The following is a 144,179-nucleotide window of genomic DNA, read 5'->3' as shown; positions in this document are numbered from 1 at the left end:
ATGCAGCTGGTCATTGTCAGCACTATCCTGTCCCTGGACTCCAACCACCGACTCCTCGCAGATGACCGCTGACACCTGTTCCTCCAAGGCATCCAGCTCCTCCTGTGGCGCTGGACTCCCACCTCCGGTCTGCAGTGCTGCCTGATGATTGTTGGATAGTTTCTGCTTGGTCGTGCGCTTAGCATCAAGCCAGCGCTTCTTGCAGTTGGTAACTGTCCTCTTGACCTCTGTTACAGCATTCACCTTGGCTACAATGGACTGCCAATTTGCCTTTTTGGTCACCAATGGCACAGTGAAGCTGACAAAAAGCTGGTGTTGTTTGTCTGTCACCTCTGCAATCAGGATCTCATTATCCTGCTGGCTGAACCTGGTGTTCCTCTTTCCCATGGTCGCTGGCTGGTCCTCCGGGCTGTTTGAGGGGTTAGGGGGGTTGTTCTCTCCTGCATTACTTTGTCCAACTTCCTCCATGTTTCTTCTTGGCCATTTATTTTTGAGTTTTAGGCACTTCGTGGGCTTTTTGTAGCTTATTTTTCCAGTGAAACGTGAAAAAAGTTGCATCACGCTGATCAGCGTGCATTTTTTGACCACTGACTGGCCGGCCATCACTTTTTTTCACATTGGCGACAAGAGATTTATCACTGTGATGCAGGTCTTAACGTCGAGAATTCCCGCTGTGATGAGAAAGTATCCCCATGTAGCGACGTATTGTAAATACATCGCTACCATGGCAATAGTTTTCAGCGGTACGCAGCGGTAAGATAATTGCCGCTAACTAACATTAGCGTTAGTTAGCGGCAATTCTTGTACATATCCCCCTTAGTCTGAGAAGAGTCAATTGAAGAAAAAGAAGGTTGGACTATGGCCACTGTAGTAGATAAGAGTGCAACAAGAGGGAGAAGCAGGTAAGGCCCACAGTATATTACAAGATAACCTGGGTAAGACCTTCCTACAGTTAGGGCCTGAGGAAACCTACATTTGTTAAGTTATCCGAGAACTCTCTTGAACTAGGTCTGAAGCAATGTGAACCTGAGAAGTGTTTCAGCAAACAAAACTCTCATCCTCTTTTCCTTATTGAGAGCTGCGGATGAGAGGAGGATGCTGTGACAAATGGTTTTTCGAATGATCTACCAGAATTTACAACAATATGTGGTACCGAGTAATTGGAGTTACTGCTATGAAAGCCTAGAGAAACTGAACGAAAATGACAGGTGTTAATGAAAGAGGTTTGGGCACAGAGTGGAAATGATAGACATCAGAGCAGTACACTTAAGTAAAAGAGTCAAAAATTAAGTCAAGCAAAAGTAAAAACAAACAGAAATGCAATTTGATTAATTGCATTGAATGAGATATTCATTCAGTAAAACACTTTAATTGACATTAGATGTAATATAATGATTAGTATGTAAGATTGAAATGTATATTGCTTCCATAAGGGCACAAGATTAAGTATTAGCTGCATGTAAGAAATTGGGTCATTGGTTGAGGGGTGGAAGCTAAGGGTGGGGGGGTGAACTCCGCTCCGCCAGCGGAGTTTGTAGAGTTTTGACAACTTTGTGCTCCAATGGGAGTGCGAAGTTCTGCAAAAAAATCCGATTTCGCAGCGTGGTGGAGTTTGCCCCCGCCACCCACCAATAGTATCCAGTTTACATGCCCGATATTGGTACTTTACATGTTTAAATTGTGAGTGGGGGAAAAGATCCAATGGCTATGCAGCTAAAGCCAGATCAGAGTATTTATATAGGGTTTTCATTCAAATCATCGCCCATACCACCTACCTATTGAGAAAGACTGTGGAGAGTGCCAAGAAGAGAATGCAGCAGATACTGGCGGCACACCACCCTGATGGCGTCAATGCGTAGCCTTTGCCTCAGAGTTTCCTGAAGTTCTTACAGAGCTGTCACCCGTGTTGGGGACTTGTGTGATCCTGACATTGGGCCGGGTCAGTTAAGCCCGCAGCCTGCAGCCGACCTAGAGTTTTGAGGGTGTTTAGGCTCAACCCCTTCCAAACCACCCTCCCTCCCCATATTCCTGACACACCTATTACGGCCAGGGAAAGTGAGCAAGGACTAGCAGCACATCATTCAATTAATCACAGCCATCTTTGCGCGTGTCCTCTGTGTCTTCCATTTTAGATTAAAACTGGTGCAGTGAGAGTGTGGTGGCAGAACGCAGACAGTATGCAGAGCCCACAAACGAGCTCAAGACTGGGTGATACTTACAGTGTGTAGTGATGTGCAAAAGATGAAATGTAGATAAGGAAGATAATCCTGTCTCGGCGGTCTTGCACAACACAAACCTGACACTGAGTACACCCCACAGGATAATGCACATGTTGTGGGCAGGTCTGAGTGTGAGCACCCTCTCCACACCCCTAGCTACCCCTGGCCAGTGTATGAATGTTTTTTTGCTCTCGTCAGGAACAGCCCTTCCACCAAATGTCTGCTCCTGTAATCAAAAGGATGGGGCCATGAGAAGCCCTTTCACCAAATGACAGAGTCTGCTCCTTTAAGCAGGAGGTGGGCCAGGGAGGGGCCCTTTCACCAAATCACATAATCTGCTCCTGTGTCAAGGGGATGAGGCCAGGGAGGGCCCTGATGGGGCACAAAATTATGAGTGTTCCTTACTGTGAAAGGCCAGGTTTGTCAATAGCTACAGCACACAGCGAAGTGCAATGACAAGGCATCACTTTGTTGGTAGTGTACAAAGTACCAGGAACATTAAAAAGCTCCCAAAGTCAGACAGAGCTTTGGGCCATGCAAAAGATAAAATGAGTTCTACAAATGCAAATAACAGGAGTGTCTGTTATCTGTATCACATTACACAAGGCACTCAAACTCAAAAATACTGATTACAAATTGAGGAAGAAAATGATGGTATTTCTAGGTTTAATCGACCAAGGAGTTAAATGTTTACTCCCAACCCCGCCCACTTGTTCTTTGCCTGTCCTAATTCGGAACAAATTTGTGATTTTCATGTCTGTTTATCACACTTCTTCCACCCGAAAAGTTCTAAATCATTTTTTTTTTCATTTTCAGAATTTTGCTTCTGGGAATCTGACTAAGTGTGTGGCTCTCATGTGTTAACAGAAACAATTAATCGCAGTTTTTAGCATCATCTTGCAGACAAACAAGTGATACTTATAGCCAGGAAATGTGAAATCAAGGGTGCGGAGCTCAGTGCTCGCCATGTTCAGAAAGGGCTTGGTGCACCCCAGGCGGTCTTAGTTTAAAGCGGCTTTCACAACAAAGCCCACAGCTCATTAGATGTTTGTTCATTGGTAGGGCAGAACAGAACTCTGTGGATTTCCACTGAGTTTCTATGCAACTCTGTGGAATTCCGCCTAGTGCAACTCTGCAAACTCTGCCCACCCCTGGTGGAAGCCCGACTTAGGCAAGCACAATCCTCCTCATGGTGGACCATAAACATCACTTAATTAACCTGTGCTTAACCCTCTGGTAGCTTAGCACAAAAGGAGTCAGTCTTAATCTTACAGCAATGTGTAAGGTATTCATTCAGCACACAAACAGTAATAGTTATGAATTTTTAAAGCGCAGAATAGCGCTTGACTGATCAAAGTGCCAACCGTGGGTAGTTGGTCGTGCATGACAGGGGCAAAGTCAAAAGTCAAAGCCAACAGCAATGGAGCACGGGTCGGATAAACAAGGTGGATTGGGTATGAAGGCCTTGCACCGCCATTGCATCACTTTTAAAATGGGCAAAAGTGACATACCGGCGGTGCAAGGCCTTCATAAATAAGGCCCGACTTTCTAAAAGTGGTATTTTCAGAAATGTGACTTAAAATCAAACTTTACCATTAAAGAGTATTTTAAATTACAATTCATTTGAGGGTTAATCATGCCATGTCTATCTGCTCCCATCAAATGTTAGCACTTATTCAATGTAATAGGGTAAACCATTGTTATCCTATGATGATCAAAATAATACCCTTCCAGGCATAGAGTGACGCATACATTATGCAAAAAATAAGGAGAGGACTCTGGGTAGTTCTTAAGTTTATGTGGAAAGCAGGTCCTGCATAGAGCACCCTCAACACCAGCGACACTCTAGATCTGCTCACCTCAAATGTCTGCTTTTGTATCAAAATCTTTAAGCATGAGATTAGCACAGTGCCATCCACGTCATGGTAGAAAGGGACAAAGTCTTTAGCCATTTCTACAGAAAAAGGCTTTAAACATAGGAATAGCACAGTGCTGTCCATGTCGAGCTGTAAAATGTTAAAAGCCATTTACCACTCCAGGCACAGTATTAGAGCTTTGAATTGGTAAAATACCAACCAAGCAAACTGAAATGAGTAAAAGCAACCCCTGACACAGTGTTTCGCTCTAATTAGAGCTCTTCAGAGATATATAGCTTTGTCCAGACACAAGGGAGCACCCAGTATAAGAACAAACAATACCCTTGCAGGCATAAAACGATGCATAAATTATGCACAAAAGAAGCAGAGAACTCTGGGTAGTTCTCAAGTTTAGGTGGAAAGCAGCTCCTGTATAGAGCACCCTCACCACCAGCGACACTCTTAAATGTCTGATTTTGTATCAAAGTCTTTAAGCATAGGATTAGCACAGTACCAAGCCAACCTGAAATGAGTAAAAGCAACCCCTTACAGAGTGTTTATACTCTACTTAAAGCTCTTCAGAGAGATATAGCTTTGTACAGACACGAGGGAGCACAGTATATGTGATAATGAAGAAAAAGAAGGGAAATTGAAATAAAACAATTGCCCAGGGTCACACAATTCGGTCAAGTGGAGAAGCCGGGATTCGTCCCAGGTTTTCTGGTTTTACATTGCACAATTTTCAGCCACTAAATACTTTGTTTCCCCTACTCCGAATATACACCCCCGCTGGCATCAGTGCGGCCCTCGGTCACACCAAAGACCAAACTTTGCGGCCCCGGGTAAAATGTTTGTGAGTACCCATGGTATAGAGCATTCTCAACACCAGCAACACTCTAGATCTGCTCACCTCAAATGTCTGCTTCTTTATCAGAGACTTTTTTTTTTTTTTTAATAATCTTTATTGCACATTTTTCTCTATATATACATTTCTTCCCAACCCTGCCATCCCTCCCTTCCACCCTGCTGGCGTATTACATTACATTATATATACATTAATCAGGAGTTGAAATATCACATATGTTTCATGAGTCAAGTATATTACAATACCTAAACAAAGGAACAAAATAATTTCTTAATCTTGTGTGATTTGTTTCATAGAAGCTATACATTATCTGATATATTCAGTTCATTTCTCAATATGTTTAATTTGATTAATTATGTCTGCCATGTATCAGATACGACCTATCTTAATGCTGCATCCACTGTCGCAGGGGCTCCCATATTTCCAATCCCTTTTTCCTCTTATTCCGCCCCTTTCTTCTATATATGGCTAGCTCTAAGCTGCATGAGGATAGCAATCTGGCTCGCCATTGTTGAAATACTGGTGGATTTGAATCTAGCCAGGCGGAGGCCATACATATCCTAAATATTGCCATTGATATAAAGATCAATCCTTGTATCTTGGTTGGTCGAATGTCTCCATCTATACCTAACATAATTTCTCCCGTAGTAATTCCTATTCTTATCTTACAAATTTCAGATAAAAAATTGGATATATCTCCTATTGTTTCTTGAAGCATATTGCATTGTGCAAATATATGTACTAAGTCAGCTTCATATAAAGCACATCGCAGACATTCTGTTCCCTTACCAGAACCCCATTTAGCAATTTTATTAGGTGTATAATACAGTTGAAAAAACATCTTATAGTATTGGGTTTGCAGCTTAGCGGACATTATTATGGACTGTGATAATTTGTACGATCTAGAGCAAACTTCTTCTGTTATCCCTAATTTATCTTGCCATTTTAATGAAAATGTATTCATATCATCCGGAAGAATAATGATCATACTATCATATATTTCCCCAATCTTACTTAATTTGTTCTTACATATAATTTCGATAGTTTGTATTTTCTGGAATTCAGAGCTGCCCCCTCCTTTCCCAATCAGAAAATCCCTAACTTGTAGGAATTTAAAGAAATCCTGATGTTCTAACATATATTCATTTCTTAATTCTTCGAATGATTTTAATCCAGCTCTGGTATAGAAGCAGCCAAGTTGAAAAATCCCTTTATTTATCCATCTATTCATACATATGTCATTGAATATCCCCAGTAGATTAATATTTTCAGATATGACTGTGTAGTGAGAAAATCTACTGATTCCTAAAAGTTTACGTACACTCCTCCATGCTGTATGTATACCCACCAGGGTTTTAAAGCATATTTTTTAAAAATAGCAATCATATGTATGCCGCCATAAATATCCATTAACTTCACTACCCAAGATAAGATCTTGTGGTGTTGGGATGTCCCCATCTAGTCTATCATTGTAATTCAAAGTCAATAGAGCCCTACAGTATTTCAAAATTGAAGCCCACCAATACATTTTAAGATTGGGAAAGGCCATACCACCTCTATATTTTGACAGAGAAATGTATCTAAGGGCCCTGCATGGTCTTTTGTATCCCCATATGAACCGAGAAAACATACTATCTATAGTTTTAAATAATTGTGGTGTAAACTCCAGACAGATGGTCCTAAAAAAATACAAAAACTTAGGAAAAAAGAGCATACTAATTACGTTACATCTACCTCCAATGGTTAAATGTAAGTTGTTTAATCTATTAAGATCTTTTTCCGTTCGTTGAATCAATGGCTCTAGATTGACTTCTACAAGCTTATCCAGGTTAGCTGTTAAATTAACTCCCAGATATATAGCTTTCTCCACGACTCGATCGTCCCTCAATGTAAGTTTATTATTAAGCACTATCTGGGTTTTATCTTGATTTAATTTATAACCGAATGTCTTTCCAAATATTTTAGCTTCTTCTTCGATTACCTTTATTAAGGCGGCGGGATCGCTTGTCACTAACGCAATATCATCCGCGTACGCCAGTGTTTTAGTACTCCAGATTTGTGGCCGTATTGGTAAGATTTCCAGATTAGTCTCAAGCCTATGAATAAATGGATCGATAAATATCGCAAATAATAACGGGGAAAATGGGCATCCCTGTCTCGTCCCTCTGGTTATATCTATTTTCTCTGAGACTATTTCATTCACCATTACTACGGCTTCTGGCGTCAGGTATAGCATTTGGATTGCTTTAATAAAAGGCTCTCCTCTCCAATACCATTTCTTGCCATTGCTAACCATAGACACTTCCAGGAGACCCTATCGAAGGCTTTCTCAGCATCTAATAATATAAGTGCCATAGGGTCTCCTGTTGTCTCAGCAATATCAAAGAGTGATCACACTCTTTGTATATGATCTGTTGTGGATCTTCCAGGAATAAATCGGTGTTGACACCCAGATACAATTTTATGCATCATAGGAGCCAGTCGATTGGCTAAAAGTTTTGCATATATTTTTGAATCGCAATTTATTAGAGTAATAGGACGATATGATCCAGGTTTTATAGCATCTTTTAGCTCGAGCCCATGACCCCGGAGGATGTCCACCCAAAAATATATGTGTAATTAATTTACTAAGGATTCCCTTTAATGATTCATAGAAACTAACATAGAATTCTGAGGGAATCCTGTCTAATCCAGCTGCCTTCCCCTTGGCTAGACTATTTATTGTCAGTAACATTTCTTCCCATTGTGGCACTTCATCCAGACACTCCTGATCCTGCTGTGTTAATCTTAATGTTGAGGTCTGATCTAGGTATTCTTCAATCTTATCTTGTGATTTACTCGTCTCTTTATATAACTCTTGATAGTACTTTTGAAATACGGCTCTTATCTCACTAGGATCATTTTTAAGTCCACCTTTTGGGTCTTTTATCTCTCGTATGATGTTAGCTGTGTTTTGCTGTCTAGTTCTGACCGCCAATTGGTGTCCGACTTGTTCGCTGAGTTCATATGTATCTGCTGTAAGCATAGCTGCTTGGCATATTTCTTTTTCTGTGTAAATATCAATAATAGTATTTTTGGCGATTGCCACTATACTTTGTGCCTTTTCAATTTCTTGCCCCAATTGAACTGCTCTTATCAACTTCTCTTCAGCTAACGCCAAGTCTTTTTGTAATATCCTTATTATTTGATGGGTCTTTTTGCTAAGCTTTAGTGAAAAACGTAGCGTCTCTCCTCTTATCCCAGCTTTTAAGGCGTCCCAAACCGTCTCAATTGACGTACTACCCAAATTGTCTTCTAAAAATTCTGGTATCCATTTATTCATGTGTTGACAGTATTCTTTGTTGAGGAGCAGAATTCTTTCAAAGGTCCATATTTTGTTCCTTTCATTATTTATTCGACCACCGTCTATGCACATAATTAAGGGGTTGTGGTCTGATAAAACTCGAGGTAGTCTATCTATTGAGCACTTGGAGATAATCGTGCTTGACGTAAATATGTAATCTAATCTCGCGAATTTAGAGTGTGGGTTAGAAAAGAACGTAAAACCTGAGTCATTTGGGTGTTTGATCTGCCAACAGTCGCTCAAACCATGTGTTATGCATAAATCTTTAAGGGCAGAAAATACCCTTGGCTTCCTCCCTTTATATTTAAACCCAGATTCTAGTGACCAGTCACAGGGTAGATTTAGATTATAATCACCACATACAATCAGTGGAAGCGGCCAATGTACTAAATCACTATTGATAATTTCCAATACCCCTGGGTCATCAGTAACATTTCCATATATTGAACATACGGTTAGTTTCATATCCTTGTTCTGGCATTCCGCAATTGCCCATCGTCCATATTTATCGGCTGCTGCTCTAGAAACTTGTACCACATTTCCCTTAACCAAGATAGCTACCCCTCTTGTTTTTGTACCCTGTGTTGATGCAATAGCCAGTTTATATCCAAGTGTTTTAAGTAAATATTGTTGTGACCCCTCTATGTGCGTCTCTTTCAGACATATAACATCAGCACCTATTGATTTTAAACCCACTGCGACTCTTTGTCTTTTTTCTGATCATTTAGGCCACATATATTGAGAGAAAGAATTTTCAATTTAGCCACAAGCATCCTAGATTGAATACTGTATATGCTGTAAAAATACCTATATAAATTCCTCCTGCGATTATGCTCACCATCTCTTCACACTTTTTATACCATTCTAGATCCCCAACTTGTTTTTCGCACAGATTTTTAATCCTCCTGATTGTATATCTCATTTCTACTGAATACTTGAGATTTCTTCCCCCAGCCCCTCTACCACCCCGATCCCACCCCCACCCCCCTCCCTCACTCATCTTGAGGCAACCAGGCTCAATCCTGAGCCTGTATGATAGAGTCTGGATCGTTCTCACCCACACTCACCCTTTTCCCCCCATTACCTTCTCGTGAGCTCACACTAACGGAAGAGAAAGAGAAGAAAATAAACAGAGAAAGGAGAAAAAAAAGAAAAAAAGAAAGGGAATCAAGAAAGAGAAGAGAGAAGAAAGAGGAGTGAAAAATACCCAATTGATACCTTAATAGGATCCATCCCCTTTTTGTTACTATTTTCCTCTTCTCTCATCCTCTCATCCCTCCTCCCCCATCAACCTAAGCTACACATTTCCTTGATATGGACCCATTGGTTATTTAATGTGGCCTCAACAGTTATTTTTTCGCCCCGGTTGTAATCTCATCTAGAAGTTTCTGGGCTTGTATTTCGGAAGAAAAATAGTGGGTTCGTTCCTGATATACAATCTTTAGTTTGGCCGGGTTCTGTAGGAAGGCGGAAGCTCCTATCTTTTGAAATGGGGTTATAAGTTGTCTGAGTCTCCATCTTCTTCCGACCGTAGCATGTGCAAAGTCTGGCTTAGCAAAATAGGAAATGTTCTCCCATGTCCTCTTTCTGTTGGGTCTGGCCAGATCATAGACAGCTTGGCGGAGTAAAAAATTCCCAAAGTCAGAGTCTTAGCACAGTGCCATCCACACAGAGATATAAAGGGACAAAGTATTTTGCTATTTCTACAGCAAAGTCTTTAAACATAGGACTAGAACAGTGCTGTCCATGCCGAGCTGTAAAATGACAAAAGCCATTTACCACTCCAACACTGTATTACAGCTTTGAATTGAAAAAATACAACCACGCCAACCTGAAATGAGTAAAAGCTACCCCCTGACACAGTGTTTCGCTCTACTTGGAGCTCTTCAAGGAGGTATACCTTTGTCCAGACACAGGGGGGCAGTTGGAAACTGCCCTGCAGACTGCAGTGGCAGGTTTATGGGAATGTTTAAAGTACTACTTTAGTGGATTGCACAATGAGTGCTGTGGCCCACTAGTAGCATTTAATTTACAGACCCTGAGTACCATGCAGTACCATATATGCTAGTACTTAAAAGTCAGTTAAATGTACTACCAATCAGGGGAAGGCCAGTCTTACCATGTTTTAAGGAGAGAGCACAACAAGCACTTTAGTACTGGCGAGGAGTGTCAAAGTGCAGAGTCCTAAAGCCCAAAAAAACCGAACTCAGCAAATCAGGAGGGATGCAGGCAAACCGTTTGGGCGTGACACTTCAGAGAGGGCCAAGTCCAAAAGCTATTCTATCCATATTGTTTTTCTTTCGGACCACATTAACTTTATTGTTCCTCTTTGATTGCCAGTTCCTCGATGCTCTGGTTTAAATCTTCTTCACTGCTTAATTTGTAAAACAATATGTGCTGTACCCAAATTTCTTCTGAGAAGAGCATGGCTGGTGCTATTGAATGGCAGATTTCTCTTGAATCCATCTCATGCCTCTTTCATCCACTACCAGACACTCCCTGTACCTTTTGCTCACTGTTTTGGGTTATATATCACCCCTGCATTCTATCTTTATCGCTGTGTTTTTTTCTTTTTCTTTCTCTTCCTTTTTCTTTTTGCTCCTTTTGTGTTTTTCCCTCTCTTGCTCTGTCGCAGTCTGATGAGTATAGGTGCCAATCCCCAGAATTATTCCTGGTGGAGCCCACCTGCAACCACCAGATCAAATTAAGCACTGCTGTTATTAAAGTTTATCAACAGTTATAGTGTAAGTTTCACTTAGAAATAGACTCATCTGCGCATTCTTTTCCCTGCATTGAATAGTGACAGGATGTTATGTTATGTTATGTTAAATGAAGCTTGTAAAGCGCACTGACACCAATGGTTTCCTGGCGCTAATGACAGAAGAGTGAGAGCAGCGGCAGAGGGACAGACAGCAAAAGGCAGGTTAGCAAGGAGGGGGGAAGAGGGAAGTCTTTAACAGTTTCCTGAAGTCAAGGAGGGAGGGACTAGATTTGATGGGGAGAGATAAAGAATTCCAGAGGGAAGGGGCCAGAAGGGCGAAAGAGCGGGCACCGAACTTTTTAGTTTTGACTTTGGGAACAGTCAGTAAGTGGAGGTGGGCAGAACGTAGATTACGTGATGGCTGGTATGCCGTGATTGAGGATTGCAAGAAGGCAGGGCTAGTGCAGTGAAGTGCTTTGTAGGTGATGCACGCCATCTTGAAGGCTGCCCTTTGGCCGATTGGCAGCCAGTGGAGTCGCTGTAGTAGTGGTTTAGCCGACTGCCACCTAGGGATTTTATAGATAAGACGGGCCGCCTGGTTCTGGACAACCTGAAGGCGATGCAGAAGACACTGAGGAAGACCGTGATAAATGGAGTTGGAAAAATCCAGGCGGGACAGGACCAAGGAGATGACGACCTGGATTAATGCAGGTGATGAAAGTAGGTGGCTGATCTTACGGATCTTCCTGAGCTGGTACATAGAGGAGGAAATGACAGCCCCCACTTGGGTTTTTAGAGAAAGTTCAGCATCGATTATCACGCCGAGACTTTTCACTGTTTTCAGCGGGACCGGAAGAGGGCCCAATTCAGTGGGCCAGAACTGAGGGCCCCAGTGAGCAGAACTGGAACCAGGGAGAAGCAGTTCAGTCTTCCCCGGGTTCAGCTTTAATTGATTAATATTCATCCATTCCAAAATGTGGATCATGACAGACTGGAAGGTAGTAGCAGCATTAGGGGAGTTCAGTGGGAAGATGATTTGCAGGTCGTCGGCGTAGTTGTACACCGTGATATCCCAGTTCCTGAGTGACTGAATGAGTGGACGAAGGTAAAGGTTGAACAACAACGGCGAAATGGAGGAGCCTTGGGGGACTCCACAAGTAGTTGCAGTTCTCCCGGCTGTGTAAGGGCCTAAGCGTACGGCCTGAGTTCTGCCGGTTAAAAAAGACGTGATCCAGTTAAGGGCGGTGCCCTGGATGCCCGCCTGAGCAACACGGCGGAGGAGGATGTTATGGTCCACCGTGTCAAACGCGGCGGACAAGTCCAGGAGCACCAAAGCTTGAGGGGAACCAGCGTCCGCATTACTTCTTAGAGTATTCAAGACTGCGAGAATGACCGCCTCGGTCGAATGGGCGGGTCTGAATCCGGCTTGATTGGGCTCAAGGAAGCCAGAGGACTCAATAAAGTGTGACAGAAGTTGAGTAACATGGGCCTCCAATAACTTTGAGAGGTAGGGGAGGAGGGAAATGGGACGATAATTAGAAAGCTCTCCCGGATCTGCACCAGGTTTTTTTAAAAGGGGCACCAAGATTGCCTCCTTAAAAGATGCAGGGACAGAGCCGCTGTTGAGGGAGCAGTTTAACAAAGGGAGGATGTGCTCCGGTAATTTAATACAGATGTCTCGCATGACTGAGGGTGGACAACAATCACTAGGAGAGCCAGATTTGACTCTAGTAGCGAGTCGAGCCAGTGAGTCAGCGTTAAGAGCAGGGAGCGTCGTGATGACCGAGTGGTTATCAGGCATGGAAACCTGGAGGGATGGCTGGGGAGGAGAGTGGATTGAGTCTTTGATTTTTTTAATCTTTTCGATAAAGAAAAGGTTGAGGGCATCACAAGTTTCTTGAGAAGGGGTCTGAGCAGGAAGGGTTCTGTCGTCGGTGGTGAGCTCATTCATGATTTTGAACACTTCCTTGGATTTGTTAGCTGCAGAGGAGAGCCTGTCCGAGAAGTGGGCTGATTTGGCTAGAATGATGGCTGCTTTGTATTCTCTGCGAGCGCTAAGGTAGAGTGATCTAGCTGCATCGGAGTAAGTTTGCCTCCAGATACGTTCCTGTTGGCGTACTTTTAATTTATGTAGTTTAAGGTCGTGCGTATACCATCTATGAGAGGAGGTATGCTTAGTGGGGGGGAATCGCGTCAGCGGGGCGAATAGATCGCTGGCCGACTTCAGCCAATTAGTGATGTTGTTGTCTAATGTGTTGATATCAGGGCAGACTGTAAGATCCCGGGCTGGGCTGGTGTCTGCTAGGGTCGTGAGAAAGGCCTGGGAGTCCAGTGTGCTCCATTTTCGAGAGAGCCCGCCAGCCATACGAGGGGCCGGGAGACTGCCAGGGAGGGTAATAATCGTGTCGACTAAGAAGTGGTCTGACCAGACAACAGGAGAAACAATAGGCTGAGACAGCACTAGGTTGTGTGACCAAATCTGGTCCAGGATGTGGCCCTTAAGGTGGGTAGGGCAAATGATCTGTTGCGTCAGGTTCAGACTATGAAGCATTTCAAACAGTACAGAGGCGTGAGAGCCGGCATTAGGGTCGTTGAACCAGTAATTGAGGTCGCCAACAAGTGCGAAGCTAGCGTGATGTGTCAAGATGGAGGACAGATGTTTGCTCAGCATAGTGGCAAAGGTGCTCATGGGGCGTGGTGGCCGGTAAAGGAGGAGCAATGTGAGGGCGCCTGAGTCAGTTCCCATACTGAGTAGCAGATTATCCACCTCCGGTATGGGGAGGGAGGAGGAGGAGAGAGCGTTGAGGCGTTTAGATATGATGGCGGCTACTCCACCACCCGAGCGGTCTCCCAGTCGGTCCGCGTGAAGAATATAATAATCTGGGGGGAGAGCCGCAAGGATATCAGGAAGTGACTCGGCAGTGAGCCAGGTTTCCGTCAGAAGGAGAATGTCCGGCTTTTCATTGGTGAGCAGGATGAAGATGTCAGACTGATGGCTCACCAGGGACCGAGTATTCAGATATAATACCCTGAGGGAGGTCACGCTATGGTTGGCGTGGGCAGGGGGCTTTGCCTCAGCGCAGTTGGAAAGAGCTAGGCGATTGATGCCCACATTGTTCAGACGCCTAACAATAGTGGGACTTAGGGTAAGAGAGGGTCGCTGTAGTGCTCTAAGAGCATCTGGGGTATAAGTGATGACATGGACAGCATGGCCGGCCCCTGGACCCGGTCTGGCGCGGACGGGCGCAGACGGGCTTGCCTTTGGCGCGCCTTCGGCGCGCCGCCGGCGCGCCCGCTGCGCGGTCGCCTAATCATCAGTTTAAGTAGAGGAGTTAATTTCGAACTCCTCCCCTTGCTCCTACCCGGAAATACGTCAGTCTGCTCGGCCACGCCCTCCACACAATCGGCACAGGCCGTGATGGACCGGGGCGGGCGGAGCAGCTGCGTGGTGCGAGAAGCGTGGGAATGGGAAGAATGGCACAGATCTTCGCGGTAAGGAGCCGTATATGTTACCGATTACATTGAGAGAGCTAACTTGCAATTAAAAAGCTAGTCGTCCGCCCCCCAACACACAGTAAACACAATAAAAGCGGCGAGCAGGTAAAATGATTCAAACAGGTAAAAAGGTTAAAAGTTTAAGATACCTCTGCTACGTGTGAGCGCTAACTCTAAAATCGAGTGTCTCTGCCCTCAGGCAGAAGTAACAGTGGTGCACAGATTAAAAGCGAAAGTAGAAGCGCTATCACATACTCTCAATCAGCGTGTCAATGCGCGGTCGCCTAATCATCAGTTTAAGTAGAGGAGTTAATTTCGAACTCCTCCCCTTGCTCCCACCCGGAAATACGTCAGTCTGCTCGGCCACGCCCTCCACACAATCGGCACAGGCCGTGATGGACCGGGGCGGGCGGAGCAGCTGCGTGGTGCGAGAAGCGTGGGAATGGGAAGAATGGCACAGATCTTCGCGGTAAGGAGCAGTATATGTTACCGATTACATTGAGAGAGCTAACTTGCAATTAAAAAGCTAGTCGTCCGCCCCCCAACACACAGTAAACACAATAAAAGCGGCGAGCAGGTAAAATGATTCAAACAGGTAAAAAGGTTAAAAGTTTAAGATACCTCTGCTACGTGTGAGCGCTAACTCTAAAATCGAGTGTCTCTGCCCTCAAGCAGAAGTAACAGTGGTGCACAGATTAAAAGCGAAAGTAGAAGCGCTATCACATACTCTCAATCAGCGTGTCAATGCGCGGTCGCCTAATCATCAGTTTAAGTAGAGGAGTTAATTTCGAACTCCTCCCCTTGCTCCCACCCGGAAATACGTCAGTCTGCTCGGCCACGCCCTCCACACAATCGGCACAGGCCGTGATGGACCGGGGCGGGCGGAGCAGCTGCGTGGTGCGAGAAGCGTGGGAATGGGAAGAATGGCACAGATCTTCGCGGTAAGGAGCCGTATATGTTACCGATTACATTGAGAGAGCTAACTTGCAATTAAAAAGCTAGTCGTCCGCCCCCCAACACACAGTAAACACAATAAAAGCGGCGAGGATCCCTTATTAATTGTTCAGTCATCAGCTCGATTTCCCAAGCAGCATCCAATTTTTAAATGCTGTTATAAATGGATCTAAGCTTTCTCCTTCATCTGTCATTGTGCATAACATGTATTTCTTTTCATAATGTTATTCTAGATGCTGAATTGCTACTTTGAATATATCTTGTGTAGCACTGTCTCTTCTAGGCTTCATTACAAAGCCCTCTGTTTCTTAGAGGTCCATTTTTGTCATTAACAGTGCTAAGCTGGACGTCCATTCCTTGTATTGCCTCTAAAGATTTAAAGAACATTTTCTGCCAATCTTTCGAGAATTATGTCAATGTAGTCCATGTTGGATAGTCTAGTTTACCATCTTAAATATGGTGTAATTGAAAATCAAATATGATATGGATTTTATCTTGTGGTTGTTATTCTCATGTCTGTTTTGTTTGTATTGGCATTGTCTACATGAAAAGGGATGGTTATGCCTCCCTGAATGTTTTGTTACCCATGGCCAGGCTGGTTGCTCATCCCTCCATTGCCCTGTTCTGTTCACCAGCAGGCAGTGAGGAGTTTCTCAGCTGATAAAACCGTGGGAAGTGTTTGATGCAGCATCGAGTTATAGGGCTGCCCTCGTAGTAACGTGCTGAGTAGAAGCTGATAGTGCACTGCTGCCAGTCAGTAATAAACACATTAGATACTACAATTACACCAACACCAACAGGGTACAAAAAATGCATCTAGATCATCTACAGAAAAACAATTCATGTTATAATTAATAAAAATTCACCATAATAAAAAATGATCTAATTCATACTGCTGCTTTCTTTAACTTGATTCAGTGGGTTGGAGCTCTGTGCCACACAATGAGTAATCCATTTATGTTTAATTTCTTGGGTTACATGTTTTGTAACTTCCTAAACTGGTGTGCACCAGCAACACATCTCCCCAGCATGTGGCGAAGGCATGATATGAGACTTGCTGTCAATGGAAGTTGGTGTAACACAAAAACGCCAGTGAGTTACACCGCACACTGCTAGCAAAACTATTACTTAACTAAGGTGTCTGCAACTTTCAACACACAATCATGGAACGTTTGTGAGGAGAGAGCCATGACATAATAAACAGTGAAGACAATGTACATACATGCACCCCTTTCGCACTGTCCTTACCTTAATACATGTTGTGAACAAACTCCTTTGGGAAGTGGTCTTTTTTTAGAAGTGTTTACTTTTACAACTAAGGCCCTCATTTATGAAAAGTGATGCATCGCTGCAAGAAAACAGCGATGCGTCACTTTTCATTGCACCCTCCGTGCGACACCAATGATGCGTCATATTTACAGTATGAGGCATCATGTTGCAAGGAGTTACAGATACGTCTGTATTTCGGGCGTATCTGTAGGCGCAAAAATTACGCATTGCTGGAGTGTATCACAAAAGTGACGGAACTCCAGCAATGGGGGCAGATTTACAAGAATGTGACGCATCTGTAGAGATGCGTCACTTTCCCTGCGCCACCATGCAAAACCCTTGCGTCACCATGGATGCGCCGTATTTACAATATGGCACACCATGGTGCAAGGATTGAATGATGCATCAGAAATTCTGACGCATCTGTTGACCCAAAGTTGACGCATTGTTGGAGTTGCTCATGAAAGTGACACAACTCCAGCAATGCGACACAACAGAGAAGTGAGTCCCATTTAAAAAGCCTTGCGTCATTCCTTAAGCCTGGTCTGAGCAGGCGTAGGGATTTTGACGCATCGAAGGTGTGACACAGTGAAATATTGTAAATTTCACTGCGTCAGATTTGCATGGCTTTTTGCATGGGAACGCCGACCCTGCAAACATTATACCTGGCGCAGGTATAATGTGACGCAGGGCTTTATAATGTGAATGTGCCGCAGCTTTTACGCCGCCGCTGCGTCACAAAAGTGACGCAACGGCGGCGCAAAAGTGACGCAAGGGGGTTGTAAATCTGCCCCATGGTCATTACATATGGGCAAGTCCCATGTTAAATGTGCCTGCGCCAATCTTACGTCTGCCATGAGGCAGGCCTAAGATATTGACGCTTTGAGTCCTAGTAGTGGCGCAGTAAAATCACTGCATCAATTCTACAACCCATTCTTGCATCAGAACGCACCCCCTGCATACATTGTACCTGGCGCAGGTATAATGTGGCGCAGGGGTTTACAAAGTGATGCATCTACCTAGATGCGTCACTTTGTAAATATGGCACAACATGGCGCATTTTTAAACCACTGGTGTGTCACAAAAAGTGATGCACCAGCGGCACAAAATTGACGCAAGGGATCATAAATAAGCCCCTAATAATATAGAAGTATTATTTTTTAGAATGCTTTGAATGTTCAAGACAATGCCATTTAGCTTCTGTTTTTGCCTAAAATGCTAGTCATGCAATAGTGGGTAACAGGCACTGTTGTGTGACATCAGAATGAGTAGCTTGAGAAGATCCAAGCAGCAGTAGAAAAAGTTGCAACAATCAATCCTTAGCAGGTGGTCTGCCAGACCTATGAAGGAGTCACTAAACCAGCATTACATTTGCCTAACAGAATAATCGTGTTAACCTTTAGGCTAGTGCACAGAAGACACTCGCCCAACGTACTGAAAGGCAACACACTGCAGTTGCCTCCAAGTAAGAGAGATACAGGAACTTGAAGAGTTCTAAGGGGCAGATTTACAAGCCCCTTGCACCACTTTTGCGTCACTTTTCCCATGTTAAAAATAACGCAAAAGTGGCACAAGGGGCTTGTAAATCTGCCCCTCAGTGTTTCCTAAAAAAAGCAATCCTGCTTCAGACTTCTAAAAATGTTCTGCTTAGCAGTTGAAAAACGAATCATATGGCAGAGCGTGGAAAAAAGGATCCCCTAGATTTTTATAGAAGCAGGCCTCAGTTACAGTCAAAATATTTGTGTGTTTAAGTTAGTACAAGTAGGCTTTAAAACGGATTTACTGGACCTCTGGCCTGTTTACAGTGGCAGCTAAAGAAACATGGCTTTAAAATTTAAAAAAAACAATGAAAAGTGTTCTGCATGCATGGGTTTATCTTTACAGTGCCTTTCTTTACATAAAGTAGCCTAAATCAGATCTGTTCGGTGGTACTGTGTTGAAAACGATATGCAATTTATTTTGTAACTTCCTTTGAAGCTGTGTTTATACTCTGTTAGACCTGTCAGCCCTTTGGGTGGTCCCTCCTCATCATTATTTATTTTGTCCCACTTTTGCCTCAAACCCTGTTTGAATTTTTCCTTTTTGGGAACCACCAGACTTTTTAGTGTTGCTGCAGATTCAGGGAGCCATTTTACCTACCCCTGAAACTTCTGTCTGAGGGCCTGAAGCACAAAATGGTGGCCACCTGTGACATCACCAGCATCCACTGGAACCTACTAGCACCTTCCAGAACATTCCAGAACCCTGTGACAGTTGGAGGCGGTTTAGAATGTTGGGAAGCTAAGAGAGAGAGTTGGCAGTTGGAGCTGGCAGTTGGCACCTGACTGGTGAGGAGTGAGCAGCAAAAACGTGAAGGAGGAAGGAGTGAAGCAGCAGGGGTGGAAACTTGTGCCTGGAGTGGGGTCCATAAACCCACCCTTGATACTAGTCCCTACTGACGGAGCCCAGCCTAGAGCCCTGTGTGGGAAGAAGTCAGAAAAACCATCCTGAGGACCTGGACAGCAGGAACAGGCCTTAGAAACAAGAGAACAGCAAGATCCTGACCTGGAAGCTGGTTTCCCTGAAGTCCGACGTCGAGTAGCCTAAGACCTGAAGCCCGAGGTGGAGAAGCGGCGCTGACTGGAAAAGCAGACGTCGTACCCGGAGCCGCCAGAGGTCGAGAGAGGGCGCCGTCAGAGGTCGTGAGGAATACCAGAGGTCGAGGAGGAAGTCACCCGAGGTCGAGTGAGCGGCGTCATCGGAGGAGTGAAGTCCGCCCTCCGGAGTCGTCGGAGACCGAGGTGAAGGGTAACGGAGGTCGGGAGTGAGGATCGCACTCCGGAGTCGCCGGAACCTGTGAGAATCGTGCCGGAGGTCGGGAGTGGAGGTCGCACTCCGGAGTCGCCGGAAACCGGTGAGGAGCACCGGAGGTCGGGAGTGAGGATCGCACTCCGGAGCCGCCGGAAGTCGACATCGAGGCAAGGCCGGCCGACGTCATCGAAGCCGAGGTCGCCATCGGACCGGAGCCGCCCGAAGTCGACATCGAGTAAGACTGCCCGACGCGATCGAATCGGAGGTCGAGATCGAACCGAGGCCGCTGGCATCGAGACCGGATCCGCCTGCCGGCGTCGTCAAAGAACTGACATTGTGCCGAGGCCGCCGACATCGGACCGGAACCGCCTCACGGCATCGATACGACTCCAGCGGCGTCGGAGCATCAGAAAAAGGGCAGTAAGTGGAGTAGAGGGCGCCTAAGGCCCTGCGGAGACCTGAGAGACTGCTCTAAGGGGCTAGGGAGGTGCTGGAACCAACCTGACTGTGCCAGGGGTGAACTGGGACTAATCTAGAGAAGTTGTGTGGAGAGAGAGAGCCAGGTCTCTGGTATTTCCCCCCTTTATCTACCTCAGTTTAGGCCTCAGCCTTGTCCAAGTCAGGGAGTAGACACCCTCAAGCCTTCCACATCCCCACAAGCTGTGCTTGGGCCAAATCAGCCCTTAGGAATCAAAAGTGATCTGATTCCATGAGTGTCACTGTCAGCTTTTAAGTATTTATTAGGGGCACTGTATTTATTGTATTTAACCTATTTATTGTTCCACTGTATTTATTGGTCCACAGTATTTATTGATGCACAATATTTATTGGTTACAGTATTTATTGCCTCAGAATATTTAATTGCCTGTCTGTATTGCACTTTTATTTATGCCTTCAGTATTTATGATCACCCCTATTTATTGAATCATTAAGCCAGTATTTATTTGTCCTGCACTTTCTAAAAAGTTTGTATATTGTGATTGTTATTTATTTTCTCCAATCAGCAACTAAGAGAAAAAGAAGATAAACAGATATTTTCATAATTTTTACGGTGTAGAGTCGTTTTTGGAACGGATGCACGCATGGTTATTGTTTGGGTATGTTGTATGCTTAGCACGGAGCCTGATTCCTGACCACTCGAGCCAAGCTACCACAGTGTGTCCGGAAGACCACCACCACCCCTTCTAGTGTGGGAGTGGGTTTCCAACATACTCTATCTATATTAATAAGTATTCTTTATATAGACTTAACACAAGACTACAAAACGACAAAAATCCACAATACTGTACTCAAAATTGGCTTAAAGATGGTAGAAGTAACTTAGTTCAAGTTGATGGTAAATGTGACAACGTTCTCACAAATGTACCTGGATGCGTAACGCAAAATAAACAAAAGGCTCGCAGCATTGGAAATGCATTGCTTCGGGGGAGAGGATGCGTTGCACCTCAAAGCTTGCGCCGAGTAGGGGGTGTGTCTTGATCCTTACCAGAGAGGAGGTGATTCGCAGATTCTCGTACTGCGGCCTGTTTGCGATGCGGCAAGATGGTGCCTCGATGTGATGCGACAATCTGGTGCGCTGCGATAAGATGGCGCCCATGATGCGACGATGTGTAGACGATGGATGCACGCCCGGAGGCCGTGCGGTGAATCCGCAACTTGGGAGGCGCGACAGGCCCTGCGACGTGCTTCTCCGGTGATGCGACGGCGATCTCTGCGGCGGCGTCACACTTCTCTGGTGATGCGTCGGGTAACAGCTGTGACAAAGACCCGCTTCTCTGATGATGCGGCGGTGACCTTTGCGGCAGTGACCCGTTTCTCCGGCGATGCGACGGCAACAGCTGCGACTGCGACACGCTTCCTCTCGTTGAGTCCCGCTTCCGGCTACCAGCAATACGCAGGCTTCTGCAGACAGAATTCCCAGCAAGGAAATTCAGAGGGGAGCTGGTGGTGAAGTCTTTTGTCCCTGAGACTTTAGCAGGAGGCAAGCACAAGTTCAATCCCTTGCAGTAATATTCTGCAAGATGATGAAAGTTCTTTAAAAGTTCCTTCTCCTCTCCTTGGCAATGAAGACACCACTGCAGGCGTACCCAACACACAGCACACTGGCAGGGGGGCAGTCCAACTCCTACAACTTCCTTGGTTCTTCTCCTTGCCAGAGGTTCGTCTTGTTCCAGGCAGTGATCTAAAGTCTTGGGGTATGGGTCTCCATATTTATACTACTATTCTCTTTGTTGTCTGAAGGCAGAGAGGCCTGGGCCTAATCCAAACCAGTTCTGGTCAGTCCTGGAGCACTTTATTGACAAGACTCCTTCTTTCCTTTCACAGGGTAGGCCAGGGACATCAGACGCACCACAGGAGGTGGAGCCAGCATTGTGGAGGGAAGGCACAGCCCTATTCAGGTCCCAGGTGCAGCTCCTCCCACTCATCTACATGCAGATCTCTCTATTCAGCCCTGTGCTGACTCACCCTGTCTCCTGGAATACCCAGTCCCTGTCACTCAAACTCCAGACACACAATACACAGCCTAGCAGAGGCAGGCTTGGACAGTTAGGCAAGAAAATACCTACTTTCTAAAAGTAGTATTTTCAAACACAGAATGTGAAAAACAACTTCGCTAAAAGATGTATTTTATCATTCTGAGTTCAGGCATACTAAACTTGAATTTCTACCATGTTCCCTGGGTCAGTTAGGAATATAGGATGTTATAATCAAACTGCCCATTCTGGCCTATGGGGAACAGGTAGCCTTGCAATAGTGGAAAATGAAAATGGCTGTAATTCACTATAAGAACATGCCACACACACCAGGCCATGACCTACCTTATACTTACAATGCACCCTGCCCTTTGGCCTACCTTGTCTGATATGAAGATAAGGGAATATTTAGGGATTGGCAAGTGGGTGCACTTGCCAAGTCAGCATGCCAGTCAGAGACTGCACACAGGCTCTGCAATGGCAGGCCTGAGACACACTTTACAAGCTGCTTTTGTGGGTGACACAACCACTGCTGCAAGCAAACCAGCAGCATTTGATTAACAAGACATGGGCACACATGGTGCACTGTACTAGGGTCTTACAAGTAAATCAAATAACCCAATCATGGAGTCACTAATCAATACATCAATTTAACAATAGGGAGAGCATATGCACTTTAGCACTGATCAGCAGTGGTAAAGTGCGCAGAGTCATAAAACAGCCAACTCCTGGTCAGAAAAAATACAGGAGGTAGGCAAAAAGTTCAGAGATGACACTGAAAAAAGGGCCAAGTCCAAAAGGGCTTATTTACAAGCCCCTTGCACCACCCGTACGTCACTTTTCCCATTTTAAAAATGACGCAAAAGTGGCACAAGGGGCTTGTAAATATGTGGAAATCTCTTATTTTTAGGTTAGCAGCTGCCATTAATTATGCATTTTGAGGGAGTCCTTTGCACTCTTTCAGTTAATATATCATATGGTTATGAAAATATATTGATTGTTGTCATTAATACTTCATTTTACACCATGTCATGAACATATCTCTCCTTGTGTGAAAACCTGTAAAAAGTGCCGAATTTTTCCTTGCTTTCTCGAGAGGCAGATTTCATGGCATTTGTCTTGCTGCTTCTATACTTAGATTTCATTTAATTTATGATATTGCTGCTGAATTGAATTGACTACCCAATTCCCTTTTTGGTCTCTATAAAGTTCTTCAATTTTAAATAAAGCTTCATGGTTTGGACTTTGAATCTTGCCTTATGTTGATATTAATTCTTGCGTGGGCCCTCATCTTTTGGGATTCACACAGCTGGACCGGCCTTATTGATCCTTTGGTAAATTAGTCATAGAAAGTAATGACAGTTTCAAAATGAAACATGTTAGGTTTAAGTAGCCAAGGTACAAGAGCTAAATTGTTAATAAGAAGATTGTACTCTCAGGAAGCTTCACACTTCATTAACAAGCCATGTCAGCTATTAAATGATACAGTGCGGCTCGCCGAGGGAGTGCTGTGGGGTGGTAGGGCAGGGCGGGGGGCAGTAAAGTCCGGCATATGGCGGTACGGAAATAAATAAAGAAATAAAACAATTTACATTGCACGCGCTGCAATGCCAACTCAGCGATGCAGCGCGCAATGTAATTTGTTTTATTTATTTATGTATTTACTTAACTCCGAACCTTCGTATGCGGGAGTTTACTACCCCCACCCTGCCCCTCCCCCGCCCCGCCTCACCGTTCTGTAGCACTCCCTCGGCGAGCCCCCACTGAAATGGTGGAAATTTAAATTTCTGCCCTTAATCCCCCCACCCCACTCCCTCATGTGGTAAGGCTATTGCAATGTCAAAGGAATGTATCTTCCTTCAGAACGGCACCTTTTGATTGTGCAACACAACTTCTTTCGAGACACAAGCTTGACATTATGTACATCCAAGTAGTGACAGCAAAAAGTGCATAGCTTTCAGCTTCACAAAATCATATTTCCAAATATTTATTTTTTTACATTTTGCATCACTTTAGGAAATTGTATGCCTAAATCATTGCTGCTTTTAGAAATGAAGGTTCATAAGTCCACTGTCAGAAGTACAGATGGAGGATGTCAGGCTCTGTATCGAGCCCATGGGCATTTTTTTGATACCCAGTTCATAATAAACATGAAGTGCTTTTATTAAAATTCTTCATAAGGTTGCAATGTTCTTTCCTGTTTGAAGATGGCACTTCACCTCTATGGTATTTGCAACTATGGATACTCATTAGTGGCTCCTATGTTTGGTAGGCCATGCTGTGTTTCGGGCCACTCTCAAAATGTATGGGAGACAGTAGTGAATGGGCAAATTGCGTGGGACCGCCCAATGCCTTACCGTGATGGCAGTGTACAGGTAAGGTGTACACCCGATTGCCTAATCTCCTCAACATTGAGAATGTGTGCTTTTCTACACATAATAATCCTGCAATCATACCATCTGCGGAGGTCAACTGTGATGGACACAATGTCTTACCTTGATGGTGGAGTCCGGGCAAGTCATGTATGCAAATGATTTTAACTGACTTAGTGTCTTTTTCTAACTTCGAGCTGGGGGGTGTGATGGCCATTACTGTAAGTATGAACACATAAAGCCTGTGCACTGCTCCCTACCAAAATCATCCGCTGACTGCAGTGCCAACCTGTAGCATCCACCTTTCATAATTCAGAATGGAATAGAAATATTATTCTGAAAAAACATAGCTATGGGCCATTTCGTCCCAGAGAGTCATATTTCGTAAATATCTTAAGGCAATTTTAGTCTCATATAGTTACATTATTTATGTATTCATTCCTTAATTACACACCACAAATTCAGATGTTGCTAGGTGCTTGCTCCATATGTTAACCAAAATAAATTACTACCCGGAGTGAAATGTTGGATGCTGGAATCCAACAAGAATGTATCTAACAGTAACTACAGTTATTTCCCAATTTAGGAAACATTAGGGGCCGGATTATGAGTTTGGTGGTGCAGTGCTGGGTCTGCGCTGCCGCTGCACCACCTAACCCGTGGTGAACCTGCCCGCCAGATTATGAGCGTAACTTGTGTCTGGCGGGCTGTTTTTGGCGTTCCCACGGCGGTGCCTGGGGAATGACAAAAACAGTTCCTACATGGCATGGACTCAAAAGACCATGCCGTGCAGAACTAGTGCACATGCACACAGTGGGGCATATGTTGTGCCCCCCTATGTGCATAGACAGGGCACGGAGGCACAGGGGCCTCTTCAGGGCCCCCTTTTTTCCTACCTGCCAGGGTTTTCATGGAGGAGGTACCACCATGAAAACCCTGGGGAAGAGGAAACTCATAATATACTTGGCGGGACCACGGCAGTCCCGCCAAGCATATTGAGCCCTTAGTGGTTTTCAAACTCTCTGGCCCCCCATCCTGCACTATTTCACTTCCACCCTTGGGCCCTCTCAGCATCTGTACCATCTTTGTCACCCTGGGTTTAGGGGAAAAAAACTCCTCTGCCCTATGCACGCATGGTTATGCAGTAGCTCATGCACGACAACAGCATCTACTTTCTTCATCTTTTGCGGTGTGCTCTTTTCCTCTAATTGGTAATAGTTTTCAATTCAGTTACTGTAATGACATGTTGGATTAAAAAGACAAAAAAGATTGTTTTTTTAAAAGATCAGTGGAATGGAGATATTGCATTGTGACAATCATACACTGTTCAAAAGTATGCACCTTGAGAACTTCCTCGTGCATATCATTGAGTTTATGACTCATTGTCTCATGTGTACTCACCAACCTCTTATATGTTCCTGCTATAAATAAGTAAGTGCAATCAATTATGTATTATGTAATTTTTTAGCATAACCATCTGCCAAATCAAATCTCACAGGATGGGATCCTGAAATAGTGTCAACTGTTATGTAATATCAGAGGTTAACTTTATACAATTATCAGGTAAACTGCAAACCTACTTTTGCAAAAGGAAACCCATTGCAAAAAATGATGGCTTCCATTTTGATTTCTTTATCCAAATGTAAGCATGCTTTCCCTATGTAAAACAACATACTGTGTCATGTTGTACATATTTTTCAGGCACCCTCCATGATTAAAAAATTACATTGGATTATCGCCATGGTCTGAAATTGGAGATCCCTTGTTGTATACTGTACATAGTAAGAGTTTCATTACAATGCATACTTTTTTATGCATTGAAGCAGGAAAGACATAGGGCCATATGTAGGTAATTTCTATTTACCGATTCCTAAATACCGAATTTTACCGATTCGGTATTTAAGAATCGGTAAATAGAATGTAGGTGAAAAATCAGTTATATTTTACCGATTCAGTAATATTCCTTATTACCGATTTGGTATTTACCGAATCGGTAATAAGGCATACCTTCCCATTCATTCCTATGGGCCTGGAGGCCCATAGGAATGAATGGGAAGCCATTCACTATTACCGATTCGGTAAATACCGAATCGGTAATAGGGGGAGCATATTCAAGGGTGGCAGGGTGTCACATTGACACCCTGTTGCACCCCTGAATCGTCCATGTGTGCACATGTGGCGCACAGACATGCCCTAAGGGCATGTATGTCTGCCACATGGCACTTTTAAAAAAGCACCAAATTGCTTTTGAAAAGGTATTCGGTATTTACCATTAACTTGTAGTTGGTGGTAAATAACGAATTCTTAAACCAAAAATGCACTCACTTGAGTGCTCCCTACATAGGATTTAAGGATTCGGTAATTTACGGATTCGGTATTTTACCGATTTCTTAACATACCGAATCGGTAAATTACCGAATCCTTCAATCCAGCCTCCTACATCTCCAAGGGCTAAATACCGGTCTGTAACGGAAAATTTACAGATTTTCGGCCGTTACCGACCGGTATTAGCCCACCTACATATGGCCCATAATCTCCAAATCTGGCCCATATCTCTGTATCAAAGAACAGACATTACAAGTTATTCCACCAGGAATAGGGAATATATTGTGGAATCAGGAATGCATGAACTTTTTCCACAAGTCAATCCCCTTCCAGGCTTAATGTTCCCTTTTTTGTTGACATTTTCCAACTGTTCTGACCAGGTTATAAACGTCAGTGTGGTAAGTCTGAGGACAGGCATGGTGGGTAGGGACAGTGGAATGGCAAATCAGGGCATAGTAGTGTTGCGGAGAGCATTATCTGCTGTTGTGTGTGTGGTGGGGGAGAGGTGGAGTCAGGGCTGGACTGAACCTCTTTCCACAGAGCTTCATCAGGCTTTGATTCTGGAGCCACTGGGGTCAGTATTTGCGAACCTAGTGATCTCACATCTGGAAACGCCAGGCCATTTGTAATTGACCAGAGTGGTATGCCCCTGCAAAGTTCTCCAAGCAGTTAGTAATATATGAGATGCAGGAACAGTTTTGTTTTAGTTTACCTTACCATTTCCTTTAAATATAAAGGGATTAGTTAATTCTACCCATAAACAGCATACAGCTTGTTTCGACCTTTTCACTATTCATAGTAACAACTCAAATATCATGCCTCTTAAGACTAAGGGCCTTATTAAGACTTTGGCGGTCATTGGCTGGGACTGCCACCGTTATGGTCCCAGGAAGATTGCCAAGTCTGTGGTGAGCCCACCTGCCCGATTATGACTTTAATACCGGGCGGGGGATGCTGCGGCTTGATCACTGGTGTGGCCGCCATGAGAGAGACTGCAGCACGTTCCAGCACGGTGTAGCATGCACCATGTTGTGCATGCCGCACTGTGCAGGGACAAGGGTGTAATTTCAGGGGGGCACAACATGTGCCCCCTGCATGCACCCCAAGGCCCAAAATCATCCAGGGGCTCTGTTAGGGTCCCCTTATCTGCATTTCCGCCAAGCTTTTTATGGCGGGGTCCCCACCATGAAAAGAACAGTGGATATGCAGGTCAGAATATGCTCGGTGCCAGCACTGACACCACCAGCATATGCAGGCCGTTGTCAGACCGCTGCTGCAGCAGAATCCTTGATCCCGGCAGAAGTGGCACATTTGCACTAGGATGAATGGGTGGTGGTGGTCCGACCGCAACCATGAGTATGGCATTCCCAGGGCCACTGTACTCATAATATGGCCCTAAGTGAGTGCTACAAATTCCTTTCTTGTGCATGCAGTAAGAGCACATGAGCAGCCCAGAATGACGGATTTTCAACATAAATGCAGAGCTGAGCCCACTCTAAGGCAAATTAATGCAATATTCTTAGGACACCAACACCGGATGGTATCAAATGTTTTATCTGATGGGGAGCACTTCTTCAGTGAAAAATATTTAGCATAATGCTCCACCAAATCTAGCACTCTTCCTGCGCAGATTGATGTTCTACCACCTGAACCCTTCAAAACCCAGTATAAGAATTGTATCTACTCCTCTTCATGGTGGTTGTATGACCGAACCACGAATGCTATTACTACACATGCCTTTACAACACGGTCTAAGCCACGAACATGCCTGAACCACAAATGGGTTTGCCATGCATACGACTACCACACATACTCATAGAGATACATTAAAGCTACCATTACCATGCATATTTTTACCACGCATTCTTTTACCACGCATACCATTACAATGCAGATTTATTGTAGATTTAAAGTAAAGGTTTCTGCCCAGAAATTATTTTTAATTTCTAAATGAAATTTTGACATTCTCTATATTAAATACAAAATACAGCAGCACAGTAATATCTCCTCAAAAAACAATTTTACCACTAATTATTATCGGTGAAAGCGAAACACAATACATCTGTAACTTAGAGAAATATATCTGAAATGATTCAGTTTCAACAGGTGTACTTTCTTTGTTTTAATGCTACTAATACAGCCTGTCCAAAACTTTAATGGCTGTCATAGTATGTGCGGACTGTAATAAACATTTTTCTCTACCATTACAATTAAATACATGTTCTGTCAGAATATAAAACACATTAAAATGCAGATTCCAAAACATATTTTTGCTTGAAATGTGGTTTTCTCTTGAAAAAACCTACAAATTAGGCCGATGTCCATTTTGTTACCAGTGGTACACTGACACTGCTCATGACCACACATCTCTCGGACACTCTGATGAAAGTGTCAGTTTGCTGAGGAGACACTGACATCTACCAGGCAGTAGAACTTGAAGCAAACTGCATCCACAGTATGTCCAAAATACTCCAAATGATAAATATTAATAATTTTTTTCCTTATTTGACAGATTTTCAAATTGCCGTAATGTGAGTAATTATAAATGACTTTGTTCCTAATGCTAACATAAAAATTTGCAAACTTATTTTCATAAATAGTTTTTAACCTTAGTATTCTAAGTCTTCTGGGTTGTCACTCAGGGCAGGTGCTGGACAGTGACTGGGGGCAAAACTATTACTCTATCTTTGCTGGGGGCGTCCCTCAGAGCAGGTGCAGGACAGTGACTGGGGGCAAATTTACTACTCTAACTCTGCTGGGGGCATCCATCAGGGCAGGTGCTGGACTGACTGTGACTTGAGGCAAATTTACTAGTCTAACTTCACTGGGGGCATCCCTCAGGGCAGGTGCAGGACAGCGAGTGGGGGACAATTTAGTATTCTAACTCCATTAGGGGCATCCCTCAGGGCAGGTGCTGGACTCTGGGCAAATTTAGTAGTCTAACTCTGCTGGGGGCGTCCTTCAGGGTAGGTGCTGGACAGTATGTGCGGGCAAAATAGCTATTTTAACTTCGCTGGGGTCATCCACCAAGGCATGTGCTGGACAGTGACTGGGGGCAAATGCACTATTCTAACTCCACTGGGGGTGATCCTCAGGGCAGGTGCTGAACAGTGAATGGGGCAAAATTACTATTCTCACTACTCTGGGGCATCCCTCAGGGCAGGTGCTGGACACTGACTGGGGGCAAATTTGATATTCAAACTCTGCCTGTGGCAGCCCTCAGGGCAGGCATGTCCAGACTTGGATCCTGTGCTCACTGTGCCACTGGATTCAAACTAGCCTGACTGATACAAAGAAAACGGTCCCAGGATGTTTGTTTCTGTTCCAGGGCAGTTCAGGTTGGGCTGTTTCTATGGGGAGTAGTATCAAGACTAATCTGCATATGGCTCTTTCCAGACTGGGGTGGCGTAGTGAGCAGTGAGCAAAAAACGATGGATTAAACCCAGATCTGTAATTGGGGGTGGACGTTTGATTTGTTCAGCATTTCATCCATAACTTGCTCTTGTTGCTTTTGTCACCCTTAGTGGGAAGGGTATGCCCAGATGGGGGACCCTTGCTTACTTTGCCACTGGATTCAATCTAGCCTGGATGATGAGGGGTGATACCCCAAAACCGCTCCCAAGATGCTTGTTTCTGTTCCAGGGGGACCTAGCCTGGCAGTTCGGGCTGGACTGTTCCCATGGGGACTATGGTCATGACTGATTTGTATACGGCTGGGTCCAAACTGGGGTGGTGTAGTGAGCATAAAAGCAATAGATTAAACCCAGATCTGTGACTTAGGGTGGATGCTTGATTCATTCAGTATTCCGTCCATCATTTGTTCTATTTGCTTTTGACATCCCTCAGGGCAGGTGCTGGACAGTGTTTAGGGACAAATTTAGTATTGTAACTCCACTAGGGTCATAAATCAGGGCAGGTTCTGGACAGTGAGAGGGTGGGTGAATAACATACTAGAAACAAAGTACAGAAAAATGTTGTTTTCCTATTTTCTTTCAGTGCTAAACAGATGATCCAAACACTGAGGAAAGCTTGAAAATTCACTCCTTTACAAGCAAAAACATCAGTAGGCATCACCAAATTTGAAGTAAGCGAACATAAAAAAGAGAAGTCACAAACAAACTGAAACCTAACAATACCCAAGGATACAAAACTAATACATTATTTTATGCTATTATCTCCACTACCAGAAAACCGACAGCACTGAAATTCCAAGCCAGAATTTGAAAATCACAGTCCTCCTTCTAAAGTACCAAGACAGACCATAGTACAGCTAAATAAATCTCATCTTTCCATTTCTACTTCTCTAACAAAGTACATTTTCTCCTAGGTAAACAATACTAATCAACAGTGCAACTTCACATTTTTCACAGGGTATCTAATGTGTTCATTTTCTCCACAGAAAGGCAAAATTAACAAAACTATTTGGATACTTTATCCAAATAGGCAAAGTACCAAAGTGTAAACATGAAAACAATACCAAAAACACAGTAATTTGCACCTGTTTCTGTTTGCTGTAGCTAGACAAGCTATGTATGTAAAATCAAGAAAGGGAAACTAACCTCTGAAATATGGTGGCTATCTTTATTGCAAGGATAGATTGACTGAGCCCAGGAGTCATTGGAGGTGTGTGCAATAATTTTCATCCCATTGCACAGGCAGAGCGGTTACTCTAGGTGACTGCGTTGAAAGCACCTATAAGCATAACCACACTGACTCTGCAATAGAGATAGAAGAATGAGAAAACATTCAACAAATACAAAATCTTGCATCCATCTCAAATGAACCCTGTGGTGCAGGTTTGTGGGAGGTAGCACAAAACATTCCCATTCATGTTGGTAGTAATATGTACGTAGTTCCCAACCTTAGACGGGTGATCTAGCAACAAAAACAGGCAATTAAGCCCTGAGTGACCCCGCAGAGCTTTTCTGATATTAATATACCCCCAAACTAACTATTACTTTCACTAATGAAACTTTCCTACTGCATGACAATGAAAATCTTCAAAAAACAATAAAAAATGTTGCAACATCTCATAACCTGGTAACACTTGAGAATAGTGATGTTGGGATGATGGATGGTACGTTTAAAGCCACACCCCATCTATTCACCAAATATACACTATTCACGCTAAAATATATAACACTATTGTACCATTAGTATACACAGTATAGTCTCAGACAAACAATTCTCAAAATATACTGAATTTTTGAGAGTGATACAATCCAAAACCTTAGATAAAGGTTCTAGAAAATTCATAATTAGCTTTGAACTAACAATGATTAACACCATTTGTAAACTGTACCCCACCAACCAAATGCAAGGATGCTTTTTCCCACTTTTCTCAGGCATATTGAAATAAAATTTTAAAAATCATCCTTAGTTGAGGATTATATGTCTGACAGTAAATTGCAATTTGAATTACAAAAACGTACTGCCTTATACTTCATACTTCCTGAGAGTGTAGACGAGTTCTATACATCAATTACTGATTACTGAACCTGACTATTTTACACAAAACGAGGAGAAATTGGCACCCCTTACTAAATTATTTTGAAGACACTTGGACTGGCCATCTAAGCAGGTCAGGTCAAAGGATTAAGTCAAGGTTCCCTATTGACTGGTGGAACTGCTACAGGACCTTCTTAGAGGGTGATGCGAAGACTAACAATGCCATTGAGGGATAGCATGACTCCTTCAGCAAATCTATTGGCAAACACCACCCAAACCTATATCACTCCCTGGAAATTTTAAAGAAGTAGCAAAGCTTCCAGGAAATGAGAATTGCTTTTGCAGGTAGTCTGAATTCCCAGGTATCTAAACGAAACAAAGAAATGTCAGAAAGACTATTAGGAAAGATCAAAGATTTTTCTTTGATGGGTGTATCAGACTACCAAGAAACAATTGGATATGTCTTACACTACTAACATTGTCTAACACCCTGTTGCATTACTTGCCTGTTTTACCAACACTCAAATTCTAATTGCCATTTTGTAAACATTTTTTTCTAAAATTTAACAAACAATTTCCTCCTTCCTGCAGTTGTCTTCTTTTTTTCAGCTCTTGCCAATGTTTTAACTCCACCTGTCACCAACAGTCTTTTGCGTTCCAAATATACAAATGTGTATCCAACATCCAAACCAAAGTCCATGGTCCAAATAAAATGCTAAAATGAAAATAAATTCCTTTTTCAATGCAAAAATTCATCCAGTGTATGAAGAAAAGTTCATCCAAAATGCCATTTCCAAAGACTGTTCCAAATGCCATTTCCAAAGTGTGCTCCAATTCAATGCAGAAATCCAATGTAGATGACCAGAAAGAAACATACTCCACAAAAGTCGTTAAAAATGTTCCAACATGTTCAAAATCCCAAACAGTTTCTTTTTTAAGGAAAAAGAATCTCAAAATGCGAAAAAAAACTCCAAATGAACTCTTACCACGTGCTCCTGCCTGTTTCCACCAAGTACGTAATGCATGTTAGAAATACAAAAACACGATGAAAACAAACGAAAAATGTTGATTCTTTTCCAAAAATGTTTAAATAATACCTATTAATGTACTTTATCTTTTAAAAAAATATATATATTGAAAAAATAAATACAACCATCCTGACACTAGCAAATTATAGCATCCTGTTTGGGAATAAAAATGTGTTTCAAACATAGAAATAATACAACATCCTTACTATTATTTACCTCCCCCCATGTAGCCTTGCAATACATTTAGTCAACTCTATACTTTTAAAAATGTAAATAAACTTGTTCTTACCTGACTGCAGTTCTTCCTTGCTTTCGATCTCCACTGCGACGCTCGATCGACTGTCAAAACAGACGCACAACTCAGAAGAAAGTAAAAACTGAAAACGACAATTTCTCCCATTTAAATGAACTGGAAATTGTGGGGAAGTGACTTAAATAAGTATTTAAAAATTGTTACAACAGTTTTTTATTACAAAAATTCAATACATATTTATTACATTTGTTGCAGATTTTTTTAAAAATGTATATTAAATATTTTAGTAAAAACAATTGTGTTGCATTTTTTATTAAATAAATTAACAATAGTTACAAATGTTTTTTTTTAGTTGTTCATAAAATATTTTTAATAATTTAATTTTTTTTAGAATAGCATTCTATCATGTTGAAATATGCAAATAATGTCATTTGTACTACTTAATCAATTTAATACTATTTATAAAAAAGATACCTGATTATTAATACACTTCCCCACCCTTACATCCCATCCCTACATTTTAGTGTTACAAATTTCTAAGCACATATAAATATAAATTATTACTACTAATATTGTGGTGTAAATTAATATTCAAGTTTTTACGTTAATACCTGAGTATTAATACACTTACCCACCCTAAACTCCTATATCACTTGCATCTCGTGCCTAATTCTTAGTGTTAGAAATCACTTATTACATGTTAGAAAATTTAAATTTTATTTTAAATTACTCTATACATTAATACTCAAGCAATTAAATCAATACTTGATTATTTACACACTTCCCCAACCAATACAACTATATCCCTTGCATCCCATGCCTAAATTGAAGTGTTACAAAGTTCTAAGCTCATGTAAATTAATTTTATTAGTAATAATATTGTGGCATAAATAAATAAGTATGAAAATGAATACCTGAGTATTAATAGACTTCCCCACCCAGTACGCCTATATCCCTTGCATCCCGTACCTAAATGTTACTGATACAAATTATTCTTACCACATGTCTAAAAATATTATTAATATATACAATATTGCATAAATGAATACTCAGGTATCTAAATACATCCCTGAGTAGTAATACACTACCCCACCCACTACCCCTATAACCCTTGCATCTCTTTTCTAAATGCCATTGTTACAAATTTCTTGGAACATTTATCAAAATATTATTGATATCTACCTTATTGTGTACATTAATACTCGGGTATTTAAATTAATAGTTCGGTATTAAAATTCACCCCAGCTATTACTTACACATCAATGCGTGTTAATGACATTTGTTGTAAAGGCCTATTCGTTGTTATGGCATGTGTTTGTAATGCTGCATACGTGGTAATGACTTCATGGTAAATGCATGTTGTTGTAATGTGGTAAAGGTGATCATTGGGTGGAAGGAGCCAGTACTAGTATGTGGACGGCGAGGGATGCATCTTGGTGTAAGTGTGACTCCAGGGGTTCCATCCTGAGCCCTTCCTTCATGGGACCCAGATGACCTTGAATTCGGGTACCTAAGGGACTTAGGAATTGTAGGGTGGCAGCAAGGTTTAGACTCCAAACATATTGGCATATACATTGAGTATATGCTCTCAGAGCATCACATGTTCGTGATAACGAATGCCATGGACTCGGTTGAGCCACTAGGCAGAAACATGGGGATGTTTTAGTGGAGCTGGGGTACTGGTCCCCTTATACTTCACATCTAGTTTTTAATACCTAGTGGTACCCTAAATAGTAAAAAGCCAGACTGGGTCACCACATTGGCTGTTAATCATATCATTCACAGATCCTGAGGGATTAGTAAGTGCCTCCCTGATTTCAGGGTGCAGGCCCGCCCTCCATCAAACTAGGTATTTGGAGAGCACAGGGATGTCCTATGATGAAGCAAGATACCTGATGGTGTGTGAGAACATCCAGTCACACTTTTGTGTGTGCCTAGGAGTAGGCTGGAAAGTATGAACCTTTACAAAATGTGGTACATTTAAAATTCATTATAAAATAACTCAGGTGACTTTTTTGTGTGGAGCAGTTTTGGTTTGGAGGCCAGCTAACCCTTGAGGTCCTATAGCTTGTAGTTCCCCACCGTGGATACTTTCCATGGCTCTTGCGATTTAATATCCTTAGGACACCAACAATGGGTGTTATCAAATATATTTTGCATGATGCTCAACCTATCCTAGCACTGTTCCTGCTCAGATGGATGTTCTACCACCTGATAGTCATAGAACCCTTGAAGTCCAGTATAAGAACATTATGCACATGACTTCATGGTAGGCCACAAATATTGCTGATCGTGCAAAACACTCCTTGCCAACGGGGCTGGAGCTTTGGACATATGTTTAGAATATGAAATGGGATAGAACCCAAATCCTCACATTTTAAGCATATAGCTGTATTAATATTTATTATCCACTTCTTAAATTTTTCTGGTGTAATGTAAGGTCTAAACAAAATGTAATAATGAGATTTACCCGTACATAGTTGCAGGTTGCATAGTTAACCAACAAGGTTAGTCATGGCTTTAAGTGGGATACAAAATGTGGGGGTCTCTAAATGGGAGTGGCTTAAGAAGCATAATTAAGAGTTCTTCCCAAGAAGCATTATCTATGTAAATAAGAGTGTGGCTTAAAACAGCTAATCTAAAATACTGTGCTTCCCAAAGGCTGTTATTCTTGGAGCTGTGACCTTTCTGTTATTGCATCCAGGCATATCACAAACTAAGTGACATACATACACATAAAGTAAGCCTGACATGTTGCCTGGCTTTTTCAGTGCTTATTTGCAGTATCAGATAAATGAGCAACACAAATGATTTTGTTGTGAATAGTTAGAATTAAAAATATTTCATTTCTGAAAAAATAGATTGTGAAATAAACATGGCTAATGTCTGTGGAAGGGTTAGTGGACTCTCCCATTCCTTCTTCCAAACCATTTTCCTCTCCAAAATTTCATTCTCTTAGCCACATACTCCCTTTCTTCTCCCCACATCTTTTTAAAATCCTCCATCTGCAGATCTCACACATCATGTCTTTCTTCTTCAGCTCCTTCTCTTCGCTCTCTACTGCATGTACTTCCTTGCATCTCCTTCACTTTTCCAACCCCCACACGCACAACACATCCACTCACCTGTAAGCACTTCATTTACTTATACTTTCTCCTAGTCAATATTTTGATAGCTGTGTACCGTGTTCACACACTTTCGCATAGAATCCCAATTATAATTGGCACAAGTGACTATTGCTCTGCGCGCTGTGCAGAGAGGCCAAGGATTGGATGAGCATGAGTTCTGAACATCTTTATGACTCACTGTAAGAAACTTGCCGTACATTCAGCTACGACTCCAGTGGTCTCAATTGTGGCCCATTATACACATCCACTCGCAAACTGAAACTCTCACAGATACCGCATGAAAGCAAAATTACAGAAACACAACGTCCTGGAAAAAGAAAACACTCTTAAGGATTGCAAGTTCACAGTATGCACTATACAAGTGTAACAATTTGTGTGAAAAAAATCAGAAACACATCCTGGATAAAGCAAACACTCTTATGGAATGTAAGATTAAGTAACAATGGGAAATGGCACAGGAAGTATATTGCTGACTTCAATTATCTTAATAGGCTTTACAGTCGTTGTTAAGAAATCGGTCAGTGTTTTTCCTGTAATGCTAGGAAAATGAATATAGTATCCTGCTTTAGGTTCAGCTTTTAATTGATGTCAGTTGTGAGACCTGACACACTTAAAGCCCTGGCTTCATTGACATCTTTAGGCCTTTGTCACCAGCTGCCTTAGGACACTGCCACTGATGGTCACAAGAGGGCGCCAGTTTGCAATAAATGGAACTAAATATGTTTTATTGCTTCAGGAAAAGGCATATACAAAAGCTAAAATAACATTTTCACTGCGTCTCTGAAAACCTGGCTCAGTGGGGGGTGTTTATGTGAGAAGGAGTTTGGCATTCATACCCTTCTGCCAGCATGGATACTCCGTTACAAGGTTGCATGGGTCCATGGGGAGTCATGACGCAAATGGTGCCCACGGTGCTTGGAAGATGTGATTTACACAGTCAGGAGTGGTGCTTTTACATCTCTTACCAGTAGCAAGAAGTCCAATACCAAATCTTCCTACTCTTTGAGGCACCGTGAACTACAATAAATATCCGGGTATGAGTTAGCTATGTTTACACTAGCGTGCGGGGTATTTGGGCTTATTTGCCTACTCCTGGCAATCACTGTTCTCCTTTTAACTCTGCTGTTCCTCTATAGTGTAAACGTTACCTGACTGCTTCTTGTGGGAGATGTCAGCAGATTATAGCAAACTTGACTCTATGGCACTTTTGCCCATCTTGAGAAATACTTGAACTCAGGGATACTGGGGGTGCCGCAGCACCCCCAAACTATCCTAGCAAGTTCAAAAGGAGAATGCCCAATAAAGAGGATTTAAAAAAAAAAATGTTTCTATATTTTTCCAATCTTGTAGCTTTTTTTGTCCTTTCAAAGACAGAGTTCAAACTCATGCAAAAACTTCTGACAAATTGCTGCTTATTTTTTAACATGGAGATTGATGCTTATTTTTTACATTTCTTGCTGAAAATTGAGTGCATTTTGCAACTAAGTAACAATCCTCCTGGGGTGCAGTGTGAGAGGAGATGGCTACAATATGTCTCATGTTTTTTAATTCACAACCATGGGGCATATTATCAAGGTAAATATCTCAAAGTGCGCTTAGCGCTTTCATATTTATCGCCGGCTATCTCTGGAATTTATCGCCCGGTTAGCGCGTTATCAACAACGCGCATCGCCAAGGCGATTAAAATTCCAGAGATAGTAGGGATATCGCCATTTTCCATGGTGGAAAACGGCGATATCCTAGATGATAGGACCTGTGGACTTGGCCACACAATCCACCCCCCACGTTAGGTATGCCTTAGTCAGGAATTTAACAGTCGTTAAATTCCTGCGTTAAGGCATACTTAACGTGATTTGAAATATCGCTAACCCTCGTTGTCAATATGACAAAGCTGGGTTAGCGATATTTTCCCAAGGGAGTCTTGTCAGGCATCCCTCCTTTGTATCTCATTAGCAATGTGATTGGAGGCGTGCTGACAAGGGGCGCTATTGCCAGTAAACTGTCACTAACAGCTGTTAGTGACAGCTTGCTGATAGGGCGATAAAAATATTGCCCCTTGATGATATGCCCCAAAGTTATTAAACTTGGAAATGGACTTCATAAATATTTCAAAATTCATCGGCAGGAAATAAAGAACAAGTAAGGTGTATTGTTTTTTCAAATTCTGAAGTGTCATAGGAACACAGATTTATTAGAATAAAAACAAAATATGCACAGAACTTAAATCTTCTCTAGCTATTGTTTATGCAACTTATAGGTTAAGCAGTAAAACTACATGCCTGGTGCAAATCTAATGACCATTTCAAGGGAACATTTCAATGGAAACTGCGTGCTCACTATACATGGCAATTCCCTATCAATCTATGCTTTACTCATATATTAGGGAGTATTTGCTTCAGAAATACACCACTGGAGATTAATACGGCAAAACCACTCATGTGATGAATGGACGTGGCTCGTTTGCCTCACTTGTCCTTTAATACTTGTCTGCTTACTTGTCATGTTCATTGCTGCTCCTTGGGTCTTGGGGTTACCTTGCACAGCGTTCCCAGCGCTGTTGCAGGGAGGGTCACTACAGTGCCGCCATCACCCTCGAGACGATAGGCCACGCCCCCCACAATAAGCCACGCCCCTTTTCGGCATTATAAACGTCGTGCTGACTCACGAGCCGGCGTTTAGATAGCTCTCCTGAGGCGAAAGCCGGGAGCCACATTGGATATATTTTAAAATTGCTTATTTGCACTATTGTTGATTTTAATACTTGTCTGCTTACTTGTCTTGTTCATTGCTGCTCCTTGGGTCTTGGGGTTACCTTGTACAGCGGTCCCAGCGCTGTTGCAGGGAGGGTCACTACAGCGCCGCCATCACCCTCGAGACGTTAGGCCACGCCCCCCACAATAAGCCACGCCCCTCCTTCTCTACCAATAAGAATGCCCACCACTTGGAAGCGCAGCGGTGAGCACAGCGGGCGCGCCGGCAGCGCACCGAAGGCGCGCCTAAGGCAAGCCCGTCTGCGCCCGTCCGCGACCAGACAGCGGCGAGCGCGGCCCACTCTGCCCAACTTACCATAAGTCATGGAGTTTCCCCCTTACTTTATTCTCAGGAGACTCTGCTCAATCTGAGTGAGTATGCGTATGAAGGACTTCTCTCTTTCGCTGACACTGCTCTCCCATTGAATGACTTTGCGATCAGGGGTCTGCTAGTGGGCGGACTTCTTAACGTAAGATCATTGCCGAAGCATGCTACTGAAATTCAACTATTAGTAGAAACTTATCAGCTAGATGCTCTTTTTTGTACCGAGTCGTGGACCCACTCTGATTGTGAAATCGAACTTGACCAGGCATGCCCGCAGGATTATAAAATCCTGCATCTACCCAGACCCAAAGGTCGGGGGGTGGGGTGGGAATTATCTATAGAGCCTCCTGGCACGTTAACATCCTAGATATGGACCCGGTTGTCGGGACCGAGCTCCTCGGCCTCTCAATTAACAGTCACTTAGGAGCTACTTTCACAGTAATTATCTGTTATCGCCCACCGGGGGCCTTCAGCGCCCAGCATCAACAATCGCTGCTTACTTCTCTCTCCAATATGGCGACTTCTCACAATAAGCTAATTATGCTAGGGGACTTTAACGTATGGTCAAATGGTCCTTTAGATACTGGATTGCATAATCTCCTGCTCCCTTGTGAGAGCGTGGGGCTGCAACAATTAGTCAGGGAACCCACTCATAAAGCAGGGCATCAACTTGATCTCATTTTCTCCACCCCTCAGCTAGTACACCTGAATGATATCCTGCCTATGGGCTGGACTGACCACTCCCTCCTTAAATTCTACATCAACTGTAAGGGGGCTAAAATGCCGGCACGCAGTACCTCCTCTGAATTCATGTACAGAGACTGGAAAGCTCTGGAAAGGTGGAGAACTACTGGTGCCGTGTTCCAAGTGGAGGACAGTTTCTCTCTAAATTGTCCAGTTGAGGATAACTATGAGGCTTTTTGTCTTAGGATATCGACAACCATTGACTCTTTAGTTCCATTAAAGAAATGCAAGCACAAGGGTAGAGTATCTGCCCCTTGGTTTGATGATTCGTTAAAGGCCCTTAAATTGGCCTGTAAGCAGGCTGAAAGAAAATGGAGACAGGGTTATCTCGATGATAATAAGCAACTCTGGAGAACCAAACTCTTGGAATACAAAACTGAGATTATAAAATCTAAATCTGCTTACTTTTGTTCTACAATTTGTACAGCCGCCAACAGTTCCAAAAGTATTTTCCAGATTCTGAACAGCCTCACTCACCCTGACTGCGCTAAAAAGTCAATCCCTCCTACACAACCCCTTTGCGACAATCTTGCGCTGTTTTTTAAAGAAAAAATTGAGACTATCATTCGAAACCTGAGCACCTCCTCCACGTTGGTCGGCTCACCCAGCCCTGAGGTCGTCTTCTCTGATTATGGAGTGGTGAGCCCAGGGTGCCAGCCTATGGACTGCTTGTGGGAGTTTCCCTCCATTACTGAGGTGGAACTCGATAAACTGGCTCAAGGGATTTCCTCGGGCTCTCCTCTCGACCCTATTCCCCCTAAAAACTGGAAGACATCTGGAGAGGAACTCTTTCCTACTCTCTGCAGGATTTATAATCAATCCCTGCGTAGTGGCTCAGTTCCTGCTCCCTGGAAGCAGGCGCTCATTAGGCCACTGTTGAAGAAACCCTCTCTGAACCCTGAGTGTCTACAGAATTATCGACCCATCTCCCTGCTACCATTCCCAGCAAAAATTGCCGAGCGCTGGGTGAGCTCGTGTCTCTCAAAACATCTGGAGCAGAATAATTTCCTGGACGAAATACAATTTGGCTTTCGTCCAGCCCATGGCACCGAAACAGCTCTACTTACTGCCATGGAGGACCTTCGTATGCGTGCAGACAGGGGCCAGGCAGTAGCCTTGATCCTGCTGGACCTGTCTGCCGCATTCGATACGGTCAATCACCTGATTCTATTGGAGAGACTAAGAGAGGCCGGGGTGGGTGGCACTGCCCTGCATTGGTTTCACTCCTTCCTGCGGGATAGGAAGCAGGCTGTGTCCCTCCCCCCATTTCAATCGGCCTTCTCCCCGGTGATCCAAGGAGTGCCTCAAGGCTCGTCCATCAGCCCAATTTTATTTAACGTTTACCTAAAACCATTGATCACGTTAATAAAATCCCACAGGCTAAAAGTAATTAATTACGCCGACGATACTCAGCTCATCCTCTCTTGGGAGGGTGAGGAATCGATTCCTTTGGAATCGTTTCATGTCTGTCTGCGAGACACGGCTGGCTGGCTACATAATAATTCCCTACAGTTCAACGCCTCCAAAACCGAGGTTTTGTTCTGTGCCGGAAGTCGGATTGCCCGCCCGTTCCCGGCGGAGTTTTGGCCCCCTGAAACTTCGGAAAAGCCACAGCCGGTCACCACGGTTCGCAATCTGGGTGTTATGATGGATAACAAACTTAGCATGGAAGCCCAGGTTGCGAAAACAGTGTCCACTTGCTCGGCCCCTTATTCGTTCGCTTCGCAAGATCTTGCCACTCCTTCCCTCACAGGCCCGGGCCTTAATAATCAGGTGTACCATTCTTAGTCGCCTTGACTATTGCAATGCGCTGTTGCTCGAGGCCCCGTCCGTGTTGCTAGACAGACTCCAAAGAGTTCAAACAGCCGCTGCTAAACTGGCCCTGGGTTGGCCTAGGAGAGCTTCGGCTACTGCGGCAATGGCCGAGCTTCACTGGCTCCCTATGAAACAGCGAATTGCTTTTAAATCTCTCTGTCTTGTCTTTAAAGCTTTACATGGAGTCGGGCCCGGCACCCTACAAGCTATGTTTGACTGGTACATTCCAATAAGAGCCCTTCGATCTGCTACGGCCTATCTTGTCAAAGTACCAAGATTTAAAAAGGTCAGGACAGGAGGAAGATCTTTTAAGGTTGCAGCAGCTAAACTTTGGAACAGTTTGCCTTTGGATGTCCGTTAAACAAGTGAACTTCTCCCTTTCAGTAAACGGGTCAAAACTTGGCTGTTCCCTAAAAGTTAATTGTTCACTATCCTACTGTTATCTCCCAATGCATCTATTTTAGGAGTTATCTTCAGCGCCAGGATACCTGTAAGGTGATAGCTGCGCTATATAAATGTTTAAATAAATAAATGCAGTGCTTTGATTTTTCACAAACCCTGTTATAGAAGCGCGGGCCTGGGGGACAATGGCACCCCAAATAACTGACATGCACTCTAGAATTACACTAGCAATACTTTCTGCGCACCTACCCCAGGGGTTGCATGTGACATCATCAATGAGATGCTAGTGGCCGGTGTCCCATTGCGTGTGTGACTTTAGAGGCATTATTTATGACAGCACCCCCACTTAGTAAATTGATCCATCACCCCTGCCTCAACTGTATCACCTGTTTTCCATAGATGTACTTGGGATGTGTAGGTTCGCGCCTGAGTGCTTAAGGATGCAAAGCGCACTTTCACTGGTGGAGCAAAAACAGGTTTGTCACTGTTGTACTTTAGTTTTTGTACGCAACCAGAGTGTCACTTTTTTCGATGTTCCGGTGGCGCACAGATCTTAGCCATATCTACAAGACCATGTAAAGCCACCCTGTGTGGCTTTTCAGGCCTTGTAGATAAGGAGTGAGTCAACTTAGTGCAAGTCATTGCGTTGCCTCACACTACAATGGAGAGGCATGCCATGGGCGTTACGGTGGGTGATCCCACATAACACCCATAGTGTTTCACACATTCCCAGATTTACAAAAAATTGTACACCTAAAAATGTGTCAAAAGCCTCCGCCTCCGCTAGAGAAGGCGTAGGGGAGGCACAACAAGGAGAAATAACATTATTTCTCCTGATTTTTTCCTCTTGCTATGTGTGCTGTATTTAGCAGTGGAAATCACCTCCATTGATTGCTTTTGTACAGGAAGGAGTCCCTTTCTGTACAAAAACATTCATCCTCACAATGCAAACATCCAAGGGTGCCTGTGTCGGTGCTTGGCAGACATTTGAGCGCTAGCTGAGGGTAAGAGGACATGAATGCTCAGTATCTGATATTATTTGATAAAACCAATTTTAGACAGGGTAGGGGAACACTGGACCAATGTCTCAAATTGACTATTATAATTGGTAAATAACGAGAGCTGAGAGCTAAAAATGCCCAAATTTATCTGGCATTTATGGATTTATCCAAGGCCTTCAACTGTGTGGTTCACAGCAAGTTATGGGAAATGCTACAGGAGATGGGAGTGGAGGAGGCTATTATTAACTTTATTAGAGAGCTATATCTGGATGCTACTGCCATGGTACGATACAGGAAAAATGGTGAATGCTCCAAACAATTTAAAATTGAAAGGGGTGTCAGGCAAGCATGTGTCCTGGCCCCCTTTTTCTTTGCTCTCTCTACAAATAAATGAAACAACGTCTTGATTAAGAGTGCAAAAGATACCCTGTTAGTTTCATCTTCTGCACTCCCTATCATCCTCTATGCAGACGATGCTGTCCTGCTGGCAAGGACACCCATGGCATTACAAAATCTTATCACACATTATCACTATACAGATGTTATGCATAACCTGGATTTTCACATTAATAAAGCTAAATATTATGTCATGGCAATAGGCAGTGACAAAAAGAAGAAAATTAGTTACAAATTAGATGGGGAAATTATAGAGCAGGCACATTGTTTTAAGTATGTAGGGGTTGTTTTTGACAAACAAACTTGGAAGGAGAGGATGCAAAATCGAGTCAATTTAATGATTTTAGGTATTGGCGCCTTATTTAGATTTTGTAAAAAATTTGACCATAAGCCGATACTGGAAATGTCTACTATCTATATGGCAAAAACGCTCCCAATGGACACCTATGGGGCAGCAATTTGGGGTATCACTAATGTAACACCACTCCAAGTACAAGAAGATAAATTCATTAAAAGACTGTTGTCAATTCCTCAATCAAGCAATAATTTTACAACGCATAAAGAATCCGGTATGCCTTTTATTACGGATGCCATAAGATTAGCACCACTTTCTCTCTGGCTATCCGTTTGGAAAAGGGACACTGTGGGTTAAACCAAAAAATCTTTAAAGATGTCCTGAATTTGGACTATCCCCACAGAATCCCCTGGATATCATATTTCAGAGAAACCCTTACTCCTTTGGGTCTTGGTTTTTTGTATGATACTCCACACCTTTGTAAATATTTCCCTAAATCAAGACTAAAGGCGATCTTTCTAAATCAAGTCACTAAGGATAGTTGGAATATTAATAGAGGGAAACAAACCGTTAAGTTGTATGAATCTATACCACAGATATTAAATCATTCGCACTCATACTTACGAATAGTTGAGAACAACCAGCATCCATTCATCCTGACTAGATTCAGACTGAACCTTATTCTGTTAATGCTTGGTTATCCAAACAATCCATTGGTTCTTAAGAATTTACCACCATGCCGTCTGACAATAAGCCCAATCGACTTTACACCTCCTCCTTTTTTGCTTATTATATTTAAAAGAGGGAAAGGTTTTCATTGTTCTGCTTTTAAGAAAATTCTCAACGCGAACTATAGCCTCAGCTCTTTTTTATTCTATTCATGAGATACCCTATTGGTTTAGTTTGCACTAGCCTCCTTTTTACTGGCTGCTTTAAGAACTTGTAAAGCCTCTAGGACTTCACTTATAGCACTTTAAGATTAATTATTTTGCCGTCATATTCTGTTTTTTATATTTTTCTATTTTTTTTTAGATCCAATCTATTTTATGTGAAGGCTAATATTGTGGGCTCGGTATTGCTTTAAATTATGAATCTATTGCATGTCTAATTTTAATGCATTATTCTATGACATATTTTTATATGTGAACTTTTATGCATTTTATTGAAGTGCTAAATAAAGATAAAGATTGAGATTGAGAAAACCAATAAAAAGAATTGAGTAAAGTGATTTCCGAGCATTATCAATGCAACTGCCATCATGGTTCTACAAACTTATATTTTTGTGGGAATGTTCCTCTACTATATTTCTTGTTGCCTGAAGGAAATATGCAATGATTGCTACCAAAAGAGCCCTTTGGAAGGTGTACCTGTTCCTCTCACCAAACTGCCTGAACTTGTACATAAAAGCATTTTGACTTGGACCTGCATGAACTCCGCTGCTCTTGATGCTTCCAGGTTGTGCAGCTGAGTGCTGTTTCTTCATGGCAAGGAAGAAGCCTGAAGGCCACTGCTGAAGCGCTTCTCGTCTGCGCTGCTGACTTTGCCTAGACAGAAGCTTCCATGGAGTCCAGCAACGTAAACACAGCACCTTAAAATTCCATCCATCCCTCACCAAACACAGCAGAAGGACTGCCTAAAAAAGCTGTTTCTGCAAGTGCAGGAGAGCTGAAAGGTGACTGCTTAGTGAGGGCAGTCACTCTCTTTCTTACCCTTTGATGTTTTTGCTGCTTCTTTGAAACTGCTATTGATAACCCCCCTTTACTCAATTGCTCTTTGTGATTGTGGTCTTCCAGCTATTTGTATGAGTCAGATTGCTGTCTGCCCCCCCTCCATCACTAAAGCTGGTTCCCCTGAGAGAGGAGCTGCGGACCCTCTAGGGACCCCAGGTAGAAAATACTCCCCATGTTATGCAACTGGCACCACTTACCTTAAACTCAGGAGATAGACTTACGGGGGGCGTGGCTTGGCGCCCAACGGACATGGCGGTGCTTCCGTGAGGCTCCCGGTCCGGGGCGAGGACAGTGCGTCCTTCTCTGCTGTGAAGTGGCGCTCTTCCGAAGTAAGGCTGTATGAACGGCGCCACAGTCGGTGGGGATGTTTTCGCCGGCTCCTGCTTCGTCTTCTCGCTACCGCACGAAGGTAATGCACCGGAGAGGACTCACGTAGCCGCCATTTTATCTCCTCAGATTGGCCGCGTATAATCCCCACAGATGTATTCTCACTGGGACTATCTTCATAATTGCCCTCAACGATAACGCGTTTATACGCGTGTCCTCTAGGCTGCATTCTATGTCCTTCACTAGTATTTGGGCAATGTTAAGGAGACAACCTAACTTCAACAAGTGCTTAAATGACCGCCATCTTAAGGATTTGTCATCTCCTCAAGAGCACTGTAGGTCTATCAGTGAGCCACGAGTTGTTGTTTCTATTAAATAAATAATTTAGTGGTCGCAACTCACCTTAAGCAAACCTTTTGTGCTGTTGACAACGAGTCTGTGCTCTACTGCTATTTGCCAGTCCTTTCCGTATTAGAGGGGATGTAACCCAGTTTTACCTCACCTTTACCTCGCGACTGGGGCGCTGTTGCTGTAGTCGTTACTTTGCACTTTGGAAATTATTTTCCAGTACTATTCAGAGGCGCACCAATTTAACCTACGCCATTTCATGTGGATTTACAGAGCTAACTCTCTTCAAATGACTGTGTTTTAAATCCTTGGCTTGGCTGTGTGGTGCTGAGCAGTGCTTCTTCTGGCGCTTATCAAATACTTCTCCTGTGGTGCTGACCTGCTCAGTTTTCCATATTTAGAGTTGGTGTCTACCCTTTGGTCACGCTTTCCTACAACCTCATGGGAAGGACACAAGGCGCCCTCTCCACTAGCTCAAAACCCAAGCGTGTCTTCATTAAAAATTCCAAAGTCTTCTTGGCACTTTCCAAGTTGAATAGCCTAGAGTCTCCTGAAGTAGAACAGAGTGACACGGAAATGGAGCCTGTGCAGTTACCAAATCGGAAGGCGAATGTAAAACGACTAAAAAAAGATCCCCCTACGCCTCCTAAACCGTCTTCTCCGGTCTCCATGGAACTGTTGTTACAGGAAATAAGGGCTCTCAGACCGTTTGTCGAGGAAACCAACACCAAATTACAAAACCTGTCAGATAACTGGTTGCAGCTGGATGCTAGAATTACAACTGTGGAACAAAATGTTTCTTCTTTCCAGGATACTACTAAATGTGTTTCATCCTTACACTCTCAAGTATCAACCCTACAAAAACAGATTGAGGATCTTGAAAACCAGAATAGGCGGAATAACCTACGTATTTACAATTTAGCAGAGGGACTTGAAGTCACTGACCCAATCGCTTTTTTTAAGTCTTTTCTCCCCAAGATACTTCATCTTCCAGAAGACACTATCCTAAACATACAACGAGCTCACAGACTGGGTCGGATTGCCACTACCGTGTCATCGTCACAGAGACCAAGAGGGATCATCTTATACTTCTTGGAATACACAGACTTACTCAAGGTTTTGTCTGCGGCCAGATCTCTCCAAAAGATCTCCTGGTCTGGTGCCACATTATTTTTCGCACAGGATTACTCTAGAGCTATGGCGTCACGCCGTAAAGCCTTCCTTGATATGAGACCTGCTCTTCGTTCCATGGGCGCCAGATATGGTTTGTTTCATCCTTGTTTGTTTAAGGTAACCTACAACAACAAGACTACTTCATACGATGAGCCCACACGCCTGCAGAGCTTTATCAACGCACATAAGACGGATCTTATGGACTCTTCGAAACCATCCTCTTCGTTTGGAACTTGATCGTTCTGATCCTCACATTCAAGTTGTCATCCTTTTACTAAATACAAAACTGTTGTTACCATGTGTTTTCACTTATTCATTTTTCATTTTTACCTATATTAGTGATGCTATTGATCAATTTTGCATGTTTTCGCTCTCCTTTTGTCTGTATTCAGAATTTAGATCAGAGATAAACTTGTTTTGTCACTTTTCTCTGCTTTCACAGTTACATCTATGTTTGACATGTTCTCTTCGCTCCTCGGCCCGGCCCTCGCTGGATGTACCGTCTGCTCCACATGGTTCCACCCTCCCCCATCCTCTTCTTCCATTAGTGTAGGTATGTTGTTCGTTTTGTCTTCCGTTTTTTGTTCTGTCTTACAACTTTTCTCTTCCTCCGTTTTTGGTGTCTATTCTAACTTCTTTAAGTTTCCTCCTCGCTTATATGCTTTATCATCTGTTAATTCAATATTCCGATCTCCTTGTTTCTGGTCTCTCTGCTTACTTATCATCAACTCTCTTTTCTTCTCTTCTATTTCCCCTGCTTTAGTTTCATGTTTACCGCTTTTTTCACTTTATGTTTCTCCCTTATCCAAGCTTGTTCCTTCTCCTCCATTATATTTACTCTGTCTTGTTAATCCACTATGTTATTGCAACGAATCAGATTTAAATTTCAAAGTATTGACTCATTTTGTTATTGATTGCTCATGGCTTTGAAAATCATCTCATGGAACGTTAGGGGTCTGCATTCTCCGATCAAAAGACAAAGGGTCCTTACTCATTTGGCCAAATTAAATGTTGACTTGGCGTTTCTACAAGAAACCCATTTAACAGACATTGAATCCTTAAAATTGAAAAAAGGTTGGGTAGGGGAGGTGTTCTTCTCCCCGGGGGATGGAAAACGGAATGGAGTAATGATACTTTGTCGTAAGACACTTCCGGTTTCACTATTGTCGCAAGTCTCTGACGATGATGGTAGATGGTTGAAGGTTAAATTACTGTTAAAGGGTGTTCTGGTTTCTCTTTTTAACGTCTATGCCCCCACATGTGGTGACCCCTCTTTTTGGTCCTTGTTAGCCAAACAAATCACACACTCCATAGAGGATAATTTCATATTGGCTGGCGATTGCAATCAGGTTTTTGATTCATTTGTGGACAGAAACTCTAAATTCCCCTTTGTTCCAAATAAACCACATAAAGCTTTCACCCATACTATTGTTCAACACAAACTCCTAGACGCCTGGCGTCTGTGTAACCCAACTGTCAGAGAATTCACTTTCTATTCCCCCACCCTTCATACCCAATCTAGACTAGACTACATTTTTGTATCTCACAACATATCTCAAACGCTCACTTTCACGGAAATTGGTCCTATACTAATTTCTGACCATGTCCATGTTTTAATTGGTGTTGATATTTTACCCAAATCCTCTGCCCCTAAAAGATGGCGCTTTAATAATGCTCTTCTTTCTAACCCGGATTTCACTGTCTCTTTTATTAAATTCTTTAATGAATATTTTGACCTAAATTATACTGACCGCCTGCCGATTTCAGTTATATGGGATGCTTATAAGGCTTTGGCAAGGGATTTCAGTATTGGTTTTGTTGCCAAGCAACGTAGAAACGCACGTGCTCGCACCAAGAACCTTCTTCAACACATTAAGGAATTAGAGCATTCCTATTATACCTCGCATTCACACGACTGTTTAGAAGCTCTTATTAATGCAAAGTTGCAATTTAATAAAAAATCAACTGACGAGGCTTCACTATTTTTATTAAAATCCAGCTCAAGGTTCTACGGAGGCAAAAATAAAGCTGGCAAACTACTGGCTAACTATTTAAAGATCAGACAGAATAAGTTGAATATAGAATCAATTTACAACACTAATTCCAATTTACTTTTTAAGGATGCTGATATTCTGAACAAATTTTCCCTATTTTACAAATCCTTGTATGCGTCCGAAACACAACCAACTCACCACTCCCTGTCGTCCTTTTTCTCGAATATACCAAAGTCTCACTTCTCATCTCTAGATTTGTCATCTGTAGAATCAGATATCACACAACAGGAACTACTATCTGCTCTCCAAATTCTTAAAAAAGATAAGGCTCCGGGTCCTGACTGTTTCACTGTTGAATTTTATTTGCATTTCTCTAAGATCCTTTTGCCTAAATTGTATTCCCTAACAAAGTTGTTTAGCTCTCAAAATAAATCCTCCGGTTCTTTTTCAGAGGCACATATTTGCCTTATCCCTAAGGAAGGCAAGGATTCCAAATTCTGTAAAAATTATAGACCCATTTCTCTGGTAAATATTGACTATAAGATTTTCTCTAAAGCATTAGCTATTAGATTGGATTCTTTTTACCAAGTTTACTAGGCATAGAGCAATCTGGCTTTGTCAAGGGACCTTTTGTCACAGATAATACTCGATTACTTTTTAACATATTTTCCAAGTCCCCTCGCCTCCAATGCTCTCTAGCAGCAATTGTATTGGACGTGGAAAAAGCGTTTGACAGGGTTGAGTGGACTTATTTGTTCCATACCCTAAAATGGTTTGGTTTTGGCCCTAAGTTTATTTCCTTGATTTCTCTCCTTTACTCCAATCCTGGCGCTGCAGTTTGTGCTAACGGTTTAATTTCCCCATTTTTTGACTTGGGTAGAGGAGTTCGCCAAGGATGTCCCCTATCTCCTTTTTTATTTAACCTAGCTCTGGAACCTTTTCTCTCCAAATTACGCCAGAATGCACACATACATGGCTTCCAAATAGCTGATCATCATATTAAACTCGCAGCTTATGCTGATGATATTTTGCTCTTTATTTCCAATCCAGGTGACTCAATTCCCGCCTTTCTAGCTGAAGTCCAAGCATATTCCCTCATTTCTGGCTATAAGTTAAACAATGATAAATGCGAAATTCTACCCTTAACTAAATATACTTTCAAACCGGATTTTGTCGCCTCAAACTTTACATGGAGTCCTAACCACATCAAATATTTAGGATTACATATTACTCCTTGCATTTCAGATACAGTTACTTTATGCATGAGCAAATGCACTCAAAAACTTTCGGACCTAACTGCCAGATGGCATCCTCTTTATCTATCCTGGTGGGGTCGCTTGGATACCATTCAGATGATGTTATCACCCATAGTTTTATATACCATATCTAACACACCAATTCCAATTCCTGTTAAATTACTCAATAAAATTAATTCAATTCTTACTAAATTCTTATGGAACAACAAAAAACCCAGAATGTCTCTGAAGAGGTTAATTTGTTCTAAGGATAAAGGCGGAGTTAACTTTCCGGATTTCCGCACGTATCAGAAAGCATTCCTTCTACGCCAGGCATCTTTTTGGCTACTCGATCTCACAGATACCTATCCTTTGTGGGCCTCAGTTGAATCTCTCTTTCTCTCTCCCTTCTCCTTTCGGGAATATCTCTCTTTCTCACGCAAACCACAAGCTGTGTCTACCCCCATAATTAAATTCACTTCCAAACTCCTTCAGCCACTAACTCCTTCTATGTCGCTCACTATAGACTCTTTCCTTGCTTCAACTATTTGGAACAATAAGAATTTGCTCATTCATAATAAACCCTTCTACTGGAAGTCGTGGAGACAAAGAGGATTGATTTGGGTTCATCAACTATTCGCTCAATCCCTTTTCTTGCCCTTTGCCTCACTTAGCAGACTGTTTAACTTACCTACTTCATTTTCCACCAAATATAACCTGTTGAGGGAGGCCGTGATGTCCATTTATACTTACGTATCCAATACACATGTCTCCTCCAACACTTCTGACCCCTCCTTATATTTGCATACTATGTTAAAAAACACACCTAAAGCTTCCACTATCTATGGTTTCTTGCGCGCCACTGCCACCACTAGACAGAAATCTAAGGCAGAACTAGCGTGGGAGCATGATGTCCAAACCTCTTGGCTGATTTCATTATGGAAGAATTTATGGATCAAAATACGCAAGTCCTCTAGAGCAGCAAATACGACGCAAACACTTTTTTTTGTATACAACAGACTTTTATTATCACCACATGTTTTAAGCAAGAGTTTTTCAACTGTATCGGATGCCTGTTGGACATGTCTATCTCCAAATGCTGATTTATACCACATGCTGTTCTCCTGTGACTTTGTTTGCAAATTCTGGAAACAAGTATGTACTCAAGTCAACTTAATTTTTGGTGTCAACTTTCCCTTTTCTTTTACTAATGTCTTCCTGGGAAGTCTCTCACCTGTTTGGGAAAATATGACGTTAAATGTTAAAATTCTTGATCTATTATTAGCTGTTGCTTTTCAACAAATCACTACTAATTGGAAAGACTTTACACAAATTTCTTATAGAGCCTGGTGGTACGCCATTTGCCACAATCATAGGTTGGATACTGCTTTTGTTTACCCTGTTAATCTGGCGACAAAACGTTTGGAGTTATGGTCCCCTGTTACCACATTTCTGGACGTAAGTGCCAAAAAGCTTTCCCAACCACAACCCTCACAGCAAGAAGTTCTTAAACCCCCCTGACCCCTTCCTACGTTCTTACCTTTTCTTATAACTTACCGACTTTTAGACTACATATGTATTAGTTATTTTTGTTTGGTTTTGCATATTGTTACTTATATGTCTGATTTGTTTATTCACAAATATGTGTATCTTGGATAACTGGATATTTGGTTATGAGGTTTTTTTCTTTTTTTTTTTTACTTTGGCTTTTTGACTGACACCTTTATATTTATCAATAAAAATCTTTGAACTTAAAAGGAGATAGACTTACCTCCCTAAACTAGTAAGACTACTTTCAGAACTCAAAGGCATTGTTCCCTTATTTTACAGGTTACCAGGAATTTTGTATGTTGATGGCCAATGAATTGCATTGTTTCTGCATTGTGCATAATGGCTGTGAACATTTGCATCTTTTATCAAATTAGGGACAGATGTACAAAGCTTTTTTGGGGTCGCACGATGGCAACCGCAAAAAAGCTTTTACAGTGTACAAAAGGCAAATTGCAATTCAGTAACTTGTTACCGGATCCCAATTTGCGTTCTCTTCCAACTACCTCCTAAAAAATAAAAGTGCCAAGTTTGTTTTTTCTTTTTAAATGTATCCCTTTTTCTGCATTTAAAAAAAAAAGATTGCTCTATTAATAAGTAGTCACAGACAGAGTGGTCACACCATCGCTGTGATGGCTGTGATTTCTAATGGATCCTAAATTGCAACCTACCTTATTAATATGCATGAGGTACATCTCTTTGCGACCCACTGGGAGCCACTGATAAAACTCAGAGGAGATTCATACATTAAGAATGCTAATTTTCTAATTGCGATTCAGAGACAATCGCAAGTAAGAAATATGTATCTCTAAAATGTGTATATCTGACCCCTAGTAGCACAGTAAGTCAGTATTGGTGCCAGCATCACAATCCTCTACGCTTTTGATAAGTTGATTGTGGTCAGCTAGTGATTATGATAATGATATGTTTGCAAACATTGCTGAACCTTCCCAACTGCTCTGTAACTGCTTCGTTGTGGTTCTGTCTGCCAATGATCAGGATCATTTAATGACAACATACAGACAAATAGTATATGTGCAATGTGTAAAGCCAGGGGCTCTGATTTTGCTGACATATTTTCCCCTTATCCTTTTAATTGTGTGTTGAGTACTTTCTATTTCTGAATTCTAATGCGAACTGTAAATATATTTAGGTATTTTGAGATATTATTACGGTTTTGTGTACTCAATTGCCTTGTTGGACATATGCATGTTTATTGCAAGTGTGATCATTTTGTTGTACTGTACTAGAACACGCCACCTCACCTCAGCTAGCCCATGGCAGTTTGTCCATATCTACCCATTGAGCGAAGGTGACCAGTAAGGCCAGTTTTCAGTTGCTGTTGAAGTACCCAGCACCCTGGTTACTTCGAACAACTTGCACCCTCATTTGTAAAGTGCATGATGGCTAACAAAACCAGGGCTGGACTGGGTACGCAAAACAGCCCTGGCAATTGAATATATGACGTTGCAATGCATGCATTTACAATTCATGCCTTTACAACGCGCTCAGTACAACAACCGCGTTGTTACCACGCTTACCATTACAATGCAAGTCATTACAATGACTTGCTGTAGGGGGGGCTGGAGTCTAGAATAGTATAATTTACTATTCTAATTCTAGTGTGTGCAACAGTAGGGAAGGTGTCAGATTGCAAATCCAACACCTAAAGCCCCCTACAGCAAGTCATTGTGATGACTTGCATTGTAATGGTCTGTGTGGTAACAACGCGGTAGTTGTACTGACCGCATTGTAATGGCACCGCATTGTACTAACAGCGTTGTAAACACTGTTTTCCCTTGAAATTACATCAGACCAGCCCCAGGAGGGGAAGGGTGGGTATGGGGGAAGCTGTTGGAAAACACTGCTGCTACACTTCTTTTTACGTGGGACAGATTTTGCAGCACTGCTGCAAAACTGGCCCCAGTAACAAAAACGGCCCCACCCTTCCGGCCCACTGGGAAAATACCCAGTGCCTGCTACAGCCAGCCTGGCCCTGAACAAAACTGTACATCCCAGAGAAAAAGCCTGACTGTGTGCCTTTCACAATTTATTACCAGATACTGTATATTTTTGTCCACTGGATTCAGTAATGGACAGAGGAGAAGCATTTTGCTCACAATTTTGATCTTGTTTTGGCCTTGAGCTGCTATAAGGAACTGTGTGAATATGTTTCCAGTCCCTCCAGAATACTGAGCGCCACAGTGGTTTAGGGAAGGGTGGCGTTATGAATATATCCAGAAGCTAATAAAGTAACAATCACACTAATGCTGCACATTAGAGAGATGTGCGAAAAAGACTCGGGGGAAGAGTTGACGCATTATGTCTGGGATTAACATAAGCAGCCTAAGTGAATTTCCCCTAATTAAAAGCACATCTACATTTGATGTACTGGCATGCAGGATTTAGATAACCTGAGATTCTTCAAGTCTTATACCCTGAGATCAGCCGGCTTGAATAGGTAGTAAGCTCTCATCTCTTGTGTACACATAGGTCTGAGAGCCGCTGGGCTGAAAGTCTCATAGACTCTTGCATGCAAGGATCAGACACCAGAAATACTGATTCCATTGGTTAAGGTATTTACAGTGTAGATTGTTTGAGAGCAAAGCGAATTTAGGCATGTTGGATGGGGTGTTCGTGAACTCACACATCATGTTAGTAGTTGGGACCTGTACAGGTAAGTGTGGTGGGGGTGGTGGGGGATTTTGACTGACAATTACGAGGGAAAATTAAGTATTTATTTAATTTTTTCTCGTCATCCTATGTTGAAATCCCCCCTACCAAGCGCTATAACCCCACAGCTCTTACATGCATGGGCCGCAGAAGCAAAAATAGCCTATAAGTCCACCTCCAATGAAAAATAGAAAATAAAACCAATAGAATGCAGAATGGATCAGCCAGGGCCAAGTGCAGCACAGGTCAACAACCCCTCCGAACCCTTCAACAGCCATGATGAGTCCAGCCAGAGTCCCAGGGGAAGAGGAAATGCAGATTCCGGGCTACATTCTGAAACGAGGCGCATCGCTGTAAAAAACCAGTGATGCATCACTTTTCATTGCACCCTCCTTACAATGCCATGGCAGCCAAAACCTTGGAAGCAAGGACAGCCCCTGGGGCCCGGAGGCCTCGCTGGGCCTGCGTCTGTGACCCAAAGTGGGAGGCAGAGGTGCTCTGGAGTTGCTAGGCAATGGTGGTAGATATTGAGGCATCAGCGATCGCCCTTACCTGGTGGTGAAGTTTGGTAGGTCGCATGGAAACACGTTGCTGACCTGTATGAGAAGACCACCTGGCACCCCTTGGAGCTGTGAACGGTAGAGGTGTTCCTGCGCACCAACGTAGGGAGGTCTGCATCGCATACCACGTGCCACCATTACCCCGGGGTGCACAAAAGGAGATTACCAATGGTGGGCCGCATGTCTCTGCATTTCAGGCCAGAGATGTTGTGCTGGCTAAACGCTGTGGAGGGTGAGGCTCCTGAGATGCACCAAACTTGTGTGGTGGGAGCACTCCAACTTCAAGCCTAAGGGGGCCCTGTTGCATCACCTGCATCAGGAGGTTCCTCAGCACCCTTGATGGCGCCTGGTGTACCCAGGCTTGTGAAATCCCCCTGGCTGGGTCACAGATTTGAGAGAGTGCAGCGCATTGAGCCCTGGTGTCAATGTCCAGGTGAGGAGAAGGTGGAATGCGTAGAGGAGGAGTCCCGGGGGCGAGTTGGCCCAGCCATAGTGCCTGTGGGTGAAGCACATTGTGCCCTGAGCAATCCTTGCACTGAGGCTGACCTACAACACCAAGGGCACCGCACAGGACTAGTGGGCCACTCCACTAACTGGCTCGAGTCGATGAGATCGGCCATTGGTGGCAGTGCGTGCTGGTTCTGTCTCAGGTCCTTGGGTAGGCAGCTTGAACCACCGTTACTCACTGGGGAGCTGGGGAACACGGAATCTGGTTGCCAATGTTAGATCAGAAGAGGCAACCCCATGGTGCTGCCTTTCCTTGCCCCCTGTTAGTTTGCTTTTGTGTGTATGGGGGACTAACCCTTAGTGGACTTCCTCTTCCTACAGCGTTGTACCGTCTGGTTGCTGCTGCTTCTGCTGTCCCCATCTGCTGCTGCTGGTTTCCTCTGACCCGGAGGTCTGGTGTTCGAGCCCCTCCTCCACCCATAGGCTTCTGCCTGGGCCTCATCTCTGCTGGCCCAGTGGTAGAGTGTCACTGCTCTGCAGAAGTTCCTCTTTTCTGCTGTTCCTGTTAATCTTTCTGCTCTTCTGTGTTGTTTTTCTACTTGTGTATTTTTTTATCTTTGCTTTGTTTGGCTTTGTTTTTTCTGTGCTTTTTTGCAGTTCCTTATTCTCTATCCTCTCCCTCATTGCCGCTGCAATCCTCTGCGTCCCCACCCCTCAAGTGTCCTTTCCCGCTTTTGCCACCTCCCAGCTGTCCAGCCCCCCTGCAGCACTACTTAATAGTGGACGCTGTGTGGCCATGCGCATCGGGTGTGCCACTGGTGCGCCAAAGGCAAGCCCATCTGCATCTGTCCGCACCTGTACTTTGCCCAGCACCAGGGACCCTGCCTCTCGGACACTCCACTGCTACGACGCTAGCATAATCCTCGCCCTTAACCCTGGACGTCACGCCACCTGCCATCTAGCCTCACCGAAAAATACCCTTGCACCCTGCACCTGCCGAAACTGTCAAAGCACTTCCTACCACATCAGCACAGCAGCGCCTCTTGCAGCCCAGCCATCCAACTGACTAACTCAACTGCATCCTCCCCAACGTGCGGTCTCTCCACAAATACACCACAGAAATCTGGGACCTCCTCGTCACCACCTCTTCAGACATCAGCATCTTCATGGAAACTTGTAACAATCTTTGCTCCGGACGTGACATCGCCATCGACATCCCTGATGGCTACAAAATCACTTGCAAGGACCACCCCAACCATCCAGGAGGAGGCATTGCCATTGTCTACAAAAGCACATTCCAACGGACCACACACTCTAATGACCCAATGGTGACCATGGAACACCTCCACTTCCAGATCTGGACCAACACCAACACCACCCTCCACGGCACCCTCATCTACAGGCCCCCCAGGCCATGAACCCCCATGCACCGATGCTTTTTTAAACCTCATCGCACCCCAGGCTCTCCCATCCACCGACTACATCATGCTTGGAGACCTCAAGTTCCACCTGGACAGCCCCAGTGACCAAAACACCACTCCCCTCCTGGGGAACCTTGCCAACATCGGAGTCAAGCAGCTAGTCACCGCACCAGCCCACATAGCCAGACACACGCTCAAGCCCATCTTCTCCACCAGCCGGATCTTCAACCACAGCCACACAACGGAACTCTCTTGGACCGACCATCAGTACATTCATCACGCCTTTACCAAGCCCACCATACACTACCGCCATCATCGCCCCCGTCTCAGCTGGATCAAGACCAACGAAGAATTTCTCGTCAACCCCCTCAGCACCACAACTCAGCCAACGCTTACAGACACCAACACCGCAGTATGCAACCTCCACCGATGGATCCCCAACTGCGCCAACACCCTTCAACCCCTCAAGAAATGACCAGGCTAACAACACTCCAAGAAGGTCAACTCATTCACTCCTGTCCTCCGCTTGTCCAGACGCACCTGCAGACGTCTCAAAAAGAGATGGAGCTGAAACAATACCCTGAAACTCACACAACCTTCAAATCCGTATGCTACGTGTTAATTTCTTGTACACATGCCACACTGTGTCATCTGGGCCTGAAAGGGAACTATCCCTGCATGAGCATGTAGTGGTATTGAGTGTTTCAGTTGTTGGATTATATAATTAAGTGCCTGTTGCAACGTTTACTGCTAACTGGATTATCGGGTTTTACTAAAGATGTTCCAGTGCTCAAGGGAGATTGAATGTTGTTACTTTGCTCCTTGGTTTTCAGGCTCTGTCTGAAAATCCATTGTTGGTGTCAAGCTGTGTCCGACTGCCCTGAAACTGAAACTACATACTGTAAATTACTGATCGTGTAACTGTAGGAAGGCCTATAGAATATGAGGAGACTATTCATATTATCTGATGATTCGGCTATGATATGCATCCATTCTGGCACAAAAACAGAAAACTATAATGATGCCCTATTTCCATAACAGGAGTTGAGTATGGACAGGTTGAAGATGTAATATGCTAAATTATGCTTTAGAATCAGGGGTGCAGCATAGACATTTACCATTATGGCTTCTGTATTGGTTACAATATTGTGGCTGAAACAGGTGATGCAGCATCACTATTTTTCAGTTGCATTTAATGATGTACTCTTGTATAACCTGCATAATCATTTATTACATATATTCATGTATAATTTCTTATTTTGATTGACCATAATATGTGATTTTTACAATAATAGTTAACCATAGTTAAAGTGAGTTCACATTGTTAGTCAGAGTTTCTTGTAGGACTCAATTAAATGATTCATATTAAATGAAATGTTGTGTTTCTGTTTGCTGTGCATAACCTTTTTAGAAATTCAGGAGCTAAACATTAATTGGGTACTCGCTAAAACTGTATTGCTATTGTTAAATTCTGTGTGAATGTTGCTTGATGTAACCTAATGATTTGTGCAGTAAAGCTCGGCACCTCAAGGTGTGAAACTAAATCCTCCCTTGTCCGCTAACTGAGAACGCCATGGAACTGGAATCATGTATTGTATTAATCATATGAAGTGGGCTGACACCAAGCTTGCTGTAAACATTGACATTTGATTGGTTCCTTCTTCGGTGAATCATGCAATGTATCACTTTTCGTTACATTTCAGGTTTTAATTGTGTTTCACTGACCTTAGCTAGTAAGATTTATTTCTGTCCAACCTTGGAGGCAGACGTCCCTCTCCTAACCTTGAGACCCAGTGCACCTTTTATTTGGGCTCATAGAGTTAACCCGTTCGCTGCCAGGTTTCCCCTTCCCTCCCGCCTTGTGTTACGCCCTTTTTTGGCTATTTGGGGTAGTTCGTGCTTAGGTTCCCATACCTTTTTGTCCACATAAGGTATCCATGCCAAATATGCTTTCATTTCTTCCAACATCCTGAGGATTCTAAAGGTACCCAGGGTTTGTGGATTCCCCTGGAGAGGAGCGAGAATTAGGCAAAATACAGCAAATTTGGGGTTTGGGGGCAAACATTGTGTCAGGTTCCGCGGGTCTCACCCCCTCCCCGCAACGCACACACAGAAACACCGGGAGACTCACTTCCGGTTGGAGGGTTAGTCCCGGTCTAGTTGTTGCAGCACACGAGAGGTCGTAGAAGCACTTCCGGGGGAAACGCTTACCCTGCGTGTTTCCCGCCGGCCCCGTGCTTCGGATTCAACTGGATTCCCCCAGTAACGCGAGTGCTGTGATCCGAGTCGAGTCGCGACTCCTGTAACCTGTTTCCTTGGTTGTGGAAGCGAACCTGGAGGATTCCTCTCTCCACGCTGGAGCGCCCCACGAGTCTTTGACGTTTCCGCCTTGGAGGCTGCCTTCATCTCAAAGCGCAGGAGCGCTTGTGGGATACCTTTGTTCGCTTGTGGGATACCTTTGTTCGCCTGGGGGATACCTTAGTTTGCATAGCGCAGAAGCGTTTGTGGGATACTCTTTTGCTTTATCAGCGCTGGTGCGCTTAGGGGATACTGAAGAGTCCATAGCGCAGGAGCGCTGCTGTGGCAAAGTACCCCATCTGTTTCTTGCACCTGCTTTGCTTTGAGGGATGCCATTGTTATAGCTTGCCCCCGTAGTTTGCCGCATGACCGCGCAAGAACCCCATTGCGCTTGGTTTGACCTTTCCTTTTGACACACGGGCGCAGGTGCGCTTTTGTGTTTGATTCACGGAAGGAGTAGTGTCCAGGAGCTCATCGCCTGGAGCAGCGCTGATTCTGGGTGCCGTGGTCCGAAGAAGCATTGGTGAGTCCCCGGAATGACTTCCTTTTCTGTGTGTGTGTTCATAAGGGTGCTATAGAGCAGGAGTTGGGATTCCTTATTAATCTAGTCCTTCCTGTCTTCCAGAGGGCCCCAGGATACTCCCACACCAAGCCACTACGTCCTTTCTGGCTCCCTTCCCTGCGTCCATCTCATCCCCGTTGGTTCCTACTGTTCACGAGGGTCAGGTGGGTACAGGGACGGGTGCTCTTGTCGTCTCTGCGGAATCACTTCACAAGCAAAGGTGAGTCTTGTGAGGTACCTGACACATTGAAACAAAGTGCTGCAGAAGATTGCGTCTTTTTTTTTCATGGAAATGGTATCAACAAAGGGTTTGTGGTGATAAAACCACCATCTTCCTAGCTTTCAGAAACAGGCAGACTTTTGTCAGTAAACCAACATTTTCTACACAGTTCTGGCATTTCACTGGGACATAGCCTATTATTCCTATTTTGTGTGCTTTCAACCTCCTTCCAGTTAGTGGTAGAAATGGGTATGAAACCAATAGGATATACATATATGAAAAGAAGTCAAAAATCTGAATTCAGCAAGGGGTGTAGATCCTTCAAGGTTTTCCTATAGGAATTAACAGTTGAAATAACAAATATTGAAATTGAGTTGAAAAAAAAACAGCCATTTGTGCCTACATTTTCACGTGTAACTTCTTCTAACTATGCTAGATTTTCGGGCTTTTAGGTTCACCAAGAACCAGAAGTACCCTGAGCCAATAACTGAGCAACACCTTGCAATGATTTTTCATTGTGTACAGGGTATTCAGCAATTCATTAGGTAAAATATAAAGAGTGAAAAATAGGTATCAAGGAAACCTATGTATTTCTGAAATGGGAACAAAATATGGAGTTTAGAAGCAGTGGTTATTTGCACATCTCTGAATTTTTGGGTAGCCATACTAGCATGTGAATTAGGGGACATTTTTTAAAATGTCTTCTTTTTTACAAATTGTCTTAAATTTGGATGGCAGAAATGCAAATAAAGGCAATTGGTAATAACACTTATTCTACTATTCTGTGTCTTTCAATAAAAATGGTACCCCAGATGTGTGGGGAGGCCTAATACCCATGACAGGAAATGGGTCAAAACGCAACATGGACATATCACATTTTTCCACTGAAAAAGGAACCCTTTTTGCGCAATGTGCCTAGCTGTTGATTTTGAGCCCTAGCTCAGCCGGCACCTAGAGAAACCTAGCAAACCCTTACATTTTTAAACTAGACACCCAGGGGAATCCAGTTTGGGGTGGCTTGTGTGGCTCTCACTGGATTCTGTAACCCAGAATCCCTTGCAAACCTCAAAATTTGTGCAAAAAAAAACAAATTTTCCTCACATTTCTGTGGTGGAAATTTCTGGAATCTGTGGGAAGCCACAAACATCCACCCACCCAGCATTCCCGCAAGTCTTCTGATAAAAATGGTACCTCACTTAGGTGGATAGACCTAGTGCCTGCGACAGGCAATGGCCCAAAATGCAATGTGGACGCATCAAATGTTTTCACAGTTTTTTTGAAAAGTGCCTACCTGTGGATTTTGGACCCTGGCACAGCCAGCACTTAAGAAAACCTAGCAAACCTGTACATTTTTAAAAACTAGACACCCGGGGGAATCGCGGATGGGGTAACTTGTGTGGGTCCCACCAGGTTCTGGCACCCAGAATATATTGCAAACCTCAAACTTTGTAAAATAAAATCCTCATATTTATGTGATGAAAAGTTGTGGAATTTCAAGGAAGCCACAAAATTCCACCAACACAGCATTCCGCCAAGTCGCCCAATAAAAATGGTACCTCAGTTGTGTGGGTAGACCAAGTGCCCGCGGCTGAAAATGGCCCAAAACGTACTGTGGAGACTTCAAAAATGATCGCTCTCTAAAAGGCATGGTTTTGTTTTTTGTGAGCAAAACTTGAGGTTTGCAGTGGATTCTGGGTAAGAAAACCTTGGGAGATCCACAGAAGCCATACCTCCCTGGCCTCCCCTGGGTGTCTAGTTTTCAGAACTGTCTGGTTTGGTACGTTTTTCTAGATGAATGCCGAGTCAGGGACCAAAAACGCATATGACCCCCTTGCAAAACCATTCTGTTTTGTGATCAATAATTTTTTATGCCTCTACAATTCGTTTTGGGCCCTTCCCTGTCGCAGGCTCTTGGCCTACCCACACAAGTGAGGTAGCATTTTTAGTCGGACACCTGGGGAAACGCTTGGTGGTAAGAAATTTGTGTGGGCTTGGTGATCCTACAACTTTCCCACACAGGAATATGAGGAAAATATGACTTTTTAGCATAATTTGAGGTTTGCAGGGGATTCTGGGTAAGAAAACCTTGGGAGATCTATGCAAGCTGCAGCTCCCTGGACTCTCCCAGGTGGCTAGTTTTCAGAACTGTCAGGGTTTGGTAGGTTTTCCTAGATGGCCTCCGAGGCCGAGACCAAAAACACAGATGACCCCCCTGCAAAAACAGGTTGGTTTGGGATAGATAGGGGACACTTGCGTGTTTGGTCCCGGGTTTTGCAGCCATCTTGATAAACCTACTACACCCACACATTTCTGAAAGCTAGACACCCAGGGAATCCAGTGATTTGTGCTTGTGTGGAACTCCCAAAATGTTCTTACCCAGAATCCTCTGCAAACCTCACATTTAGCTAAAAAGGCACATTTTCCTCACATTTCTGTGTGGCAAGGTTATGAGATCACCACACCGGCACAAATTTCCCACCACCCAGTGTTCCTCTCAGTTCCCTATAAAAATGATACCTCACTTGTCTGGGTGCCCAAAACAGAGTCAGCCTAAAAACGTACGAAAAAAAACCTTCCCTTTTGGACCCACTTTAGTTCCTCCTCAGTCTTTCATTTTTATACGTTTTAATGTTTGAAATGCTTTATTGAAGAAAAAGTATAGTGAACAACAAAATACAGATCATAGAAAGAACATTGTCATACAGAATCAAAAAGAGAAAAAATAGAGGATCATCATGAGTTAAACATAAGAAACCAGAGGGAAAATTAAAAAGCATTTTGTAAAATTTTAAAGGCAACCAGGGGGAAAAGGGGGAAAGAGGAGAAAAAAGGAGGAAAAAGGGAAGGAAGGGAAAGGAGAAAGAGAAAGGTAAATATGAGGCATTAGGAGAAGGATAGCTAAAGAGATCAGAGAGAAACTAAGTAGAATACAAAGAGCAAACAAGCCAAGGGTAGGGAATAGTTGAAAGGCAGGAAAGAGAAATGCAAATATAGAAGATATAAAAGGGGAAAGAGTCACTTATGGGGGTTTGAAATTCTCAGAGGATAAAGGAGAGATAGATTTAGATTTCAGAGCCATGCGGTCAAGATATGCTGTGAGAGGCAACCAGAATAAATCTCTATTGAGGGTAGGAGTGGAGGCAGCAGCAAAACGAACATCAAGCCTGTGATAGTGACAGAGAGAATTCCACCAACATTGTATAGAGAGCTTAGAGAGGTCCTTCCAATTAGAAGAAATATGTTGGAAAGCCAGAGCCAACATAAGATCTAATAGACCAGAGGAGCGAGAAGGAATATCAAGAGTATCAGAGATACTACCTAAAAAAAGAAGAGGGATAGAGTATGGAATAGAGATAGAAAATAAACGAGAGATATGAGACCACACCTGATCCCAAGGTAAAGTGCGAGAACAGAAGGGCACAGAAAAAGTAGATGAAAAAGATCAGCATTAGGGGCAGAGCAGGTCCAACAGGCAGAGTCCTTATCAGGAGAAAAACGAGAAATAGAAACAGGAGAGAGATAAAGTCTATGATATAGAAAGAACATAGATTGAGTTAGTGAGGCGGAACGGGAAATTTTTAAGGACCTGGCCCAGACTTTGTCCCAAACAGCTATAGACCAGTCGCAGCCCAAATCAAGCTCCCAAGCAAGTTCCAATTTAGATTTCGGGCGGGTCGGATTGGTGGAGGAGAAGAATTTATAAATAAGAGAGGCTTTAGGGAGAGTAGACAGGATCTGAAGAAGTGGGGAATGGGATACGGAAGAGGATGATAGGGGGAGTGAATAATAAACATCAAGTATGATGGCCATGAGGACAGTGAATCTGCGGAAAAAAGACTGGGGACAATGAAACAGAAGTCGGAATCGAGGAAAAGAACATGGGAGAAGGCCATCGAAAAGTTGGTTAACCCATATCAGACCCTTTGATCTCCACACAGTCCAACAAACAGGACGGTTATTGAGGAGAATAAGCGAATTGTACCAGATAGGGGAAGCCAGAAAGGATTCACGAGAGACCGGGTCAGGACGGACCAGAGTATGCAAAAGAGAAGAAGTGTGTTTGAACAGGGGTAGAGGAGTGGTGACGTTCTTAGCCGAAAAATGTACAATTTCAGATAGGGAGAAAGGAGAGAGGAGTGAGCGTTCAATAGAGAGCCAAAGATGAGCAAGAGGGGAGGGTGCAGGACCAAGCCAATTAGAAGCCTGACGGAGAGAAAAAGATTTATGGTAGAGACGGAAATCCGGAAAATTGACTCCGCCATTGGATTTCGGTTTACGGAGAGCAACTAGAGCAACTCTCGATTTTTTATGATTCCAGAGAAACTTGGAGAGACAGGAATCGATGCGTTTAAAATAGATATCAGGGATATGAATGGGGAGCATGGAAAGAATGTATATAAGAATGGGAGATATCATCATTTTGATCGAATCCAGCCGACCCCACCATGAGAGAAAGAGAGGATTCCAAGAGGAGAACAACTTATCAATACGGGACAATACAGCAGACATGTTCAACCAAAGAGATGAAGAGATGGAGTTAGAGAACCAAATTCCAAGATACTTAATTTTAGAGGAATTCCATGCAAAACCAGTGGTCGAAAACTGATGAGGGAGACAAAATTTAGTAAGAGGAAGAATCTCAGTTTTATCAGAGTTAATCTTGTAACCAGAAACTTGGGAAAAGGAGTTAAACTCAAGTAGTAAGGCCGGGATGGATTGGTCAGGGTCAGAAATAAACAAAAGAATGTCATCCGCATATGCAGAGAGTTTCAAATGAGTCTTGTCGTAAGGGAAGCCAGAAATAGAAATGTTGTTTCTAATAGACGTAAGAAAAGGCTCTAAAGCTAGGACAAAGAGTAGAGGGGACAAAGGGCAGCCCTGACGGACGCCACGCCGCAAGGGAAAATAAGGGGATAGATGGCCATTAACTAAGACAGACGCTTTAGGGGAGGAATAAAGTAAAGAAACCAGAGAAATAAAATTAGGACCAAAACCGTGCCAACGCAGGGAGGCAAACAGAAAGGACCAATCTACTCTATCAAAAGCCTTCTCAGCATCAACCGAGATGGCAGCTAGAGAAATGTTGAGAGAAGGTACCTTATTGAGAACATTAAGAAAAAGGCGGGAATTATCCGAGGTGAGTCTGCCCTTTACGAATCCACATTGTTCCTTACCAATGAGATGAGGGAGGAGAGGATCTAAGCGCCGGGCGAGAAGTTTAGCAAATAATTTATAGTCTACATTAACAAGGGATATTGGGCGATAATTTTTACAGAATTGGGGGTCGCGACCCTCTTTAGGTATTAGGCAGATCGTAGCCTCATGAAAGGTACCGGCAGCTGTGCCCGAGGTAAAGAAGGATTGGAAGAGGGAGAGAAGTTTAGGAAGCAGAAGATCTGAAAAATGCAGGTAAAATTCCACAGAGAAACCATCCGGACCCGGAGATTTACCTTTGGTTAGAGATGTTAAGGCGCTGTCTAGTTCGGTAATAGAAAGGTCAAGTTCAAGATCAGGGAAGTTAAGATGAGAAGTGGAGGGGGCAGGGATTTTATCCAAGTAGGATTGAATAAGGGCAGCCGAAGGGGGGGACTCAGGAGTATAAAGAGATTGGTAAAACTGTTAAAATTGGGCGAGTATATCCTGCTCCTTATGCAAGAGAAGATTATCGGTGGAATATATCGAATCGATCAGATTGCGCTCCTTGCGAGACTTAAGGTAGTTGGCCAATAGTTTACCTGACTTGTTGCGACCTCCGTAGTAGCGGGCGCTGCTACGAAGTAATATAGAGGAAGCATTATCGGTGGTGATTTTGTTAAAATCAAGTTTGGCGCGTATAAGGTCTGGTAAAACCGTTTTAGTAGAAGAGGTGTAGAATTTATGCTCCAGGGATTTAATATGGGAGAGAAGGTCTTTCTGTTTCTTAAGGTAAGGCTTCTTTTTCTTTGAGACAAAATCAATCACAAAACCGCGAGCAGTAGCCTTAAAAGAGTCCCAAATAACGTGAGGGGGTAAAGAGGGATCAGAATTGAGTAGAAAAAATTCCGTAGCAAAGGAAAGAAAAGAAGAGGAAAAGAGGGGATCTAGGAGAAATGAATTATTGAAACGCCAGCGGGAGGATTTGGGATGAGGAGGAAGAAGATCAAGAACTGTGACAATGGGAGCATGATCTGAGATAACTATCGGCTCTATAGATGAGGAAAGAAGATTTTGAGAAAGAGATTGAGAAAGGAAGATGTAGTCAATCCGAGAAAAAGAGGCATGAGGAGGTGAAAAGAAGGAATAGTCCAGAGAGTCAGGGTGGGACAGTCTCCATGAGTCAAGAAGGTGAGATTTAGAGATAGTGTCAAGGAATTGTGTATGTGATTTGTGGGGGGTAAAGCGGGCAGAGGATTTGCGGTCAAGAAACGGGTCAACAATTTGATTACAATCCCCCCCCCCAAAATGAACAGGGAATCACTATATTGAAAACACTTAGAAGTTATTAGAGGCCAAAAATTACAATCAGGATGAGTGGGGCCATATACATTAAAAACAGTCAAGGATACAGAATTGATTAACAGCTTAACTAAGACCCAACGACCCTCGGTATCATTTTCTTGAGAGAGAACTTTACATTTGAGCTTCTTGTGACACAAAATGGCCACACCATTCTTTTTATTGGACGTAGGAGAAAATAAAACCGTTCCCACCCAGCCTCTCTTTAATTTAAGAGACTCCGCCTCAGAAAGGTGAGTCTCTTGTAAAAGAACTAAATCAGGAGTATAAGAGGCTAGATGGGAAAGCACTCTCTGTCGTTTAATAGGGCTAACAAAACCTTTCACATTCCATGAGATAACTTTGAATTAAATAACAATAAAATATGTAAAGAACAGAGAAAAGGCATAAAACCAAGAACGCCATAAAGAGGAACAACAAGTGAATGAGAGAAAAGAGCAAGACAAAAGAAAGTCAGGAGATACAGTAAGAGAAAACAAAGAAAAAGGAAAGAGAGGAAAAAGGGGGGAAAAGAGAAACAGAAGAAGAGACTGTACATATCCAAAACGGATGACTGAGGAAAACATACCTGAAGGGGGGAGGGAGATGACAAGATGACGATGGGGTATGGGAGGATTTGACAAGAACGGCCTCCTAAGCCGGAGAGCAACACACCGCACCAGGACGGAATATGAGGAAGAGGAATCGTATGATACGAAGAGGGATACAAGAGGGTTTATCGAATAAGAATCTAAGGGAGCGAAAAAGAAATGTGTTATACAGAAGTCATGGTGAGATAAACAGTACAAAAGCAGACATTATATGTAAAACAGAAAACGGAAGCAACAACCATTATATAATCACATCAAGCAGAAGAAGAATCAAACCAAGGAGGGAGAAATTTTCAGCAAAAACCTGTAAGGAGAAAAAGCCAAACAGATAAATAATCAACCAGTAGGGGGATTGGATGTGTCCATGCCAGCATTGGTCTGAATGTGAATAAAATTCTTAAGTTCAGCCGGATCTTGGAAAGTCCAGGTGTTGTTTTGATGAGTTACCTTGAAGGTACAGGGGTGAAAGAGGCCATATCTAGCTCCAATAGAGCGCAGAGGAGCACGAAGAGATAAGAATTCTTTTCTTCTGGCAGCAGTGACATTAGAAGCGTCCTGAGAGAGAAAAACTCTCTGACCCATCCAGGACACTTGGCGCTTCGCTCGAGCTGTAGAGAGGACCAGAAGCAGATCAGTAAACTTGAGGAAGAGGATAATGACCCCTCGCGGTTTGGTTGAGGAGGAGGAGCGAGGGCCAAGTCTATGAGCTCTTTGGATACTCAGAGCAGTAGTAGTAGGGAGATCCAGAAGTTTCAGAAGAAAAGAGGAGAAGAACGTAACAGGATCATCCCCTTCCAAGGACTCCGGCAGGCCATAAATACGCAGGTTGTTCCTCCTATTCCTATTCTCCAAATCCTCAGTGTGTTGTTGGAGGGTTAGAAGAGATTTTTCCAGAGAAGAGATGCGTTGAGAGTTTGACTGAATCTCAGTAACCTGCTGCTCCACGGAAGAAACACGAGTCTCCATCGTTGACCATTTAGCCTCAAAGAGCTGCATCTTCGCATTAGTCTCCTCCACAAACGGACGAAGAGCGCGAATCTCCTCCAATATCAGCTCCATAGATATAGGGGACGAGGGCGTCTCAGGTGGAGGTGGAGGAGAGTCTTGCTTCAATCGCTTAGACACAGAGGCAGAAGGAGAAGATTTGTTTAGGGCAGGCTGTGACGGAGAAGAACGGATGGATGATGACGTCGCCATTTGCTCCGTGGGAGAAGGATGGGAAGAGTGACCAGCCGTTGAGGAAGAGGCGGAAGAAGGAGAGCTCTTCGAGGGCACAAAGACAAACTTTGGGTTGCGTAGTTTGCCCATAGAAGCTTGAAGGAGTCAGGGGCAGGATGAGAAAGAAGTGCTCCAATGCAACGGTTTGTACGCAAGTGTCAGTAAGTATAGATGAAAAACACAGCGATCAACAGAAGCACTAAGCAATAACAGCAAAAACCAGAGTCCCAAGACACAGAGGTGATGCAAGCAAGGAATGAAAGGCTACTTCCAGTGTTGACAGAGAAGTCACCAGTGAGCGCAAACGCCAAATGCGCCGAGATTTAATGGTAAAATTGCAGCAGAAATCCAGCATGGGGGCGCAATGAGGATGTAGGGAGATTTACGCAGTAGAACTGAAGCAAGACATCAGGGAAGAGCACAGCAAACGGAACATCGTGTGAGGAGAACATGGATGCAGGGTTCTCCCAGGAAGCAGCAGCAGCGTGAAAAATATCATTCAGGCATAGCGCTGTGACAGAACGGCCATCAATTGTCAATAATAAAGTCCAGGAACAGAAGGAAAGACAAGGAGAGCATATTTGCAGTTACCTCAGCGTCGCGCACCGCATCGCGCCTACTTCAAAATGGCGGCCGCGCTGAGGCACTTACACCGAAGAGCGGGAACCAGGTGAAAAACTGCCAGAAGACGAAGTCCGGCGGTCACATCCTCAGCTCGGAGATATCCGCCTGCAGGAGCCACAAGGAAGAAGCCGAAACAGTCGCAGATAGCGGTGGGGAGATGAAAAACACCGCCGCGGCGCAGGGAGCTCCGGACTCAGGCGGCCATCTTGATCGGCGTCCAAGCCACGCCCCTCATTTTTATACGTTTTTAAGTTCTCTGTTTTGAGCACCCACAATTGTGTGGTATCATTTTTATCATGAGACCGAGGGGAACGCTTGTGCTGGGGATCCCACAACTTTTCCACTCAGAAATGTGAGAAAAGTGTGACTTTTTAGCTAAATATAAGGTTCACAGGGGATTCTGGGTAATAAAACGCTGGAAGATCCATGCAAACCACACCGCCAGCCAAGCTCCATCCATGCACACCACCAGTTAAGCACCATTCATGTACACCACCAGCCTAGGGACAGTCCATGCACACCGCCTGCCAAACGACAGTCAACACACACTGCCAGCTAAGCACAAGTCTACACACACCATCAGCAAAATGCATGTTCACACACAGCCCGCCAAATGCTAGTACACACAGACCATCAGCTGAACTCACACACAAACCCTTGCTAGTGTCTAGTGGTTTTCTGACTCCTTGGGGGCAGATGAGCCTACAAATATTGCTGTTCTACCCCCAAGGAGGGGCATAAGCAGCCAAAATGTGTTAACAAAGAAAAAGGGAGCAGCCGTTGCCTAAGGGGCCGCCCTCTAACATATCTCTGGTGCCTAGATGACTTTCTACCCACGGGGCAGATCGAGGGCTATTGCCTCAACTGCCCCCGGGGGCAGAAAGACTAGGGCTATTTTTGGGAGGACGCGGGCATTGGCATCACCCATTATGGTCAACCCACACCTCTCTTTTATAAACATAAATCCCTGCTGTCTGGTGGGCTTTCTGCCCCCCCCGGGAAAAGACCGTGGTACAAACCCCATCTGCCCCATCAAGGTGAGCAGAAAAACTGCCCCTTTTTTGTTTGGGGCATTAGCATGCCCATTTTGGGCAGGCCCCACTCCTACATATTTTTTTTTAAAAAAGTCCCTGGTGACTAGTGGGCTTTCTGCCTCCGGGGGGCAGATCAAGGGCTAGTACCTTCATCTGTCCCCCAGGGGGATTATAATTGTGGCTAGGGGAATGGACTTGCCCATTGTGGACAGCCCCATCCCTCTTTTATAATAAAAAACAAAAATCTCTGGTATCTAGTAGGCTTTCTGCCCTTCCCGGGGAGGGTCAGAAAGACTGTCCCTTTTGTTTTGGGGGTTCATTAGCATGCCCATTCTGGGCAACCCCAACACTCTTTTAGATAGAAAAGAAAAGCCCTGGTCTCTAGTGGGCTTTCTGCTCCCCGTAGGGCAGATGGTGGGTAATAACCCTGATCTGCCTCCCTTTGGTGTTGGGGGTGGGGGCATTGGCATGCCCATTGTAGGCAGCCCCACCCCTATATTATTTAAAAAATAACAATAATCCCTGGCGCCTAGTGGGCTTTCTGCCACCCTCCAGGTGGGCAGATCAGGGGCTATTGCCACCATCTGTACCCCGGGGGGGGCAAAAAGACTGTGCCAATTTAAAAGAAGGGGTGGGGGCAATATAATCCCCATTTAGGGCAGACCCCACCCCTATGTTTTCACCCACAAAAAAATCCCTGGTGTCTAGTGTGCTTTGGTTGGAGAGTGGGAGCTACTGCCTTCATCTGCCTCCCGGGGAGGGAAGAAAGACTGAAAAATTCCAAATTTTTATGGGGGAGCAAATGCCCTTCCCGAGGGGCCACTCCCCCTCCCCTCCCTCCCCTTTCCAATGATACCCCTCCCGTTTCCCAACGTGCTCAGGGAGCTGAGATAGCCCCAGGAGTATGTAGGCAGTGAAAGTGAAATGAGCCAATCAACTCATTTCACTTTCACTTTCAGTGTAATGAAGTAGACGCACCATGTGCGCCAATCGTCACTACACTGAAAAAAAATAATGCGTCAGACAGCTGGGAAGCTCTGCCCCAGCTCCTGAGACAGAAAAAAAAGAACTTCCTTCGCTGTTTACAGCACAGGGATTTCTGACTGCTGTGCCACGGACAAAATGGTTATGTCCTTGGCACAGCAGCACTGAAGCCGAGGACATAACCAATACATCCTCAGCATGCAAGGGGTTAATGTCTCAAGCAAGCACATTTCTTCTTTTCCTGAAGCAGAGTTATGTTACAGATGTGCCACCTTCCAACTGTTAAATGCAGGAAGGAGAACTGTAGTTCTCCCAAGCACATGGAAAGATAAGGTGGTCTTTCAATCGCATGCAACTTGACTTTGTCAAAATGACCATTTGCAATGGGCTCTGCAACATTCTGGTAGTGGTTTAGATCTTTTTGCAATAGGGTTGAAGTATACCCTACTAGGGCAAATGACAATCCTACTGCGGAAAACTGTTGCTTAGGGAATTGATCCTTTGTTTTGGGATCCCTGTGTCTCTGAAATCAGACTGCTTTAGTCACTCCAAAAATGAGGTGATTAAACTTTTGTGTGCAGCTTTGCAAGTAGATCAGATGAGACATTGTAGCTAATGACTTGAGGCTTTAGGTATAGTGGAGCTGATAAATGCCACACTGAATTCTTCTCATGCCAAAGCATATGCATCTGCAACTTTGAAAATTCATGTTGCCCTTCCATTGTCACTGTTGCGTCTGAGAAGCATTTCAGATCAGAGGACAGGATTGTCCCACCATGAAATCCTTGCGGGCAGAGCCATGAGACTTCCCACTGTGTCTGTGACTGTACTTTTAATATTACAGATTATATAGTTCTTGACTTCTCCAAAGGCCAGGCTGATGTTGTGGGTTCTGGCTCTAAACAGGTTGAGTTGGTGACTCCCCTTAAAAGGCAACAACAGTGCCATGACCTCAGTCCTGGTGAATGGATTTTGGTGCAGAAGCACATGCGGAAGTCCTTCCTGGATCCCTGAAGGGGAAGCCCCTACCTAGTAATTCTAGTCTCGAACACCAGTGTTAAAACTGACGGTCTTCCCAAACTGGATTTATACCTCTCACAGCCACAGAGTGAGACAAGCTGAAGAAGAAGTGGAGACAGCCACTAATGGTTTACAGTGTCAAACGATGGGCCAACCTGGGAGCTCAGAGAGAGAAGAACAAGAGCGCTCAAAAGTGTCTCAAAGTCAATCCGAGACAAGCGCTGGGCCTGTGGTGAATGAGTCAAGAATTACAATAGTGAATTGAGCTGAAGAAGCTATAAGTACAGACTCTGAGCCTGGTAAAAGGACAAGCAGATCAATTTGATTTGAGGAGGGGCAAGAAACAGGAAGTGTCCGGGGAAGGGTAAAAGACTAAGGGCACGATTCACAAAGGTAAAGTGAAACGAAAGTCTAACTTTATGACTTTTAGTATACAAAAAGAGCATTTACTACTCGTAAATGCCCTTTGTGAATACCAAAAGTCGTTAAGTTCAACTTTTGGTATTCACAAAGGGCATTTGCAAGTAGTAAATGTCCTTTTTGAATACCAAATGTCATAAAGTTAGACTTTCGTCTCACTTTACCTTTTTCAAATCGGGCCCTGAGAGTTTTTGTGTCAAAAGAACGCATCCCAAACACCAACTATGAGAAAAGAGCGGCAAATGAGCAAAGTGATAGTGACAGTGAGCAGCCAAATGTCAGGAGATCAAGAAGAACACGATTGCCAGGTTGAAGGTATTCAGACTCTGAATGGACATACTCTGCTGAAAGATAATTTGACCTGAGAACACATGACCAAGAACCGACAAACTATATTTGAAAAAACTCCATGATCAAAGCTGCTACAAATTAGACTGTGACTGATTTTTGATCCTGACTGATTTGAAGTCAACTGACGTCTTTAAATGACTGAGCCTTCAGACTGAGTCTTGTACTGATTTTTAGGACCAAGGTTCTAGCAGGAGAGTCATTTTAGAATAAGATTGACAAAGGGTTTTGGAAATTTGCATAAGTAGAAATAATTAGTAGGATTGTTTCTTTATTTTTGAGTCTTGCAAAATCTTTTCTGGATCACAAGAAACCATGTTGATCATTTTTCTAAAGCAATGCAAGAGCAATAGCTGTCATAGTATCAAGCATTTTTATTAATCTTTTGATTTGCTCATTAATAAGCTTGAGTTCTCCTGTCGAGCAAGTTATCATTAAAGCTAAGCCTAACATTTTCCATGTCGAAGAGCTGCCTAGATTTGATTTGAAAGTTTCACTTAGAGATAGTTCTGTGGGAAATTTTCCATCTACTGTTTTCTTCAACCTTTTGGATGAGTATTCCACCTAAATGCGTACAAAGGATTGCTACGCTGGCACCCATCTGCCTGCATCTATATCTAAAGTATGTTCTAACATCATATCCCCCTTACTTAGGGTCTTTACTGTGGTATCATTTTGAGTATCAGGGTTTCTTTGAATATCATTTTTTTTATTATGATTTCGTATTTCTGAGGTGTCTATATATAGACATTTGAACACCCACTCCAATGCTAACTATATGGATACTGTGTGGCACCTCTTTAGGTCACAAGTTGAGCTTGTGACCCTTAGTGTTTTACCACCAACTCAAAGGAGATGATAAGCCATTGTCAAATGGGAAGGGTTCCCTAAGAATGTGCTCCACTGCCTACTCCTATAAAACGTTTGTGCAACTTTTTTTCTTAAACACATCCTATTTCCCTCTAAGGAAAACAGGTAGCATTTTTTTAAAAAGAAAATGTATTTAAAGCAATCAAAGACATGGTGGTCTGTTGGCCCCAGCAGGCCACCATCCCTATAATGTCAAGGATGTGTAGTGTTTAACAGTTTGCAATCTACCTCAATAACATTAATGAGGTAGGTCAAATTGCGAATCAATATGATTTGGCATTTTGGCTGACTTATTAGTACTGACCTATTAGTACATAGGTTGGTTGGCAAAATACTAATTGGCATGTCCTCTAGGAAAGGACTTTGGGGCATATCAGCAACAACCGTCGAAAATTATCGCTAAGCGCACTTAGCGCTAGGATAATTATCGCCGGCTAGAGTGGATTTTTATCGCTGAGATAGCGTGCTATTAGCAACGCTTATCTCAAAAGCGATAAAAATCCTTGCGCTAACTGCCTAACGTGAGACATTTCTCCTGTCATGTCAGGTCAGGAACGCCCACTTTGCATCTCATTAGAGATGCAAAGCTGGGCGTTAGGAATTAGTGAGCTAATGCAAGGTTTCACGCGTTAGCGTGACCTTGCTAATTAGGCGATAAAATTATCGCCGCTTTTCGGCCAAAAACGGCCGCAAAAGCGGCGATAATTCTATCGCCTCGCCTTGCTGATATGCCCCTTTGTTATATAAGTAGGCCAGCGATCTAGCTGGCCCCAACAGAAATGAGATGCCAGGAACTTCCTGAGAGGAGATTGGAAGCACTCGTTCCCTCTCACTACATCGAGGAAAGCAGAGAGAAGATGATGTGTGGAGAGTAGCGCCACATCAGTAGGCCATGTATAAGAGCTAAGGAATTGAGAAAGATGAGTTAATAGCCTTACAATAGGTGCTGTTTTCATGCAGAGTGGTATGCGAGCCAGTGATGTGAAGAGAAACCAATCCAGAACAGGACACCAATGTATTTGTAAAACTTGGTGCACAAATTGCTAACACTTACCGGGTATACCAGTCACACTTAGGGCATCAAAAACAAGGTGATGGATGCAATGATTAAATTAATCTCAGCCAATGGCAATCACTCAGGCCACATCCCAATTCCCACTTCCCAATTCCCCATTCAGCACACAAACAATGAAATGCAAAAATATCCACGTCTTTCTCCTTATGAGATTGACAACATCCTTTTAGTCTTTACTTTGTATCTTTAGTATTCCTTTCCAGTCTCACACAGATATTATGTCAGTTCCTGTCTCTCATTTAGTCCCTGGGTATTATAGTTTCTAAACTTTCAATTAAATATTGCTCTGCTGTAATAGAAATTTCCTGTAGTCATGAGGTTTCTAATCTGCACCCCGCACTTTGGAATTTAATTTGGTGTACATTATGTCTTGGTATAGGACATTTCGAATTTGATAAACTTTTCAGCTACTATGACCAACACTACTATGACCATTATATGATGGAAGATACAATGCTGTACTGCAGCTTCAACCTTAGCGATTGGATATATGGATTTGTTTGCAAAAACTCAAACCCTTATGAAGTCCTTATGGATGAAATGCACTGGCTGGACTGATTAACTTATGTCCATAAAGAATATTAATAAAAGAAGAATTCTCAACAGGAATACGTGACTCTGTGTGATCTAAATGTTACCCTTTGAATTTGGGGTTGACTAAAGGACATAGGGGCATATTTACAAGCCCCTTGCGCCACTTTTGCGTCACTTTTCCCATGTTAAAAGTGATGCAAAAGTGGCGCAAGGGGCTTGTAAATCTGCAGCATAGTTTGGTGCGTTGTTTTATGCGATATTCCCAAAAGTAGCAACAATACATTACAAAGATATAAAGCGATCCTGGTTCAGTTTCCTAGCAAAAATCATGTGGCATATTTACAAGGCGGCGATATAAAATTATCGCCGCTTTTGCGGCCGTTTTCGGCCGAAAAGCGGCGATAATTTTATCGCCTAATTAGCAAGGTCACGCTAACGCGTGAAACCTTGCATTAGCGCCTGAATTCTTAACGCCCAGCTTTGCATCTCTAATGAGATGCAAAGTGGGCGTTCCTGACCTGACATGACAGGAGAAATGTCGCTAAGCAACATTTCTCCTATCATCAAGCTCCACGCTATGAAGCATAGCGGCAAGAAAAGTAGCGATAACCCCTGTTTATGCTACTTTCCTTACGCCTGCTTCAGGACTGACTTAGCCATGATATCCTATGGAAGGTGGATATCATGGCTAAGTATGTGAGGCCCTATCAACAAGCTAACGCCACATTTCGTGAGATTATCGCTGGGTTTCCAGCGATAATCTCACGTTAGGCAGTTAGCGCTAGGATTTTTATCGCTTTTGAGATAAGCGTTGCTGATAGCACGCTATCTCAGCGATAAAAATCCACGCTAGCCGACGATAATTATCCTAGTGCTAAGTGCGCTTAGCGATAATTATCACCGTTTGTTGCTGATATGCCCCCGTGTTTGTATGACGATTCATTGGCAGTGGGGTTGTAAAATGTTGAGCGTTTAGATCAACAGGAATACGTGACTCTGTGAGCTCTAAATTTTACCCTTTGAATTTGGGGTTCTCTGGGCACTCATGGACATTTTTTCTGCTCTGTGCCATGTATGCCTGTATGCCTGCTGAACTTTGCAAAAATGACAACTGTAGGTGAGTTAATCTGTGTGTATACATGCTTATGTTGAGCGTGGGCACACCTTCCAAAGGTCAATTCTATTTGGTTTATTAGTACATGTTTTTCAGCTCTTAGCGTGCACATCTCCATGTGTGTAAAATGTAAATGTAAAATATACTATTGGGAATGTAAGATTATGCTTCTAAGGAATGTTCAAAAGTTGGAGCTCTCATACATTTGCGCTCATTATTTAACAAATGGCAACCCTAAAGGTGAGATGCATGGCATTTACCTTCTCAACAGCATTAAGTGTAAGCTGGAACCACTTGAGGACCTGGAGAAATTCAAATGCGTGGACCTTGGCACAATTTTGAAAACTATAATCAAACTCTAGAAAGATGAAAGGTAACTCATAGTCACTAAATCAATAATCATGGCACATTATTGAACATGTGTTGGGACCATGTACACCTGTACTGAACTTAGTTATAGTAATACATTGATAAAAGTGTATAGTGCAGTGATTTTGGGATTGGAAACCATGAATCGTCAGATCATATATATTATGCTTATGTTTTTGCTGGATACAAATACATTCTCAACGGTTCTGTATTATAATAGTAGAGACTTCACAGGTGTAAGAAAAGGAACTCACAAAAACACAATTTATATAACAATTCAAGTTAAAAGCCAATCGATAAATAATTATAGTAATGCTTGGCAGATGGCTCCTCAAACAATTAGAAGGTGATTTCGAGTTTGGTGGAGAGGGTGCTCTGTCACAATGATGACACATTACCCTCTCTTACAAACTATTTACAGCTGGGTGGGCTCTAAGTACTATAAACCATATGTGACAGTGGAGATCACTCCACCGGCCACAGGGGGTAAGAGAGGTTAGGATGTAGATACACTCTCCCGACTAGACATTAATTACCATAAGGTATCCAGAACCATCCAGCTCAAGAACTAAACTAAACCTTACGTGGCATACACCGCTGAGTGCGGAAAGGAGGCAAATCATTTTTGTAATTTAACCCTCATACACCCTATTGGTGTCATGCTTCATCATCGGGTGCACCCTGACTCCTAAAGGTCAGGGTAGGCTCGACCGTGTTTCAGGGAGCACTTAGAAGATGTAGGCCAGGGGGTGTTTAAAGATAAATCCTACTCCGTTCCCCAGGTACCCCTTTATTCACGGGGATGTAGCGGATATTAAAAATTGTAAAAAAGAGGCCTTTTTGGAGGTTATGGTCCTATGACCCTTAAAATCTGCCAACATGTTTCAGCCTGTAAAAATGGCCTGCTCGGTCCTGGACTTTCTTCAGGGCACACCCAAGATTCCCTCCCTGCAATTGGTTGAGGATCTTCCTATGTATATTTTTGAAGGGACAGAAAGCTGTCCCTCCGTGAAAGAATGGAGGGTATATTTATCTCTCCCTCTGGTGTGTACGTAAAAATTCCGCCCAGTTTGAGTGGAATAATCGTTTCCCATGGATCACAGGAAGGGGTAGCCTTGTAGTCAAACGTACTCCAAAGGTCCTTCCCCGTTAGCAACCTATTCGGCTCCTGTAATCCAGTCATTAGGCGTGGATTCTAAGTATGTCGACAACAGAGCCCACTCTGACTCCTTTGCCGACATCTCTGATGAACTGACAGAGTATGGGTTGTCAGAAATTAGCCATGTCAATGTCCGACAAATATGAAGTGGGCATTCTGATGCCTTTTTTCTTTTGCTGTCCATCACTGGCAGGTAAACTTCTCCCCAACCCCCACTGCATTTCTCTCGGCAGATTGTTACTACAGGCTACCCTCTTCTCCGGAGGAACCATGATGCGATATTGAAGCATCTTATATATATGTGATGTGTGTTTTTTATCGTATTATGTGTGTTTCTTTATCGTAAGCCTTTGACAATATACCCAGAGACCAAAGTATGTGTGATTCAAATTGTTTGTTTCGAAATACACTAGATGTGCCCACTGACGATATGTTTTTATCTCACACTTTTCTTCACTTCGAGGTGCCCACAACGATGAAATTGAAGTTACTGGACCTAAAGGAAGAAATTTGTATATGGCCACAGGGCTGTAAAGCCTAACTCTCCATTTATATCCCCACAGATATACAGACAGTGATCGCCTAATAGGTGATAAATGTATATACTTTGTTCAGGATGCTATAAGTGTGCAGCCAGTGTAAATCAGCAGGAGTGGAACCAGGAGCTGGTTTCCCTAGGTCCTGATGAAAAGCCAATAGCGGTACGTCTTGAAACATGTATACCTTTTAGGAAAGCAGGTACATAACATCCTTCTTTTCTAATGCTACCCTTTTTAATTATACCGCCTAGAGGCCAGAATAAATAAGATATGCCTACGAGCCAGGTATTTTTAAGTTACACTCTAGCACAAACCCCCACTCCCTTTTTTAACACCTTCTTTATCACTACATAATCTCTAAAGTGCTCCTATGTAGTCTGTAGGTCGCACCAAGGGATGGACCCGTTGATGAAGCATGCCACTGAGAGGTAACCCTGGTCAATGGGGGTTTTACAACCAAACTCTGTTTTCTCCAGTGGACGGTTAGTTCGCTTGACATATTTGGGTTTCTTTTTTTGTGATGTAATACTTGTTGTGGAGGACGAAACCTGCATACCCTCTCACTCCCCTCCACTTTTTTATTCAGATTTAGAACCCCACCATAAATCAGAGGGAGTCCGCCTAACCAAAGTTGTGGTTAGCCTCCCTCATTGAGAGATGGCCAAAGATCCATTCATCTTGAGGCAGAGCCTCAATTATCTCTGTGTTTGGAAACATAAGAACAGCGGCCACCTGGCTGTCAGTCAATGTACAGCAGAAAGATCACCCTGTTTAGGTCAGGCCTTCCGACATACATTTTTTCTGTTTGGAACTGTCAGGAAAATTCTGGAGGTCCCAAACAGGAATCAAAGCAGATACCCTTCCCCTTTCACTGGGAGAAAATTCCTAGCCTGAGAGGACAGAAAAAACTGCCAAGGGAGGCCAAGCCAACATCGTAACTTGTCTGCATACTTCTTTGGATTCTGTGCAATTGATTTATCGACATATACATGGAAGGCAGTGAGAGTTTTCACTGACCTAGAGAGCCACAGAGCAAGTTCTAATTGGCCTTTTAAGATTGTATTTGTCCCACAATGTATTCCAATGCACATTGAATTGAAACAAACTGTAATGCTGTTAATAACATGCAAACATGTTATGAAGGCATATTTTATCTATTAAACATCACTTCCTGGTGTAATTCTTATAGACCACCACCAGTCATGGGCATATCTGAATGGATAGGGGGGTTTATTTGATGTTTATTGTTTTATTATGGTTCTTCCATGGTGGACTGTACAACTAAAGGGTATTTGTGTGATATTTTGCAAGACATTGTTCTTAAATCTATGCAACTTGTTCTAAAATAATCCAGAAAAGAGATTTTGTGCATGACAAAATAATAAGCACAATGTGTTCACTCATGCATCAGTGATTCTAATCACACTGAATCTCTCTTTCAGACAGAGGACAGTTAGGGGAGTAATAGGCCTCAGCGCCATCTCAATTGTAACTAAACGGCTAAAAATCACATCAAGGGCTGATGAGCTCTGGTTAACCAGAGACAGTCAGCTGCCTCTCTCTGGATGGTCATCCAAACAAGACAGGAAAGGTAGCTATCTATTCCTGGTAAAACATAGGCTACGTTAGAGCAGGGGAGGCCCTACATGAGGAAAGGTGAATAACCAATGTTAATGGGTTTCCATAGAGTAAATATCACTCTTTGGTCCACATAGAGAAGCTCTTCTCACATCATGTGTGTTCTGAAGTACACAGCTGATATTTCACCTCAATCCTAGTGCATCTATGAGAATTCAAATGGAGTGCACTTGATACGTGCTGCATGCTTACAAGTTGCAATAAACAGAGTGCAGCCAAACATAGGGGTCTATTAAGATGGCTGTCGGAAAAGCATTATGACCTCCGTGGTAGCGGAAAATTACCATCCGCAGGTACTGCGGCAAAACCGGCGGTCAGATTAGGATGGACTGCCTGAAACATCCTACCGCAGTGGTCAGATTCCAGGATACACCGCCGGAAAAGCAGAAAACCCATCTGTGGCAGTCGGAATTGCTGCGGAAAGACCCAAAACTGCCATTTGCCCAGCGGTCAGGAACGTGTGGAGGTGTCCGGATTCTATTTCATTTTCGCTATCCGCAGTAGTGCTTCTGCCATCCTCGAATGGCAGGATTCTCCGCTGCGGTGTGATGGGCTGTATGAGGCAGCGTGATTTGTCTGGCGGTCGTAACCGCAATCCACATGGCGGTCCCTCTCTATTGGCTCTGTCCGCCACCGTTGCGGAAGGAGATATCTGGCGTATCCCGACACTCCGCAGCGGATGGGAAATGGGCTATCTTTGTCCATCGTAATACGGCGGACGCAAGGACCGCCGATGGAGTGCGGAAAAAGGACGTTGTCTGCCACTGCCGGCACTGCAGAGGTGCCTACAACCGTCATCATAATCAGCCCCATAGTACGAAGATAATGTAGGACCAGCTCCCTGTCCTCACAAGCAGCCATGGACCTGTCAAGGCATTGGAAAATGAATCCCTAAAAGGAGAGTGAATAAAGATAGCATGAGTTAAAAAAACAACTCCTCTCTACATTACGGGAGTCTTCCCTGTGGGCCTTACCTGTAAGGGGTCTTTAACAAGGGAAGATCAGTTGGGAGAGGCACTAAAAAATGAATACTGAAAAAAAAAGGCTCTTTCGCTTAAAGGAAATTTTCCTGAAGCATATTAAATTCCCATTTTTCCCATTATTATCATGTTTTCATCCTATTCCAGTGTTGTTGCCCAGAAATAAAAAGGGAAAGTAAATAATCAAAATGTAACTGAGAAAAAGAACTCAAAGACTGAAAATGTAATCCTTGTCTGGTTTGGCATTGAAGTGACAGTTAATGGGTCAAGGTATTACCTGGCTAGTCCACTATAAACACTCACCTCTTCGTGTTCATGAAGGCTAAAGCTGAGGATCTGTAAGGAGAGTTCCTTCATCAAGGTGGCATTCTGTTTCTGATATGGGGCCACTGCCAGGACCTCACCCAGGAAATGTGAAAAACACAGAACAGAATTGAGCTTTTGGTCCAGAAAGTTGAATTCAACTTCATCAAAACATGATGGAATTCACCACATTAGGAATGTATGGTTAATAAGGAAAGACACTGACCATATAGAGTTAGCAATGGCATTGCAACTGCAGAAGCAGTATTAAAGCACAGTGGCAGTGTGCCAATCTAGTATCATAAAAAGAAAATATCCAAAATGGTATTATCCAGGCAGAGAAAAGAAACGGGGTACCATTGTCCTAAGTAATGGTCAAAATGGGCATAGATATGGTGTGGCAATCCCAGAGGAGAATGGGGACATATTTATTGTGTGACATCCCTGAGAACGACTACGGGCATAATAATTGTACAACAATCATGGAGCACAGCAGCACTGTGATGGGATTGCTTTGATATTTGCACACATTGTCACTGGGAGAGTTATGGTTCTGGAGGACAAAAGCGTAGTGAACAAAATTAATTTATAATTAATTCGTACTGAAACAAGCTTGCTTTTCCATTCTGCTAAATTTGACGTGTTCTCCGAGGAAGCAGAGAGAACAGATGGGAAAGAAAAACACTTGTTCAGTAACTGTTCCATTGCAAGTCACACTCACAGGTTTAGAGAATTAGCTAACAATCATTAGCACCAGAGTAATCATGATATGTTATGTGTACTAAATTAATCTGTATGATTGGTCGCTTTGTGTAAATCGCATGCACTAATAGCAGCGTGGCCGTGAACCATGTGCATTTGCTAGTTGGGTATTGTTGAGATGGTAAGGTCTGCTGCCTGGCTTACTACAGAGTGTATTTCAGCCTCAAAGTCTTTGTAGCAAGCAGTAACATTATGAATCCTACTTCAGAACAAACAATAATCAAGGATTCGTGCTGTAGGCACCCTTGTGACAGCAATTGAGACCCAGAGCCGGGGACTGTGGAAAGAGGCGCGCACTAAGTGTGCCCTCCTTTTAATGAGAGTGCCTACTATCAGTTCACCAGGCAGGAGAGGACTGACAATGGTGGTAACAATTTGATTTTAGTATCAGGACATGCTTTTTTATATGCTGCTTGCTAAGGATAGTGCCCTACCACTGTTTTTAAATTGGAAGACTAGACCTCTGTAACTGAGACATTTGCCCATCCATGAGGGACATGGATGGCACATGTGTGTATGTTTTAACGTGTAGATGTGTGTATGAAGCATCTATGACACAGGTGGCTAAGGTCACACTGTCATACATTTTACTTTTGCTGCATTCTAGTGATACCTTAGATGAAGGGTTAGAAGGAGAGCCCAGAAAGCAGATGTGATGTGCAGAGCTCCCCAGAGCATTCCAGGGACCTTTTGTCATGGGTCAGACTGAGGAGTTTCAAGGGAAGGCAGCAGACTGCCCATATGACACTAGAGTTCCCTCATCTATTGGTCTGTAGTAGGACTACACATAACGGGTTACAACGAAGCTACGTAGAGCAGCCTTCCTTACCTTTGTGCCATTGTTTTCAGTTTCTCCAACCCGGAGACTCCAAGCTCCACCCCACCTTCATGCTGGCACTTCATGACAAATACCTTGGCTGCACCGTTCTGAGAGGTATAAGCAAACAGAAAAACTACCGGAAACCACTCTCAGAGTTGAACATTAGAGTCCACAAACATTGTCTTTGCAAGTGCCCATGAATCCTTCCTTAACACTATTCTAAGTGCCAGCTTGTGAACCCATTTGTGAAAAGGTAGTAGTAGTAGTTACTTTATTTGTTGATTAATAAAAACCATTACAATCAAGAATAAAACACAATAGGTTAAGAACATTATTTTTGCCTATAGAACACATATACAGCTTTATACTGAAAAGTTAACAGCAATAATTAAAAGTACCTGTGCTAATCAATAATTAAAGTACAATTATGCAGAGATTTTCTTTTTTTTTTTTTAGGCAGCAATGAGTAAAGTGCATTTGTGCTAGCGGCTGGAGGACAATTCCAAAAACTGTTATTAAAAATTAAATATTTTCTTCTTGGCAGGCCCACAAAATACAGATAATTGTGCGTTTTTTTAAATTTTAAAACCATTTTTCTTAAATCTCAAATTTGTTTATCCAATCACCGTTACAATGTTAAACCTTTTGAAACTTCAATTCAGAGTCGTGCACAGAACTTTTAGGAGCAAATTATCATTTTGGCATTAATGACTTTGACGACATGTTCCTGCAATAGCAATCATTATCAGTCTTGGTTAATAGCTTGTTTTCAACTATATAAATAAACTTTACAAATTGTGAGATCAGGCGGGGCATATTCCCAGTGAGACAGATTATAAGGCCTGTCGACATGTTCTCACCCCTAGTTCATTAAAAATGGGTCTCAACAAAGTCTTCCGCTCTTCTAACAGCTGAGGGCACGTAGTTACAATATGTGTTAAAGATTTGTTATAAAAACCACAAAACCACCGATTTTTGTGGACCAGTTTTTTTCCCATTTGGGTATTCCGTCCTTTGTGGGATATCTCCCAAACCTTAACAACATAAATTTGTTCCATTTGTGAAAAGGTGTCAAGAAGCCCTTGGTTGTGAAGAACTCCCAAGTGCATCTCACACTCATCACAATTTAACAGGTCTTCAAAAGCGAGGACTCAGTGAAGGCAAGGACCAACGCTGAAGATCAGCTCTGCAGTTGGAGTTATCTCCAAGCATTGTTTTGGGTAGAAGCTTGCGCAGAGGTCAATGGAAGAAACTGAGAAGCCAAGGACTGCCATACCCAAAGCACTGTAACTGGAACACAGCAGTCCATTGCTGGTTCTTGCGATTCCAATGCTCACCTAACTGGGTATGCACTGATGCTCGAACACCAGATTGCTCGAACGCACTACCCTGATGGCCAAATGCTAACAAGGTGTATTTGGTGCTCAATTTTAGGTTCAACAGTAAGGTAAAGCCCTAGGGCACCAGCGGTAAACGGCTCTGATTGTCACAATTGGAGCCCAATAAACCTTCTCTGCACTGGGACTCACAAAAAGTTTCCTAAAGATATTCACTTCTTGTCAGATGCAGATCTGTTCTATTTGGTGTGACTGTCCAGCACATTTTGTACTTTAATTGTAAATTACGCTCAGTCATTTTGTAACTATTCCTCCTATGAAACTAGCATATCTGGAATTACTGAATTACCAAGTTATTTTTGTTGTTTAAATTTTTATAGAGCTGGGGCAAATATCAAAGATAATGGTCACTAAGCACCTTTTAGGTTTCAAATATTTAATTATGATTACTGTTCTGCTGGTTCAGCAAATTACTCTTGTTGTATTTTCCATGTGGTAAGTAGTTATTGTTGAATACATCGTAGTAATGCATTTTCTGAAGAGATTTCTTTCACTGTTTTAAATGAAGGCAGTGGCTATTCAGAATCTTAAAATTGGAAAGTAGATAAAATAAATATCATTAATGTGACCAACTGGTCCATTTCATTTCATGTCATGAATTACATGACTGCACTTCCCTAGGTCTGTAGCAGAGTCAGTTACATGTCAAGCATCCATGGCATCACCCTCCATTCTTCTTGGATTGATAAAATGAGCCTCACCAAGGAGGGTGATATGAAAATAATCCAGAACTTTGTTGTGGGCCTATTCCTCTGAAAGGCATATCTGCCAGTGGCCCCATATCATGTCTTGGCACATTAAAATAATCCTGGCTTTTTAACTAAAAGCACCTTCAGGCTAAGAGTGACAACTCTATAATTGTAATGGTATGCATAAATTCAAAAGGTTTTGAATGCAAATGTGTTCTAACTAAAATGCCAGAAATTAATGAAGGTATCACAAATGACGGTGGGCTACTTAGCACATATGCTAAGAACTAGGCATACATATTGATGTCTGCTGTTGATAGAACAAGCATTTGCAATGCAATCGGTCTCGCCTTTGGGACCTTTCATATGTATTTAGCTATGCAGCACATTAGCCTGGGTGCTGAAACATCTACTGTTCGTTAACATGGAGGGAAAGTAAGCACCAAACTGTGTGACATGCCAGGTATGGGAACACATGGAGAGAAATATTGCCTTTCAGGGGGAAATGGTAAAGTTCAAAGCTCTGTTTTTAATATAAAATCAGGGCCTTCAGTGTTCATATCACTGAAAATACAAGATTTAAAAAAAACATTATTATCTACGGGTGCCCGTGGAAGACAACTTCTATGGACTGGAATCTAGAGAATGCTAAAGTGATTCTGGTATTTTACTGACCTCTGCTGGTCGTTTTCCATCAAAAAAAGGTAAATAGAGGCAGTTGCCAGAAAAATAAAATAGAGAAAGTCCCTCAGCAGAAAGCAATTCTGGTATTTTACTGACCTCTCCTGGTCGTTTTCTATCAAGACAGTTAAACAGAGGCCGTTGAACAAGTAGAAAGTAATTTTGGTATTATACTGATCTTACCTGGTCTTTTTCTATGAAGACAGTTAAATAGAGGCAGTTGAACAGAAATAAAAGTCCCTAAGCAGAAGCAGACAAGTCCTAGGGCAGATCTCTAGAGCCCACAAAGTACATACACATATATGTATATACTAAAGTATATACAAGAGGTCTTGAATGCTCGACCTAAAATGACTGGAAAAAGAGGAAAGCAGTTTTTACCAAAGTCTTAGAAGAGTTGTGTTACTTGTGATATGATTAATGTTAGACAATATCATAGCAATAAAAAGAGATCCAGCTGCACAGCTGATGGTCTGGGTTACAGAGATGCACCTTGTACCTGAGCCTCTGCTGAGTATTCACCATAACCAGTGAACTTTAGCATTGGATGGTTGGGATGTCTGTTCATTTTTGCAGTGTGATGTCAGAAAATACTTGTGGTGGGAACATTATTCACAGTAATAAATAAGCATTTAGCAATAGTGGGTTATACACAAATGAATGAAATGAATTGAGTTGGATGCAATTTCATGGGCAAATCTTTGGTGTGGTGATTTGATTCTTATGCATTTTATTAGTTATCATATTGCACTGATATAAAAGATAAAGCACTCATAAGTTTATGATGTTGAAGTGTGCCGGGGTCTGTGATTTTGCAGAAGACGAAGCCACAAAACTAATGGCTCAATGTAAGTTTATGTGGACGGCCCAAGGGTCCAACATGGGAAGAGAGTAAATTACTCCATCCCCAGTGTGGAGAGGCCGACCACCTAATTTATAAATGACTACCAAGCAGGCAGTCACTAATAAAGACTAAGGTGCACATGCATCAAAGTTTGAGATTGCGATTCCTTCATAGCGATTTTTAAGGAATTGCTAATGAGGAATCACTAAATCGAATGCAGGAAGATTTTCTCAAAAAATTAGCGATTCAGTAATATTTGCAATCGCAAATAGCGATTATATATTTCTGATTTGCTATGAAAGAAATCGCAATTTACGCTAGCACAATTTGTGATGTCGCAATTTGCGAATTCGCTATTAGCGAAATCGCAAATTGCGAGTCGCTTTTGGTGCAGGTTGATTACATCACAGTTGGGAAGTGATGCATCCCATGCTGATTCCAGTGCAGAGAGAGAGTCAGAGGAGGAGGCAGAGTGTAGGAGCACAGCTGAACTTACCTATTTTTGCTTTGCAAATACTGTTCTGTGCCTACAAGATGGACTCAGGAGCAACTGGGAAGAAAGCAGCTAAAAGAAAAAGCAAACTCAAATTCAGTGACAAGGAGATAGAAATCCTCATTGAGGAGTTTGTGAGGAGCCATGATAAGGTGTTTAGCAAACTATCACGCCAGGTCCCTGAGTCAGAGAAGCGAAAAATCTGGCTCAGGATACAATCCAAAGTTAACACAGTGGGGGTCACCCACCACAAAATCGACGACCTGCGCAAACGGTGGTATGACCTGTGCAGCCGTGCCAAGGAGAGGATTGCTGACAGGGTTGAGGAGGTAAAGAAGACTGGAGTGGGACCTGCAAAACTGCCTGGCAATACACCCCTGGAGGCTCGAGTCGAGTCCACACTCCAGCCTGAAGCTGTAATCGGAGTGACGCAATTGGACACCTCAGCACCGGCCAGTACTTCACACGGTAAGATGCATGCAAATGTCCATTTAAAGCAGAATATAAATATTGAAACAGCACGTGGTCAGAATCATACTCCAGTCCACATTTTACTTGCAACACCCAAATGCGTTATGGGAGTAACAGCTGGAAGGGAAGTTGGTAGGCAGTTAAGACAAAGAAGTTAAACATGTGAATACTGTGTGTCAAATAGTAATTTAATGGAACAAAAAAATGCTGTATGTGACACTACATTTTTTTACAATTAATAAAAATTGCACTGTTTAACATCACAGATGTAGCAACAGAGGAGTCAGAGGGAAGTGAAGGCGGAGACACACAGGAGACTCCGGCTGAGGCAGATGTGGAGACACCTGTGGACCCACAAACCACAGACCCTGCACCCACTAGACGCAGGTCCCCAGTCCCACCACTTCCTGCCATGTGAGTTGAGGAAGAGAGCGAATATGATCCCCAGACAACCCAGCCTGGAGACACATCCATGACAAGACCCCAGTTAGAGGTCCGGCGCAGCACTAACCAGACCCGGAGGCGCAGGTCAAGGGCACAGATGACAACACAAGAGAACGAAAGTCCAAATTTCTGGGGTGGGCTGGAGGGCCAACTGCTGAGGGTACAGCGCCTGCTAGCAAAGAACATGAGATTAATGAAGGCAGAACTTTGCAATATGGCAAAGAACATGGCAGAAATTAGAGACTGTTTGAAAGAGCTGACTACAGCAGTAGTGGAAGGTAATAGACTGCCCAATGAGGCCATACAGGAGCTATGCAGGGTGATGCAGGAGGACCATGTGTCCCTAAGAAAATGGCATCGCCAATTATTAGTGTGCCTAGATGGCTACATCAGATCCAACAACCGGCTGAGCAACAACACAGCTCTGCTGTCCCGTCGGTCTGTGGCCATGCAGGTCGAAATGAGCCATTGTTGTCAGGATGTGGCCAGGGGACTCATCCAGGTCAGAAATGCTGTAGAGCAATTTCAGACTGCTACTGCTGGGGGCAGCAATGCATTGGGGAGAGGGGAGAGTGAGGAGGCATCCAGACTCAGTACTCTCTTAGTGCCAGTGACTACATGCTGGAGGCGCACTACTAGGAGTACCACACCTTCAGAAGCCTCCACGAGGGACGTAAATGAGGCCACTGAAAGGCATTAGGGAGTGCGTGGTCACAGAAAATAGTGTGGTGTTGGCAGACTACCTCCTATATGGTGATGTAACCATTAACAATGCTAAAGTAGTGACTGACATTCAAGTCCAATGATTATGTCTTGTAGATTTATTTTGTTTACACTCACTGTGCTATTTAGCACCTGGTATGTGTGCATTAACACAACCACATTGCTACATTAAAATACATGCAGAACAGTTTAAACATGCTGTGTCATGTCTCATCATTACTCACCTCAAAAATAATGTTGTGTAATTTCTGCACGTCTTCTTCTCCCTTATGCTAAGCTTGCCCCAGCTGCTGCTAATAGTGGTTGCCCTGGCTGGTTGTCCTCCTCAGGCTCGCTGTTTGACAGTTCCAATGGTATGCCTCTCCTAGTAGCGATGTTGTGCAACATGGCACATGTGGCCACAATTCTGCAGCAGGTTTCTGGTCAGTACTGCAACACCCCGCCAGTCTTGTGGAGGCAGCAAAACCTACTTTTCAGCTGGCCAAATGTGCGCTCGATGACGTATAGTGTTGCAATGTGCGCTGCATTATAACGCAGCTCACTTGGGATAGTTGAGTTGAGGTATGGTGTCAGGATGTAGTTGCGCACGGCATATGCGCTGTCACCTACAGGGTAGTAAGCAAACAGTGAGTAACAGATATGCATTATCATTGGGCCATAGTGTCATTGAAAATTTTACATATGTTTACCAAGCAGATGTCCTTCTCCAAATTCACCCCCAAGGAGACGAGTATGTATGCCACTGTGTCTAAATATGTACGAGTCATTTGTGCTGCAATGGTATTGTGCCACAATGTAGGATTTGCGGTTCCCAAAGATGTACTCATTCACTGATGGTGGACAAATGGCAACATGAGTTCCATCTATGCAACCTATTACATGGGGAAACCGGGCTACATGCTAGAAGTCTAGTTTAGTTTCGAGAAAATCTTGTGGGGTTGAGGGGAAGCTAATGTGGTGGTGTATCCTTACCGAAAAGAACTATTGATGGACAGAATGCAGAACAATGTCATACATTCACCCCAGTACAGAGATCTGGGCCTACATCCATCGGTTTTTTGCTCACCATGCCATTCCAGTTTGGACCCAGCCATATGCAAATCAGTCTTGACCCTGTGCCCTATGGGAACAGTCCAGCCCGAACTGCCAGACCAGGCACTCCCTGGATGGAAACACGCATCTTAGGACCGGTTTCGGGGTTTCACCCCTCTTCAGCCAGGATAGCTTGATTCCAGTTGCATGGAGAGCACGGGACTCACGTCTGAGCATACCAGTCCCACTCGGGGTGACAAATGCAAAAAGAACTATTGATGGACAGAATGCATAACAATGTCATACATTCACTCAGTAGAGAGATCTGGGCCTAAATCCATCTTTTTTTGCTCAACCATGCCATTCCAGTTTGGACCCAGCCATATGCAAATCAGTCTTGACCCTGTGCCCTATGGGAACAGTCCAGCCCGAACTGCTAGGCCAGGTACTCCCTGGACTGGAAACAAGCATCCTAGGACCGGTTTTGGGGTTCCACCACTCTTCAGCCAGGATAGTTTGATTCCGGTGGCATGGAGAGCACGGGACTCACGTCTGAGCATACCCGTCCCACTCGGGGTGACAAATGCAAAAAGAACTATTGATGGACAGAATGCAGAACAATGTCATACATGCACCCCAGTACAGAGATCTGGGCCTAAATCCATTGTTTTTTTGCTCACCTTGCCATTCCAGTTTGGACCCAGCCATATGCAAATCAGTCTTGACCCTGTGCCCTTGCCTTTGGTTTTGCTTTGTTCGCCCTAAGTTGTCAGGGTATGCCCAGACGTGGGTCCCTTGCTCACTTTGCCACTGGATTCAAGATAGCCTGGCTGATGAGGGTTATGAACCCGAAACCGGTCCCAGGATGCTTGTTTCCGGTCCAGGGAAGACATGGCTTGGCAGTTCGGGCTGGACTGTTCCCATGAGGCACAGGGTCAGACTGATTTGCATATGGCCATGTCTGAACTGGGGTGGCGGAGTGAGCTAAAGAAAGATGATGGATTAAACCCAGATCAGTTGACTGGGGGTGAGTGCTTGCAATGTTCAACACTCCGTCCATCATCCCCTTTGATTTTGCGGTGTATCCTTATCAACATGGCCTTGAGGAATGAATTAAAGAAACGTGACAGGGAACTTTGTGACACCCCCCCAGCTACAGCTACTACACCCTGGAAGCAGCCTGACGCTAGTAGGCGCAGGGAACATAGGACCTGCACATGAGTGGGAATGGCATGTGTCCTGTGAGTCTGGCGCTGCAGTAGAGGATCCAATTCAGCAATTTAGACTATACTTGTCTTAGATCTACTCTTCAGTCTTGCTGAAGACGGCTGAAATGCCAGAAACCGGTCCAAGGAAGCCCTTTTCCGGTCCAGGGAAGACATGGCTTGGCAGTTCAGGCTGGACTCTTCCCATGAGGCACAGGGTCAGACTGATTTGCATGTGGCCATGTCTGAACTGGGGTGGCAGAGTGGGCTAAAGAACAGTGATGGATTAAACCCAGATCAGTTGACTGGGGGTGAGTGCTTGCAATGTTCAACTCTCCGTCCATCATTCCCTTTGGTTTTGCTTTGTTCGCCATAAGTTGGCAGGGTATGTTCAGAAGTGAGTCCCTTGCTCACTTTGCCACTGGATTCAAGCAAGCCTGACTGAAGACGGCTGAAATGCCAGAAACCGGTCCTAGGAAGCTTGTTTCCGGTCCAGGAAAGACATGGCTTGGCAGTTCAGGCTGGACTGTTCCCATAAGGCACAGGGTCAGACTGATTTGCATATGGCCATGTCTGAACTGGGGTGGCAGAGAGGGCTAAAGAACAGTGATGGATTAAACCCAGATCAGTTGACTGGGGGTGAGGGCTTGCAATGTTCACAATAACAACGAGAGGGTGAGGGAAAATCACTCTTGATCCCCCTGGTTTATAATAAATCAACAACAAAAGAGTGAACAGGGGAAGGAGCAAACTAAGAGTAACAGCGTGGGCAAAAACCAAAATAGTGTTTTAAAAGAACCCTCACTCACCAACCTGGTTGGTGACATGCTTCATCATCGGGTTCCCACCAGAGAGGCCGAATGCCTCTCTGGTGTGCTGCAACGCCTGAACTACAGCGGAGCTGGTTTTGGATGAAAAGGGAGTGAAAATTTAAAAGGTGAATGGTTTTAACCAATAACCAATTTAATCCTGGTAAACCAAAGACCGAATAAAAACAAGTGAGTTGGACAAGAGCCGGCCAATTAGGTGGGACAGGGCTCGTCCTAATTAAAGGGAGGTCAACATGTTTCAGCTTAACATGCCTAGTCGGCTAAGCATTCATCAGGACCATGTAGAACACCACGGCGGTATGCACACGCTAAGGTGCACCCTAACCAGTGGCGTGTTTAGGCGGTAAAACTCACTGTTCTACCGCAAAAGCCATCCTACAATTCAGGGGCTAGTAACGCCTGTAAAAGAAAAACAGACATAACACACATAAAGACATATAAAGACAGACACTTTTTTTCACTTGAATTGTTTATACTTTACGTGATTCAGGTGAACACAAATGGTAGTCCCGTGCTGTGAAGCGGGAGTGGGTGTCAAATAACGATATGTGGTTATAAAACGCCCACAGTAGAGTGTAGTGCTCTATGAGAGGTAGAGGACCTGTACATATATCGTTGTGTATCGTTACGGTCCTACGCACTAATTGTGCCTGTGAAAGGATCAATAAATATATTGACCGATCGACCATCGATGTGCAGTCGACAAAGGCTAGTTAGCCGTTATGTATGCCGAAAAACTAGCAGACTCGTGCAAGTGAAGTACATGCTGAAACGAGCGCACGTAGTGTTTGCCAGGCGCCGTTGCTCCAGTGCATGACTATCAATAAAGTATGATAAAAACAACAACAACAACATGGAAAAAAGGGGCGGAAAACTCTTACTCAGTAAATTGGTACTGTTTGCGTCATGGGTCCGAGAGGGGGGTAGTGAGCTATAGTATCTGTGAGAATAAATAAACAGGAGAACCTTGTTTGACTAGATACTCAAAAGTAAACCTCACTGGGACCAAAGGGATGCGGTAGCGAAGAATATCTACTTACTTCCATGCTCGCACACTCCCGTGAAATACCTGGTTCAGTCCTGCTTGGCCCGGATATTGGTGAGTGTAAAGCGAAACCGGAAGAAATACTAACGCGATCCCGTCACGTGATCAAAACAACGCGTGTCACGTGATCTTAACAGCGCACGTCAACGTGTGACATCATATGGTGGGGCGTGTTGTATCGGACGTGCTCCCATACCTAAGTCAGTCAGGATTGGTCTTTAGTGAAGAAAAAGGTGACATGCCAGTCTATTGTTGAAAAAGGGGGGGGGAAACCGGGTAATATTCGTGACAACCGGTTCTGGCCTGTGAAAATGCATTAACATTGCGTGCACTTTCACTGCGAAACCTTTGTCCTGGTGCATGATGTCTAGGAATGGCAGGTAACTACTGACTGTTTGTGAATGGCACGTAGTGTCTGAAAACCTTTACTTGATCATACGTTATGTAGTGTAACAGCTACCTAAGAGGTAATTTCAGTGTGAGGCACAGAGAAACACACACACACACATACACCCCCTTTGATCAGGTGGATGAATTACAAAAGGGATGCATTGAAATCGTACGCTATGCTGCACGGAGGCCATCAGGGTGTTATCCTGTGTTGGTGAAAACCATCCAGCACTTCAGTTTTTGAGAATGGAGTTCCACGGGATATTGTCATTCAGACCTGAGAGGTGAGTCGAAAGGCGATAGACCCATCTTTGTTCTTTCTCAAAGAGTAACTGCTGAGTGTTTGGTCCTGGTTTCAGTTTCTCAATAATTGACCAAGTCATGTCATTTGTTGTGTGATTGGCCAAAAGAAAATGTTCTGTCAATTTGGTACTTAGTTTGCGACAGCGAATGGTGCTGCGATGTTCGCAGATGCGCTGTTTTATTTTCCTGCCTGTCATTCCCACATATCTCAGTCCGCAGGGACAGGTAATTAGGTAGACCACGTCTGTGGAATTGCAGTTGGTGTGCGTTCTCTGCACCCATTGCTTCCCTTGTTCAAGCTCAAGATACTTTGAAGGGGAAGTCAGGTGGCAAACACTACGTGAACCACAGGGGTAGTGGCCAACAATAGGGGGAAGGCCCCACGCGCTGGTGATAGACAGATGCTGATCTTTGTCTAGTGGCTTTGGGCGAGTATGAACCAAAGCATCCTTCAAACTTCTCGCTCTTTTGTAAGAGAATAAGGGTTTTTCCCAATTGTGTTTATTGCTCGTCAGGATATTCCAGTGTTTCCTAATGGACTTACTGACTGCGTTAGATGCTGCATTGAAAGTGGTCACACATGTGAGAGGTAAGGAGTCCTGGTCATCTCTCACATGGTCTTCCAATAAAGCCTCCCGATTTTGGTTACGGGCCCGCTTATTACTCTTCGAGAGGATCTTATCAGGGTAACCCCGGGATTTCAGTTTCCAAGTAAGTTCCTGTGCTTGTTTTTTGTATGCAGACACTTCGCTACAATTCCGACGTAGACGCAGATATTGGCCAAAGGGGAGGTTTTCCCTCAGTGGGCGAGGATGGTAACTAGAAAAGTGTAACAAATTGTTTTTTGCCGTGGGCTTGTGATGAGTTTTGGTTTGTAGGGTGACGCCTGTTCTGGTGATGACCACATCCAGGAAAATCATCTCATCTTTGTTGTGTGTATGGGTAAATCTAAGATGGGGATCACAAGTATTTACCCATCTGAAGAAATCCTGGAGGCATTCCTCAGAGCCCTGCCAAATGATCAGTACATCATCGATGTACCTTTTCCAAAAGAAAAGGTTTGGCAAAAAGGGGTTATGTTGAGCCAGGATGAACTTACTTTCAAAATCGAACACGTACAGCCCGGCTACCGAAGGCGCAAAAGTACTGCCCATTGAAGTACCTGTTGTTTGCAGAAAAAGGTCAGTGCGAGAGTAGCACAGCTGACAATGAATTCTTGCGGGGTGGTGTAGTTCCAGTTACTGGACTCAAGGGTGCGCCTTACGACATTGATGGTGTCATCCTGGGGGATACAGGTGTACAAACTTTCAATATCCATTGTCACCAAAAAAGATGCCCCATCTGGGAGAACAATCCCTTGAAGTAGTGCTAACAGACTCTTAGTGTCTTTGAGATAAGTGCTGGTTGATTGAATCAAAGGTTTCAGAAAGAAATCACAATAACGTGACAGGGGTTCCAGCAATGAACCGATCCCGGACACAATAGGTCGGCCAGGAGGGGGTGTTCTGTTCTTATGTGTTTTGGGCAGGGTGTAAAAGTAAGGGATCTTGCCCTCACTGGTAGTGAGGAAAGTCGCTTCCTGTTTGGTGATAAAGCCATTAGCTTCGGCGTCCTGAACCAAATCGTGAATGATACCTTGGAGTTCCAAGGATGGATCCGTAGTCAGAGGAGTATAGCTAATAGGATCATCTAGGAGACGTCTGCATTCCCTGTCGTAGGCAGTAGAATCCTGAATGACTACTCCGCCACCCTTGTCTGCTGATTTAATCACGATACCAGTATTCGATTGCAGAGAAAGTAGTGCTTGAAATTCGCCCGCCGTCATGTTCTTGAAGCGGTTGGGTTCGATGAAGGCTTCAACATCGTTAGATACCGCCTGCTCAAATGCTGTGATTTTAGGCGGGATAGAGTGAGGGGGAGGGGTAAAGGTAGATTTGACCTTAAATCCTGTATCACTCGACGGAGGCTTGGTGCTGTCCAGAGGTTGTTTTTCAAAGAAGCTTTTGAGCTTCAGTTTTCTGAAGAAGTTAGAGAGTTCGCATCTCAGTTTGAAGCGATCAAAACTGGCTGTGGGTATAAAACCCAGCCCCTTTTCCAGGACTGAAGTTTCGTCGGTCGTGAGTGTCACTGATGAAAGGTTCGTGATCAGACTCGTTGATTGCTGGGGCCTGCTCGTTGAGTCTTGCTCCTCGTATTGTCCCCCACTGCTTCGTCTTGTTGCCAGTGGACTTGGGTGGAGCCTCTTCTTCGGCCCCGGCCTCTCCTGCCCCGTCCTGTCCTGTTCAACACTCCGTCCATCATTCCCTTTGGTTTTGCTTTGTTCGACATAAGTTGGCAGGGTATGCTCAGACGTGAGTCCCTTGCTCACTTTGCCACTGGATTCAAGCAAGCCTGGCTGAAGACGGCTAAAATACCAGAAACCAGTCCTAGGAAGCTTGTTTCCGGTCCAGGGAAGACATGGCTTGGCAGTTCGGGCTGGACTGTTCCAATGAGGCACAGGGTCAGACTGATTTGCATATGGCCATGTCTGAACTGGGATGGCAGAGTGGGCTAAAGAACAGAGATGGAACAAACCCAGATCAGTTGACTGGGGGTGAGTGCTTGCAATGTTCAACACTCCGTCCATCATCCCCTTTGGTTTTGCGGTGTATCCTTATCAACATGGCCTTGAGGAATGAATTAAAGAAATGTGACAGGGAACTTTGTGACACCCCCCCAGCTACAGCTACTACACCCTGGAAGCAGCCTGACGCTAGTAGGCGCAGGGAACATAGGACCTGCACATGAGTGGGAATGGCATGTGTCCTGTGAGTCTGGCGCTGCAGTAGAGGATCCAATTCAGCAATTTAGACTATACTTGTCTTAGATCTACTCTTCAGTCTGCCCCAACAATGTGATGCGCACTCTAAATATGTGCTCCTGTAATATCCTTCTCCTCTGTGCTGCTACTCGAAGCCTCATCCTCCTCGCCATGACGTACAGTGCTGCATAGTGAAAAATTCTGAGGCCTCCTGGGCCTGTTTAAATACTTTGCTAATGTTCTGCACCTGCTGAGATTGTTTTCACCTGTTTACCACCTGCCTGTAAAATTTGGTAAATTGCGATTGCAAAATAGGGAATTTCATGAAAATCGGTATTTGCGATTTTCTGTGCATAGCTTTGCGATTCGCAATTAAGGAATCTCTATTTCAGGACTTGCAAATCTGCAATTCCTTATTTTTGCAAATTCCTTTACTTTTCGCTAAATTGTGTTGATGCATTGTAAAGGGCTTTTTTGCAATCGCAAACTGCCTTTTTTTGCGATTCACAACGTTTTTAATCGCAAAATAGCTTGATGCATGTGCCAAAGTGTTCCTAATAATGCATTTTACTGTTTTCTACAGGGTTGCGTCTTAAATATGCAGCCCCTTCGCAAACAGTTTTTTTTTTTTATTTGAAAAAGAAATTTCTGAAATGGGATTTTCTCTGTGAAAAGAAAAAAGTAATGGTCGCCTCCCCATTGGAGTTACCTCCCATGGTGGGTGAAGCATTAAGATGTTTTTCCTGTTCCGTACTTCCAGGTTTTAACAGTAAATAACAACTACATGCCCAATCTTCTAAATTGGGTGGGCAGACATGTAGCATTTTCTCCAGGGCCATCAGAGAAGTTTGGCCATGGCAGAGACAGAGTAATCTCCGCTGTGACCAACCTTAGGTGGTGCCCATAACTAGATTTGGTGGGTAGACAACTATGTTTTAACCCTGGTCGTAGTTTGCGAAGTAGCGTTACGCGTAGCTACGTGAAGTGCACTTCGCACTATGCGAGCTACGCGTAGCTTTGCAAACTGCGTAGTGCACTGTGCAAGACGCTGTTCGCACTGATTGCACAGTGCCAGATGCTTGTCTGCACTGTGCAATCAGTGCAAACTACATCTTGCACAGTGTAAGCGGTCGTTTTCTGCAGCTCGAGTAGATTTCTACTCGAGCGGCAGCTTTCTAAACGCGGACTGGTAGTTTCTCATTGCGAACGGTCGCGAGCATACGTGACCACTCGCAACGAGAAACCTGACCTCCCCGTGTTGAGAAGCTCTCCAGGAGGTTTATTTTCCACGCTCGCGATCGGCAACTTGATGTTGCTGATCACAAACGAGGAAAAAGTCTCGCCGGGATGTCATTTTGCTTGCTCGCGGCCGCCAACTTGACGTTGAGGACCTCGAGCAAGCAAAAAAGGACCGCTGCACTACGCTACGCTATGCTACGCGTGTTTGCACTGTGCTATGTGCATTTCGCGTAGTGGGAAGTAGCGCAAACTTCGCAAACTAAGCGAGCGTAGCGTAGTGCTTTGCCCAGGCTTACTATATTTGTGGAGAGGGAACTCTGTCGCTGTTTGGATGTAGTACACTCTCCACCAATATATAAATCAGGCCCTAAGTCCTGTGTGATCTTAAGGAACTTTGTGGCATTTTATGCTTCATAATTTAAAAATAACAGGAGGTTCTTCTGTCTGGTGCTCTGTGTAGGACAGTCATTGGAATATACTTTTAATAGGTTGGGGAATCGTTACTTTTTTTTATTTTCTTTACATTTTTGATGGTGTGTGGATGTGCCAAACCTTATTATTAAAATGAAACAATAAAAATTAGACAAATGATCATACTTACACATAGAAGCAGATCCTCATCACAACATGTATCATTAATAGCTACTGTTATGAACATTCTGAAAATTTACATTTTTTTGTGTGATCTTGCTGTCTTTAATGTTTTACTTTATTTATCCTTACTAATGTTTAGAGGGCTAATCACCTTTCTCCTCTCTTCAAGTGTACATTAAACCACCAGTGACATTTAAATGGGTTATATAATGTCTCTTTACGATCTTGGCTACCAAAGGCCATGTACAGCAAAGGATATATTAAAAATGACCACAGCATAGGCAGTCGAGGTATTCAGTCCATGTGTGATGTTGACTTACCTTTCTCAATGCACAACGACACAGTGCAGTGCCAGGATTTCCTGTGCGGACTGAGTTCACAAGTTCAGAATAGGATCTATTAGCTTTACACAGCACATACATTTCAAGCAACACCGTGTAGCAAGTAAAGTTGATGTGCTGTGTTGCGTGAAAGGGAGAGAACAGAACTAAGTCATATTTTCTACTCTCCCCCTGAGCTGGCACACTTTGGGCTGCCCCGCGCCAACACAGGCACCCTTGCGCCATAACGCAAGGGTGCCTGAGGTATGGTCAGGACAGTTTTGTGCAGTTTCTGCTTAAAACTATCCTTGGAGGGTTTTTGCTTTTTGTGTGCTGCTGAATGAGATTCCCTATGCACCACCTATGGAAATGCCTCCCTGATGCAAAGTAGTGCTGCGTTGTGTTACTGTTTTTTTTGCAAAGCAAAGAAACATTTGCATTGCTTTCCAAATGGATATTGCAATCAGTCTGCCCCAAGAAAGTAACAAAACCCCGATGCAAAATCTTTGAAAGTATGAGCCTTGATTTTACAGACGAATATGAAGTTTAGCATTGGTTTAGATTGCTGTTAGAGTCACCGTCAATCATGTGTTTTTGATGTTCTAGTTGACTCCTTCTTTCTAATTGACTTTACTTGAATGTTCCTGCTCCATCTCTATAAGATGTGGCAGTCAATGGTTTGATGTGTGCTTTGGCCCTCGGAGCGACATTTCTGGTTCAACAATACCTAAGGGTCCTGGCTCTCCCACTTTTAATAATTCGCCCTAGGCTTCTCACCTTCTAGATATTCTATCAGTAGTGGGATTTCTGTTCTGCACAGTCTAGCCAGAAATGGACATATCTCAGGTATATGCCTCTCCAGAAGGGCCAGGACTGAGGTTTCTCTTTCTACGTCCCAGCAAGGAAAAGATTAAATTACCTGAAAACACAAAACGTAGCTCTTGTACCAGAACACGTACATCAGCAAGAGACCATTTAAGCATATGAGGATGAGGAAGGTGAAAGAAGTCAACTTTAAATTCACATGGTTTTAGTTACTAGTAACCTGATAAACAGCCATTGTCTGGGCATAACTTTACTAAGCCTGGGCGAAGCACTACGCTACGCTCGCGTAGTTTGCGAAGTTCACGCTACTTCGCACTACGCGAACTGCACGTAGCACAGTGCGAACACGCGTAGCGTAGTGTTGCGTAGTGCTGCGGTCATTTTTTGCTTGCTCGCGGTCCTCAACGTCAAGTTGGCGACCGCGAGCAAGCAAAATGACATCCCGGCGAGACTTTTTCCTTGTTCGCGATCAGCAACTTCAAGTTGGCGATCGCGAGCATGGAAAATAAACCTCCCGGCGAGATTCCCAATGCGAGGAGGTCAGGTTTCTCATTGCAAGTGGTCGCGTATGCTTGCGACCGCTCGCGATGAGAAACTACCAGTTCGCATTGAGAAAGCTGAAGCTCGAGTAAAAATCTACTCGAGCAGCAGAAAACTACAGCTCGCACTGTGCAAGATGCCATTTTCACTGATTGCACAGTGTCGGTTGCTTGTCCGCACTGTGCAATCATTGAAAACGACATCTGGCACAGTGCGAACAAGGTACTACGCAGTTCGCGAAGTGCTACGCGTAGCTCGGGTAGTGCGAACTTCACTTTGCGTAGCTTCGCGAAGTGCTACTTCGCAAACTACGCCCAGGCCTATTCTTTACCTGGTTGCATATAAAGAAAAGAGAAGGTAACAAACTCAAGAGATGCAATTATGAGTAGCACCTACCAAGAAAGGGGTTACAACCATACACTCTTACGATCCTAAGGTGAAATGTACACAGAGGGTGGTATGGCATTTCCAACTGACAGGGCTGGGTAATGCAAGGAAAGGATTAATATACACACAACTTCAATAGACATTCCCCTTAGTAATCCCAATCACCCTTTTCAAATGGCCAAGTCTGACATTTTGTACATCTTCAAATCAAGATGGTGAAAACATTCAGACCAATGCCTCAGTACGGGTAGTACATTAGAAACAACGTGCCTTTTTTCAAAGAAAATATGTATTTCCATCATATTCCCTATGCTAATGCCCGAGATGTATCACAAGCATAATGGTGGTTCAGATGTTATTTTGACTTAAGACGTTCACAAAAATTGACCCAGAGATATGAAAACACTCTAACTCACTCCCATTCTTCTTTGACTGCGAGAAGCGGAATGTGAGATGGGTAGCTGTCATAGCAATCCCTACTAACTGTTTGGAGAAGGAGTGGGGCATAGCAGGGGCTCTAAAAGTGTTTTTTGCTATGGAGGGTGGAAGGTAAATTTGGAATCAAATACCCCCCTTCCTCCCACAGTTCCAGGTGTCAGTGAGCATCACTATAGTAGTAGTCATAGATACCAGTGTGGAAAGATATTCCTGGAATTCTTGTTTTGAGGCAGTAGTAGCTTTGGGAGGCAGAGATTAGCCAGAACATTGTTGTTGGGGTCAGGGAGTATCAATCAAGACCACAGGCAGTAGTATTTATGACTTGACCTTCCAGAATTACTGCCCGTGGGTCCAGTTTGTGCTGACTATTGCCCTTTTTTGTCAAACTCATGGTCAAGTCCATGCTCAGGAAAGCAGTGGTAACTAGCATTATTGACTGACTCCGAAGTAATGCTACTATAGATCATGTACACAGGCAAATATGATGTCTAGGACTATCAGTAAGAATTTAAGAAATACTTCAATTTCGTTCCACATGGAGATCCATAAGAGCACTGAAATCAGACAGAGGTTTGACTGTGCATAGAGGGGAAACGGCCACTACAACGCGGACGTTTCCACACATAACCATAACCACGCCTGCATTACAATGCATGCATGGTTACAACAAAAAGCCTTTACCACGCATACCTTTACCACGAAATTCGTAGTAAAGGCAAGTGTGCTAAAGTTAAAAGAAAAAAAAAGGGGGGGGGTTGGGGGGATCTCCCCCCCCAAAAAAAGTGGGATTAAAAAAGAGAGCTGGGGGGCACCCCCAAAAATAAAATATAAACAGAAACGTACCTGATTCCGTCAATTAAAGAGAGATATGGAGGCAATCCACGTCGTTAGAAGAAACGGAAGGACACTTCTGCTTCCTCTTAACGACGTGGAACGTCACCAAGGAAGAGCGAGGAGAGGAGAGGTAAGGGGGAATGAGGGGGGTGGTGTCCCGCAAGGGAAAAGTTTAAAGAGTAGATAATAAGTGCGATATCCTTTAACAAGAAAATGCCATTAACATGCATAATTTAACAACGAAAATCGTTGTAAAAGTATGCATGTTATTGGCATTTTCGTGGTAAAGGATATTCGTGGTGATGGCATTCGCATTGTAACTCATGTGTGGTAAAGGCATCGGTTACAACGGAATGCGTTGTAAAGTCATACATTCTGCATAGAGCTATAACAAATACAAGTAGCACTTTATGGATCACAGTCATACACAGTGCAGAACATATTTAGAAAGCATCAACACCAACAGAACGTACGCCTCGACAGAGTACAATCCTGTGCTTCCCCCTGCGCTGGTGCACAAACTGCTGCCATGCGCTGGCGCAAGCACCCTTGCACCATGGTGCAAGGATGCCTGCAACATGGTGAGATTGTTTTTGTGCAGGAAGGGGCACCTTCCTGCACAAAAACAATCACTACAGGCATTTCCCTCTTTCAATGTGTGCTGTAGAATGCAGCATGCATTGAAAGAGGAAAAAACGAGGAGAAATGAAAACATTTCTCCTCGTTGCACTCCCCTACAGCTCCCCTGGGGAGAGGTAGCATTCACACGTATTTCCAGATTTACGAATCCTCGTAAATCTGGAAATGTGTCTTGTTCCATGGGTGTTGCGTGGGAACACCCACAGCAACACCCATGGAACGCCCCTTTCACACAAAGTGCTGTGTGTAAAGGGGCCATATATACAAGGAAAGGAAAAGCCACGCAGGGTGGCTTTTCCTGTCCTTGTAAATATGGAGCAGTAGAATACACCACCAGTACGTCACAAAAAGTGATGTACTGGTGGCGTAGGGGGCTTGTAAATCTGCCCCATAGTTTTCAAGGAGTGTGTGCAAATTATTACTTTCCTAAATCCCTTGCAAGTCAGCTGAACATACCGAAGTATCTCATTACCTCATATTTTCCCAGCCTGATGAAGGAGTCACATAACGGCCACAACAGTCTGACCTTTAGACAAGTTGACTATGCCAACAGTGAATTATGTGCAAAACTACATTAGGGAGGGAGACACCCTGGTGGTATAAAACAATACTTTGTTGAAAGACATTACATGTTTTCAATGTGTTCTATAACGTGTGGTGAGGAAGTGAATGACTGAGTGTTTGGATGGCTACATTAGTGAGTGGATAAATGAATTAGCAGAGGAGTGCCGTACGCTGCTATAAACGGAGCAGCTTCTCTGTACTATCCACACTGAATGACAGCCTAGGTGGAGCATTAAAATAGTTGGGCTTCAACCTGTTTTGGAAGATCAGGAAGTTGTGTCCTAGTAGTACTGCAAGTTGTAAGTCTAGGCTGCAACCCACTATCCTTCATGGGTGATGCCGCGTATTAATGGGATGAGTAGCTGGTTTTAGTTTGTGTAGCAGAGGACACATCCAGTGGATTGTTTTACTGTCTAGTAGCCGCGGTAGGTGACTGCTCGTTTGTCGCTTAGTGTGCTAGGGTGAGGAAGAGGGTTTTGAAGATCACGTGAGAATTGATGAGGATCGTTTGAGAACTCACGGGGTGACAAAAACGATATGCTAACATTTTGTTGTTGTTTGTAGCCGTGCTGCAGGTTTTATGATAGATCAGGCACTACAACCATTCAAGTAACCCAGCAACGCACTCATCCACACACTGAATCAGCACTTGATTTCCCCCAAGAAGGGGTTGATTCACGAATCCATTTAGGAAGATATAAAATAGTACCCCTGTAGCACGCTTCTACATACTTTTATATACCTTTGTAAATTGGATGAAAACATCTAGAATGGGAATAAAACGGGAATATTGAAAAACTATTCATATACAGTTATTACCAATGGAAAGGGCAGTGCCCTCTTTCCACTTTTACCAATGGAGACATGTAGGGTCTGACTCACAATGGTATTTAGGAATATATAAAATAGTACTCCGTAGTACCCTTTTAAGTAATCTAACATGCCTTTGTGAATTTGACTCAAAACATCTAAAATCAGGGAAATTCATAGAATATTAAGTTACAGGTAGTAATAGAAAGGACTGTGTCCTCTTTCCCCTTTTTGTAATGAGGAGTTGGACGTTACTCCTGTAGTGCTATTTCCCATAATCATAAATGCTCTTCTGGAATTGGCCCCATAATGTCTCTTGCACTTCCTCAAACATGAATTCTTTCCATCTTTCCCCGTTCTATTTCTTACTTGCTGCCTCAACAATTAACAATGCATAATATTTTGATATATTGATATATAACTACTGATGATCAAATGTCACTTTAGAGAGAGGGGGAATGTACAAAAAAAGAATTAACTTGCTAGAGATGTACTCTTCACCTCTGTGAACGCACAAAACTCCTTTTCCTGTGTTTTGCTTTCATGAAAAGTGAGAAAAGCCATGGAAAGTGCTGCTGCTTGGAGAAAAATGTGTAAGAAAACATTCACCAGCCAGTTAATAATGTGACGTTTTTCAAACTGGATGTAGGTGACTATTTGGCAAGTTAATTTAGTACACAAAAATTAATGCTGTGATTTTCAGGGGAAGTTATGGAAAGGGATTTAATTTCACTAGAATTCGTCTCACTTACCTCATCAATATTTGTTTGGCATGAGGCAACATTCTTCAGAAGCTGACCGCTTTGGAGTCGGATGGTTTCTGCATCAGATTCAAGAGCCACGTGATTGGTTTGCTGCGAAAATAAACAACAAGTGAGATGCACATTCAGTAATATTTATTTCATAAAAAGGCATCTTGTGGTTTTCAAAAAAACATTACTAAGGCAAGTGTCACTGCCTGAGATACTGGACTTAGCTGTAAAATAGTTCACTAGTCCTGTGAAAGGGCCGGATTCTTGTCTATCCACTTATCTGCAAGAACCCTTTCAGGTCGCCAGGATCTTTTTACTTGCCAAATAGCGTAGAGGGAATAAACACAATTATCAACAGATAATTACCACAGGTTGACATCATTAAAGGACTAAGGACTCCAAATCTAAAATTTCCGAGATTTTATTATGAGCAAAAACAGCTGAACATACAGGCACCTTAGTACAAGGCACAAAAGATAAATGGGCACTAACACAAAAGCTAGCCTACGAAGAATTCGCATTCGACTAAAAATGAAAAGAATTACAGATTCTAAAAGCATCAGATAGAAAATCGAAATACTGATGTCAATACTGGGAATCATCAGTCAAAACCTTTCTGTCCCTACTCTATTCTAAAGTGGCATCCCTACTTAGCATTCCCTCCCATGCAAGATAATCTCTGGAAAAAGGTGTCAGAAGTGAAACTCCCTAAGAAGTCTTCACTTAGTGAGATCTCGATCTTCGATGCTCCTTCTAGCTTCCCATCTAAGCCTTGTTTGCTCCACCCACGGGGCACTGTCCCTAATACAAAACCCCAATAATTCAGAACGCTCCCTTTGACACCCCTCTTCAGCCAGGTCTTCCTCCGGTAAATTTCCAGCCAAAGCTGTCCATCTTCCATCGTCCGTTAGCTTGTCCTTGGGTCCCAGGCACCTTCCTTACTAAGAGTTACAGTTGCACATTCCAATGCACTCCCCTGTTGGTTCCACACCGTATCTCAACTCCTAAAACAAAGACTTATTCTCACTAATGAGCTAAATGTCCTTGCACCTGCAACAGAAACATGGGAACGAAAAGGAAAAACTCTTCACATCTTGAAGTTTTACACTTCGCTGCAACTCAAGCCTTAACCATGAAAACCCTGCAGGCCTACAACATAGCTAAAATAAGAAATAAACAGGCCTTCTCTTCTACATATGCGTTTAGGCCTTACGAAATTAAACACACTATGAACTCACATTCTAGGCATTAATTCGACATTACCATCATGTAAATAAGCAACCTACATTTTATTTCTAACATGACACATTTTTAATTCGCATTACATTGCTTGTGAAACCTAATCAGCTACGTTATAATGAATACAGTCACGATAACTTGCAACGTTAAACTTCACAATACGTTATTACATTCTAACACTTCTATGTTACATGATTATAGCAAATACATTTCTATAACGCTTCTAAAAATACATTGATTATATGCGGGTGCCGACTAACAGTGAATATGGTGCACCCCTACAAATCTCAGAATCACATGGCGCTCTATTCCTGTGAGGCTAACTGGACCCAGGGGGCCAATGGGAGGCTTTGTTTTTTCAGCCCTGGGGCTGTTGGGAAGGGGCAGCTGGGTGTGGAAAGTTTAACCCTGAGTGTGACACACCTAGGAAATGCCACACCCCCTCCCAAGCCCCAGCCACGAGTGACAATATTACAGAATTGGATCTGCAAGGAATGCCAGTCTGTGAAAGTGCCTTAGGAGTGCTGATACAATGGCAACAGGTTGGGGCAGTCAGAGGTGGAGCTTGCTAAAGCAAAGTGTGAGATTGCTGCAACAGCGGGAGCAGAGAGACGATTGGTGGACCTTGGGGGTGGAGCGTGAGTCCCCATATTTAATTTATTGGAGCTGCATTGTGGTGCTCTGTCAAATACACGTTGGAACTTGTCGGCAACTGTTAACGCTCTTCATTGAGACTCGGGAGTGAAAGGAGGGTGGGTGGTTCATTTTTTAGGTCAGGAATATGTTAAATGTACATGGTTTCATTATACCTGTCCATAAGTAGAAAGGTATGTCCATGTGCTTCTGAGCCATCTCTCATGGACTGAGTAAATTTGAAGAAATCTAACATTCTCCTCCCACTAAAGTAGACAAATTGATGTTATGTTATGTTAAATGAGTATTTGTAAAGCGCGCAGCTACTCGATAGAGTGTCCCGGCTCTGCTTACCTTTTTTTTTGACAGGGAGGCTGCTATGTCTCAGCAAATAATCAATCAGCTCCTTGCCCTCCCCATCATAAAAGCCTTTGGCTGTTAAATCTGATATTAATCTTTGAGTGGCAAGGATGACCTGTAGGGGTGAAAAGAGCTAGCAATGCAAGATGAGTGAACATCCCTCATGGGATTTCCATTTTAGATCTTGTGAGCTCTGCAAGGGTACAGGGAGAAGCAAAGCCTCCTTAATTCTATCGCCTGTAGCACTGGAAACATGCTAGTGTTTGGATACAAACATTTTGCTTCGATAGGAAAGGCAATGTTAAGTTTACCTGCATGGGAAATGTTGTCAGCATCATTATCCTCTTTGGCTAGGCTATTTAACCGGGTAGTCTGTTATTTTTGGTTCAGTTGCCTTGGGATACAGATTTCTTGGGATAATACATCGAAATAACAAAGTTAAGGCATAATGAAGTAGGGCATGGGTATAAAAGGTGGTTTTGTGCTGGGGGGATTTCTCCTGAACAAAAAAAATAGGTTTGTACATATTTAATATACATTCGCATATCCAGTGGGCTCAGCTGTAATGTGCAAATGCACTTGAATACTGGAGTACACAAATGCTATTTACACATGTAAATGCAGAAGTGAATTTATCACAACAGAGCCTGCCCTCTTTGTTTTGCCAGTGCTAAGTAAAAAATTAGCAAAGAAAGACTGCTTTAGCTATAGACTGAAAGTAGAAGGCAAATAAGTGAATGTAAGATACAGTGTGTAGGATAGACGAATACACCAAACAGCCAATAGTATTAGGTGAAAGGGTAATACGCCTGTGGGTGGAGTAAAAGCCCACTCTATATATATTTTTAATAATTGGTAGCAATGTGTATGTAGACAACTTCTCTATCAAGCCAGACCTACAATAACAAGCCTTGGCAAAACCAATAGGTCTTGGTTTTAAAAGTTGTTGCAAATGCTTTGTTATTGGCAGTAACATAGCCAATCAGTTTTACAACATAAGAAAGAGGAAAGGAAGAGCAAGAAGAAAGAAGTAAGGTTAGCCAGTGGCTTGCCATCCCTTTTCACAATATAATCCCTGTTGTGAAACGACTGCAAGCCACTGCTGACTGGTTTCAGTCTTGTTAGGCATCATCTTTCAGGTATTGCTTGTATCCTGTGACATAGCAAGCAAAAGACCAACTTCCAGGCACACCTTTGGCCACTGACATTACATCAAACACACAAAAGGCATAGTGCTATAGAAACTGTCTCAGCAAACTGGGTGAAAAATGATGGACTGAAATTCTACCCAGAGTAGTTGCCAGTGGTTATTCGTATTGCAAGCATCATTCTTGTCACCGTTTGTGTGTTTGATATAAAACCAAAGGGTATTCCCAGGTTTGGGCCCCTTACTCTCCATGCCACAGGGTACAAGATATATATCACTGACTTGGCCTAATAAGGTCATAACTGGTCTGGAGTTGCTTGTGTCCCTTCTGGAGGGGACCTCACCTGGAAGTTTCAAATGGGCTGTTCCAATGAGGAGTAGGGCCAGTACTGATTTGCATAATCTTTTGTGTGTTTGACCATAACTCTCAATAACACAAAAGTATCCCCTCTGGAACCTGGATGGCTCTTTTGGAAACAATGAAGGAATGGTGGGTGGTCAGCACACTGGGTGGCAACATACCCACTATTGTGGGTGGGAAGGGAAAGAGACCCTTTTCAATATATATATAACCCTCACTCACTCTAGTAGTGACATGCTTCATAATCAGGTTCACCCCAACTCCTAAAGGTCGGGGTGGGGTCAACCATATTCCAGGGATAACTTATGTAGAATGGGTGTTTGGGAGCGTAGCTTTAAAGATAAAATTCCTCACCCACTCCAAAGGTATCCTTTCTTCGTGGGGTGGGAGGCAGCGACGGCCCGTATAGGGCGTGTTACCGGGGTGGTGATGTGGGGCAGAGGAGGGGCAGGGTGGGGGGTTGCAAAATGTGGCATACGGCCGATTGCAGGTAAGTTACGAAAAAAATAAAGAAAACGAATTTCGTTGCGCGCGCAGCATCGCCAAATGCGATGCAGCGCGCACAACAAAATTCATTTTCTTTATTTTTTTCGTAACTTACCTGAAATCGGCCGTATGTCGCATTTTGCAACCCCCCACCCTGCCCCTCCTCTGCCCCACGTCACCGCCCCGGTAACACGCCCTATACGGGCCGTCGCTGGTGGGAGGTAATATTAAAAATTCTATATAGGGCTAAAGGATGTAATAGTCCCATGACCCTGAAAGACCTACATGTTTCAGCCCTTTCCTATCAGCCTATGTGAGGTCCCGAGCTTTCGTCAGTGTGGGTAGCGATGAAGTCACTCCCCCGATGACGTGTATAACATGTGCATGCAATTTCCATGTGAGGGAATTATAGAAAGGCATATACTTGCCGCAACATCATGAGGGAATTACCCAATTTTAAGAGATGCACCTTCTCCCACAGGGGCATGATAGGGAGGCCTTGTAATCGCACATTCGTCAAAGGTCTCGTCCCTGCATAGAACCTACTGTCAAGCTCAGCTCCCCTGATTGTGGTAGCCATAACACACCTGAGTGGAAATCTCGGGACCAGTCTGCCAAACCGAGAATCTATTCATAAGGGTTATGAGTGACTCAACCCACAAATACTTTGAATATACAACCACACCGCACAAGAACTGATAAGTGAGGGAGTTTAACAGAAATGAGTATAAGAAGTGTAGATGAGACTCACACGACTGTATCTTGCTCATCAAGCGGTCATAGTTTGGGTGGCTTCCACTCAAGAGTGATTGTCTACTGCACAGTGGTAGTGCACAATGTGCTGTTTATGACCTCTAAATGATCTCCAGGTTTCTTATGCCCAAAAACTGCGTTGACCCAGTGCAATGACTTGCAGGTTATATGATGTCTTTGAGAAGGACAGATTGCATTTGTTATCTGAAATCTGCACCTAGGCAAAGCTTAGTCCAAAGGCACATCAAGCAGAGATCTAGAAGTGTTTTTTAGTGAATGATATATTCATTGTTTGCTTTATGTGTATGCAGTTGCAAATCTGTGCAGCCGGAAATGCCTGACATGTTAACATGCAGCCTCAATGTCACCATTAGAAATATAGTTGCTGTTGCGCTCTTGACCAAATTCTATGTGTCATAATAAACCAGGGAGGTGAAAATATAATTAAGAATTTAACACATTGGTGCTAGGGGAGCTAGACAGAGTCTGTAAAAATACAAGTCTTGATAAATCCAATAAGGTCTGACTTTACTCCTGGGTTCTGACCAATTGGCTTTGCCATTTTTTGGGGGGTTTCCACAGAACACCTCTGTGCATGTGCATCTGTAGAAAAGTTAAATAAATATGACAAATCCAAAAGCTTGGCCACAGGCAGCAAAAATGAGGCCTACTGACTTTACCAGTGTTTGCTTCTATAGTTAATTCAAGTTCATCATAAAAAAACAAGATGAACTGACTATAGAAAAACGTTCATTGCATTAAAAAATAATGCTGGGAAGTGCCATGGTGTGTGGAAGTGTGCAGGGGACACACTGGAATGGTAGGGGAGCGACAGTGTTGTGGGCAAGAGAGAGTGTAAGCAGAGCAGAGGAGCCAGTGGAAAAACGTCAGGGCTCAGTGTCAGCAAAACATGGGATGTGGACGGAGGGGGAAGTAGGGTGAGGGGAGAGAGAAACTGAGACATAAAGGAAGAGACAGAGAAATAGAGAGAGGGGGAGAGGAAAAAGTATGAAGTGCACTCGCACAGAGTGCCACGTCACAGATGATAGGTAAAAATAGAACAATTGTTCCCTGACATCAGCAATGGAAGGAAGCAGCATACAGTAAGGACACTGTAAAACTGAAACGCTCGTCAACTGACAAGAACATGGAGGATAGCCATTGACTTAAGAGCAGAAAACTGAGATCAACAACAAAACCATCCAATCAGGAGCAAGCGGAAAACTTCATGATCCCTCTAAGCATATGATATTCATTGGAGACAATGAGACTGCCCACACTCACCTAATGCAATGCTATCTTTCGCCAAGTCTTATTAAGGAAATTAGTAAATAAAGTAGAAAAATAGATGGCTGTAGATAACATAACAGTGTCATCATCAGGCAAAATTGAAAATAACAATAGATGAATATAATTTCATATTTCAATTAAGTAGCAAAAACAAATACAAACAAGGTTCTTCAAAGCCAGTAGATTTGGCTTTGCTCTTGCGTGCTCAGAAAAGCAATAAAAATGCCTGGTGCAGTGCAAACCAATTCAGAATAAGGATTGCTTTTGTATACAATGCATGGATGAGATAACGAATTGATCATGTGATGAAAGAACACACTTTGCATATGTAACATAGTCCACATGAATTCAGTGGAGGTGGAAGAATAGAACCAAACAGCCAAAAAAAAAAAGTGAGGCCCTAAAACCTCTGTGGGCTGAACTTAGATGTAAATGAGAAATACAAGTCCATGCCCGAGATTCCTCAGCCAAAGAAGTCACTGGCTGCAGGAGACTGAGCCAAATCCCCTTAGAGTAGGTAAATAAATCAATAATATTAGAAATTGGGTCAATGATTGACTGGGGTGGGAGCCCTGGTCAAGCAGCAACCACAATCCTAGTCAGGGTAAGGCATAAGCAAACCCCAAATTAACCTGTGCTCAACCCACTGGCAGCATCGCACTGAGCAGTAAGGCTTAACGTAGAGGCAATGTGTAAAGTATTTGTGCAGCACTTCAAAGAGTAGAACAGTGAAAACACCACACATAAAGGGACCCACACCAGGTTAGAAAAATAAAGCAAACTCTAAGAAATACAAGAAGACCAAAACAACAAAAATCCAATTTGTTGAACTGGAGATATTGCATTTTACAGTTTTTAGAGAAAACGGCATAAAGCAGCAACTGTGAATATCTGGTCATGCTAGACCTGAACAAAGCTACAAATTCAGGCCAACCATAATCGAGCACAGGCCGGCTTACAGGAACCCAGTTTGGCCCACTAGACAGCGTACTTTAAATCCTGGTTGCATCGCACAGCCGAGGCGATGCTTCATTTCTGCGAGGATGCAGTGTGAGGTCCTGTTGCGTCGACATGGTAGGTTTTGTTGGATGGGGCTTGCAACGCGAATTCCAGTGTCGGGGAATTTGCACGCAATTGATTCCATAGAGCTGTGAAGCTGCGATGTGGAGACCTGTGTCGTCTTTGAGGTGGCTGTCGACAAGAGATTCAAGGGATTGCACAAGGATGCGTCACGTAGTGGCGGTTCTGAAGGCGATGCAGGCTTTGACTGTGATGTGGGTCCTTGCGACGGGCCCAATCCAGGCAGCTACGGAGATACGCCAGTTCTGCTCAGGACTGAACCACGCAGCAGAAGTGATGCTGGGTGCACAGAGGCTGGCAAAGCATTTTAAGCTCACTTCCAAAAGGTCCAGTACTTGGCCGGGTGGACTCACAGATGGCAGACTCCATATACAGATGAAAGGTCATTGGAAACCTATTATGTGCCAGAGCCTTCATATCAGGGGGGCAGGCAACTAGCCCTTGGAAACACTCTGGGTTCTGGGTTCAAGTGATGCAAGTCCTTCTCACCAAGGCAAGAGAGCCGCAGGCAGCAGCTCAGCAGGGCAGCAGTTACCTCAGAGCTGCAGTCCAGCAGAGTGGCAGTCCTTATAGCTGCACAGCAGACCTTTTACCTGAAAGAGTCCACAGATCCAGAAGTGTATTAAATTGGTGGTGTTGGGGGTCCTTCTTTTATACAGAGGTGTGCCTTAGAAGTGGCGAGAAGCTTCTAGAGGCATTACTTTGAAGTGCACAGATACCCTGCCTTCCCTGACCTGGTTCCAGACTAACTACGGGGGCATGCAGTCCTTTGTGTGGGTACAAGACACAGCCTATTCAAGGTGTAAGGGAAGATGGGCCCAGCTCTTCCCTGCCATCCTGCCAGGATGGCCCATCCAGTCACACCTAAGCCCCAATTGTGTGTGGCTGTCTAGGAGGAATACACAAAGCCAAACTGACAACTACACCCAGTTATGGGACCAGTCACCAAATGGCTAAGGCAAGAAAATGGCAACTTTGCTCAAAGTGAAATTTCCAGAATTGTTATTTAAGATATGACTGCACTATAAGTTAGGATTTTAAATTAGGATTCCAGAGACACCAAACCTGAACCAGTTATCTCTTCCCATTTGAAAATTACACTGATTTAATTTTAATAAGGCAACTCCAATACTATCCTATTGTAGAGACAGACCTTACAGTAGTGAAATATGAATTTTAAGAGTTTCTCACTACCAGGACATGCACAACGTAAAAGTGCATGTCCAACATTTTAAATACACTGCAATCTGCCCAGGGCCTAAACTATTGTTGACTTATATGTGTTAGAAATGGAAAGTTTAGGCCTGGCAAAAGCTTTATTTTGCAAGGTTGACCTGGCAGGTTACATCTGCACACACAGGCTTTGCAATAGCAGGCCTGAGACATGTTTAAAGGGCTGCTTAAGTGGGTAGCACAATCAGTGCTGCAGGCCCACTAGTAACATTTAATTTACAGTCCCAGGGCACATGTAGTGCACTTTACTAGGGGCTCATAAGTAGATTAAATATGCCAATTTGGTCTAAGCCAATGTTACCATGAATTGAGCACAAGTACTTTAGCACTAGTTAGCAGTGTTAAGGTGTGCAGAGTCCTAAGGCCAGCAAAAACAGGAGGCCTGAAGGCAAAAGGACAGGGGGAAAGAACGCTAAGCATGCCAGGTCTAACACATGTGTTAGCCATGAATAGCACAAGTGTTATTACACCTCAAGTGTAATAAATGTGGGCTATTAAATTAATTTCCCCCGGCTAAGCTTCCAAGATGAATCCAGATGTAATGAATGATCCTGAAATAAACACATGGAACAGTCTAAGAGAAGATGATCGAGGGAGAGTCCAGAATACTTCCAGCAGATTACATAATCATTACATGGGACAAACCACAAACTAAAACTAAATAAGCTGCTGTTTCCAGTTCGGATGAAACGAAAAACAAACTAGTCAGCGTGAAGACTGATGCCAGTATCTCAACCCCATCTGTAGGTCTAGGTGGGCCTCAGCATCCTAAATACTGCACATATCTAATGTGGGTAAAATACTTGCAGTGCATTCCCTCACACAGAAAGGCTGCACTGGTTGTTGGTTAGTCTGCATCACTTTCAATGAGACATGTTTGCTCTAGACTAATGATCCCAAAATTTCGAACACCAAAGATTCCATTGCACATGCATTTTCTCTTGTGAAATATTCCATGCTACTGTCATCCAAGATTTTTCTGGGAGAGTCTACAAAGTGTTCAGACTAAAATGGATTTATGGCATAGGTTGGTGTATTAGATGCCTCCGGACCTACTAAAAGTTCACAGAGAATTTACCAAAGAACATTCCTGAGAAAGTTTGTAACTAGCTGTCTAAAAAAGAGCAAATATGGATGTATTGTCTTCTTTATTTCATATTTCACAGGCTACAGAACATGCTTACTTAGACATTGGCCATATATATTGATATTGAGGCACCAGCATTCAATGTGAAGCTGGAGACGGATAAGATGTGTGAGTGCCTTGCTCACTATGCCACTGGATTCAAGCTAGCCTGGCTGATGAGGGGTAATACTCCGAAACCGGTCCCAGGGTGCTTATTTCCAGTCCAGGGAGGACCTGGCCTGGCAGTTCGAGCAGGACTGTTCCCATGAGAAACAGGGTCAAGATTGATTTGCATATGGCTGGGTTCGAACTGGGGTGGCATAGTGAGAAAGAGAAGGATGGATTAAACCCAAATCTGTGACTGGATGTGATTAGTTCAAACGTTTCTGCACTTCGACCATCATCTTGTTGTGTTTTCCCACCTTGAAGGATGGCACATCTATGGGGTATTTAGATGGGCCAAGCAACTAGGGTGGTGCCTGAAGTAGAAGGAATCGTCACAACACCTTTGCACAATGCGCTTTACAACTTGAAAGTAATGTCTTTGTTCACAAAGCATAGGAGAAGAATAGTTAGAACAATCACATATTTTACAGTCCTATGTAGGCATGCACTCCTTCTCAAAGGTGTACCTTTACAGTGCAGAAATGTGGGTGCTCAAAGAAAGTGTTCCCTTGAAGGCTGTGGTTGTTTGCTAAGCCTTGAAGCCTCTGCAGAGGCACAATGAAGTAGACGATGGGTCGCATACTGGTTGTTTGTGATACTGTCACAGCCTGAATCCCTCCCTGAATGGCACAGCAGACTGGAGAATCTGGCAGGCCAGTAGTGGAAATGATGAACAGTCTTGCAACATCACAAGGGTGCAAGAAGGGAAAGAAGTTTGAAAAATAGGTCCCTGGAGAAGGTGGGGATCCAGAGAAAAAGAGCAGACTGCAGTAATACAGACTGAAATGCAGCAGCACTTCAAATGAAGCACAAAGTAAACACAACAGTTTAGCAGACCCTTTGGTCTGTTGATCCCTTCCAGTGTGGATATTTTGTTCCATTATGAAAAAGGTTAAACTGTGTCCCCTAAAAGATCTGCCAAGGATAGTAGAGGGAAACTTGGAAAGGACTTCCATGGCTTCTTGAACAACAACGCATAAATGTGTGGAGGTTTCTTGCTTCAACATTTAAGGGTCCCAGGGTTATCAGCTGAAGGTGGGGCAATACATGTCATCCCACAGAAATGCCAGGGACCCCCTGTCCTTCCTATGCACCCTTAGGAATTCCCATGGCAGCACAAAGTAGATCGACATATGATCAGAACAGGAATGTCGTTTCTCTTTTGGAAGAATCCACCTTCGTCCATCACTCTTGCCTGCATGGCTCTTCATCACACTTGTGTCAGGAGCCAACCTTCATCCTGCAGGTGTGCTCCTGGGTCTTCTGTTTATTTCTTGCAATCAGGAATCAATTAGAACCAGGTACCCTCTCCATTACTTGCCAATTGCCTGGCACAGCAAGACATAACATGAGCATTTGTTTCACACCATGCCCTTAAAGAGAAGTATTTTCCACCTAGTCAATTTTCCTTGCTGCCCACTGGGTCAATTTCTCGATGCAACGTAACCGGACCCGCACCCCCTGCATGGGCTCATTCACTCTGATGTGGTGGCTGACCTCTAGGAGACTCTTGTCTTTTGGCCAAGCCTAAAACAAAAGGAGCAGAATTTGAACCTCATGAATAAAAAAATAATTCTCTCCCTCTTAAACTTCCCAAGCTAAAAGAACACAGTTGCATGGCACTCTGCCTTTGGCCAACAGATGGCAGGAATCACTAGTGAGAGGAAATGTGAAAGGTCAGGTCCCCCCACCTGGATCAGAGGGAGCCTCCTCAGAAGGGCACTCCCTTACAGCATTAGGGTGAAAATGCTGCAATAACTGAAGTGTTTAAACCCATATTATGAGCATTTCCATTAATTTCATTTTCAAAATGCTCTGAATAGCTTTGCTTCACTATCTATGAATATAGGGGCAGATTTATGTTTGACTTGCGCCTCATTTACGCTGCCGTTGCGTCACTTTTGTGACGCAGCAGCGGCGCAAATCCTGTGCCATGGTGCGGGGTATTTACAAACGTGACGCATCTCCCATATGCGTCACGTTGTAAAGCCCTGCGCCACATGTAGGCGTTCCAGAGCAGGTGGGGGCGTTCCGGCGCAGGAACGCCTCCTAAAAGTGGCTGAGTGAAATCTACAAGATTTCACTCAGTCACTTTTAGGCCAATGCTGTGTCAAAACCCTGCACCTGCTTGAAGCAGGCGTAAGGATTGACGCAGCATTGTAGAGATAGGGCCCCCCAGATCATTGCTGGAGCTGCGTCACGCTTGCGACGCAACTCCAGCAATGCGCCACTTTTCGGCACAGATGCGTCACGCATCTGTGCCGTTTTTGCCCCATGGTGCGCCGCATTATAAATGCGGCGCATCCATGGTGGCGCAGCTGTGGCGCATAATAACTGGCGCATCCCTGCTGATATGCAGGGATGCGCCAGTCGTCATTAATCTGCCCCATAGTGCCTATCGAGGAGATATCAGTGCCCTGATGGAATTCTTATTATGAAGGATGCATCTACCCTTTACAATCTTCTATTTTCGTTCCGACACATGAAGATGAATGTCCTGTAGAACATGATACTAAGATTCAGTTATTCCTGAGAACTACCGATCTTGACAGGTAGAAGAAGTGTGACAAATGGGTTTAATAAGCCTAGAAATACACAACTTGGTCATGCGGGAGCTGAAGGACCACAAACTAGGGTCAAATATTTCACGAAAAGAGGTCTAGCCACTAAGTCACATTTCCTTACCCAAATAAATCTCCCCCTACGAGTCTCACCATTTTCCACAAGCAGCTCAGGTAGCAGATGTATTGTCCTTGAGCGAGAATGTGCATCCAACTGGATCAGGCTGTTCTGAAAATATGTTAGGACCTCAATACAGCGAGAACGGGCTGCAGAAGTAAAGAGGAGAGAAATAAGTAATACATGTGATGAAATCTGACCACACCACAAAAAGGGTCAAGAAACAAAATTGAGGTGTATGGGAACGTCATCACATTTTGTGCTGATTTCCTGCCAGTACACACATTACTCAATTTGTCAGTCCATGTCACAGGCATAAATGAAATATTCTTGCATCTCCCTATCCAGGCACACTGTGGTCTAGTCCAGCTTATATACATTTCTACCTTCCTCTTTCGCCCCTCAGTAAAAGATTATATATACATTGTTCTTTCAACACTGCCCAATCCTTAGCAACAAACTAAACGACTAAAAGACACGTCACACCTGGCAAAAAGCTGCAAGCCATACCTAAGGCTGCGATGTGGAAGAAAACATTATTGACAAAGCAATCATATAATGATGTTATTTAGAAAGCAAGTTTCTTTTTTTATGTATGCAGCTTTTTCACCCATAGGCTGAGAGACAGCTATCAATCTCTAGCCGACAGGAAAGTAAATGAGTTACAATGTCACTAATAAATGAAGCAAACAGGCAATAGGGACCTCTCTCCATCCGTGTTCTTGAACCAAAGCTACGATCCCATGTTCACAAAGGGGTGAAAAAGAAGAAACTGCTAAGTCCATGGCTTCCGCTTCCAAGTCATGGCAGCTGAAGGTTGTGTTGGGTCAGGATGGCTTTGCTGACACAAATTTCAATGGACTGTAATTACACATTCATTTGACTGATTTTGGTATTTTGTATTCTATATAAATATGATGCAGTTGTTTAGTTGTGGGTCACCCTGACATGGTAGGAGCAGACATACATAAAGTTCTGATTGCCTAGAAGTGCAAGAGCATCTTCCAAGCCTTTCATACTCTTCATGAAAAGGAGCAGCATGACCCTCCAAGTCCACAACTCACTCAGGGCCTCATGTAGGTAAATACATTTTACCGGTTCTTAAATACCGAGCCGTACCGAATCGGTAAATTAGAATCGGTAAGTTATATGTAGGTAAAAATTCGGTAACAGTTACCGATTCGGTAACATTCGGTAATCACGAATCGGAATTCACCGAATCGGTAAATACCGAGGTGGTATTTACCGATTCGGTAAATACCGAGGTGTTATTTACCGAATCGGTAAATACCGAGGTGGTATTTACCGAATCGGAAAATACCGAATCGGTATGTACGGATTCGGTAAATCAAATCACATGACTTGACGAAACAGCTAATCCAGTGCAACGACAGCCCACCCAACCAGGAAGTGCCCACACCCAGGCAGGTGTACATAATTAGCCGAAGTGGCCACACCCAGGCAGGTGTACATAATTAGCCGACCCTGGAGAAGCTTGGAGTGCAGAGGAGAGGCAGGGAGCCGTTGCATGTGCGAGCGGGTAAACGAACAGCATGTCCAGCCAGAGAACACAGAAAGACGGAGGGGAAAGGAGGAGGAAGCTGAAATTTAGCCCCAAGGAACTCCAGGTGCTGGTGGAGGAGGTGGTGAAGCAGCACCAGAAGCTGTTTGGAAGGCAATCCCTGCAAGTGCCTGAGGCCGAAAAGCGCAACATATGGCTGGCCATCCAGGCGCAGGTCAATGCTGTGGGAGTGACCCACAGGGACATTGAGGTCCTCAAAAAGCGCTGGTATGACCTCCGGATTGTAACCAAGAGGAAGATGGGCGACATCCAGAAGGAGGCCAGCCAGACCGGAGGTGGAACCAACAGGGCACCTGCCCTCACCGAACTGGAGGAGCTGGTGGCGGCCACAATCGAGCAAGAGAGCGTCGTGGGTCTTGGGGACGCCGACAGCTCTGCCAGAGCCGCAACACACCAAGGTAAGACGAAAGCACAGCAATGTAGCCCCCCCTACCCCTATCCCACATCCCCCATTGTGAAACGAGAATCACACTGCAGTCCACACGTGTCAGTGCAGAGAGGCAATGCATTCCGGGAGATGTAGTCAGGGCAACACTAACCATGACGTAAATGTTACAGGGCAACAAGGCATGTCACGCACTCGAGGCACAAGGAGACAGGGGACATATTGGAATGTGAAATGATTTATTGTGACGCATGCAATGCAGCCCTTCGGGGACACTGAGCCAATGTTGTATTTCTGTCCACAGATGTGACATCATGCAGGACAGGGCATGCTGCAGGAGAGACGGCACACCGGCCACATAAATCACCTCTAGCCAGCACCAGTTCAGACCAGGGAGCAGGCCCACTGGCAGCCGCACCACCAACACAGCCAGCCTCGCCGCACACAGAGCCAGCATCACCTCACCGAGAGCCAGCATCACCACCACCAGAGCCAGCATCGCCACTCATGTTCGAATCACCGGCCACATCTCCGCTTGCAGGTGTGAGAATGAGGAGGCGTCCAGCAGCCAGGCTACGAGCCTTAGACACCTCGTCAGACGACAGCATGGGCCCAGAAGACCGCACCGGGCCCCAGGAAGGGAGCCATGCCACTGTGCCCCACACCTCACAGGCAGCACAGACGGAAGCAAGAGGGCGCCGCAGGTCGCGTGTCCAGAGTCCACCAGCACCCACTGACGGCCATGGTGTCTTCTTGGGGCTCGAGGGCCAAATGTTGAAGCAACAGCGCCTGCAATCAAAGGCAGTCATGTCAGTCCAGAGGCACATGCGGGTGATGAAGACAACATTAGTCAACATGGACACCAACATTAGCGGCATGGCTGCGGGCATTCGGGACATGTCCCAGTCAATCCAGCAGTTGTGCAGCAAATTAGATGCTGACATCGAAGCACGGCGCCGGGAACGCCAGAGAAGGGACACTACCAGCAGGGCACTCAACCGTCTGGCAACTGCGACTTCTCTACTGTGCCGGCGCTCTGTGACGATGCAGGAGGGCCTAACACAGTGCTGCAGCGACCTGTCTCGGGGGATGGTGCAGGTGACAAGTGCACTAGGGGTGCTATTGACTAGTCAGGCGTCGACAACTGCTGCAGGGGATGCTGCGGAGAGCATCGACACCAGCAGCAGCATCACACCCCCCGTCCCAGAAGCACGCAGGAGCAGCAGGCGGCTTGGGGTTGGCTCCAGTGAGGATGCACAGGCCGTGCAATCCACCACTGCAGCGCGTATGCGCAAACATTGATGTAGCCCTGCTTAGCCACTTCCCATTGGGTGACGTAACCCTGGACATACTCCTTGTATAGATGGTATATTGCCAGATTGGCCTGTTCATGTGTTCATGGCGTGGTGCCACATTAAAACTACGTCAGGACTTCTCACAACTCGCTGTGTCCCCTTACTTACTCAGAAATAGTTGCATGTGATATCTGCCTGTCTCTCTCTCCCATCGATTGCAGTTGGCACTCTAGCTGCGTTGCCCTCTGGCTGGCCTGACTCATCCTCGTTGTCCTCAAAATATGTCAGTTCCACATCTGTACCTTTTTTCGTGGCAAGGTTGTGCAGCATTGCACAAGTGGCAATAATCTTGCAGCAGGTGATGGGTTTGTACTGGCGTGCGCCTCCGCTCTTGTGCAGGCAGCGGAACCTGCTCTTCAGTAGTCCAAACGTGCGCTCCACCACATTGCGTGTTGTTTTGTGTGCCACGTTGTATCGTCTCTCACTCTGGGTTGCTGGGTGTAGGTAGGGAGTGAGGATGAATGACCGGCATGCATATGCACTGTCGCCTGGATGAGTAAAAGGGAACCATCAGTAACATGCCTCTATGCACTATGATTTGCAGGTTTCAAGGGGCGTCACTGTTACTTACCTAGCAGGTATCCCTCTCCGAATTCTCCGGCACTCAGTCGTGTGTAGATCCCACTATTCTGGAAGATGTAAGAGTCGTGGGTGCTCCCAGGAAACTTTGCAACAATATCTGTGATGATGTTCCCTGTATCACAGATCACCTGCACATTGATGGAGTGGGTGGACTTCCTGTTCCTGTAGATGTGCTCTGTATCAGCTGGTGGACAGATTGGGATGTGTGTACCATCAATACAGCCGATGACATGGGGGAACTGTGCCATGTGATAAAAGTCTGTTTTTGTTTTCTGTAGTGCAGCCTGTGTGTTTGGGAAGCTTATGTAGTGGTGCATTCTCTGCATCATGGCATCCAGGAACTTCCTGAAGAAACGTGACAGGCAACTCTGGGATACCCCACCCACCGCAGCTATCACCACCTGATAACTGCCGGATGCCAGCAGATGTAGGCTGCAGAGCACCTGCACATGTGGGGGTATGGCGTGCGCCCTTCTTATTGGATGGTCCAGGAGTGGCTGTAGGTCCCTGATTAAGTCCATGATGGTTTCGGGGTCTAGCCTGTACCTCTCATGTATCTCTGCATCAGTCAGCTGGAATAGTGTGATGCGCTGTCTGTAGATTTGTTCCTCCCGTCGCCACACCCTCAGTCCTGCTGCCTGTAGACGTAGGCGCCTTGCAATGACGTACATAGCGGCCATGTTGTCCACGCTGTAGCATTTTGGGATTGCTCATATGCATTGTTGATGGTTACCACCTGCTTTCAATCCGTGTTAATTACCGACTCTAATTTACCGATTTTCTTGGATTTCTTAATTACCGAGTGCTCCTACATGTCATTTTCATTTTTACCACTTCGTATTTACCACTTCATATTTACCGATTCGTTAATTATGTATTCGGTAACTCTGAATCGGTATTTTGGAATTCGGTAAATATGAATCGGTATTTACCGCCTCATATTTACCGAAAATTGGTTTTGGGACTCCTACATCTCACTTGTCTGAATACCGGTCGGTAACGGCATATTTACCGAAAATCGGCCGTTACCGACCGGTATTTGGCTACCTACATGAGGCCCTCAGTGACAAGATGAGTGCCCCACAGGTCACACGAGATACTTCTCCTTTCTCGGAAGCTCGTCTTGGTGCTGTGCAGATCTGCCAAACACAAAACCATGTTAAACAGTGAACAGCCATTTCAGGTCACCGAGATAACCAGAACTCCATGGTTCAGTCAAAACATTATGGGCCCGATTCACAGAATTAACTTAAGACAAAATCCTAAACTTACTACTTTTGGTATTCACAGAATGCACTTACTACTTTTGGTATTCACACAATGGATTTACGACTACTAACTTTACGTCCGCACTCGGGTCGGAAATTCCGGCCCGGAGGCGGAGCTTCTGGGCCGGAGGCGGGGCTTCCGGCCCGGAGGTGGAGATTTTGGCCATGGCTAAATCTCCGCCACTGGCCGGAATCCCCACCTCCGGCCCGGAAGCTCCGCCTCCGGCCCAGAAGCCCCAGCTCTCGGCCGGAAGCTCCGCCTCCGGGCCAGAAGCTCCGCCTCCGGGCCAGAATTTCCGGCCCGAGTGCGGACGTAAAGTTAGTAGTCGTAAATCCATTCTGTGAATACCAAAAGTAGTAAGCGCGTTCTGTGAATACCAAAAGTAGTAAGTGCATTCTGTGAATACCAAAAGTAGTAAGTTTAGAATTTTGTCTTAAGTGAATTCTGTGAATCGGTCCCGAAGGCATTAGAGTTCAGTGCATAGGGAGAGGAACTTCTACGTCCGTGTTCATCTAGCAGCCTAGAGTGAAGAGAGATTTTTGCCAGTCTCTTTATATCTCTCTATTGTGAATCATACCTAAAGGTGGAATCTTATTTGGAAAAATCTTTAGAATGTGGCTAGAAGAAAAAAGGTGGGTAGCTGACGTATAGCATTAAACAAAATGACCACTAGATGATGGTGAAAGTGCTAGGTGATGCAAGCAGTGTAATAAGGTACACATTACCAAGTTCTACAGCACAGCAAGACCAGCTACTTGTGGGCTGTTGGCAATTGTGGTGACTGACGTAGCATGCACCACATTGCAGGCCATGAGGATCCTGCATCAACAAAGGCAACTAAGATTTTCATTTAGGAACTTTTGGTACTGGAAACTTATGAGCCACTTATTTGGAGAAAAATAAAAGGTATTGGACCTTAGGGATTATAATTGATCTTTGGACAGGGCGTAATTCCTACTTTAAAACTACTAGGAATGCGTTAATCCTTTCAGTGGGAAATTTAACAATATCTTACATTTTCCGCTCACATCTTATGTCCCTATGTATATACTCACCAGGTGCTGCATGACAGAAAGCAGAGATGGCAGAACGGTTTCCAGCTCTTCACATCTCCCAGTGACAATTCCATTGATGCACAGCTTGAGAGGCTGCAAGCAGAGATAAAATGACATTATGGATCAAGGGTACTTGGGCAAATATAATTTTGGAGTTTTATTTAAAAACTCTAAGACATTCAAATTAAGTTTCCAGATAGTAGTGGGAGTGAGCTTTGATTTGCAGAGCAAAACCTGACAATAGTTTAGGATGAATGCTACTTCAACAGGCAGTACCACTAATTCCTGTTGACAGGTGATTAAGATGCCAGAGTACTTGGCAGATTTCCAGTTGTCTATCAACTGAACTGGTCTGAATTGAGATCACTATCACCTTGATAAGATCAAAGGCCTCATCAGCTGGCACTTGCTGCAAGAGATGCCCAATTCTGTTGGCCACCCAAGGAAGTTCTTTATCTAACTGCTCAATTGTCAAAATAAAGGCCAGGGGTCCCAGAGTAATGATAACTTTTATACAAACTTTTATACAAACCCGTGTGGAGAAACTACACTGTGGGGGATATTCACAAGGATCTATCTCCGATTTAACGGCACTTTAGCACAGCCAAAGTCGTAAAAAATGTACCTTCCCATTCACAAGCTGGTGCAAACTGCCAACAGCACCACTTTTCCCACGTTAGCATCCGCAACAAACATCTCCACGGATGACCACGCCAACTATCGCTAATGAGATGCAGAGTAGGCGTTCCCGAGCAAAAAGCAGCGACAACATCACTCCGCAACATTCTCAAAGACCAGCCAGATCTGCGATAGGAATACAAACCATGCGATAAGGCGCGTTAGCACCAGGAAATTAACACCTGCTCAGACCTGGTACAAAGTCGGACCACAACCTGCACCAGACAAGGGAGCACAGCCCATAGCCACACATGAAGAACAACAGATGCACCCGAGCAACTGAATATGCAGCACGGACACCCAAGAGGGCCACAACACCCATCGACACCACCCCCAGGCCCGCAACACCCTGCAGGCCCTCCCCAACCCCGGACAAAGAAACTGCACACCAACACCACGAATCCCAAAACGAATTATTTGCCTGATGTCACACAAGCACGAAAATCACATACATGTGAGGCCAGAAAATGGAGATTCAGTCATACAGCAATGCAACCACCAACACAAAACAACATTCAAACAAAAGCCAAAACAACCATTCGGATGAGTCCTAGCGGGTCCTCACTGGAAAATCTGTAGGACACAGCCTGGAAGACAAAATCCAAGAGAAGAAGGTGTGCCATCCACCCAACAAAGGAAAGAGAGGGAGAGAGGGAGGAAGAGAGAGAGAGACGGAGTGAGATTGCACAAGCAGTGCAAGGCCTCTGGGGTACCTGGCTCCACATGCCAACATGCATGTGTGTGTATCGCCATCCGTACACCATGAGCTCAAGGCCTTGTCCCAATCCCAGCACCAAAGCCACATTACATTCCAAAAACGCAAGTAGCAGTCAGACAAACATCAGGGATGAAAGCTCCATTGTGCCAATGCAGAAGGCGGGAGGACACCTGCACCTCCGACCTTGGTCCAGAACACGGCTGGAACACCCTGAGAGAGATGCCATGGCAGATGGGGACGACTCCCACACCATGCATTGCGCCAATGAATTATCCGACTTATCCACACCCCACACACAGAAGCCCCTGCCTGAGGTACCCCCACATGGGATACCCTTGACACTCATGGAAACAGCAGCCCATTCTCCCCAACGTTGCACACACATTCAAATCATTGCTCAGAGCTGTGGCATATCCTCCACACAACTGCTACAGTACAGAAGAGTGCCGGTTCCAAGAGACACACCAACGCAATGGCAGGCTATCCAGGGCACATGCACAACCCCCGTCACGTGGAACAGTATGGTGCACGTATGCTGCATTTACTGGGTGCACTGCCGCTGGCAGTGCTGCGGATCAGTTCCCGCTGAGCTTCCGCCTGGCCTATGTCACCTGCGTACAGCCCTGGTTCCACTGCCGAACATGCACTTTCGAGTGTCCCATGGATGTCTGCCTATCCAACACAACCGTAGATTAATTGGATTATGACTTGTGTCTGCGCCCCCTGTTGGATCACGAACAGGAGTGTAACCGAGACAGCCATGCATGGAATGCCTTGACATACTGCGTATGTATTGGCAGTTGTGCATGGGAGATAGCACAATTCCTCATGTGCAGTGACCACATCGAGGCGCCCCCAAATTGGGCTATGTTGCCGATCGGTGTGTGTGGTGGGGTGATGGCTGCATCACTGTGTGCCACTGACACATCAGACTGAGAAGGAGATGGGGAAGCATCACTGTGTGCCACTGACATGTCAGGGGTCGGAGATGTGTGTGTCGATGTTTCCACTTCAGTCATCTGGGACAGGCTCAGTGGCAGCAATGGCAAGATGATGAACCGCAGGGCATTGAAGTTCCCAGCTACTACTCACTGGTGTCCAGCCGTGGCAGCCATGCTTCCAGCCAGCATCTGCTCCATGTTCTCCATTAAACCTCCGTATCTGTGCCTACTCTGTGCTGTCATCACTGGTGCATGTCTGACCAGACAGTACTTGTATTCGATTAATGGCCCCAGCGAGGTCAGCCAATGTCTGTGGTGGAGCATGGTGCGTACAGGGGATCTCCGAAAGGGACTGTACGTGGTCCCTGATGAGACTCAGACACCCACGTATGGCATCGAGTTTGGCTGCCATGAGCTCGAAACCCACCAGCAGTTGTTCAGCCAACTCCACCTGGCAAGCCCACACACGCTGTTGGAGCTCCATGTATTGGTCGGGGTGTCCTGGGAGACAGCTGTGGTGGTGTGTGTTGCCTGCTGTGTAGTCTGCGCAGGTGGTGGGGTCGCCTCGGGGCAGCTGGCCTGCCCTGCTCCTGGGAATGGGGTGCGGAGGCTGTCCATTATCCGTTGGAGGGTGTCTTGACATATGTTCAGGTTTTCCTCTTCATCATTAATGATGGGAAGTGTGGTGTGCTCTTCAGGAGGTGTTGTTTGTCCCTCTGCAATGTAAAGGGGAGATGCAGGTTAACAGAGTTACACATGTAGGTTGAAGATTTGCAGATGTTTGCATTCAGACTGCATGCCAATGTACATTGTGACTTTTGGTGGAGCTGGCTATTTGATGGCAGTCAGTGTCTTTTTCGACTACATGACGGATGTGTGATAGTACCCGTACATTGTCATTATACAGTGTCAGGTTACTACGCATGTGGTGTTGGTGTTGCATGTCGAATCATGGGCCATGTCATGTCTTTTGGCTGCTGCCATGCTATCGGGCATGCAGTGTCACTTGCATAGTCAGTGTGGGTCAGAGAGGCGCTGCTTTGCTGGATTCAGCACATGCGCATGGATCGGTTGTGATATTGGTGAGAGGGAGGGGGGCATCTTTGTGCACATTGTGGACGGGGGCCTACTTGGTGTTTCTATGTTTGCTGCAGTGTGCCAAGGCTATCAGGGACATGTTCTACGATCATTGTGGGTGTGCAGTGTGCTACACATAATTGTGCATGTGTGCAATTGTGCCCATCTCCCCCTGTCCCCCCAGTCCCTGGTCGTTACTCACCCTGTTGCTGTTGGGTCAGGTCGTATCGAGCTGTGTCCAGAGCCCAAAATCCTGCCACCTTCTCCACACTGCTGACTGTGGGCACCATTTCCTCCAGCTCATCCAGCTCCTCCTGTGTCGCAGGACTCCCACCTCCTGACGCCGTTGCTGCCTTCCTGTTGGCGGCGAGTTTCCGTTTGGTATGGCTGTGCACTTCATGCCAGCGCCTCTTGACCTCCTCCATTGACCTTCTCGACACTCCAACTGCATTGACGTTGGTGACGATGGCCTGCCATATTTCCGTTTGGGTTGCCAGTGCCGCAGTGGAGGTGCCGAACAGTTGTTGATGGTGTTCTGTCACCTCTGTGACGATGATCCGGTCTTCCTGTGGACTGAACCCTGTCTTCCTCTTCCTCTTCCCCGAAGACAGGGTTCCTGGCTGGACCTCCGTGGGGCTTGTGGGGTTCGGCTTGTCCTCTGCACTCGGTCCGGGTTCATCCATGGTACTATGCAGTTTGAATTGGTTATGTTTTTTTTCCCTTTCTTTTATAGTGCATTTTCCCACCAGATGTGTGGGATTTGCAGGCCTGTGTCTGCTTTTTGCTGATTGATGTACCGTGATTGGCCTCATCGCATGATTTATTGTGTTCGCGTTTCTCATTTTTGTGGCGTGGCGTTGATTTTTATGCTGATATTTGCCACATTATCTGGTGACTATCGTATGCTACCGCCACGTTGTGAATACTTGGTTGGCACGGCGAAATTTTCCCATGATAGGCTGCGATGTTGAGAGTTGCGTTAGGCTACTCTTGCAGTAGTTATCACACGTTCTTGTAAATATATCCCTATGTTTTCATTTCCAAACATAACCTTCTAAAAGGTGGGCAAACATGAGCCACATGTAGTTTCAAAAGAGTCCTGGCAGGCAGTTTCCATGTTTTGAATTTGGTTCTGCAGTAGAAAGTCATTGTGAGGGATGCTCAAGGGAAATGAAAATATTTTCCCACATAGGTACACTGATCTTTCGTATTTTGTAGCCTAAATTTTCAAGGTTTTGTAACTTACCTGGTGGAGAGAGATTATGTTTTTCTGAAGGTACTCTCTGCATGTTGTAGAAGCTTCAAATAGGAGTGTGCCAAGAGAGGCATCTATGGAGTGTAGATTCTCAATGACTGTAGAAAAATAGAACCACATAAAAAGATTGAAAGCTTTGGTTGGTGCACTATTCTTCTCCTCTATCACAACAATTTTATATACAAATCTGTTTATTGAAATTTTAAAGAAAAATCCAGAGAAAAACAAAGAAAAGCAAGCGTCATCATATATTGCATCAATTACTGAGAAAGTAGTATAGGCTTACATATCCTCCCGCAATAAACATAGGCTAGGCATCTTATAGCCCACAAGCATCATAGAAAAGACAGAAGTTAAGCAAGAAAAAAAGAAAGAACATTGCGCTTTGAAGGAGTTAAACAGCTATTAACTATGTATGAGACATTGCAGGATGCGGGTGGATGGGGGCCAGGGTCGGCCGAGACCCTCAGGACAATCCTGTAGCCCCCCATTGACAATCAACAGGAATGACTAAACCATAAAGCTCTTGGAGTAACTGGAAGTGAACAGGTAGAAGTAAAGGTTGCAAGGAAAGGAAGTAACCCGAGGGGTGTACACAATGTCATTTAATTAAGAGCAAATGTGGCGAGGGAGAAGGCCTTATCATCCAGTCCAATCATCGGGGGGGCTGTCTGTGGGAAGATCTCGGGGGTGCGGGAGAAGATGTCTTCAAAGAGTTGAAGACCACGTAGCCTTGGGGGGCATAGCAAGAGGTTTCTGTCCGAGAAAGGTGATGAATTAGAGGTAGCCAAGTGTGATTGAATTTGGTATCCATGTGTGTCAGACGGGCTGCTAATAGCTCCATTGCCATGACATGCCAAAAGCGTAAGAACCAGAGATCGGAGTGGGGGAGGGTTTCTTCCAGTAGAGAGCAATAGATTGTTTAGCTGCTCCTAACATCTGCGCAATGATGCCCCAGTCAGAGTGTGTCATGGCTGCAAGCTGGGTCGGTCTGATACCCAGCAAAGTTACTATGGGGGAGTTTGGGGAAACCCACCGTATCTTTGATGTGGCTGAGGATTTCCTTCCAAAACATGATTAGAAGCGGACAGGCCCACCAGATGTGAATAAAGTCTCTTAGCTCTGTTCGACATCTCCAGCAAAGGGGGGAGAGCGTGGGTAGGATTTTTGTAGTCTGGCAGGGGTATAGTACCAACGCATCATTAGTTTCTATGCTGAACCGCGTTGGGGTATGTTCCTGTATAATCTGGGGGTGTCGCGCCAAATTTGTTCCCAACTTTTTGGTGAAATCTCCTTTCCTGTGTCCACCTCCCACTATTTCTGATAGATGTGTGGTTGGTTGGGTTGTGAGTGTTGCAGTGTCTTATACGTACAAGAGATTCATCACAACACAGAGCACAGGGAGCACACCTAAATGATTTACACTCTGCAAGGACTGAGAAAACACCAGGGAACTTAGTGCTTACCAAGAGTGACACATTTCTTTGGGGGAGGGAATAACTGAAATTAGGAAGCCTTGTAATTTCATTCTAGCTCTGAGGTACTGAGAAACATGGTGCTACTGCTGTATACTTAATTATATACATAGGTATGTCTAGTCTGCCCCCAAACCCACCTTTAGGGGGTGGTTTCAGCAATCTGGTTTTCTATTGGCTGTGTGTTCAGGCATGCATACCCATCTGCAGCAGTGTGTGTGAATCAGGAAATGACTGCTTGAAGGGACATGATTCCTACATTTCCAGTATCATACCCTCCTTGCGCCCAGGGTGACTCAGACATTAGTGCATATCTATTACTGACTTCAAATGTATAACATTCTTTTTGGCAGGTGAACGCCGCTCCTTACTGACAAACCATGAATCAATATGGCTTTCACTGTCATGATCAAGATACTCCTTGAACGTCCAAAATTGCTCAAAGTGAAGGTGAAAGACAAATAAGCCAGCACAACAATTTGAAGAAATAGCTATACTTAAGTAAATAAAGTGTAATTGTGAAGTTAATGTCACTGAAAATATGGTGTGAAGACTTTCTTCCATTGTAATTTTGCTGTATATGATCATAACAACGGTGCTAGATAAAGACAGCCCACAAAAGAAGACAAGGTTATTTTGGTCTTCCCATAGTAAAAACAAAGAGAAATGATGCCTGCAGCATTGCGGTGGGGTGTGGAAACAAGCCATAGCCTAGTTTCCAAGCCACTGCCCACTTCCTATTTAGAACCAGGGAAATCACCAGAATTACACCAGAGGGCCCTCCACTGGATCCAGTGGTGTAACCCTTTCACCTGGTGGCCCACCTGCCAAGGTACTACCGGGTCACAATGATAGTCATCCTGCCCTATTTAGGGCGGAAATACTATTACTTTTTTCCCCTGCTGTGACGGGCAGGAAACTTGCAGAATGGCCCTGCATGCAGGGAGGAAACTACTTTGGTAGTTTCCTCATTCTCATTCTGAACAAAAATTCTTCCGAGCGGGTGTCTTAAACATGGAGCCTACTCAGCAAAGCTTCATGCAGGGATCTCTAAATAGGGAGGAAGGTCTTCAGTCAGAGTTGAAGAAGTCATGCCCACTGTCCCCCTTGCCGATAGCCAGATCATTGTACATGGTCTAAATAAGGCCATCAAAATGTTGTTACTGAAACTTCATCGTTACTTTCACCTGTCATACAAGAAGGCAGTGTATTCCTTCAATGTAGCTGTATAACATGGTTCAATAATAAACAATAAAGTCTTATATGTTGGGAATAAGAAAGACATTTAGTCTCGCAAAGTACATTGTTTTGCAGTTGTAAAACCCATGATTTGCAAATCACAGGGTACGCGGCTGCAAAACTATTTTGTGTATCAAGCCCAATATATTTGAAAAGACTGTGAATGCTCAAACTAAGGGTGTTGTATTCTATGACTGTAATTTCTCCAGTATTGAATCTTTTATAGATTCACATGCTTGAATCTTCTCCGTCATCATGGTAGGAGTCACACGGTAACAGTAAAAATAGCAGTACTACATACGTTACCATAGACCTCCATGGAAAGGAAAACCACAATTTAGCAACCTTTCAACCTCATTTTATAACATCCAAAGTTCAGCCAATCCCAGCAGAGACCTCAGAGTAACCTTCCCCTACAGACCCACCATACCTCAGATTTCGAGCACAAGTGAATATATAGATCACAGTACAAAAAGGTGGGCCTAATCAGGGAGGAAGGAGGGTCGCATGGGAATCTATAAAAGATATCAATACTGGAGAGCGACCGTGTACAGGTAAGTTACTTGTTTTTTATCCAGTATTGAATCTTTAATAGATTTATGTGCTTGAATCTGACTAGTTAGCAGCATACCAGCAATAAAAAAACAAATCAATGGTGATGGGTAGGTGAACTATCCCACCATGACATAAAAGAGAAATTGCAGCATACCTTAGGCGAAAAGGCAACAAAGTGCAGCTTGTCCAACAGCTATATCTGCCTTTTTCCAACCATCGAGGCAGTAATGCTTTGTGAATGTGTTAGCATTCTCCCACGTTGCTGCCCTGCAAATGTCATGTAGAGATGCTCCTGCAAATAGGGCTGAAGTTGCCACCTCCCTTGTTGAATGCGCCTGTATTTTTGCAGGTAACAGATGGCCAGAATTTTCGTGGCAGAAGAAAATCGCTGAGGTGACCCAACGATCACTACTGGCCCTAGTCAAGGCCTGTCCCTTTCTAGGTGCAAAGAAGGATATCAGTAATTGAGAGGATTTACGAAAAATCCTTGCTATTTTCTGATAAAACTTAAATAGCTTTTAATTTCCAACGAATGGAGAGCTTTCTCCGCTGCTGAAGATGGAATAGGAAAGAACATAGGCAGGATGATAGGCTCATTGAGATGGTAACTTGAAGGCACTTTAGGTATGAAAGAAGGATTAGTATGCACATAACCCTGTCTGGCAGGAACTGGAGATATGGTTCTTTTATGATGAATGCCTGTATTTCACTGATACCTCTAGCTGAGGTAATGGCCAAGAGAAAATCCACCTTCCAAGAAAGAGACTTAAACTCACATTTGTGCACTGGTTCAAATGAAGGTTGCGTAAGTTGTGAAAGAACTGTATTTAGCTGCCACAGTACTGCAGGCGGTCTAACCAGTGGATAGGCCCTAAAGAGACCTTTCATAAATTCTTTGATGCATCTATTGGACCGCAAGAAATATTGATCCAAGTGTTTTCTATATCTTGATATTGAAGCAAGGTGAACTTTTATGGAAGAATTCAAGAGCCGTTCTTTGTCTACGTGCAAGAGATAAGGCAATGCTTCCTCTGGCGAAGATGAAAATGGATGCAATGAATGGGTAATACACCATGTGCGAAACCTCTTCAATTGTGCAGTGTAGAACTTCAGCATGGAAAGAGCTCGAGAGTTCTGCAATATTGTTTTTCATTCTTCATGTAGGCTCAAATTCCCAAATCGAGATTCAAGAATGTGAATCTATACAAAATATTAATACTGGAAAACCACTGTGTACAGGTAAGTAACTTGTTTTTTCTCCATGTTGTAAAATCATGGTGGGTAATGTGTATTTCATACTGGTGCATACTGTAAACTGAATCCTGCTTCTCCAATTAGGCCTGAAAACCACACAGTGCTATGTCACAGCAGCACAATGCCAGACTAAACATAATACTGCTATACAGACAAAACAATGATACACAAAGCTATACTGCATCAAAACAGCACTATACTATATCATCACACTAAACAACACTGCAATGCACTATGACACTACACTACACTACAATCACACAAGACAACGCTGTAAAACAACACAAATTTACATTATAGTAGAATACTACACTGCAAGTCCACATCAAACAAAACTTTATTATAACTCAACACAGCACTAAAATCTGGTACATCAATAAACCACTCTCACTATATTACATTCTATAATACCCCTCCACTGAGGTTTGACAATATTGCTCCAAGATGAATTCTGAATCTTTTATAGTTTGATGGAAGAATGGAAATTGTTTTGGAAAACTATCAAAATCTGCTATTCTCTTGGACTAGTCGAATGGTTGGATTTCCATTCTAACATAGAAAATAGCTTGTCTTACAAACTGTCTGTGCTTCTTTGGAATGCAAGACAGAGGCCATAGATGAGCCGGCTGTCCACAGCTATTGGGATTAGTTGAACCTCATCACAAAAGCATAAAGTTGAAAGTGTGAAAATCAGATCTGCTGACGCAACATATGTTTTTGCTCTCTCAGAGAGGCCGCCCTTTTAATCAATCTTAATAGGACCATTTGTTAGGATAATTCATTCAGAATCATCGCCCCACTGCTCTATGAGTAGTGAAATGAAAAATAAAATGATAATAACTGAACGTTATGATAATTTTATTTTTACTATAATGGACTGGAGCCAGGTTAGGGTGGTGCGCGGTTGGGCCCGTTTCAGGGGGAGGAGTGGATGGTGCGCCTGAGGATGCAAAACAGTTTGGCCGGCTGTCTTGGACCTGCCAAACCATTATGCGTGCTTAGCATGTTCTCCACTGGGCTGTAATGCACAGCCTGGGTGGAAAACATACACAGGCTCCAACTCCCTGTCTGAGTGCTAAAACTCGGTGTTCAGACCAATCACGACACCGCTGTCATGGTGACAGCAGCATTGTGATTGGCTAGGGGAGTCTGGAAGCCTGGGTGCTGTCGGGATCGAGGAAGAGCAGAGGACGGAGGAGAGGCAGTGGCTAGCGACCAGAGACAAGCAGGTAAGACTTTTTTTCCTTTTGTCTCTAACCCCCTGCCACACCAATGCCCCCTCACCACCGTTCCTTGCCAACCGCCACTGGAGTAGCTGTGGAGCATCCGGTGTTGAGGAACCAGCTGCTGTACGTACTTTTTTTAAGTACACATTTGACGCAGATTCTGGAAAAGGTACGTTTGGCTTCACTTCAGTTTAATTTAAAAGAAAATCTGAGATTCACCCACAACACTACAACACAGAATTGCATTGCACTACAAGCCAATGCAATGCCCACTCAGCACTTCCCAACACTATATGACCATACTGCTACACTACGTTGGAATGCACTACATCACAATACATTACTGTACAACAGAGCCCTACAATACACTGCAAACACCACATGACTTAACATTACGGAGAAGAACATAAGTGTCAATGTCCACCTTAGAAATGAACATTGCGGAAAGACATGGAGACTCACAGATGCCTGTTGTGGATTTTCCCGGGCTTTGTAGCCTGATCGTGTACTGCTGCCTGGGTTGAGGGCAGCACACCAATTCAACATAATTTGCATGGCTTCTGCTGTCATTCACAGGAGCGATTCAATCGGAGAAACTGCAGAAAATCATCAGATGAAAAGTAAATTGTTCAAGGAATGTTCAGAATGAAAACTTTGTTAACATCCTTCATTTAGAAACAGAGGGGCATATTCTCAAGGAGCTATCGCAGAGGTAACGGCACTTAATCGCAGCCAAAGTTGCGAGAAATTTATTGCCCGATTCACAAGTTGGTGTTAACAGCTCATAACACCAGTTTACCTGCAATAGCAGCCGCAAAAAACATCGCCACAGATGACCCCCGCAACTATCGCTAATGAGATGCAGAGTAGGCGTTCCCGTGCAAAAAGCTGCAAAAACACCACTCCGCAACATTCTCAACGACCAGCCACATCGGCGATAAGACCACAAAACAGGGGATAAGGCGCGTTAGCTGCAGGAAACTAACACCTACTCTGACCTGGTGCAAAATCGGACCAAAGCCTGCATCACAAAATGGAGCCCAGCCCAGAGCCACACCTGAAGGGCAACAGATGCCATGGAGCCACTGATCATGCAACTTGGAGCCCCAACAGGGCCACAACACCCACCGCCGCCACCCCCAGGACCCCCTCCCCAGGCACCCCACCCTGGCCAAAGACATGCCACATCAAGTACACGGAAACATGTACCAAATAATCCATCTGATGTCGCAGAATCACATTTGGTGAAATGCATGTGTCGTCACAAATATGAGCATCACACATTCACCTTCGATGGAACAAATGAAAATGTATTCAAAGAAACACAGAACAGAAATGAAGTCAAATGGCGGCTCCCCTAGGGACAATCCGTAGGTCACAGTCTGCAAGACAAAAATCATGATGAGAGGGTGTGTCTTCGCACATCAAAGGGCAGAGAGAGAGCGAACGAGAGAGAGAGAAAAAAAGAGAGTGAGAGAAAGACGGACAGAGAGGGGGAGCGAGAGAAAGATGGACAGAGATGGGGAGCGAGAGAAAGACAGACACAGAGGGGGAGCGAGAGAAAGACGGTCAGAGTGGGGGAGCAAGAGAAAGACAGAGAGAGGGGGGAGCGAGACACAGATAACAGAAGAGATGGACAGGGAGAGAGAGTGCCAACAATGCGCACCCAGGCCACACTGCTCACCTGCTGCCACTGGTGTGTCTCCAACCAAGTGCCCTTCCACCGCCCAGCAGTGCATGCCCGCCCCTGCGCACCCAGGCAGATGCACCCCAGCACCTCCCACCACCCAGCGGTGCATGCCCGCCCCTACGCACCCAGGCAGATGCACCCCAGCCCTTCCAGCCGCCCAGCGGTGCATGCCCACTTCTGCGCACCCAGGCGTCACTGCTCACCTTCCGCCCTTGGTGTGTAGCAATGAGGGCCCACCACGTGCCGCTGCCAGCCACATGCCCGGGCACCCTCCACATCATGCAACCCCGTTCCACAAGCCACCAGATCTCACATTTTATTCTGGGTCTTGATTTCGCCAGGGCACGGGACCTACCAGTGCACCCGGCATCATCGCAGGCTATACACCCGCCCAGCCCTTGAGGTACCACTAACTCTGTGATCCGGGACGCGACGTCACGTGGCAGTAGGCCCACGTTGCCCGCTGGCTCTGGCCTACACTGCAGTCCAGCAGGGCACACAGATCCTGAGCAGGACGGGGCATCATCGCAGGCTGCACACCCGCTCAGCCCTTAAGGAGCCACTACCTCAGTGCACTCAAGGTCAACTTTCCGTGGCGGTGTGCCTGTGCTGGCAGCAATGTATCTGGTGCCACCAAGTCTGTGCCCCACAGTCATGGACCCTGTGTGATTGAGTATTGTGTTGCGGACACCATCATGTCACCTCCGGCCCTACGGAATGTGGTGTTGCAGGGCCCGAGGCCCTCATGCCTACATTAACACCACTAGGATGCACACAGATAGGGAGTGGAAATGGCGTCGAGCACATGCGATCAGCACTTTTTATTGGCAGGGTCACATGTCGTGTGACGCGTGTGCTGGATGGGTGTTGTGTGGGTGTAAACCAGCCATGAGGGAGTGGCTGTGACATGCTGACAACTAGACCTGTGAGCAGCAGATCACTACAAGAAAGACATGGGACATGTAGCGTTGCCGTCCCCCCGTGTGAGCGTAAGTGGAGTGGGCTGGCCTGGTGTATGCCAGTCCAGCGCAAGGGTTTGTGAATGACCCCGGAGCCCTGGGCATGGTTTCGTACTGGTCTGGACAAGGAAGTAACTCATGCATGTGCCCCTGTTGTTGTGTCAGTGCCACCCGGATCGCATTTGGAAATGTGTCACCCTGTGACCCCTGTTCTATGACATGAGACGCATGGACTTAAGAGGAATCCTGTGAGCCTACATTCAACCATACTTCCACACTTGAAAGACCATAGACATGACATATCTGTGTGAAAATGAATGTTTAATGCACATTCAGTGGAGTGTTGCATCTGGAGCAGTACAGGGCCACGCAACGCCACATGACGATGTTGGCCCGTGGAGGGCCAGCCAAGGTCCTTCAGGGAATGACAAGTCCAAAGGAAGAGGAAGAGTTCAGTCCGCAGTCTGATTGCTGTGCCATTGGCGATGAAACAGTATATGGCAGTCCATGTCGAAGTCCAAGGTCAGTGTCGCAAAGTGCATCGGGGGACAGTGGAAGGTGATGATGCAGAGGGCAGTACCAAGCTGAAGCCAGACCTATGGCTGAGATGCATGCTGCTGTTTCCTTCTTACCACGAGGGCAGAATCATCCGCATCTTCGTCCTCTGCTGTTTCATGTGCCTCACGTGTGGGTGGTGGTGTTCTGTCTCCAGCACTGTGTGGCAGTGACACACATCAGTGGCAGAGGTGGAAGGTCTGCCGCACTGTGTGGCACTGACACTTTAGGGGCGAGATGTGGATGGAGTGGTAGCAGCAGCATGCATCAGCGACAGGCCTTGTGGCAGCAATGCCATGAGGATGGTCCTGAGGTCATTGTGGAACCCAACTACCTCTCGCTGGTGTGAAGCCGTGGCAGCCGCCCGTTCCGCATTCGCCTGCTCCATGGTCTCCATTAACCACCGCATGTTTCCCAACTCCCGTGTGACATCGCTAGAGCCACTCTGACTGGACAGTTGTTGTATTCTCTGAGTCAGGGCTCCAGCAATGTCAGCCATGGTCTACTGGAGAGCATGGAGCGGACTGTGGGTGTCCGTTAGGGACTGTCAGTGGTCTCTGATGGGACTTAGACACCCATGTATGGTGTTGATTCTCCCTCTGCAATGTGAAGGGGAGGTGCAGTTTAACAATGTGTCCACATCTATGTTGTTGCATTGTACATGTTTTCATACAGACAGCATGAATGGGTACATTGTGGCTGTTTGGGAGGAGCTGTCTATTTGATGGGGGACAGTGGATATTTCGACAACAGACGTGTGTGTTTGTACTTGTACTTTATCAACTTACATTTCCCTGCAATACCAAATGTGATTGGCCAGTGTCTGCACCCAGGCGGCACCAGTTGTGTCCTGAGTTCTGTTGTAGGTGTTTGCGGACTGCGTCACATCATTGTCAATGTTGATGTGCTATGCATGTGATGTGTATGTGCTGCATTTTGGGTGAGTCACCCCTACAGCTCTGATTTTGCTGCCCCTTATCCCTTTCACATTGTGTGCCTTTGACTTCTGTGCTTGTAAAGTTCTGACATGTTGAATACTTGGGTACATTGGTCTCTTGGTGGGAGTTGGTGGTCTGGAGCATGCTTTGTCCACAGATGTGCTCTGCTTAATTGTGCATGTGTGCCATTGTGCCCATCTCCCCTCATCCCCCAGGCACTGGTTGTTACTCACCCTGTTGCTTTTGTGCCCGGTCCTGTTGAGCAGTGTCCGGTCCCCTTATTCCTGCCACCGTCTCCCCACTGATGACTGAGGACACCATTTCCTCCATGTCGTCCAGCTCCTCCTGTGGCACTGGGCTCCCACCTCCAGTCTGCATTGCTGCCTTCCGGTTGTTTGCGAGTTTCAGCTTTGTTTTGCGCTTGACATCTTTCCAGTGCCTCTTGACCTCGTCCATTGTCCTCTTCAGCACTCCGACTGCATTTACCTTGTCCACGATGGACTGCCATAGCCCATTTTTAGTTGCCAATGACACAGTGGAGGTGACGAACTGTTGTTGATGGTGTTCTACCACTTCCGTTATCAGGATCCTGTTTTCCTGCGGACTGAACCTCTTCTTCCTACTCTTCTTGTCCTTGCCCTTCCCTGACCCCGAAGTCCCAACCTGGTCCTCTGGGGGGGCTTGTGGGGTTCTGGTTCTACTCTGTACTTGCTCCGGCAACATCCATTGTGCTTCACTGTTGTTTGGCATTTGTTTGTCTGTTTTTGGTACTTTTATGTTGGTTGTTCCCGCCTGACCCGTGTGAATTGCAGGCCTGTAGCTGGTTTTTGCTGATTTTTGTGTCGCGATTGGCGTCATTGCAGCTTTTTTCGCGTTCGTGTTTCGCATTTTTGCGGCGTAGCGTTGATTTTAATGTGGTCAATTGAAGCGTTATCTAGAGACTATCGCATGGTACCGCCATGTTGTGAATACTTGGTTAACACGGCGAAAATTTCCTGTGATAGACTGCGATGTTGAACGTTGCGTTAAGTTACTTTTGCAATGGTTATCACACGTTCTTGAGAATAGGCCCCAGAGTGTCAGAAGGAGTTACAAAACATTTCTCATCCTATCAGTGTCCAATGAGTACACATGTTGAAAAATTAAAAAACATGCCTTCGTTGTACATGGTCAGATGCACAATGTACATTACGGAGATGCTTTTGTGCACCCCACCAATGCAATGCATTGAGTGCAACGCTACCTATTCTTTGGTGGTAGTGCGGTCAGATATGCACATTTTGGCAACAGTACATTTATAAATAAGTGGCTGAACAATATCAAAGGAAACGTTTTTCGGTTTGTTTGCTGTACAAGCACAAAATAACCAGAGAAATACATTGCAATTGAGCATCAAACTGGAGTGCTATCTCAGTTAACTCTCTGAAGCCATGGTTGTGTTTGGATAATCTGCATATTTGGGGATTCACAAAAACCCTCAGGAGTCAGCATATACATGTATGCAAGTTGTAGATCTCATGGTGCACCCCATTTCACATTAATTTACTGCTGAAGATTGTCCAAACTGCGGACAAGCCTCATCTGTATGCTTTGTTAAAATGTGTATTTGCACTTAAAACATATGTTTTATTTATAATTTTCATGAAAAGTCCATTTCGGTGTGGAGCCTGCCTTTTCCATACATTCTCTGAAAATATTGGAGGTTGTAGGACAATCCGAAGCTAAACAAGTTCTGGTAAGTGCTCCAGTTTCATTAATTATTTAGCGCTTCATACTTCCCGTGAGGTTGTGAAATGCTCTGATTGCAACGTTTTTTTACTGTATCTTACAAAACACACAAGTAACAAAATCACAACAGGGATTTGCATAGTCGAAGGGATTGGTTGCACTGTTCATATATGTACTGTACGTCCCCAATTAATATAAAGTATCCCCTGCTCTTGTACATTGTTATTTATGCCTCACAACATCTGTGCATATTTTGAGGCAGGCCTCCTTCCTTGTCACTCAAGGCCAAAAGGATGATGACAGACTTTAAAAGGCTTATCAACATGATTTGCTTCACATTTTTTTTCAAGATAGACTTGTTTGCTGCACACCTTGGGGCAGATTTACTAAGGTTTCATATTGGGTTTCCATCACTTTTATGGTGCAGCCCAGACACAAAATAATTTACAGCATTTACGAAGCCATGCAAAGCCACTTTGCATGCTTTGCATCATGGTTTGGTAAATGCAAAGTAACACAAGGCAATGCATAGAGCTGCCTTTTGTTACATTGTGTTGGTAAGGCATTCCATGAGCAGAGCATGGGCTTTCCTATGCAATCCACCAATGGTTTTTGGTGCAATCCCAGATTTACTATTAAAACTGTGAATGCGTCAAAAAACTATGCCTCCCTGAAGCAGGCAGAATGAGGAGGAATATCTTTATTTCTCCTTGTTACTTCCTCTTTATAATCATGTTGCATTTTGCATAGAAAGAGGGAAATGCCTTTAAGGATTGTTTTTGTGCAGGAAGGTATTCCTTCCTGCAGGAAAACAGTATTCCTTTGTGCACTAAAATAATTGTACCGCTAAGACAGACACTCTTGCACCATGATGCAAAGGTGTCTGCTTTGGTGCTAAGCAGTACACAGTGCACCAGAGTTAGGATAAAGTAGATATGCTCCACATCTTTGTAAATTTGGGATAATTTTGCTCTCTCCCTTTCAAGCAACACAGCACAGAAACTTTGCTTGCTGCCCTGTATGGTGTCAAAGGTAGGTAAATCTGCCTGTCTCTCATGGATGGGTACTGGGTGGATAACATGCAGGGCTTAATTGTTACCAGGGGTTACAGGTGGTGGGCACCAGCACTTAGTTTTGGGGACCAAACGTAGGGTCTGATTTAGACTTTGGCAGGTGGGATACGCCAACACAAACGTGCCAGATATCCCGTCCACCATATTATAAGTGCCATAGGATATAATGCACTTTTAATACGGCAGATGGGATATCCGTCACGTTTGTGACAGAGTATCCTTTTGCCAAAGTTTAAATTAAGCCCTTCGGTTTTATCATTAGACTTTAATTCAAAGTAAATGAGAATAAGGTAGACAAGTGTGAAGGAAGGAGGAAAAGAAATATAAGACCCCATTGACAGAGGGAGAGAGCAGGGATAAAAAAGAAACTGGAAAAGTGAGCTAAAGTAAAAAAGAGACATGAGGTGGAAACAAGATTAGGCAGTCTTTGTATTCAATAGCCCTGAGATTTGCTTGCCCCAGAGGCCAGCTCCTACGAGAAAAAGAGCATAGGTACCGAAATTTTCAGCGCTCTGTCCCCCTCCTACCACTTTCAAACTGCAGCTATCGGAGTTTCTGAAGCTCCCCCTCACAACGTCCATTGGTACTCTGCCCTACTATCTTGCTCCAAAAATGGCTGTTTTTATAAGTGCTTGACTGCTAAACTGCATGGGTAAAAGACTTAGGGGCATATTAACAAGGAACAGGGAAAAGTAACGCTAAGGGCGCTTAGCGTTAAGTTTTTTAACGCCCGCTATCGCTGGATAATATCGCCTGGTCATTGCGTTATTAACAACGCTAACCGCCTAGGCGATAAAAAATCCAGCGATAGCGGCATTTTGGGAGGTGATCGCTGGTAATGCAGTGATAAAACTACAAGGATAGGGATATCCTTGCTGATAGCCCATGGTGGACTTAGCCATGTAATCCACCTCCCATTGGATTACATAGCTAAGTCTGAAAATTAGCAGACGTAAAAAAGCAGCGTTAACCGTGGTTAGCGCTGCTTTTTTTGTCTCTAACAGGGTTAGCGTGAAGCTTGATAATAGGAGAAATGTCGCTTAGCGACATTTCTCCTATTATTTTGCTCTGGAACGCCCACTTTGCATCTCATTAGAGATGCAAAGGGAAGCGTAGTGAAAAAGGGTGGTAACGGTAGCACTCTGTTGTTGATATGGCGATATTTTTATCTCCGCTTCTTTGGCTTTTAAAGCCAAAAAAGCGGAGATAAAGCCCTTGGTAAAATGCCCCATTGTCATGTACTACGCCAATAGGTCTAACTCTTGCAAATCCGAGACTTATTGCATTGCAAATGCTTGTTAGGTAAGGTGGTGAATAGAAGCTGATTTGCCCATGGAATAGGCACACTGCATGCACATTTGCAATCTGTATTTCCGGGGCTACATGTTATTCCCCATTCTTGAGATAAACACTTGTAACAGCTGGATTTATGCATGGATATACACAGACAAATCGGGCCATCTACTAATCAGAGCCTATTATGATCTTAACAAGAACAAAATAATAAAAACGAATAAATAAGAATAAAAACATACACACAGTTGAAAGCAAATGTGATAGAAAGACAAGTTGAAATATCTAAGCCTGATTATGCTGTGCCTTGAGAACAAATTTGTGGGATTTTTTAAATAAAAAGTCAACTTTGTTCCAAATGCTTGTGTAAGGAAAAGTAGTAGCTCAAAGCTATGGGCATTATAAAAATATACATGATCCTATTAACAGGGGGAAGAGATACCGTTTAAGCAGCTTTCTGCTTCCTTTTCTAGGTGGTATCCCGGCATGAGTGAGTGACATGAGTGACAGACGAGTAAACACGTTTTAAAGAGGTATCTGGTGGATTAGGATGCGCTGTCTGTCTGCCTAGTAACGGGCTGTCTTTGAAATCAGGTTCATTCATCTCCATGGGTGACCGGGAAGCAGATGTTCCCTGGAGCGACATTATGCGTTCCAACTATGCATCAATTTCTTTTAGCACAAATATAAATAATTATCAAAATAAAAATCTCTCAAACAGAAATACCCTGAATATGTGTTCATATTCTGCTCCAAGAGACCAAGATGAAGGGTTCTGCCTACTTACCTTACCCGCGTGCTATAGGTGCACGACAAACAACAGCAAACTAAGGACCTCAGGGGCGCGCGCCTTTGTAACTGTATGGGGGAAGAAGAAGGAAAGGTTAAGTCTAACTCCCTGAAAATAAATCCACCATTAGGTGTTGCTTCATCGTTCTCTCTAGTTGTTCTACATTTCTCACATCCTGTTTAACTCAGCCCAGACACTGACGTGGAATCCACTCGCAATGTTTTATCTAACTACTGACAAAAACATGTCGGGCATATTTACAATAACTGGCGCATCCCTGCATATCAGCAGGGATGCGCCAGTTATTGTGCGCCACAGCTCCGCCACAATGGATGCGCCGTATTTACAATGCGGCGCACCATGGGGCAAAAACGGCACAGATGCGGGACGCACCTGTGCCGTAAAAGTGGCTCATTGCTGCAGTTGCGTCGCAAGCGCGATGCAGCTCCAGCAATGCTCTGGGGGCCCTATCTTGTTAATGCTGCGTAATTCCTTACGCCTGCTTCAGGCAGGCACAGGGTTTTGACGTAGCATGGGCCTAAAAGTGACTGAGTGAAATCTTGTAGATTTCACGAAGCCACTTTTAGGAGGCGTTCCTGCGCCGGAACGCCCCCCCCCCCCCCCCCCTGTGCAGGAACGCCTACATGTTGCGCAGGGCTTTACAACGGGACGCATCTCCCAGATGCGTCACGTTGTAAATACCCCGCACAATGGCGCAGGATTTGCGCCATCGCTGCGTCACAAAAGTGACGCAACGGCGGCGTAAATGAGGCGCAAGGGGCTTGTAAATCTGCCCCTTCATGTGTAGCTAAAAGAGAACCCTCACTGATTGTTTGAAAATCCAGTGAGACCCCTCAGCATGCTGCCCCATATTCCTCCTATGTCAATGAGTAGGTGGGTGGAGTTTAGTACAATGGAACCTTTCTTCTCAATGGAGGCCTGTGCTGGAGGGAGCGCTGAACATGATGTTGGTGCAAAGATGTGGC

Source organism: Triturus cristatus, chromosome 2_2 (genome assembly GCF_964204655.1).
Source record: "Triturus cristatus chromosome 2_2, aTriCri1.1, whole genome shotgun sequence".
NCBI classification, from domain to species: Eukaryota; Metazoa; Chordata; class Amphibia; order Caudata; family Salamandridae; genus Triturus; species Triturus cristatus.
This window is presented reverse-complemented; position numbering follows the sequence as displayed.